This window comes from Rissa tridactyla, chromosome 9 (genome assembly GCF_028500815.1).
Source record: "Rissa tridactyla isolate bRisTri1 chromosome 9, bRisTri1.patW.cur.20221130, whole genome shotgun sequence".
NCBI lineage: Eukaryota > Metazoa > Chordata > Aves > Charadriiformes > Laridae > Rissa > Rissa tridactyla.
In genome coordinates, this window is record NC_071474.1 from 23,663,124 (window position 1) to 23,794,914 (window position 131,791).

At 45.6% G+C, this 131,791-nt stretch overlaps 4 protein-coding genes across 6 annotated transcripts; 3 read left to right on the top strand and 1 right to left on the bottom strand.

Annotated features, from left to right (window-relative positions):
• The first annotated feature begins 5,429 nt into the window (after positions 1-5,429).
• On the top strand, positions 5,430-29,468 carry REC114 (REC114 meiotic recombination protein). The gene is made up of 7 exons (XM_054214692.1): positions 5,430-5,546; positions 5,671-5,883; positions 6,377-6,466; positions 20,118-20,201; positions 24,416-24,628; positions 26,486-26,554; positions 29,307-29,468. The coding sequence occupies exons 1-7, from the start codon at positions 5,430-5,432 to the stop codon at positions 29,466-29,468; spliced, it is 948 nt and encodes a 315-aa protein (XP_054070667.1).
• NPTN (neuroplastin) lies at positions 29,211-63,264 on the bottom strand. Its single transcript, XM_054214129.1, has 8 exons — positions 62,796-63,264; positions 57,323-57,491; positions 52,846-52,940; positions 43,652-43,785; positions 41,832-42,105; positions 31,696-31,717; positions 31,058-31,131; positions 29,211-30,632 (listed from the first exon to the last, which is right to left on the bottom strand). Exons 1-7 carry the CDS (start codon positions 63,253-63,255, stop codon positions 31,071-31,073), a joined length of 1,215 nt encoding a protein of 404 aa, XP_054070104.1. The 5' UTR covers positions 63,256-63,264; the 3' UTR covers positions 29,211-30,632; positions 31,058-31,070.
• Positions 63,265-105,979: 42,715 nt separating this feature from the next.
• CD276 (CD276 molecule) lies at positions 105,980-118,650 on the top strand. 3 transcript variants are annotated; one of them, XM_054215611.1, is made up of 8 exons: positions 105,980-106,071; positions 108,733-108,877; positions 110,269-110,619; positions 111,016-111,312; positions 112,498-112,650; positions 114,336-114,377; positions 114,848-114,968; positions 116,249-118,650. In XM_054215611.1, the coding sequence occupies exons 2-7, from the start codon at positions 108,829-108,831 to the stop codon at positions 114,964-114,966; spliced, it is 1,011 nt and encodes a 336-aa protein (XP_054071586.1). In that variant the 5' UTR covers positions 105,980-106,071; positions 108,733-108,828; the 3' UTR covers positions 114,967-114,968; positions 116,249-118,650. The 3 variants fall into 3 exon arrangements, with proteins under 3 accessions (XP_054071586.1, XP_054071588.1, XP_054071587.1); XM_054215613.1 differs by having other exon boundaries at positions 114,848-114,883; XM_054215612.1 differs by having other exon boundaries at positions 106,011-106,071; positions 108,738-108,877.
• A 5,102-nt stretch (positions 118,651-123,752) lies between these two features.
• LOC128914961 (zona pellucida sperm-binding protein 3-like) lies at positions 123,753-127,406 on the top strand. The gene is made up of 9 exons (XM_054214693.1): positions 123,753-124,145; positions 125,321-125,439; positions 125,524-125,627; positions 125,847-126,024; positions 126,100-126,220; positions 126,327-126,418; positions 126,488-126,633; positions 126,903-127,022; positions 127,276-127,406. Exons 1-9 carry the CDS (start codon positions 123,753-123,755, stop codon positions 127,404-127,406), a joined length of 1,404 nt encoding a protein of 467 aa, XP_054070668.1.
• The last annotated feature ends 4,385 nt before the right edge of the window (positions 127,407-131,791 follow it).

A 131,791-nucleotide genomic window follows, 5' to 3' on the forward strand; every position in this document is an offset into this window, starting at 1 on the left:
ACTCGTCAGTTGCATGTCAACACCTTATGTCATTAACAGATGGAAAAGATTTTTCTCTACTTTAAATGGCTGTTTATTCGGAACAGGATGCTTTGAGTCTTGGGCCTATCTATCATTAAACTTTCATTAAAGTGATTCTAATGTAGGTTGTTCCAACTGAAATCTCTATTCTGTTCTCTTAAGGCATGAAGAAACAGGCACAGATATACTACAGTAGCTAGATATATTTAGAGTCCTCTATTCACCTGCTCCAGTAAGTCCTGCACATGATAATCCAGTAGACTAGAAAGTGAATTCAGAATTAAGGTGGGTGTTGGGGAAAGAATACCCTCTTTGAGAATGCACAGAAGTTCAAGACCTATTTTCTTCCTTCTCTATGCACACGTTAACTCTCACTGACATCAGCTTTGGGGTTGAAACTTAAAGAGAGAATCAAAGAGGTATTTTCCCCTACAAGCTCACTGCAAGAACTGCTAAAATCAGTTAAATGCAGCCTGAGGTAAAAGATCTACTTTTTTTTTCTTTACTAAGTCTCTTAATGGTCCTGGTATATGTTTGAGCAGAAACAAACTTTGACACAATTGTGCAGAAGTCAGAAGTCCCTTCCATTATTGTTGCATTTATAGCACTATATACAGGCTTACATTAGGAAACATCCAGAATTAATCAACGCAAGAGTTAAAAAAGCAGAGATAATTACAGCTCCTGTCCATATCCAAGACTGTCAGGAATTCAGTTTACAATAATTAATTTAAGTCCGGACTCTTTCTGCTAGGGTCACTATTCAGCCAGTGGTTAAGTGAAACCCACAGTTGATTGGGATGGGAGATCTTGGCAATGGTGAGGACTATTTCTCCTTCTACAATCCTCATCAAATAAGGGGCATACAAAAAATTGCTTATCTCCAATCTGCAATTCTCCCCTCCACCCATCTGTAAATTTGAGTTAATTAATAAACACCCTCATGTTTTCAAGGTCATGGAAAATCAAAAGCACTCAGGAAAATGGATGCACTGAAAGTGAAGGGTGTTTGTGGGTGGGTTTTTTTTATGTAAATGGAAAATCTGTGAGGCACAAGCTCCTTCATCTGTGCTATGAGTGACAAAGATCTAAAACTTAAAAGGAAATAAAGGGAATGCAAATAAATTATGCTTTGAATAAATATGACCTTCCCTAGAAGAAGTCTAAGACTTTATAGAATAGTCTCAAAAATACATAACAAGGCCAAAGACGTCATTCAGTCAGTCGTCTTCGTGCAAATTCAGTCACGTTGTCTTTTGTTTGTCCCTTCTGCCTGTGGACAAGCTCTGCTTTCTATCGACACTGGCTGTTCATAAAAGACCTGGCACAGGGCTCTTCCACTTGTTGCATACCAGCCACAGAGACCTCGTGCAGGTAGACTTTTTTGACATCTATATCCACCAACTTATTTAAAGCTTCTGACTCAATTTGAAACACTCCAACAAATACCATGGCAGTGACAATTAAGATGTACAAACCACAAAACTACATGGCTACTTTTCTTGTCACATAACATACGCTGCCACATGAGCTTCCACAGCTTCTTTGTAAATCTCAAGTGTCCTCACAAATAACATAATTTAGGGAGTAAAATGAAGGTGTCATTTAGGTATACAACACTTGACAAGTTAGAAATGTCATCATTAGATAAACAGAAACAATACATGAATTTATGGAATCAATTTCTGGAGACACGCTAAAACTGAATGACTTCTGAAAAAAAGGGACAATTGAAGATTTCATTTTGACTTCGGAAAATGAGAAGGATCAGCTGCTTAAAATTCTGAAAGACTCTGAGTCAGAAGGACTCTAATTCTTGTGGTGCTTAAAGTGTGGATTCTCAATCTAATCTTAATCTTCATATGGCCACTGAAAAGAAAAGAGAGACTACGAGGTATATATAACTGCAAGTTAAAATTTGAGCCTGATGCCTGATACAAGTCATCAGACTTCACTCCTGCCTACCTTACAACAATACTTAAAGTACAGTCAGAAATGCAGTGATTTGGTTTCTGGTTTTCACTTAAAAATTTATAGCTCATTGCAAGGGGTAGATTTTGGCAAGGAAAAAAATGAAAGAGGATAAAACCAATGAGTAAAATTCAGTGACTGCAGATCACAACAGCTGGGGAATGAGGTCTCCTAATAGGGGTGTGAACATCTTACACTCCTCAGAACAGCAGAGGCCACATACCAGAGGAACAGCAGAGGCCATCATACCAGAGGAACAGCAGAGGCCATCATACCAGAGCCCACACCACCACATGCTCCTCAGCTTCAAATTTCTGCATAAGAAAACTCTAAGTCCATCTCCCTCAATGCAGACATATGTGAACAGAATTGGATGAAGATATTTTTGTAATGGGTACAGAATTGCTATGCAATAATCAAATACCGAGCTGCTGTAATCTCATTAGCACTGAGAGATCTGGGCAGTGAGGCTGCTGACTGTCAGATCACATTCAGATGAAAGTAGCTACAACTAACTACGTGAAATGTTGATTAATGGAATGAACCTGACACTTACTGAGGAAGTCTCACAACTACTAACAAAGCAACTAAAGCATAAGGTAATACTGTTTATTATAAAAATCAAAGCAATAAATCAAGTATTCCGAACAGAACATTTTCACTAGCCTGTTATTTATGCCACTGTGAGTAATCCTATTTATCCCTTTAACACAGCTGGGTAGAACCAGATGGTAAGTTGTCAGTATCACAGGGAAACCTCTAGAATTTCTAAAATGTACCTTTTGTTGCTTATTTTATCCATTTCATGCATCTGGTAGGCTCTATTTTGTTAATACATTATTTGTTCAATTTGCGTAAGCTACTCCAAGGATGCCACAAGTTCATCCTTCGCACTTGTGGCAAATCTACACTCACATCTGACAATAAAGTTATGGTGATATGATTTTATTATTGCTATTATCACCACCATTATTATTACACATCAATAATGTAGACAGCACAGTGAAATACCTAGTACCAAAACCAACTGACATACATACAGTCTATATAATTTAGACTAGTAAATCACTGCATTATTTTGCTTTACTCCCAAATAATAACAAATCCCTTATCTTCTCTATGGAAAAAAACAATTATTAGCACATTATCAAATCCTTATTGTGCAGGAACAGACCAGATCTCTCTTCCTGCACAGATCTCTCTGCTTCTGGCAGAGTTTTTCTAACTTATTAACAGGGCTACGTACTTTTGTAGTGAGAGAATTAACTTTTACCACTGCAGTCCGTGAAGTCTCAAGCAAATCTGAAGTACACCACAATGATAAACCCTTGGCACGTACATGGGATTTGCTATCTCATCCCTGATGAAAGACATTTTAATCTGTCAGGCTCACCTACCAGTCTCCTTCTTCTACATTCTATTCTGTCATTTTAAAAAATTGGCAACCTCTGTAGCCTTTTACAAAAACACATTTTAACCATCTTCCTGCGTGTCTACTCTCTGAATGCAGAACTAATCATGCAATTCCCCACAGAAATCAGAATCAGCAAGAGCTTGTGTATCGGTCTTAACGCAATGCTCATTTCTCCTCGTTCAAACCTCACTTTATACACATATAAAAACATAATGCTTTCATATCCAAAAATGAGAAGCAAACTGGTAGACCCTAGTCAAGCAAAAACCTATGACCAGAAAATGAAAGGGTGCTACAATCATGTTTAAGGTTCAGCATCCAAAGTAAACATGGCTGTGACTGGTACCTCTAGATGAGACTAGCAGGAGATACTGCCCAATCATGGTTGAGTTGTACTGGCTGAGCTTCAGCTCCTTCACTGCAGGTACTGTATACGCTACTGAGATGCCCTAATAAAGCTGTGAAGGAAAGAATTTGTATAGTCTTCTGCACACTGCAGCTGGCTTTATATCCCCTTAATAACTTTCTTTTCATGTGCCATTTCAATAAGACGTTATCTTTAAAGGATTTCATGGGAGCATCTGATGCTTTTGGTTTACTTCTGCCTCTTTTGAAACCACCTTTTGAAATTTTTGTCTTGGCAAAAGATTGACCTTTTGTTTTCCTCCTACAGAAGCCTTTAGCACGTTTGCCAGAAATCACCCTTGGAAACTAGACACCAGAAAATGCTGCAAACAAACCATTTTTCACAGAACTTCAGCTGAATTAGGGGAAAATAGATTCAATATATGTACTCATACTACCTTCTCTGACAATAATATTTAGCTTCTTCTGTAGTTTCCAAGGAAGTCCCAAGTCTACAGGCCAATTCTGAATGTTTGACAAACACAATTTGAGAAATCCTCCTGGGGAAGCAGTGATTGGAGGAGGCAACTGGCAGCTTGGAGGCCCACGCTGTATTCCCTGTTTCATTACTGATTTTTCTGGATGACCTTGTCAAGTCATTTAATGCCTTTCTGCCTGTGTTTCCCTATCTGCAAAACATCCAGATAAACAACTTCCTTTTGAAAATACTGTAAAACTGTTATTACGGAAACAGTCCCCCAGAATCTGGCTCTGGGGGTGTAACATCAGATGAAAAACACAATTGCTACATGATATAAATGTCAATTTAATATTTTCTAACGGATGAAACCATCGCAGTTTAAGCAATAGGTTAACCTTGTACCTGAAGGTTTTACTCCAGATGAGATGCAGTTACTCACTCCATTTTAATCTTAATCCTATCAGCCAAGCCAGCAACGTAAATGCAAACCATAAAAGTAACAAAAAGAAAAAAAAAATGGCATAAAATTCTTTGTTCTGCTTAGCTTAAGAAGTGTGACTATTTAGCCAAGCTTTGTCTTGATCAAATATGTGCTGCTGGCAGTAGGCAATACTCAGAAGTGGGATTAAAGCTACTGGCAGAGTACCTTCAAGCATACAGATGGTTTAACAGTGGCTAGTGGTGACCAGCATCCCTAAATCCACCCAGGTCAGTAGACTCAGACACACATCTTCCTGAACAGTAACTGGCTCTTCCATGACCCCCCTCAATGACCTTGGCTGGCTAATGCACATACTTTCATTGTTAACGGGCCAAGATACATATTATAAATGGAGTACCCAAGTGCAGTCTTATTATGAGTCATTTCACCATCACTCTATTTCTAGAGAAAGGGTAGCATTACATAATTCTTGGAGCAACCTCTTAACAGAGAGGAAGCAAAACGGGAAGGGAGAGGAGTGCAATTTTGATGTATTAAACCAGCTGCACACACCTAGGCTGGCTAACAACACGCAACACACACTGAAAAGAAAGCAGCTTTTTGACGTTTAACACAAACCCCACTTCAGCTACCACAAAAGCACTGCTGAAGTTCTGTGAAGCAAGCACAGCACCTTGCACTAAGAAATGAAAAGGCAATTTAGAGTTTAGGACAGCTTTTCTACAGGGACCTGGAGATATTTCACCTGAGGAAGCATGCATGCTGACATCGTGGCCAACTTCCACAGTCATTTCACTGAACGCAGCAACACCACTGCCGCTTCCTTCGTGCCTCACACCGTTCTCTCACGCCTCACAAAATGGCGCCCGCGCGTACCCCGACCTCCGCGCTTCTCTTCCCGCCTCACCGGCGCACCCGGATGCTGCTCCCTGATTGGTGAACAAGTCCCCCCACGCGCTCTCTCTTCCCTCCTATTGGCTCCTGCTTCCCGCTCAGCCCCTCTGGGCCCGCCGCGCTTCTCCGCTCAGGGCGGGGATGGCGGTGGCGGGCGGCGGTCGCAGCTCCGGGCCGGGGCAGGCTCCTGCGCCGGGCAGCGCCGGCGATACCTCCCTCCTCGGCAGCGCCACGACATGGCCCTTGAAGCGCTACGGCCGCTTCCTACCACCGACGGACGGCGACGATGAAGGGCAAAACACCTCCTCTTGGAAGGTGACAGGTGGCGCAGGGGGGCTGGCTGCTTCGTTTTGCTGAAACTGGGGTCTAGGAGGCCGCTGTGTAGCAAGCAGTAATAAGTGAGGTCTTTGCAGTTATCTTTGTGCAGGTGCAGAGCTAATGCAGGAATCAGAAGAGATTTTGCTTCAAGAATTAATGTAAACACATCAATGATACGACAGTTAGTGACCCGTTTTTTTTTCATTCCTTCCATCGGCGGTGACCTGTTGTATTAAAAACTGTAGATCAAGTTGGAAGGGTCCAGATGGTTGCTTAAAGCAGTTAAATCTGTATGTGGAGTTATAATTAGTAAAAAATTATCAAATGTGCCTCCGGTCTTGTGGGAGTGGAGGGCAAGTTGCATTACTGAGAGGTAAATTACACACCTGACTTCTAGCACTGACCTTTGAAACCTTGTTTTGCACTAGAAATGGAAAATGTAGATTTGTGCTTATAGGGATAGATTTTTATTTTGCCTATCTTTTTAAAGGTTTTTGAATCAAATGAAGACTCGGGCCATCTTATCCTTACCATTGTTATATCTGGCCATTTCTTTATTTCCCAAGGGCGAACAGTACTGGTAAGTTTCTCATGTATAAAGAATGTTTCTCCTTTCATGTTAGCATCAGTATGAACTTTCTTTTCCTTCTCAGTTTCATGTTCTCTCTTGCTGAAAGGAAACTGCCAATTTTATTTTGCTCATGGAAATTCTCATGTCCGACTTTCTTTCTGTGTTCGTCAGAATAATACTAAATGCATTATTTCGTACTGAGGAACAGTGTTTCTTCTCTGGCTCTAAAAATCTAGATTAAGACGTAATATTAAGTGCTGCTGATGTTGAAATATACATGTGTTTTTTTCATGATTCTTCTGCCTAAGAAAACAGGAAATACACTGTTAAAAAATAAATAGAAGTATAACTATAACTTCCTATAAGATTTGCTATATGATCCAGATAGTTTCTTGCCAATGACCTGTTAGTATTTTGGTTTTCATAATTTGGTTTATCAAAGGGTATGGTTTTTTCTGTGTTGGGTAATGTGATCTAACATACAACTTACACTCATAGAGACAAAATAACAACTTCAAAGTTGTGTCAACGGATTTTCCTGCAGCCTGTACTTAAGCATGACCAGCTACTAAACTGTAAAGACTTCACAGTGACACCAAAGAGGTTACCAAAAACACTCCATCTAGAAGGAGTTGGTTTGATGCTCATGACAGAGAAGGCCTGTGCTGGAAAGTGGAATCAAGTGTGTTCAGTGCATATCACTGATGCTCAGTGATGATAACCAGGAGGAATTGGCTGATAATAGATTAGAAAGCTATTATGAGCCACTGGAAGATGCTGCAGTATTAAGATAACAAAGAGGGGTTTTTTTAATACAGAATATGTAAGAGAGTAGAGAGTATGTTGTAGTTTTAAATAGGTATAAGCTTAGAAGTTAGTTTTTGCTGTGCCTCTTGAAAGGTCTGAAATTTACAGAAATATCTTGTAACTACAGGAGGAGAACCAAGGATACCATTGAATTTTTTTGGCCTGTGAGTATTCAAGAATATTGAATAGGTAATGAATGAGCTAGCGGAGAACTGTCAGTCTGGATATCCCTCGTACAAGACATGGGTTTTGGCTCGCATATTTTGTGAGGACAAGTTGAATGTTCTTGGACGAGGTAAAAATGGAACATGGAAAGTATTTCAGCAGTTGTGCTGAATAAGAAAAAGGAATGGAGTAATTGAAAGTCCAGATAGGCAAAAGAAATGCAACTGAAATCAGACTTGCTGCCGTCTCTGGACAAATTCTGTTTGGAATGAATCAGTGCAGAATGCACCTCTCCTGAGGCTGGTCCTGTTTTCAGTAGCACAATGAGATGGCTACAGGTGTTTAGTAACTAGTAGGCTCATACTACTTTATAGAATATCTTGAAATAACCATATAAAGGCTAACTGAAAGTAAGTTGTAATGACAAACTAAAGAGCAAAAAAGGCACAGACAAAACCAGTAGCCCTTCAGAGACTGGGTCTGGCAAAGACTGAATCTGGCAAGTAACAATGAGCAGATAAAGTGTGCTGTCATAAGGGATGAGTGCGGGAAATATAAGAAAAGCTTTATAAAGACTTGGCTGAGAAAAGCGCTTTCTTGCAGCTCTTGGGTTTAGTGGCTAGTGAAGCTTTCAGGCAGCTGCTTTGCTTGAAATGCCAGATGAGAAGTTGGTGAGGTCTATCAAGTCTGATTCAGCTTCTAAGAGGCACTAAGATATTGCAGTAATGATCACAGCCTAAGAATAGCGCAGAATAGAGGTGGAAGAGACATGCTTGGTACATGTGGCAGATATCTAATACAAAGAATTTAAAAGAAAAAAAAGTTGCAGGTTTTTTTTTTTTAAAAACACACTTATTTTGTCAATTCTTTTGGGTAGACTTCTTTGAGTTCATGTAATTGGGATCATGCTGCGGGTGTGTTCTGTGCATACAGAACTAACCTAGTGTGAAATGCGTTGGTACAACATGCCTTATGCCTGTTTATATTTCTCAGAGACTGGAGTAGTTGCAGTCCTCCCTCTGTTCCTCTTAAGCATACTTGACTTGCTGAGAAACCTAGCAAATACCCAATCTGCTAGTCCTGAGCATGGGTGGGCATCTTCAGAACTGTGTTAGGTTTCCTGTTTACAAGGGATTTGGTGCAGCACATCCGGCTTAGCTTTGCCGCTTAGGCTTGTTCCTTAAGCACGTCCCCTCCCAGAAGTGGGCCCCTTTTCCCAACGCTGCGGGAAGACTGCAATGCAGTGATAAAATTCTTCTTCCTGGGACAACCTCCATCTGCAGGTATCTTTTTAGTCTTTGAAGAGCAGTCTGTGGAATCTCTTTAGTAAAGCAGCCAGTGTCATCAAACAGAAGGATGATGCATGAAAAGGACAGCACAGGCAGTGATTCTGTTGGCCAGTAGCTGATAACAGCATTGATATCAAAGTAAGTATGACCGTTGCTGGATTGCTGAATGGTTTTCTTCAAGTAGCAGGCAGGGACACTAGAAACTCAGTGTCATTGTCCAAGGACAGTTTACACCACGGTCCTTGGACAGAAATCTTCTGAGACCTGTTGACAACAAGATCTGGACAGCAGGAGCAGCTTGCAATGCAGTAGACTCAAAGCCAGCCAGAACTGCACAGGCCACTGGTGAAATTTTGCATACTCCTTATCGAGATGCCATATAACAAAAAAGTTGTGATACCGTGCAGTCTGTGTTACTGCTGTAGAAATAATCAACGCTAGAAATGGTTAATCTCAGTGGTTCCATCTCCCTCTAGTCGCCAGCTCTCAGGAGCTGTCAGAAACTTGTCTCATTATTTAAATGCTTTGCACGACTAAGTACATATAGTTCTTTTGAATCTGTCACAGACCAAATCCTCTCAGTGGGGCTCCATTATAACGGACATTTTGTTACAGAGGATAATGCACAAGTTTCTGGTCCAGAGGGGATGTATCAAATTTGATAGAATGCTGCAATTGTTGGAGTGATTCAGTTTATGTTTTTACTTTGTACACTGATTTCTACTTGTTGGCCTGGGCTACTGCGTATTTCGTTTTTATTGCCAAGGGTTTCTCCAACATGTACGTGCTGCCTTACTCACTTGCATTGAAATTCCCTCTGATGTACTTACAGAACTGTTTCTTACTATGTAGTAACTGCATCTTTTAAGTTGTTGATGTCTAGTCTTTTGATCTATCTTCTAATCCCTACTTTTCAGAGCTTTTGATGTACTACACGCTCCTGGTTTTGAGGGAACTGGATAACAATTATTGTAGCTTTGTACCTTGTACGTCTGCATAGGAACACAGTGAGGCACAAGATCTATGTCACAGGGAGACCGTTTCCTTCTCAACTTGAATAACTATATTGTATTTTTTTAAAACTTCTGTGGATGAGTAATAAAGGTATTTTTTTTTCTCCTCTAACAGTAATCCAAGAATGAGATGAACTGCTAACTAAGAAAAAGAATTCATTCAGTGGTGAATGTTTCTAACTTTTTTTTGACTGCAGCAGTAATGATAGAGCAGGAATCCTTGCCTCACTCCAAGAATTTTAACATCATCATACTAAGTAATAGCTTTTTTAAAAAAAAAAAATTTTCATCCAGCATCTGTAAAAAAGAAAACTTATTAATTGGAAGCTTTTAAAATGGTTGTACTATAGAATGGTATAGTCTTCTCTCTTCTGGTTTAAAATTGGCAAGGAATGTAGTAAAATCAGCGCATTATTAGATGCAAACTATCTTGGTTTGTACCTTCTATTTTCTTTAGGAAGATAAAAGTCAGAGTACATCTGTTCTTCAGTGGTGTGTACACTTTACAAAAGCTAAAGTGAACCTTTTTAGCTGCCAGCAAGCTCTGTGTTATGCTGATAATACTGTGGGTGGATGCTTTTTAAAAAGTCCAGGAAAAAAATCAGTGTCATGTACTGAAAAGCGCAAACTTCCAGATTTGGTTGCTTTCTGTTTCATGTAAAGTTTTTAATTGTTTGTTCTTCTGCAGTGAACAGTGGTGTTCGCTGAACTAACGCTTGCCTGAACTTGGTACTGATCAGCTTCATAGTTTTCTGCTAAACTTACCTATTTTGGCCAATGTGCTAGTGATACCTCCCAATGTTCACTCTCTTAGTGAGCATGGGTCCAACAAATACCTTTTTTGGGACAAAGACATATTTTGTTGCATCGCTTCATAATTCTTTCATCAAACTTTTTTCCTGTGATGATTTATGAAATACTAAAATAAATATTTTCTGTAACACTCTCCTGTCAGTTTGAAAACAAGAGGAGATAGATTTTGTGCGAGTTATTTACTTAGTGAATCCTCTTCTTTGGTGTCTACTTTTCATCTACGCGCAACATTGACTACAACTCCATTTGCGCAAAACTGAGGTGAAAAGAGTTGTGTAGAAATGGAGATCTCTATTGCATTGACAGTTGGATTAACATGATCCATACTAGGAAGAATATTCAAGTGTTCCTGACTTGATATGAAAATATTTTCTCTATTATGGCTGTATTTATGTATTCTTTCAGTCTTTTTTATTTTCTTAGAGCAGGAGTGTTAAGAAGCTTTTCTTTAAAGAATGCTAGTATTTAGAGTCGAGTGAGACTATGACTCTTCTATGATCTGTTTCTAAGAATAACATTTATAAAATAGCAATAAAATATTCACATATCCTAACAACTCGTTTTTTTAATACATACAAAAGACTACAGAATTATTTTAATGAGCAATAATTAAAATAGTAGACTATTTAATGAATTCCCTTCTAGCAGTCTTTTCTCTCATGGCAGTTGGAATGCTATTTTCTTGCCAAAAAGAATGCTACAATGTATGCACTGAGTCTCAGCTCTTCTAGACCAGGCGGATTAGTAAATACCTTGTCCTGTGGACAGTGCTAGGTGGTGAGGTGCAGTAGCTTTGAAACAAGTGAGTACGGTGTCTGAGAATGCTCCAGAACTGGTCATTAAAGTACTTCCATGCTATTACAACAACTAATTGTGGACACGTTCAGTGTTTCCATCAGTTGCTCAAAGAAAACAAATTTATTTTAATGGCTAAAATTCTGGGGAACGGATAGGAGTTCAAGATTGCTTTAAACATTTTTTAATGAAACTGCCAGAGATATACTTGAAACTATCTAAACAAGGAAACAAGTGCCTTCCTTTTAAAATACAGTCTACTTCTTGTGACCAGCCAAATGAAGAGGAGGGTAAATGGAACTTCAAAGCGTGGAACATAAAAATCCCTAATGTGTAGTGCAAATCAAGGGTGTTTTGTTTGGGTGGTTGGTTTTGGTTGTTGTTGTTTGGGTTTTTTTTGTTTTAAACAAAGTTCTTCATTTGGAATTAAGTTACATAACGTATTTTTAGGACCTGTTTTTGCTCAGTGTTGCCTAACAGACTGCATATTTTTCACTAGATAATGGAATTTTAACAGGAATATCTCAACAGCATCTCTGTCAATTTCTGACCATACTCTCAAGATACATCGTGTTCTGTTTACCACAACTCTTATTTCCTTTGCCTCCTTCAAATCAGCACATCATGAAAATTATATTTTGGTGTTTTATTCAGTGCAATTAATTCCAGTGCTAGAATTGTTAATATCCTACAAATTAAGCAAATTGAAATTGTGAAGAGGACTTATTAAATAGGATAAAATTAATCCAGAGTAATTGATTTGTGACCTGATCTTTCAGAGTGTAGACTAAATGTCCTTAGTGCCCTCCTGGTCCCCTCATGACTTCTAATAAGCTAACAGTGCTTAGGATACACTAGATTCCAACTCATTAATTAGGCAAGCATTCAGCAGACATTCTTGATGCTCTCTTTGCAGTGCCTGAAACTTATGCACCAAATTTTTGAAATTATATTCACAACAGTGCCTTGGGTAGATGAAGGTCCCTGTGCAATAAATGAGGATATTTGATGGAAACTGAGGGAAGTGAGCAAGTTGCTAATGCTGCTTAGCGGTAGTACATTGCAAAGCTAGAGGAAGGCTGGTCTTTTTTATCAATGATGCTATGATTACTATTTGAAAGAGTAGAAGGAATCTTATTTTTTATTGACTTAGTACCACAATCTTAACTCAAAAATTTCAATTTTAGTTTATTTATTTAAATATATGCTCTTGACATGTGCTTTTGACAAGCTGAATATCTTTCTGCATTAGCTTCCCCATTTATATTTGATATGATACATTCCCGTTGTATAATGATTATGTATTGATGATTAGCAGCAGTAAAGAGTTCTACGGGCTTCCGATCTTTTCTCTTGCCTCCATTCTTCTAAACCCAACTATTAGAACAGTTCTTAAAGAGTAGTGATTAATGAAATGTATTTACCCTAAAATTAGAGTTTAATATACAGTATTGATCTAGGGAAGTATATACTTTGTATCAGGAATTAAAGAAGAAATTATTTTACTTGACTTATTAATGGGATGCCCTGAAGAGCTTTAGCCAGCTAAACCCATGAGCATCCAGCTCACCTCTGTAAGTCCCTGGTCAAGTGTCACTGCTCTAAAGTGTAGTTTAGGAAAATAAAAATTTCAGGCTCTCACTGTGAAATATCAAGGTTTGTCCTGAGTTAGGGGCTTATCTTTGCTATTCACTCCTTCAAGGGGTGGTAGTTTGTACCCATGTTGGGAACTCTTTCTAGAGAGCTAACACCTGGCAGCACAGGCTCCCGCACCCTACGCTTTGCACTTTGGCAGAAGACATCCATCAGTTGCTGAGTCCTTTGGGCACAGTGGCTGTGTGTGTCCTGTATTTGCTACTTCATTTAGCTTTCCTGCCTCTGTAGAGACAGAGCACTCTGTTTAATGAGTTCAGCCCCAATGCGTTCTTTTCTGCAAACAAACAAGCTTAATAGCAAGATTTAAGATCCAGCTTCTAAGAGATTGAGGATAAAAAAAAAATTGCATGCAAAAACATAATGCAGAGCTTAACATCCTTTTATTCCTTATTCCAGTTAGCTTGCTGTCTGCCTCAGATGGTGGGGTTTTTTTTGGCCTTTCACCTCTTTCCACTTCCTATTCTATATTCTGCAGATCTGTTTGTGATGGCTAATGCTTACACTAAGATCCAAGTTACATACAGCACGTGGTTTCTGCTGTGCTCTTATCTACCCAACGATGCTATACATGACACATTTGGATACTGACACATAGCTTTGAAACTTTTGCAGGGACAACTTTTTGCTTTCCCTACTCTACGAGTTGCCATGTTTGGGAATTATTTTTTTTGTCATGCTGACACTCCTACTCTTGACTCAGTTTTCAAGACACCCCACACTGCAGGAATAAAATCTAATATATTTGGTCTTATTTAGATCTTGAAGAAAGATACAAGTAAGGAAAATTTTACTTCTAGGTGCGTTACAAAGCAGTAATGAAGATTTGATTTGAATTATGATCAAAGTTTAATTTTCACAACTTCTAACTTTAAGCTGGAATTACAGTTTTATTCTACAATCATTAATGTCAGGAAAACTTTTCAGTTTTTTAATAGAATAAGCAGTTTTCTAACTTAAAAAGTGTAAAATGGCAACTCATTCTCTTTTGGGAAGGCAAGGTGTTAAAAATTGGTATTTTTCAGATACATGCAAGCATTTGATTTATAATCTATATGTCAAGATTCAAGGAAATACTTGGGGCATTTTCAAATTTTACTTAATTTTCTGAAAGCATCTCAGTTTTGCATTCAGTATAATACTTTAACATAATTTACAAGCTTCTTCACACTGTCCGCTCTCACATCCTTATTTTTACTGTCTCTTGAGATAATGGTTAATAACAGTCTTCTCAACTACAATATTTCTATTGTTGTAGGCTTTTATTAGATGTATTAACCTGGAAATAATAGTACCATTCCTTTGTTGCCGAACTAGTCACTTCTGAGAATAAGCAAAGTGTTACTCAGTATAAATGTTAAATAATAATAGTACCCAGTATATTAGAGGTCAAAAAAATCTTGCTGTTTTTAACTTAACAAATCCCACTTAAAACTTAGATAGTGAATATTATTTCCGAAAAGATTTCTTACTGTACCTTACATCCTCAGTGTGGCAAGTAGACCCATGGAGTTCTGGATAGGATGACGCAGTAACAGGGCAGTGCTTCTCTGGCTGGGGAAAGTGGCAGGTTGAAGCCATCCCTGCTGGGTTTGTGCAGTGTTGCGCAAGCTTGCGAGTGGGGTGCTCAGACCAGCACAGCATCTTGCCCTTCCCCAGAAAAATGCTTTCCCAAAGCTCTTTTGCCCTGCAAAGGCACCATGAGGGGTACTGTGCTAGTTTTACCTCCACAGTTATGTCTTGGTAGCTTCCCTTGGGAAATGATTGGATTAAGGAACTGTCACAGGTACCTCCCAGGAAACTGAGCATGGCCTTTGCAAGTAGAAGATTGCTCTGTTTTCTGGGGAATTGCGTACCATGGTGCTGCACAGCCTCAATCTGAATGGTGCAAGTGGGATGTTGTCCGAGAGGCCTTTAGCTTTTCTCTTCTGCCATCTTCCTTCATTATCAGACAGGACCACTCTAACAGCTATACACTGTGATATTAATTAATACAATAAAATTCCTTTGATCTCATGCTGAACTCATAATTTCTTGCAAACGCACATTCCCAGTCTGTGGGATACCCAGATGACTCCTTAATCCATTACATTATACAAGGCATACATTCATTCTGAACTGTGAACTCTGAGAACAGACTGTTTTATTTGCATTTCATGAGCCTGTTATAAGCAGCAGCTAAAACTGCAGAATGTGTGTCTTTGTGTGGCATTCTGGGTTTTTGTTTGTCTTTTTTAATACTGTTTGTAGTTTAAGGGCAGAATATATAATGTTTGTGGTAAAAAGAAAGTTTTTCTTCCTAACCTATTGTTTACACATAGTTCAGTTTCATTTGAAAACATCTGTCTCATGAATGAATCCAAACTAATTGATGCAAGCCAGCATAGCTGAACCGTTACACAAATAACATTTCTTAAATATATATTAATTTTTAGTTGATGGGGTTGCCTAAAGGCCTTGCAATCTAACATAAAATGCGTAATCTGTTCCTGTGTTCATACGTTGCCTAGCAGCACGGGGTTTCTAGATGATACAATAATAAAAATATTCATAAATAACATGCAATACTTTCCAACGTAAATCACAGGCCTCATTATCCAGCAGCTTTTTGAATGCTGAAATGTAAAATCAGAACAGAAGTATATCCCAGTTAATGACAGACTAGATGGCTCTAAGGCTGGACCAGCATTGGCTTCTCAGCCTCACGTAAGGTGTGGTTGCATCCTGCCTGCTTCCAAAATATTTGGCAAATGTCTTGCTTTGTTTTCTCCTTCAGTTTAATTCCTCTCAGGGTCCTCCCTCTGATTTTTGTCAGAGATGTATGCAACTGTATTCCTGTAATACAGTGTTGTTACAAGTATGATCCTGGAGAATGACATAAGAAGTATATGCATGATTGAACATTAATGATCATACTTAGAAAAGCGCTGACATTTATCTCTTCAAATTGTAAATATTTGAGGTCTTATGTTCCTACCCAGTTCTAGGTCACCTTTTTGTCTATATTCCTGATAATCTTACACTGCCATCTGTCTCTGCTCATGCCCAATACTGCTTAGCAATGCCCAACTCTGAATGTAAAAGACCTGCGGATACAGTATGCCCAAGGGGAACAGTGACCACAGCTGCTCTGTTCTCTGTATTTCTGTCAGCATGGTGGCAGCAGCAATCTGGAGGGACTACTGCCTCTTTCTTTGTCAGTGCCTATGTCCAGAGCAGATCTAGAGTTCAATTCATTATCTCTAGAAAGGCACAAATGGATTATAATCTCAATATATTGCCATGCAGGTTCCAGGATCTACCGCACACTAGCTCCTGCATTGCGGTCATCCTCCTTGTTGCTCTGAATTAATTTACCTAACTTCATATGCAGACTCATAACTATTTCATTGTTGACAAAAGAGAGAATTGTCGTTGTTAAGAAGAATCTGATTTTCCCTTAATTCAGGCAGCCTCAAATACAGTCTATGGTGACTGAGGTAACTTGGAAAAGCCATGAGGAACAGCACACGCCTTAACATGGTGCAAAATTGGGCTTGTTTGCTGCTTAGAACTGAGGAAAATTTAGAGAATCCTGACTGTAGCGAAAATTACTGATGTAAACAATTTAACGATGGAGTTCTGCAGACCTGAGTTTGTCTAAAACATTCCCTCTCCTTTTTCAGGTAGCTTGCTTGTGCCAAATCAGGTCTGTTTCGTATTGCTCCAGTACTGCACTGAGTTTTTCTATTTGGTTTAGCTATTCTTAGTTATTTGTTTCTGCTTGGCAATGTACAATCAACGAAAGGTGCAAGAGGAAAGGAAATACTTTCTGCGTGGTTCTTCAGTTAATTAAACTTGAAGTAAATGAAATTTCATTTAATCAAATTTTGGGGTTGGAGTTGAATAATTAGGAGTACATAAATAAAAAATCCAAATGCTGTTTTTTTCCAGCTTGCCTTACCTCAGAAACAGGACATTAAAAGGATGACAACCTGGGAAACATCAATAAAATAGTTGGTGGGAAAGTTAAACATTGGCTGCCTTTTATGATTTCTTTGAAAACAGTTATTATTTTAAGGAGACAACATTTGTTCAACCTACATCTTACAGTGAGAGGAAAACCACTATAAAAATAGACTTAATATGGGAACATATATAAACCAACACAGTTGGGTATATCAAAAATAGTAACTTTGAAATGAACAGAGCAAGCACAAGTGGCCACAAGTTAAAGTGGTCCAGTGAAAAAATAAGATGTTAAGAGTTGCTTCACTAACAGTGTTTTGGGGCTTGGTAGTGCTATAGGAGGAAGACCAAGTGGCAGTGGAAAAATTCCCTATGGCAGAAAGCACTATGCATGTAAGCACAGGCAGCCGTCATACTCCAACACAGATCATTCCCAAGGCTGGTTGATTGTCCAGGACTCAGCCTGGCTGCTTATCCAAAGTGGGCAGTTCTGAACTGGCCTGTGTGTTTTGAGAAGGGATGGGTATTCCCCTCAGTATAAGTACGTTAGATGTTCAACATTTACGGCTTTAAGTAAGAGAAATAAGTCCTTGTGCTGAGATGAAACTCACCTTATGTTAGTTTGTGTTTATTTCACAGAAATAAACATAATTGCACTTGGTCTACTGCATTCCAAACAGTGAGAATATTTACTTTCAGATTATTTGTATAAACATCCCTTTCTGGAAGGGGCAGTTTAAATGTTTTTTCTGCTTTATATATTCCGGTTCTACATAGCCCATCTTTCTCTCTATTCTGACTTGAGAGCCTATCCCCTACCCCGTTCAAACTCTTCTGCGCTGTGTATGTTTTCTCCAACCAGTTGTTTCCCGTCTTGAATGCAGTGGGATGTTCCTTACTCCTCTAACTTCCATTCGGTTTTCTTTGCTTGCTTCCTCAGTAGATCCCTTCTAGCAACTATGGCAGCACAAGCACAGCACAGATGGATGTCACTCCATGTCTCCTCTAAAGTCCTTCTCATGTACACAAAACAGATCTGCAGACTTGTGTTTTGTACAGCCATGTACTGAGACTTCTTTGCAATGCACATGCACAATTAATGCTGATTTTTTGCCGTCGCAGATGCTGCTTGCTATTTCCATTATGTTGGCATGACTGAAATTTCTTGACTTTTGACATAACTTTCTACTGCGCACAATCACTAGCTTAACTTGCTGATGCTTTTCTATTTTCAGCATTAAACAATATTTTGGGGCCAAACTCTGCACAGCTATGGATGTCTGTAGCCAGATTTCAGAGTAACATATTCTACCATGCAATTGAAAACATGACATGTGAAGCGCTACTGCTCATTCTAGAAATATTCTAACAGTGCTGCATGCTTTTCTTAACCTACTAATCTCGTCTCATTCCTCAAGCATTCTTCTTAGTATCTTCTCTTCCCTGCGTTTTTCTTCCTCCAGAACTTTAATGTCCACATACATACCAAATTTTTAGCCTCTTTTGATACACAAGACAAAACTGCACCCCCGCAAAGCGAGGGGTGCTAAAATGCCAAGTATACAGAGGAATAAAGGGCTTCCTTTACTGTGTCGGGCATGAATTCACATTACACGACAGAGTGACCTTCAGAGACTTCCTGCTGTTTGACATCAGAGAGGATTTTGTATGTGGAAGGACAGTGCCCTCAGTGTGCTGGACACAGCCTCCTGCTCCGCCGCTTCAGCCGTCTCGTTGTATCATGTAGTATGGCTGGAGAACACCATCTTGCCAGGAAAGGTGCTGTTTTCTGTTGTGAGGTCTAGCGTTTGCAGTTTGTCCCTTAGGATCCAGATTCCTTTACTAATTCGTGTAAGAGTAGAGGATAACTTGGTACTTCCCATCATTTACAAAGTGAGGACTTTCTATTTTTGAGGCCTTTCACAGCTTAGCAAGTCCTACCTTGAGACATTTTGGGAGTGCCCAGTGCATACAGACGTGCTGCAAGTGACTGGCCTGCCTTACCTGCTGTCAGCACCTGTTTTTACAGTGCAGAGGGAAATTCTTCTCTTCCCTCTGACCCCAGACCTTTTGGGAATGATACTTGCATGCTGTCTTACACTCTGCAGTTTATCATAGCAGATATCTCATCAGCTGTGTGTCTGTCATCCAGTTTGCCTTTGCTTCAGCTCTTCAATGCTTTCTAGACATTCCTCTCCTAAATGTTCAGTTAAAAACCTACAAGCAAGTGCTGCATGAGACTATAAAGTCAGTGTCAGCACGCTAAGAGAGCAGTGTCTTACCGAGGCGACTTCTCGTACCAAAATAGAATGGCAGATGGTTTCCCAGCCTAGACCTGCGTAAGACGGATAGTAATTCTGGCAAAAACACACTGCTGGCAGTCCAGGATTGACATGACTTTTGTGGTTCTTGACCCTTAGGACACCTATGAAAAGCAGCCTATGCAAAAAGCCATGGTCATTTAAACCATTATGAGTTCAGATAAAACAGCTTGGTAATTCCTTTCGTGCCCTTAAATTTGTTTGGTTCCCTTCCCCCTCCCCGACTTCGCTGCCTAATGACTCTGTGGCAGTCTGTGGGAAGCACCTTGGGAGACACAGTCCATTGCCTTGCAATTTTTATATCATGTTTTCAGTTTCCTGGGGTATTTTCATAGAATGCTGAGCACTCAGTCTTGTTTGAAGAGACTGACAGTTAACACAACTGGAGTATAAAAACATCTTTATCAAGTTATCAAAGCTGCTGCTTGTTTACCTGCATTCCATCTGGAGAAAAAGCCTCTCTGGTTCTTTAATAAACCAGCTGCTGTCCCATTCTTCAGGTTTGCCTGCCCTCTGCTGCCCTCTTGGGCGACTTCATGGGATGCAGAAGAACTTAAAGCTCTCTGTTGCAGCTGATTTGTTATGCATTTCATGGAGACTTTCATAACATGCACAAATATAAATGTAAAATATATGCAGAAATCAGAATGTACCTTGCCATAGTGTTGTTACTGGAGCTACAGATTCAGATTTAATTCCTAGTGTGCCAAAAATTACGTAAAGGCAATTGTTTGACAGATACATATGCAGATAACGAATCTTCATTAGGGATTAAATTACATCACATAACTTGAGCGTGTACTTCTGAGCGTTGGATGTTTGCTCTCCTAGTAGATTGTGTTGTGCTTTATTTCAGGAAGGCTTTTCATTAATCGATGCCCACAAGTGGTTAAAGATAGTAAGAAGAGCAGACTGCCTGCTGCTTCGTGCACAATCAAAGGTAAGTTGAGTTGCTTTGAATATTTCTAATAGCTACCACAGTTCTGTATAAGATTTTTTAATATTGGATAAATTAAACCACAAGTTGTGAGATACTGTAAATTGTCTACATAAATTAAAAGGATTTTTTTTCACTCTAGATGTTAAACAAGAAGGGATTGAATCACCTTCATGTCTTTTCTAACTGCTAATATTCAAGTCTTTTAGACTGCTTTCTGAGAGTTAGCTACTAAACCAGAGAGATTCTAAAATCAATAGTGGTCTACCTGCCATGGCTAACAATTAAAAAGATGAAGCGATTGTCTTACATGTACAGAAGCATGCTACCTATGAGTCATACTCCACTTTGGCAAACAACCACCTAAGCAAACAATTATTTAGCCATTTTGTGCCCCTGACACCTGGCACAGTAGTGGCAGGCTGGTGATTCAGGCATTTGGTATTCAAAGCAATGAGAGGGTCCTAGGTTTTTGGTCTACCACTCAGATCTCATGAAAAGTGGTTGGTTAGCCCTTAAATAATTAAACAGCACTTGCTTGTTACCACCTTCGGTGTAAATCTCAGTTTTTTTGGTTCTTAGATGAACTCTGAGAAGTTCCTTATTCATCTACACGGAACACTCACCAGGTTTCTCCAGAAACAAAGCCTGTTTCAAAATAAGACCTCTCCCTTCTTCCCTGATACTTTCTAGGCTTTGTGGTTTCAGCAGAAACAGCTGCCTCTAGTTTAACTGTCTCTACTTGACAAGAGAACTCATCTCTTAAGGTAGAAACAGGAATTCTGGGAAAAGAGGATGAGCCCCTTGTTTTAAATCTTGGCGCCATTCACAGAACTAATAAGGCATAAAAACATCTCGAGTATTCTGAGATGTTCTGGCATTCTCCCGTGACAGGAACTCTGGTACAGACTGGGTTATTGTAACTGCAGGTAATAGCAATATCCAAAATAGCTGAAAACTGTAAAAATTCCTCTTTAGTTATATTTTGATCTTTTATTGGATTTGTTTTATGAAAGACGCATAGATATTTCTTCATAGGATGTTGCAAAACAATATGGTTTGCAGAGGAGAGAATGCCTTGCTAATTGCAAGATAAAAGCAGATGAGAGGCATAATAAACATTGTTTAAATATGAGGACTCATCTTGTTTCAGAATAAGCCTAGTCTAATGGTGGCACTAGGAACTGTGTAAGTAAGTATCTTAAACTGTTTTAAATTCATTGGTTATGCTTGCCTGAAACCAAACACCTTTGCTGTCTGGTTTTTATCACATTTTTACAAAATGTGGAGTATCACTCAAGAAAACTATCGAGCTGTTGCAGTAATTAGTTCTGATGAATCAGTAGATCACCAGTTTCCTTTACAGTTAACAGAACCCATTGCCCAGCACAGTGTTCAGGGATTCTGCTGCATCTCACAAGGAATATAAAATCAACGTCGCAATCACTTTGAGGCTTGAAAAAAGCTCTGAGGGACAGTTCAAAAGAGGAGGAATATTAACATAGTCTTAAATGAATTTGGTGCATCTAAATGTTTACTTACCATAAATTCACATAACTTAAACTGGATTTAGTGGCACTGCAGTGGTTCTGTCATACAGTTTGTCTCCTTTACATCCTAAATTGTAGCTGAAGTCAAGGAGAAGCCATCTAAGTAGAAGCAAGCAAGCTAGGTTTTCAAAATCCAGATCCTATATCTGAGTGCACAGGGCAACTAAGGGGCCTGCAGAACTAAATACTACACTATCATTTCTGGTTTACCTTGTGTTCTTATTTCATTCTCAGTTATTTTCTTTCCTTCCTTGCCTTTTTCGCTGCATGTTACCTGCTTTGCAATTATAGAATAATCTATGTAGAAGAAACATGGAGGTTAATCACTGGAGTCATGTACTTCTGAAGAAACTGAGTGAACTGATGTTTCTAAGTCATTAATATTGCACGTATAGCGAAACTTACTAATTTCCTGAGGAATATTACTTTAATAGGGCATTGTGCACTTTCAGCTAGCAGAATGAGTTTCTAAACTATATTTTGAGAAGCTTAGTGTTAATAATACTTAAAGGAAAAAGATGTGTAGAAGATACCTGTTGTAGATCACTATTGAAACTCAGCTGTGAGTTTCAATAGTGAAATTTGCCATGCTAGTGGCAACTTTATTCAGTGAAGCACACAGATGTCTAATTCTGAAGCCGTACCGTCAGATGCACGGTTGTGTCTTACATTTAGCTGAAAGAAAGAGCTGTGTGGCTGTGACTGCCCTTTAGGCATCCCTAGTAATCACTTATCTTGCATTAGTCTTTGATGTGCCTCTGTGTATAAAAACTTTTTTATACGAAACAATCTGTAAGCAGTAGCAAGACAAATGATCTTAAATGTTCTTGTAGTACATGATTTCCGTTCGGGCTGTTTTCATTGAGCTGGCCCCCCGGCCCCAGCATGGGAAGAGGTGCAAATTGGATGATCCAAGTGACCTCAAGGTTCTTTGATACTTCATCTCTTGTACAGCTCAGCTGTTACTGCTCAGTACTCAGTTTATGCTAAAACTCGGCATCACCTTAGCTGAATTTGAGTGCTTTCTCTTTCCATAAAGGAAAAAAAAGTTAATTTACAAAGTCTGTTTTTCTTTATAAAAGACTTTTTTTTTTTTTAAAAAAGTCTTTATAAAAGACTTTTTTTTTTTTATTTACAATGACTGTTTTTCTTTATAAACCACAGTTTGTAACATTCCTTATGAAAAAGCAGAGTGCAATACAAATAGCTCAGACTGAAAATGAATGTAGGGATTGTAGGGGTAACTAAAACAAGTGTTCTTTTAAAGTCTCCAAAAGGACTTCAAATTAAGATGCAAGTTACCTTTCTGTCATTTTAATGAGAACTCACCTGTCTGGCATATCCACAAATCAGGACTCAGTTACGTGAAGCTGACCCAGTTAAGTTGACATCTTAGTTAATTAGAGGAAACGTAACTGGGCACTGGTAAAATGAGTGCTACATTTTGAATTATTTTGACTTTTTTTTACCCTTTAGAAGGCACTGAGACAAGCTTTTGTGCTTACAATGTCCTAAAAATCATTTTATGCAATAGAGGCATCTTAAAATAACGTGCATGTAAACATACAGGCTGTCATGAAGAGCTGGCTCATCTTTGAGACAAAAATCTTCAAAGTGAAATATGCCCTTGTATTCATGTAATCGGCAGTCTGGCAGTGTGTCTAGTCATTAAAAAAATGGTTTTGACATTGAAATCTCTGAAGGATGAAGACTCAAATAAGCTAGGTCTGTCCAAGGAAAACTTGCTTCTTTTCTAGTACTTTAACTGGGCTTTAAATTGGAAATTCCAAGATCAAACTGAAAGTCCTCTTAATTCACTCCCTGAACAAGAGCATTCAATACGGATCTGCCTTACATCAGCTGAATGTGCTTAGGACAAGCTTATCATGCACGACAGACTCTCCAGCCCTCCTTTTTTAGGGCTGTTTGCTGGACCTCAGGTACTTAAGAAAATATCTATCAAAGTACAGCCCGACAACCTATACTGGGGGTCAGTTCTATCCAGATTTTTATTTTTAGTATGATTTCACTATTTTAAGTAATGCATTTGAGTTTCTTGCACTCCTGATCAACTGTGTTAGCGTCTCTTCAAGGCACAGCAGCACTCAGTTGGAGTGCCAAACTGAATTTGTACATTCAGCTACGCACAGGCCGAGCAGGTAGGTGGGCTGGTAAGGCTGGGTTTGATGCAGACAGTAACATAAATCCCCAATGGAACATACAGTTCGCAGAACTTTTTAGTTTAGATTCCAAAGTCGACTTAGGCTTACTTTAGAGTCGTTTCATTTTTTGTCACAAATAACTGTTCAGAGTTGGCATATCCTTATAGATAAAAACTGAATTTCCCTGCTATACTTGTAAAAACCCTGTTGTCGGGGCAAGGTTTGTTCGCTTGGCTGGACCTTTAATTCATTCACAAGTGGCCCCGTTCCCTTATTTCCTTGGACTTTTTAACTGATTTTCAAACGGGGAATCATACTCTTGTGGTTTAGCTGCTGGGATAAATGAAGATAGAGCAGGGAAAAATTGTTTCTTTGTATTTCAGTTGGTGGTGTGATCCAAAAATTAATCGCCTTCTTGCTAACTATAACAAATAGGAATTTAATTAAATCAAAATAGTTTGAGGGGATTCACAGTTTATTTAATCTCTCTTTGGTTTTTGAGCAGAATGAATGCCGCATGTTTCGTGTTCAGTTTGGTGGAGACTCAAAAGACCAGATGCTGGAACACTGCTGCAGTTGCGTTCAGAGACTTGCCGAGTACATATCGGTTGAAGTAACTGATGAACAAAGCCAGAAGCTCTATCACAGTCTCAATCAGCTGGCTAACGGTGAAAGTCAAGTGAAGGACGCTGAGCAAAATGCATCAGTACTACATTTAGTAAGTAAGCAAGAACATACAGACACAAAAATAGAAAAACAATCAACTGTAACTGACAAATTCACTTCTGAAGGAAGTTTCTTGCAACTGTGAGACCATCTATACAAAATACAATTTGGGAAACCCAAAATTCAGTTTACATGCAGGGAAACCTAGTTAGTGAACAGGGCTAGAGTTACTCAGGAAGTCAGCTGCTGAAGCTGGCTATCGTCTTTCCGTTTTCTTAGTGTACCTTAAAAAAAGTTAACAGAACAATGCTCAAAAACGTGGTTCTAGCTCCTCAAGCTTATTGTAGCATATCTCAGAGCAATCAGATGCCTTTGTTTTAGCCTCTAAGAGGTCACTAATAACCAAAATTGATATACGCATTTTGTGCCATCATAGGAAGAATATTAGCAATTTTATGGAATGAGATTTGTAGGTGGGGGAAAAAAAAAAAAAAAAAGCTTTGCTCTGGGGATTGAACTTTTCCTTAGATAGGGAGCCTGGAAATGAAAAGAACAATTTACAACAGGCTGAGGCAAACGCACAGGCAGTCACTAACTGTTAAAAGAAACAGTCGCAGATGCTGCAGCCAAGTGTTATTTATCAGTTCCCAATCAGATGGCGGTATGGTTTGGTGAAGACTTAGATGCTTTCTGCTGAGGTTAATAAACAAGAATAGGGACAGAGGATGAGAGCTCAATAGTTCTCAAAAAAACATGTCTACAGTTTCATCAGTGTGGATTTCAGCTAAGTCTGCTGGGAACCACCTGTCAAACTTTCAAATAAATTCCACAGAGTAAGAAAAATTGTAAGAGTCTTTTAAGTAACTGTAAATTCTGTTCTGTTTACTACCTCCTCCTGTTTTGCAGTGGTAATAACTGTAAATATGCAACTCTATCAATTTGAGGTTAACCTGACACATTTAAAAAGCAATTTCAGGGTAGGAATGGAATGTTTCCCCTGTCCAAGACAAAGGCCTAAGGTAAATGGAAGAGACAGATAGTGTTTCTGAGGGTGACTAATTCTTAAATTTCTGCTCTCTTCGTTATCCAGAGGATCACATTTACCAGCTCTAAAAGCACCCCTGCAGCTAACTTAGCCAGGATACCTCTTGGGTAACGTGATAAAAATACTGTGACCAAGACTGAGACCTCGAAAAGGAATGTCAAAGTTTTCAGCCACATCATTTCCACAGCAGGACTAGGAAGCCGTACTCTGCTGGGCAGTGGAATCATTCTTGGTACAGAAAGTGCAGGGAGAGGGGGGAAGTATTGCTGATTTGACTCACACCATTTCCATGAAGGCCTATGGGAGACCTTCAACAGCTGATAATCAAGATTTATTGTTTGTTCCTTTAAGCAGGTTACCTATACTTTGGGCTTTGTTCATTCCCTGATAAGATAAAGAAAGGTGAACTATTTAATGGCAGAATGCTATCGAACACCACCAGTCATACTCTTGGTGTTAATAATGCTCTTGGCTCCAGAAGTTAAGACGGAAAACCTTGCTAAGAAAATAGAAGTGACAACTTAAAACATCTTTTCACTAATGTGACCCATGGGAAGGAAAAAAGCATGATCCCTGCTGAGCATTCGTACATAGCATTTTTTAAAGTTACTTCCAGTAAGTAGTTTAAAAGTTATCTTAGTTTAGACTTGACAGTTTAACTACAGGCCCATTATTTCCTGTCTTTCACTTTTAAAGACTTGAGCAGATGTGCATTCAGGTTCCATAAAAAGATGCCTTTTTACTGCATAAGGTAGCTGAGCACATTCTCTTCCTGTTATCTCTAAAAATGGAACTACTTCCCTTCTTGCACATACGCACACTCTGCTTGGTAACAAGCCCTTATTTGCATTTCATATTTTCTAGCCAGATGAGCCTCTACCAGATTCCTGCACAAGCCTTGGAGAAAGAAGATCTGTAACACAGCTAGCGCAGGTAAAAAATAAAACCTAACATTTAGATCTTGTAACCGAATCTCTCTGGCATAGAGAGAAAGCACAAGCTATCTCATAGGTTGTAAACATCTGGTAAGTGTCTTCTCGGCACACCAGGATGCCATCATCTGTACCAACAAAAACAGAGGATCTCGTGTAATGATCTGGAGCTAGGAAGTTAGCAGCAAACCCAGGTATTTCACGGTGTAACTACTCCATTTGCATAAGAACAAACCACACACCAACAGCAAACAAATACCCAGAGGTCTCACCCAAATAAATGACTTCTGCAGTCATAGCTTAAGTCTGGACATATCAGTCACCCACAGCAAAAGATCTCATAATGCAATTGACAGTTTAACTCAAAACCCAGGGTAAAGCTGTTTAAAAATAACTGGAAGTTTGCTGTTTGTTTGCTGTGAATTTGGGACCGTACAGAACCAGACAATTGAGGAGAAAACTCTCCAACCTCTTGTTTTTGTGCAGTGGCTTCTAAGGGTTCCCAGTGGGTCTGTCTTACCCTTTTTCCCATAGCGATAGGATGATGATTTCAGTGTTTCTTCGCATCACTGGTGTAAGGGACAATTCCTATGCTCCCTATTGCAAATCTGTCATCTCTTAAACCCAAACGCCCGTTAAACACCTCTGTTTTCAGACAGCAGAGCTCCCTGGGCCCTCCTCTCAGTGGCGAGAGCTGTATTACACACCCTGCTGTTGATTCCCAATGGTTTTGTTATTGTCCTCGTACAATGCGGCAAGAGTGCATCAACAAGCAAGAGGGATCAAACAAGCAGTTTGCCTTTAGCAACTGTATTTTTCGTGACCAATCTCTGCTTTAAGAGGCAATACTAGGAAATATAAATTAGCATTATAGAAGAAGGACTTATCTTCTAAAACCTGCTATTTTTTGGTCCCTGTATAAGGCGAGTGCGTGATACCTGCTTCTGAACAAATCTGCCAGCGAGGCCTATATTTGCTGTACGCAGCGATCCATGAATTACTAACAAACTCCCTGCCACAAAAAGACTCGGTGGTATAGTAGTTTCCTACATCCCTCTCTGCTTCTTGGTCAGCTTAACACAACCGTGCTCCAAGCTGGGATCTCCTGTGCCCTGGCCCGCAGGCTTGCTTTGCGACTTCTTTTCCCCACTTCGTCAGAAACAAATCCTTTCAACTGGTGCTCTGCAACACTCTGGAGCTCAATTTCTCCATTTCCAACCTATCAGGAAGCTAGCAGAAGCACTGGTTTTAAGCGTTTTCTTGCAGATTTTTTTTTTTTTTAAACGACATTAAGCAGTCTTCAATTTGTCTTTAAAAGGTATTTTTCTCCAGTCAAGACTGTGGCATGGCCCAGAAAAGGAGCAACGCCGCAATGTGAACCAACAATAAGATTAGCAAAAATATTAAGGGTGTTTTCTTTCCTCGTCTCACAAGTGAAGCACAGCTCTGCTCCAGCTGTCAGCAGGCCCGGCCCATCTGCCAGTTCTCTTGCACCATTTCAGGTTCAAGCAGCAGAAGTTAGGGCCTGGGTGAGCCTAACAGCAATCCTGCCTCTCCCAGATGGAGAGGCTTGGTTTAGCCTGTGCCTCTCACACCAGCACATCAAAAAAAGAGGCCAGATGAGGCATTTGAAGGTTTGTTCTTTTTTTAAAGCCAGATACAGGCTAACTAGCACTACCACCATTCACCTTGCATCACCTCTGCACATCACACCTACCTCATCCTGAAAGTAGCACTACAGTGATTTCCTTCCCTTCCGCTTCTCCCGTGCAAAGTACCCAAAAAGCATCTGTAACTGATCCTGCAGCTTTAAGGACTTCAGCACAGACGGGTAAAGAAAGTTAAAGGCTGAGTGGGTGGGGAGGTCTATATAAGGGTGGAAAAACTTTGGTACAAACACTCAGTCATTAGCACTTGGCACAAATAACCTGGTTCACAACGAGCAGCAGCCCTGGCTGCAGCAGGGCCTTGGAACTGTGAAGTTACTGTGTCTTTAACACGGCTGACACGCAGCAGGAGAGCTGGCAGCCCGCCACAGTGAAGCTTGAGTCGAGTTGCTTCAGCTTCTTGTCACAGGAGCTGCAGCACGGAAAGTGCTCAGGAGTTGCCCGATAACCTACCGGTCCGTGAGACTCGTGCATTTCTCCCGTGCATCTGTGGATGAGAGCAGCATCGCCTCTGGGTGCTGGGAGGCCATCGAGGCTGCCTCAACCCCAGCACGGTTCCTCGGACATCTCCCACTCCGCTGCCGCTTGTTTTACACTGAAAAGTGACGTAGTTCACTCACCACCAAGGGAAAAAGACGTGGGAGGGGATTAAATGGGCATGAAAAGGCTGGTTTAACCCTTAAAAAGTCCCATAATTTACTTCTAAAAGACATCTCGCTAAATTAAGAGCTTAGAACCGCATACTGAGTTATCCTTACTCGCTTCATACAGGATCCTTTTCTCTTAGACAGAATGGATGCTCATGAGGAAGCCACGTTACCCAGGGAACTGGCATTTCTGATATAAATAACTGCAAAGGAATTCAAGAGTTGCACAAAAGGTGTAGTGGAATTGAAGCTAGCTAGCAGAGAAAAAATTACAAATGAAAATCATATGTGATAGAAAATATTCAAACAGCATTAATAAGGCAGATGCATCTTTATTAAATACTGATAACTCTGACGTAGCTGCACTGCTACATGTAACAGTACCTTTTATGTCCAAGATCAGTGCAACACCTTTGGGTTTTTTTTTCCCCTTTTGCAGTCTGTGCTGAAAAAGAAGTTTGAGCTCCCCCTTGTGTATCGGCATTCAGCCTGGCGAGCACAAGAGCTGGGGCCCTTCATTCGCTTATGCCTTATGGATCAGAATTTCCCAGCTTTTGTGGAAGATGTGGAGAAGGAATTGAAAAAACTCACAGAAGGTTGAGAAATACCAGCTTATTACCACTGCAATTCATGCTCCAGGACACCCAGCACTCGGGATGCACAAGCTTAAGCGTGATTAAATATTTGAAAAAGTCTCATATTTTTTTTGTCAGTGTTTTATTTTTAAAAACAGGTGAATCCACTTTTTATACATCATTGCACTTCAACAAATACACAGAACACGAGTTCATGCATCTACAGTTACGCACATCATGAGAACCCTGTTAGGTCTATTTCTACAATCTTTAAATCATGAGAAATTACAGTGTCAAACTAAAGAGTATAACTAGTTGCATAGAATATCACCATGCTGTAACATTTCATCATTTAAACAAAACAAAAAAGAAACTTATAAAAGTGTGCCTGAATTGAATGTACAAGAATATGTTGAACACATCAGTGCAAAAGGATCTTGAGAATTTACATGAGTTAACAAAAAAAAAAATCACTTAAAAAGCAATCATATATATATATATATTTATAAACTGAAGTTCTGCTTTCGTTTTCAACTGCATTCCACCACCACGTCGAACCATCCCAGCTTTTGAAGTCTGATTATAGGACACCCAAGTCTCTCTATATAGGTTAAGCCCTTAAGATAATTTCAATTTATATTACTTCTCTAAGTACCAGAACAGTATAATTCTCTCATCTTCCAGACATACAGTAAGGAATGAATATCAGCAGCTTAAAAATGAAACACAATTACTGTATTTTGGTTTTCCCCCTCCCCCAAAATATAAATATATACTGTATATATTTTTAAGTTTTGCTGTACTTTACAAAAAGTCTCACTAGATGGCAGCAGTGCGTTTTAGAGCTTTGCCAATTTTAACAGCTACAGGAAGTAAAAAATGGCGCATGCGTGAACTGACTTACTACTTCTAATGTTTAAATAGATTAAGGAAAAAAAAAAAGCAACATTCACAGCACATCAAGCCCAAAATAGTTTACACCTTCTACACTGAAGCATTATTAAAATTTATCTGGCTAGGTCATCCTTACAGGAGAGGCTAAATAAGGCATGCGTTAGACAGTCATATTGTTGCTCACTTGAAAAGGAAAAAAAAAAAAAATCAGACAGAACTGGAGTTCTAGAACCAAGAGTTCCAACCCTTAAATTTAGCAGGTCATATTGCCATCAGTCTCTCAGAAACTTAAAGCTCTAAAAAAGAAACAAGAAAAGGTGCTAGTCAATGCCCAGCTGCGTTTGCAACGTCACCTGCCAAAACAGCGTGCAATCAAAGCGCTTAACATCTGCTTCTCCGTCTCAAGAGATAGAGGCTTCCCAACCAAGGTTAGCTTCCGCGTTTTATGATCGAATGAAGAAGGATTTGGGGTGGTTTTTAATTAGCAATAGTAGTGATTATATAGAGCTCAACAGATCGTTAAACTACCTGCTTATTTTAGGAAAGAAATCTTTTGATAACCCCGGGTGCTCCCCGATGCGTGGCGGGATGGCTCGTGCCATCCTCAGAGCAGCTGGGAACTTCCCAATTCATGGAACTGGTTATTTTCCACACCCCAACCACTACAGAAAAAGGAGGATTTAGGCTGCCCCTTTCCGAGCTGTGGGTGAGTCATACTTACATGATAAGCATTTTTAATTTGTGTTTCTCTGGCGTAAGTTTTTATCTTTATGATTGTTTGTAGAATTGGTTTTCCTGGAGAAAGAAAGAATTAAAGAAAAAAAAAAAACGCAAAATCAATCACAGGCATAGGAAGAAAAGTCTTTGTACCTCAGAGTTAAATGGCATTTTATTCTTTCTCTGAACTCAAGTAGCTAAAAACAACACAACTTCTCAGCTCTGTATCTTCCCACCCTCTTGCCCAGTGAGATTCCCCCTCCTACATCCATCATTCTGCCTCTTGGTTTTACCGATTCCTTTTTACAACTAAAGCAGGTTTGGGTGTTTGGTATTTTTTCCCCTTTTTGCTTATGATATTTGTAAAAAGCATATCAAGTTGCTACACCAGGCAGTCAGGGAGACCGTAGGTGCCTTCAGCACAAATGTTTATTTTCCAACTCCTTCAGCAATATTTGTTTTTCTAGCCAGGACCTTGCAGGTATCACTTTACTCCAACAACTCCCAACTTAACAAACCAAAGGGTTCGTTACCATTAGTAATGTCACACATAATATCAATGTAATGTAATATGAACTCCAATAAACCCTCAGATTAAACCAAGGTCTATTTTTTTATTTTTTTCCCTTAAAAGGCACTTACATTGGCCCAGCTGGTTCATCATCTGCGGCAAGAATTCCGACGCGATCCAGGGAAAGACAAGGAAAGGAAAGAAAAAGAGAGTCAGTCTCTGCACCGCACCCCGCTGAACGGCAAACAGCAAACCCAGCTATCTACAGCATTAAAGGCCATTCCACTTGGTAGTGCAAAGATTCATGGAGTTATTTTTCTGGATTCGAGTTTTAATGGCAGGTATGTTGCTTCAATGGTTTTAGTTAACACTTTGAATGCTTGTCATGAAGAACTGCAACTGTAGCGGACAGATTGGTGCAATAATGTCAGGCTCATCTTGTCCCCAAGTTCCAGTGGTTCAATCTCATAAAAAATAGATGAGAAGACAAACCAACGTTTCAGTTGTAAAATCCTGCTGGTTGTTTTCTTGCATTGATTTTTTTTAATATATATATTTTTTTCCTTTTTAAAATTTTTTTCAGCAGTTCTTTAACTGCTGATGGGTAATTACTGGTATATACAGAACAGCATAAACACCATCTTCCCCCCCCGGATGGCACAACCTCTACATATTCCGTTTTTCTCCATGTTTGATTAGAACAGACCAGGTTAGGGGGGAGGCTGAAGGGGCAATACTTGATTTGAGTATCCAAATGTAGTCCCTGGGTGGCAGCAGGCATTGCGCGTGCGTCCGATAGAGCCCAGGGCTCAAAACACCGGGAGGAATTAGGGGTGTTGTAATACCTCCGGACACCACAGACTTCAGCTACAGAAGACTGACAGCATTGTTCTGCCTGCGTTTCTCGGCAAAAAGATTCTCTTTTAAGAACTGGAATAAGATCTGCCAATGGGTCATGTTTCGCATTAGCTCTTTCATGACCAATTGAACTTTTTTATTTTTTTTTTGTAAGATTATAAAACACCTTATTTTGCTCCCAAGCTGCACTACAGAAGACAGAAGTGCATTTAAACAGCAGTACAAAAATCAATCCAGAAAGTTAACACTCCTGTAGAAGTATTTTGGGGGGGGGGGGGGGGATGACACACACACACCAATTCAGGACCTGCTGTTTTTGGCACTCAACAGTGGCTGTTCCCACCTCGCGCTGGAGGTGTTTTTCACTGAAGTCTTTAAGAAACTCTCAGCAGGATTCCACAAGGGTGCTTAGTGCACATGAAGCAGTTATGGAAATTACAGTCTTAACAGTGTAGGCATCCGCATGAGCACACGCTGGGAGTAATGTCGGGCAAAGGGGACATTACTCCACCTGTACCTTCAAGGCAACGGATAGGCAAAGCCACCGCTAGCACAGACAGTGACCGGAACAAAAAAATATTTCAAAAAAAATAAAGAACTAACCACAAACCAAGAGCTTTACAGCCAAAATAACACACTAGCGACACACCAGTGTCCACAGAAGTCCATTACCAGCAACAGTACACTATCGGACAAGATACAGAGAGAACTAGGACTAGTCAGGACAACCAGACATCAATGTGCTGTTGTATATACAGTGGAGATATACAGAGACACATCAGGTACTGAAACACAAAGCACAGTAAAGTCTAGAACTTCCCTCCACAAACATCTTTTGATTCACAAAAGATCTTTAAAGCAGGCTGCGCTACGCACTCCACGCACTGGCGGGGAAGAGCTTGGGACAGACAGAGAGCCCGGAGCCCCCCCACCCCCCCGCCCCAGCCCAGCCCAGCCCTGCCACCAATGCCACTCTGCTTCCAGACTGGGTGATCTCGGCTTTCTAACAAGCACCATCAACATCTTTGAGAGTTTGTTTGGCCGGACTTCAGGACTAGCAAACTGCACCGTTAAGATACAAGCTCTCGCTATAAAATAACCTTTTTCCTTCTCTGTTAAAATATTTAGATGCCTATTTCACATAAGTAGTTTTGAGTGTTTTAAAAAAAGAAAAGCTTCACGTTAGTAAAGGCTGCCATTGAGTGTTTTCCTAACAAAGATCCGACAAAAAAGCCTATTAGAATACTTAAGATTATATAGTGGATCACCACCACTCATCCCTTTCCCATCAGTAACCTAAACAGAGATAAAATAAGACAGAGGAAAACGTCTCTGGGCGTTACTATCCTGGTCAGTCATTTAACTGCTGGAAGAGCAGCCCCAGTACAGTACAGACAAAGACCGAAAGAAACCTTAGCAAGATCAAGGGGCAACAGAACAACAGAAAAATTAAGTACAAAATTAGACTAAATAAAGATTAAAAACAGCAAACTGAAATCCAAATTAGTTGTGAACGTGAATGAAGAAGTTTTAAGAAAAAGTGTTAACATTATGATTTGTGCATTGTATAGACTGAAGCGGAGATTAAACAAACTCCAAAGCATGCAGATCTCTCACTTACCACCATTTTTTTAAGGGTATGATGCAATTGAAGGGGCGGGAAAAAAAAAAAAGAAGTCATAGTAACCGACAAATATCAATATAACTCAAAACCTTTATGCCAGAAGACCTGCTCTAGTAACCGATCGTCTCTAACAGCATGTAAAAGCGATGGCCATAGAGAACATCCTCCCAGTACGCCACTTCATTCCATTCTGCTCCCAAAACACTGCCAGGCGAGCTGTAAGTTTTATAAATGACCACACTAAACCCCACCTTTTGCAGGAATTTCCTTTCGAATTTGGAGGGGATCTGCAGACTCCCCAAACCCCCTTGTTTATATAAGTTCAAGATTTTAAAAACCCCAACCGGCCAAGCCTTTCCTGTGGGGACAGCGATTATCTGCTTAGTCTTGCCCTGAAATAGCGCATTTCTGAGTGTCAGAATTGCTGCCGTCTTTAACGCATGGTGTAACACATGTAATCAATCCTTCCAGGCAAAAATATCCGGACATTTAAATTGTAAGATGATGACAATCAGATTTGCTTTAGCTCCTCCACTTGTATTAACTGTCTGGGAATGCAATTCATGCCTCAGCAGTCTGAGAAAGGGGCTGTGTTTTGTGTTCCCCCCCCCCCCCCCCCCCCCCTTTACTTTCAGCCATGATTTGGAAGGCATTCTAGATTTTACTCAGCTTCTTTTACCTCCTTTGGAAAGCTACGCTATTTATATTTAATATCAAATTAATCTTGTATAGCCTTTTCTGACTGGTGGAACTTAAAAATGAAACACTAAAGGGGACTTTTCAGTGCTAAAATTCAAATTTTTGTATCCAGAGGGACTCTACATTTCTACTCGTGCTTTAAAACTGGCAAAGAAACACCCAGAGCGAGGAGCAGAGACCAGCAGCTTCAGCAACGGTTCTTACGCTGGCACCTGGCAGCCCTCAGACCCGCCTCTGCAGATGAAGAGTGAACAGGAGCGTTATTAAACTGAAACTCGTCTGCAATTTCTGCTCAGATGCGCAAAAGGAAGAGCCCGCGTCTGTGGCAGCTTCAGGGCCTTGCGTTACAATGCAACCTCTACAGTCCGCAAAGCAATTCCTTAGAACTGGCTCAGAGACCGCTGGGGAATTTTTATAATTAAAAACTAGCTCGAGATTTCACTTTCTGGGAAGAGAAAATCTGGCAGTGGCTTGAAAACTTTGGGAGAACATACAAAAATATCTAAATTTTTATATAAGTAGGAAAAAAATTTTTTTTTTTTTTTAATAAGTTTTTCAGTTCTTAACTCATAAAAAACATTCTGAAAGCTCCATGTGGAGCACTCAAAGCAGCCACGCAGGACCATAATGCCGTCTCACAAGGTGACTGTTGGCAGGACACAAGCGTTACAATGTGCACGAGCCATTTAGGGCTTCGGCTGCACGCAATGATTCAAAGGCGGCATCTACCACCACGACCGTGTCGGGTTCGGAGCAGCACTCTTCTCTTCAGCTTCATTAACAGGAATATTTTGGAGGGAGCAGGAAAAAAAGAGAGGTGGATGGAGACGCTTGTCTTGCTCCATAAAGCAAACCAAGAAAAATAAAGCAGTTGCTCTGAAATGGAATGAAGGCACAAGCGTATCGGCAACGGAGACTCTCTGGCCAGGATTACTTACATTAGACTGGAGGAATTCTCATTAACAGCATCTAACGAGTTAGTATATAAAGGCCTAGAGGAGCCCGGCTACTCGATTACCACCATGATACAGCGCTGCTGGCTGTTGGGCGTAGTCGATAGCTACAATCTCACAACGTGCCTGTCTGACAGTTTTCTCCCCTTGATGAATTTTAAGCTTGGGAGAGAAAGGTGCGGGTAATAGGAAAAAAAAAAACCCAGAAATTAACTCTTAACAAGGTAAAACCGTTTCAGTTGAAAACATTTTGTTCTTTAAATTACTTACAGTAATAGCAGGAACAGGGAAAGTCAAGAAAAAAAAAGAGGAGTATTAGAAAGAATGTGGGGATATGGATGGAGCTTCTGCAGAGCTGGAGCAGAAACACATTTATGGAAAGTCTTTGTATTAAGCTGAGAAATGAGAAGGGAAGAATGAAAAAGGACATGTTATAACCCAGTCACCTCATGGCTTTGAGCTAAAGATCATGTAGAATATGGATTTTAAAGTAAAAACTGTTTACATTCCTATGGGGGAATGTAGCCAAGAAGTTTTTACTTTCTACTTACCCCAGAACACACCCTTTAAAACAGTGTCTTTGCTAATTTTAGGCTATTTGATCCAACAACAGAAAAAACACTTTCTTTAGGAATCTTTGATGTACTACATTCAGGTCACAATGGCTGATTGCTACGTCTCTCAAAAATAAGCAGCTTAAGCTATACCACAGAGGAATAAAAAGCTATTGGCTTCCTTTTATTGTCAAGGGAAGCCCAAGCAGCTTGTGTTCTGAGCAAAATGCTTCCGCAGTCCCCTGCCGAAACCCTTTCCCATCATACATGCAGTGATGTGCCAGCGTCTCTGGCCTCCTCATGCCACGTTCATGCAGCTTTCATCACCAAAAGCCACTGGAAGCTGCACGTCATTCACCCACTCTTGATTATACAGAACCTAGCCACTCTCTGGAGAAGGTATGCGATCCGTATATTGCTTTACCCCGTGTAAAGCAAATCAAAACTCTCATTTTGAAAGGATGCAGAACTTCAAGCGGCATCTGCCCTCCCTTCCTCCTTCCAGCACATAATTTGGATGCAAGGGGACTCGTGACCGTGGGCGGGTTACTGGAGGTACTCGCTGCAGCCACCTCCCCTCCCAGGAGGACGAGAACGCCCCTAATCCACAGCCACGACAGCAAGAACCTGCACTGGGCACTCGCTAATGCCATTCTTGCACCATTTCTGGTGGAAAGACAGATTTCCCCAGTGCAGAAGTTCCTTTTTCTGCTATACAGCAGCAGGAGAAAAAGAAAAAAAAATAAACTCACAAATCTGAATTATGTGAAGGAGGAAACATTAGCAAAGGAGCTACTGAGCAGCCCTGTTCCGTGGCATAAAAAGCAAATAAACAAAAGACAAAAAGCAAGGTCCATGCAAAAAAAAAAACCAACCAAAAAAAACCAAAACAACCTGCAATCAGGAAATGCCAAAGTTAAAGGAGTGTCCTCGCCCTTCCAGCATGGCAGTGCTTCTAGATGGAGGTAACACCTTTCAGAAGGCCAGCAAATCCCTTGGGAAAGCGTCCTGTAACACACAGCCCTATGTCCCCTGAGCTCTGAAACATAAATGGCCTCACTCTGCAGCTAAACAGTAAATTGAGAAGAACTGCACCAAATTTAACAAGGTTATCTGTCACTCTCCCCATCCACCAAGAGATGAGGTAGCTGGCACGCGAAGACAGGTCATTTTTAGCCTGCAGAATATGGAGATGAAAGGGAATTAATTCAGTTGGCTTTATTTTGGCTGGCCAGGTAGAGTTCCCAAGCGCCCTGGAAAGCATCCCAGACACCTTCCAGGAGAGAGATAATGTTTCTCTCCAAACAGTCACATTCCCCACTAGCAACTGGGTGCGTCTGTTCAGCATCAGTTATCAAAGTCCTATTTAGCACTTCTTTGTTTAGACTCACCAAAAACGTACAGCCCTCAAGCCTCGCTTATGTTTTTTTTTTAGGCTGACACAGCTGTAAGACCACTCACTTTTCTATGAAGTTTTTACAAATATCCTCTTGTGCATATACAAGTGCACGGTGAATGCGAACACTGACATTACTGTTCTGGTTTGTCAAAGGGTTATACACTTCTGAGGTTTGCCTGAGAAACATCCTATTCCTCTAAAACCAGTTCTTTGTCGGGTCAGTGGGGAGTGGGGGGACCCCCGGGATTTGCCGTCTCGCTCCCTTATGCTGCACTGAATTAGAGGATTCTTTGGAGATGTGGAAATGCTGAGTAGTTCAATACAGTTCTCAAAAAAGAGCAGCAAGACGAGCAGTTTCTGGAAGGTGGCACCTCAGTGAGGGCAGGCTGATACAGCTGAGAAAGGGGAAAGGACTCCAATTAAGGAGACTGGAGCAATCCTGCACCAGCTTTTGGCTTGGCTGGTTTTGTCCAAGGGGATGAACACAACGCACCCCATGGGCTGCCTGTAACTTGTGTAGCCTTCACCGAGCCAGCCCTAGAAGCAGTGTGTCACCTGGGTACTGCACGAGGGAGAGCTCAGTGTGGACACCAGCACCTCCCTGCAAGACCCAAGAAAATGCAGCTCACCTGCATTTCATCCTATGCTGGTATCAGCCAGGCTCCGCATGGGCTGCAGGTATACTTCTAGACTGTTAACAGAAAGGCTTTGGTTTTTCTGTATACAGGGGGAGTCACCACATTTAGCATCACTGTTCGTCTCCAAAACTTTGTAAGAAATGCTTACAGTGTCCTGAATAAGTCATCTTTGCACTAGGCCTATGCAGAAATCCTCGCTCCTCAACAGGACAGACACCATCAGCCAGCACATCAGAGGACTCTCAGGGGAAAAAGCCTCCCTGAACATGGGAGATACCTCTCCCTAAGGTGGGATCTACAGCACCCTGTGGGCCACCCCAAAGCACTGCAGGTACGAGACTTGCAACCCAACATTCAGGCTGTTTACTGGTAGCAGACACCTTATCCGCAGGGACAGCTAGCCTGCAGCAGGAGGACGTGCCAAACCAAACACTAATGATCCACCAGGCAGCCATCCAAAGAAAGATGCCAAATGGCCACCCATCCTCCAACATGGCTGGGGTTTTTGGCTGCTTCTACCTGCTACTCCAGAGCAAAGGAAGAACATCAGAGAAATCTGGTCACTAAGGCAGGTCCAGATTATTCCACCATGGGAAGATGAGAGGGGTGATGGCGGGGAATAGGAAGGAATTCCAGTGTCTGAGGGAAAATTTGGAGTGCTCCAACGACAAAATTCACATCCCAGCAAGAAGGGACAGCAGTGAGGTTACTCTGCCGATGAGGCTGTCGGTATTTTCCCCTGTTAGCAAGGAGGCACCAGCAGCTCTATCATGATTGCTGCAGCAGCTTCACATGAAGATCTGGCACAACCACAACCCTTGTCCTTAAAGCTTAACACATCAAAACTAATATTAAAAATAAAAATTTGGAAACCCAGCTGACAGTTGCAAGAGATCATGGCTGTTGCCAAGTAATATTTATATTATGCAATGTGGTGTTTAGACTAATATCCATGTTGAGTCGCTGGCTCAGCTATAGGCTCATTGATGTTACCCGCTACAGCTCACTGCAGCATGCGGAGGCGGATTTGTATGATTTTGGAAGCAGAGAGTTTGAATTCCAAATGATAAGCACGCCATTGCATTAAAACATTAACTTTGGCATTTCATAACAATGTGTTTAAAATAATAAAATTAAGAATAACCTAAGTAGAACATCCAAGTGTGGAAATCAGCAGACTATCAATGATTTCTCACATATGCATTTGTAAACTGCCCCTGCTTATAGGGTGTTTCCCATCACGATATCACAGAAAGCTTCAAATGCCATTACAGAAAGTGAGTATCCAAGGGAATGTAGGACTCAAGTCGGCCTTTGGCTGAGAAGATGTTATGCCGATTGTGTCTCTCCATCCAGGCAAACCTAATACGCAGATACTGACTGTGATATAGATTTTGTCCTCCAAGAAAGCGGACGGGGAAGACAACTGTCCACCACAGAGGTGCATCACTCTCCAGGACTCAAGCTTAGTTGCCTTTAAAATAACAGCAGACCGAGCAAGCAATTTTAGTAACCTCAGTTACTCGGCTCATCATCTTGGACACCTCCATCAGAGATGATGAGCCTGGATCCCTCAGGCATCTGAAGAGTGGCCAGACCAGCCAGGAAAACTTCAGTCTCTGAAGCAAACAGCTCATGAACTCTTCACCTCCAGCACGTGCCTGATCACACAGACACGGTGGTTCCATCGCGATCTGGTCACATCAAAGCCAATTTCTATTGGATTAAGTTGATTTGAGGCTGCTTGCAGTGAATATTTACATATCAAATTACAATCTGATATCTTGCTTTGGTTGTTTTGAAACTTCATCAAAATAAAGTCTGAAATGCAGGGAGCTATGAACAGCCATCAACACAGAGGTGAAATTCTCTCCGGCCATCCCAACATCAAAGTCAGGCCACCCTGGCACAGCAGTACAGGAGAAGCGCAAGAGAACGTTCAAATTGTTGTCTTCAAAGTTTTCTGGGCTGGTTGAGAGCCACTTTGATGACAAAGTGCTGGCAGTATCAACCCCTTAGCAACTGTGAAGCTGTTAGTTATGCAGAGGAACATGCACTACACAGTTTCAGTTTTGTCGGATACACACCTAGACCAGTCTCAATGCATGCTCTGTATGCAGTTAGTGAGTGCTACTCAAGTGGTTAACATCAAAAGCTGGTTTCCTTTAGGTATGCACTAAAGACAGTTTTCATCTGCTATGGAAGTGATCCAAGCCTCAGCCATTCTCAAAGGATGAGTATTTATTATCTATTTCTTAAGGGTTTTTTGCTTTGTTGTTTATTTTGTTGGTTTTTTGTTTTGTTTTTTTGGTTTTTTCCCCCAATTTCTAAAACATGGCTCAGGAACTGTGAAGTTGTTTTGGCCCAGATTTCACAGGCAGATCAGCACCTATATTTTCATCCCAAAAGGCAAACGTCGTGCTGCGTTGTTACAGATCCCTTGTGCAGCCCGACAACTGGCCATTGCTGCACAAGCTGCAACACAACCCCCTTGGAAAGGTCCCTCCCGTGCTCGAGAGCTCATCCAGCCCAGGAAGACAGGAAGGATTCGGTGCTTCCCGTACTGATCCAGCCCGTTTCCCTCTACAGCACCTGCTCCATCACTTGGACGTGTCACATTCCTACAGCACGATGGCATACCAGCCTCTTGCCACAAGGCTTCCTTGGATGGGTCTTCTTGATAAACACTGTAGTAAGCAGCTACGTGTCACATCAAAGCCTGGTTCTCCGTGTGGTTCTTTCAAATACTCGTTTTAGCCTCAAACTGCCCCTTGTCCAGTGTTTAAAAAGAGGAAGGTATGCAGAAGAAGCTCAAAGGTGAAACAGTTACTACTTTTTTTGTCTACCAAACACAGTGTAACTAAATAGTGCTACCAAACCTGATAATAAATACCTAATCTTTAGGGAATATAACTCAGTGGCTATTACAATTAGATACAGTTTCCAGAGCATTCCTTAAATACAAATTCGGTTACAGACTAAAATAAGAGCCCTTTTAAGATTGAAAACGTTCTATTTCTGAAGCATCTCTGTAGTCCCAGTCCCTTTAAGCATAACGGTTCCTTACAGAACCTGCCCAGTGTCCGTTCCAGGTGCCACATGGAAGAGGGAGTGCCATCGGGAATTAGAGTGTCCTCAGCTCTCTCCCTGTACGGCCCTACGCTCCTCAGGGCTGACGTGCAGGGTTTCTCAGGGGTATTACAGCAGGAGAGAGACAGGAGCCTGGGTCTAGGGTATACTAGACCCACCTTGTATAACGAAAGCTTTAAAGATAGTGAAATAACTGCCCTCCCACCCCATGGTCTGAGATTGGGAAATCCAGTGTCAGGACTTTGCCCAGCACTTGGACCCCCTGCGCTTGCTGGGATTAATGTTTGGAGAGTGAGCAGATGAGAAAGCAGATCTCAGAGCTGAAGGAACTGCGCTGTTGATCCTTCCTGACACAAAGCCCCACTCTGTTCTGCTTCCACAAGTTCACTTTGGCTGTTGTGTTTTTTTTTTTCCCCTTCTCTCTCCTTACAAGCGGCTTTGAGCACACTTACCGTCTGGGACTTCATCTGGCCGCTTCCTTTTTTCATAAATAACTATGATGACAACGAGGATAACGATTTCTGCCAAGATCCCCAAAAAGGGCCAGAGGGGAGCCAAGTGGCTGCGGACACGCAGGATGGTTGTGACTGAGACAGAGCCGACCTGGTTGGTTGCGTTGCACTGGTATTCGCCAGGATCCTCGTTTATCTGTAGGTTTGTGATGCTGAGCTCAGTGTAGTTGTCTTTATTTGAGATAAAGAATCTTCCGGAGGAGTTGTTGATGTCCTGGTCCAGGGAGAAAGGTGGAAGAGGAAAAAAGCAAGAGGTTTACTAAGTCCCAGTGCCTTTTCTATGTCATAGAAAGTAGGAGAGAGTGGAGGGATTCTTGCAGAGAGGCTGGTTCGTTAACACAATGGAAAAGCCCGCTACTACTGTTTACTCTGTATCTCTCACTAAGTGAGATTTTGAGCACTAAAGAGCTTCAAAACAACATAAAAAAAAAAATGCCCGCTTAACTGAAAACCTGTATTTTCATTCTACTTTAACAGCATCAGCCATGAAATGCCAGTCGTTGTGATCGTGTAAGCTACATGTTCTCAGGCTTTTGCTTCAAGAGAAACTCTTACACTCCACGCAATTTACAATAATAAGCTGAAACAGAGGAGACAAGTTAACAGGAGAGAGGATGCATTCCTTAGCAGGGGTCAAAGCAGTTTCAACGTAGAAGGGGAAAAATACAAGTAGTAGTACTAGTTAAGATTTTTCTACACTGCATTAGATAGCATTTTCTAACAATTTAAGGTATAACCACCCTAATAAAATTTTGCCTTTGCTATGTTTTTAAAAGAAACATGCACTGCTCACAGATTTGTGGTCAGGGCAGCCTAAGCCACTGACTTCAGGAATATTTAGGGAAGCTGGAATTCAAGGCACCATATTCTTTCTACTTTTGAAAAACAGACTTCCAGAGTTGCTTACATTTAAAGAATTTAAAAGGGGCAAAACTTTTACAACATATGGATGTCTGATCTTCCTGAAAGTTAACCTTGGGTGAATTTATTGAATAACTTCACCAGGACGACAGGGTGAAGGGAAATCTGCACACCAGCACACAGGACTCTGGTGACTGCCAGCACTTGGCAAGTCAATCTCCCATGAAAATTTACACTCACGCTTAACAGTGAACAATGAACCCACACTGTTACTTGCTTAACGTTTTTTTCTTCACGTATCAATCAAATTGCTACCTCTCTGGCACATCATACAACGTAAAAATAGGTGGGATGAGGATTTAGCAGCCTCCAGCTTCTCTCCTGCTATTCCAATTGCTGGTCAAAGTGTTTTCTCACTTAGATCAGTTGCTGCATGGCAATAATATGATCACTTAAACACTAATAGGGATCGCCGCCACAGCCTCATATTAAGTCTTGTGAGCTCAACCAGTAAAATGGGAGAAGAGTTTGAGAAATTTAAGCCAAATGCATTTTTAACTCCCATTTCATAACTCACATCTTCCAATTCGTAGCAGATACCCTGAACATCACATCTTCCCAGACAGCTCGTAACTCCACCCAACAGTAACTCAATGAGCAACTCTGTTCACACAACAACAATATAAAGATCCATTTAATACTCACCGCTGCTGAATTTTACTCACTTTGTTACTTTTCAACTTCACTTGTTAGTGTATCAGACTCTTGAGGAGCTGCACTTCAAGAAGTTCTAAGGCACCCTAAATAACATATCCCTAAACCCAAGGTTCTTGTTTTCCTTCTGTATTGGGGGTTTCGGCGGGTTACTACGTGCCTGCCACCCCTTACTGTTTGCTTACCTCAAATACTCCATTGACCTTCTTGCGCCAGACCCACTCGGGATGCGGGAAGCCCACAGACTTGCAGTACATGAGCGCCTCCTGCCCCTCATTTTTATTTTCACTCCGCTTGTGGCCAGTGATGTCAGGAATGGCTATGAAACAAAACAAGTCTGTTTACAAGCTGCTTATTAAAGTCAGAGTTGTTTCAAGCTCTGAGAACTTGAACAGAAAATAAGTGACAAGGTCCCTGGAAGCTGTTGTCTTTCCCACACTGGGCCCATCTTACAGAAGAAAAATTGCGATTCTCATGTCTCTCCATGTAGCACCTCAACTGAGGATCTGCAAGAATGTCCTTCAGGCTTGGTTTGCCAGACAAACTGAAGGACAGGGGAGAAATCTCTACATCAAGCTTGAGTTACCTACCACAAACCTACAAAACTAAGATGGCCCAGCCCTTCCCCAGTGCAGGAAGCTGAGAAACATCCACCTCTCCCTCCCCACCGCTCGGGAGGTCCCTGCAGCTCTGCAGTACCTTCAGCTTTGAAACAGACCTGTCAGAGAGTCTGGTTACAACTTGCCCGTGGCGTCAGGACTGTGCACTGATGCTGTCCTAACATGAATTTCTGAAAGCTGAATCAAGGTGTTCTTCCTTGCAGCAAGATTTTAGATTTGGTCCACAAACACGCTGTGACTCATTACATTTAACGCTTGTTATACCTTACAGTGACACTACCCTGGGTACTGCTGGGCGTCTGTAATGCAGCAGAAGTCAAAATCCCTCCAACAAAGACCATTTCATTCAACCTACCCACAAATACATCTATTCTAAAGAGGGTTGCAGGTGCCGCTGGGCAACTGCAAGAAAAACACAGCCCTAACTATCAACAGAGGGTCTTCTGAATTAATTGATCTATAAATAACATCACTGCCGTTTGCCATGTCTGTCAGAGCAGCCCACTGCAGCCTAATGCCGCACGAGAGATTAGGGTGGATCAATGGACTGCCCAAGCTCAACCTTCGCTTAAGCAGATGGCTTTGGTGCCGTAGTGACCACCTTTAAAGCCCATTTGCTTTCTAGCTTGCTAATTATGTCACACATGGCCTGCTGCGTGATGGCAGGACACTGATCTGTTAATCCAGTCAGAGTCCAGTCTGAGTGCTCCAGGAAAAACCCCCAGACACTGGAATTTATTATAAGGGTCTATTCAAGGAGAGGTGTCTTTACCACTAGCAACCCCTACAGACAGGTACAGAGAGGTAGCATGGGTTTGGGACAGCTTTTCTGCAGCTGCAAGCTAAAAGAAGTCAGCAAATTTCACAGCTGTCATCAGTTGCAGCGAACAAAACCAAGCAGAACATCTCACAGAACAGGACAACATCAGCTGAACCTGCTCATCCCCCCAAATTACATCACAAGTCTTTGGGAAAACGTTTGGCAAGTTTAAGTGCTAAAGGAATTACCATATTTCAAAGGCAAGGGCTTTTCAAATGCAGAAAGCATCCCACACCTTACTCCAGCAAGACTCTTTTCGGACAGTAATGCAGCTGGTGGGTAACGTTGTTAGAGGCAGAATTAAAATAAGCTTCTGAACAACAGAAAACCCATGGCTGCAGGAACACTTCAGCTATAGCATTCCTTAGTACCTGTGTATTCACCTGAAAAGACACCGCCAGGAGAGGCCAATCAGCCCAGGCTTTTCTCAAAATGTCACAAGTTCTGACCATTTGCCACATAAAGAAACACGCCCTTGATTCTTACAGAATTATTAACTCTTAATGGCATTTTCTAACGCACACTTTGCTCCAACTCAGCAGCAGCCAGAGCTGTCGGTATGCACTGACCAGCTGAACACATCCTCCACACTGCTGCAGAGGATGCAGAGACCAGTTCCTTAGGAGAGATATCAGCCACCAGAAATTAAAACTAACTCCAGGACTTCTGGTACAGCCCTTAAGGAAGTTATGCCTTTTTAAAGTATTTTAGTATATCAAGCATGTTCTCTTTTTTTCCCCCCCCCATTTTTAAGTGAACATCTTTTCAGCAGGGAGCTGAAAAAGCGCTCATTACCTAAGAAAAATGCTATGATTCTATCATCCCATAAGGAAGAAGGTGAAGGAATTACTTGATCGAAGCCTGTAAGTACCCACACAGGCAAATAATGGCTTTGCCAACAATATTTAATATATGTGACCATAAGCAAGAGCAAGGAATGAAGCCACACAGATGCCGACTAATTGCAAGATGATGCTAACGATAACCATGGATACATAAGAACAAGGAGTTAGGGTTTCTAATTATCTTTAAGAAAACCGACACCTAAAACGTATCTTTAGACACTGAACATGAAAATACTTTGAGAGACAAAACCCATGAACTAAATGAAGACGCCAGATTGTAATTCTCTGGTCTCGTGCAGAAAGAAGCTGCCAGGTGTAGGAACTAAATCAAGCTGTAAAGGGAAGAATATTCTGTACTTGCTAAGTGATCACACACTACCTGTGCATACAAGGGGCAATTATACTTGGAGGAAATTACGTTTTCAAGCTGAAGGTCTCCAAGCAGAAAAAAAAAAAAAAATAATCAGCTTTAGGGTTGAGCATGCCGCATTACATCTTCAAGATACCAAGCACCAATACACACCTGCAATGAATGTCCTTTCAAACCACTGTCTGCGGCCTCGAAGAGGAATATAAAATTTATTCTGGACGATGGTGGTTTGAGAAGTGAATTTCATCTCATGATCTGCTGAAAGGTGTCACCTCTTCCTTGCTAGGCTCAGAAAGTTCTCTTTTAGGCAGGAGGGAGGTAAGCCCAGTGCCTCCCCTGCAGTTTTTGCTTACTTGAGGATGATACGCAGAGATCACGTCCAGCCTAACGAAAATGAAAGGCCAGCAGCAGCAGAGCACGAGAGACAGACTTAGGGTGACAATGCCACAGTCCCAAACCCAGCACTGACAGGCCGTCAAAAGCAATTGCAAATTACCCCCATTAGGGAAAAAGAAGAAAAAGGATTCATCAACTTAAAAATGAAGCCCCGCGCAGTCCCCATCTGTCAGCATGTGGTTTGTCGCTGCCACCCCCCCAGACAGCGAGTCACGGCAGAGCCTTGCAGAGGAAGAAGGTGCAGCCAGCACCCCGCAGCTGGCCCACTTTTTCTGTAAGGTTGCTGCTAGAGAAAGAAAGAGGGAAAGCTTTCTAGGACACCCTAACTTCTACTGCAGGGTGACCTACTGTTCTCCTACAGCCAAGAGATAATTATATTTCTTTAAGAAGAGGACATCTTTGCCAGGTTATCCCAATGAGAGCAGAAGAGACAAGAATACATTCTGCTCCTTCCTTGCTGGGCACGGTTTTGCAGCAGCCATTTCCAGCTCTACTAGGACAGGGACTATTTTTGCACACAGTCTGACGGGAGCACTACACGAAATATTAATATTTCGGGGCATTTGATGCTAGCCAGTTTCAAGCTATGGCTGAGATACTAATCCAGTACTTATTCTGCCAAACTGTTTAGCTAATTGTGTTCTCCTGTACAAACGACAATTAGAATATCGCTGCAACCATCCTCGGTCACAGATTTAGCAACAGTGCGATGTTTTACTGTGAAGCTTTTCAAGTCAAGATTTTTCTTACAGCATTCTGCTCCAGTGCCAGGAACGGATAAAGCACAGAACGAAGCAGGTTTTGCTCAGAAAGGATTTAGATTTCACTTCAGCTTTTAAGCACCAGAATCCACATATCTGTTCAGATACAGTTGGCTGCAGAGACGTGGGCACGACACGCTGTGTCAGCTCCTACAGCAACGAAACCAAGATAATGCCCCTGATAAAAAGCAAGCGACATTTTTATCCTTACATTGTGAAACAGGAAAACTAAATCCTGAAAGTCTGCTTGAAAGAGCAAAAGAGGCAGGGTTAGTTTAAATTAATTGCTACTAAAAAAAAATAATCAAAATACAGATTTATTCATTCTTGACACAAGAGTAAACTTCTGATAAACATCATTCTTTTGATAGTCTTAAACTGAATCACAACAGAAAGGGGTCTGTGCCAGAGTAAGCATTAGACCTGTCTGTTTTGAGTACCCATAGGCACAAAATGCACCGTGCAGCAAGGGCTTTGGGAATAGTATGCTCTGAATACAACCCTCTTTTGGTTTGGTTTTTTTTCTTTTTTTTTTTTTTTTCTTGTTACAGGGCATGCAATGCCATTTCTTGATATAGAGGAGGTATTCAGCCCTTAATTTCCAGCTATTTTCAAGATATTTTACTAGCATTACTAAAGAGGAGAGGAGAACTAAAATGCATAACACCTCCAAACCACATCCCAGTTCACAAAACCTCTTCAAGCTTTCCCATTAAAAGACAAAATTAAAAGCAAGGGCAAAAGCATCTAAAAATATCTTGTGTGTAAAAACTATTATGTCTTATGGGTGACCTAGTAAAAGGGCTCTGGAAGATTTATTTTTCTGCATTATAATTCTAATCCATGTCTACCTTTATAGCTGCGCTGCAAGAAAGGAGAACGTGACACGCATTTTCTGTGTAATGCTTAGGACCACTCCAAGATGCAGTTGTGCTAAGAGAGTGCCTGATTTCTTAATTAATTTCTGGGACAGCGTTGTGAAATTGCAGCAGAGATTTCTTAAGACAGCCAGGAGTCAAGAAACCAAGATCTTCCAAGACTGCTGAAATAACCACTGGTTTTCCAGTATGCAGCTTGGGCTGGAGCCAGAGTAGGAGTGGAAGAGTAACATTCTGAATGCGGGTATTACATGGGAAACAAGAGCCTCCGGCGCAGCTGAAATTCAGGCGTATAATAAGCATTTTCCAGAAAAGTGGTTTATGTCTCTCAGAAGCAGTGAACAGCACGGGTCTGAGCACTTGCTATTGGGAAACCAACAGCAACTGGGGAGGACGGAAGAGAAAGGGGGACAATGAGCAAGGGATGAGAAGTCAGAAGAATCCCCCGATGAGATAGATAGTGACAGAAAGGCCTTAGAGGAAGAGGCATTAAAAAGCTCTACCTGTCCAGGGGCACAGAAAGGAGGAAGCCTTTGATGGGAAGGCAGCGCTGAGAGAACAGATACCCTCCATCAGTCATACATCAACACCTTCCTTGATGGTTGCATTCCTTCAGGGCAGCCAGAGGGAACTGGGAGCACGTTCTTTCCCATCTGGGTCTCACTGCTCCTGCTCTGCACCAGATGATAGCTGGCAGAGTATCAGAAGACAAAAAGACAAACGCGTTTCCTCCTCCTCATGAGATCTTGATAAAAGCAGAAAGATTGCATGGGCAGAATTCTTCAGGGTTGCATTTTGGTGAGTTTTTTTCCCTTTCTTTTAATCTTTTAAGTTTTCAGAGCTCCAGCATCACAACAACACAGCAAATGCACTGCAGGTATTTCCACTGTGTGGCAACAGAGCAATTAAAAAAGCCTACTTCCAGATGGGGAGATGCACACTGCATCTTTGCTAGTGCCTGGCAGGATCATCATCACTCTTCCTGCTGAAAATAACCACATCATCATCCATCACGGCCTGCTTCCCTGCAACATTCTCAGCTGGCTGACTTCACTGCAAAAGCAAAGGGTGGGAGAAGATCCCTATTTCAAGGCAGAATCTTCCCAATAACAGCGTTTGCTCAGCCTGTTTCAGGCTTAGAGCTGCACTCAACACAATGCCCCCAACAGCTCTGAGAATCTGAGCACGAATACTCAAAAGTCTCCCCCAGACACTTCATCCAAAAGCCAACTGTGTGAGGGAAACCAGGCTTAGGCCATTCCTGGGAATTCCGAGAGACTGACATTAAAACACAGTATTTCCAACTGCTGTTATACTAGCACTGCCCTAGTAAATTTTTTACCAAGAAAATCTGCTTTAAATATGCAAGCAGACCTAGCAACTCTTAACAGCTATGCTCATGTTTCTGCATTTTTATCTTCTTACATAGCACATGTAGCAAGAAAAATTCAGGAATTCAGGAAGAAAACAGGCAACATTACATAAAAAGCAAATGGTGCTGGTATATCCTGGATTACATCTGCTGTGAGGCATTTGTTAAAGTTGTTCACAAGTTGTCAAAAAGTCACTATTTTGGTCCACAAGCACTTTCATATTCAGAACCATCTTTTCTATGTGCATCAGCAGTTTAAAATTGCAATATAATTGCAATTGAGCAATTAAATTTGTATACAATTACTTAGCCACAGATACTGTGACAGGCCACACATGCAGGTAAGCACTGAATTGTGGCATCTGCAACGGTCAAACAAGATTCACACATCACCGATTCACCACATATGCCTTGATGAACAATTAGGTAACATCTCCACACATGAAGTAGTATCAAAAAAATCTGTTCTGGTTTGAGAACCAGGACTGCTTTGGCAGAACATGTAGAATATTTACACCAAACTGGAGGAATCACAAAGAATGCCTTCCTTTGCAAAGAAAAAAAAAAAAGCCTGTGTATTCTTTGCAACTAGCATGGATATTATTCAGACACTTACATCCAATACATGTGCGATACCATACACATTTAGCTGTGTGGCTCTTCTAGGAGCAGTAACTCCAAGGAGTACACTCTGATCACAATGAATTTATGTACAGCACTAGGGCTGCAAGGAGACCACCAAGTTCTCTAACTTGTGCTTTAAATGCAGCCCCAATTTATTACTACAGAAGCTTCCAAGTAGTTAGACAGGAAAGTGTCTTTTCAGTTCAAAAGTATACATGCGCTCCAATTTCCAGTTTGCTTTGCAGAAGAGTTGACAAGGTACTTCCCACTCTAGACAAGCCCTCTCTCTGCCGAGGAGGAATTCAAGGCCCATCAGCCACTCCTGTGATGCTGTAAGGCGGAGCTGGAAAACAGGGTCACCGAGTCCTGGAATTGCAACTGCTGAGCGGGCTGCAGGTGTAATACCTCCCAAGAGCAGTGCTGCAGTCATTAACTTCTAACTGATGACTACTCATTTGTATTTATATATAAATTGCCCATGAAAATTTGTTAGTAGGATTAGTTATTCTCCCTCTGCCCTTTGTGCCAGTACTTTAATCAGATATATTGGCTTTTCTTTCTACAACGTTCAGTCCTTTGTCCCTGTAAACCTCTCTGCCAAGTTCTCTTGGTGTCCCCACCTGCCACCGAAGAGCAGAGAATCCCTAAGCCAAACGCTTCTAAAAAGTCTTTTGAGATATTACAGAAAGCTGAAAAAGGTCTTAATCTCTTACCAAAGTTAAATTTCCTGTCTCTTGAAGTGGTTTGTCACCCAAAGCAGCCCAGAGAAGGCAGAAAGGACTTAAGATCTTAATATTAGAAGATTTAGCAATCAGAGTGGAAGAGCAGAATGCAAAAAAAAAAATACCCCTAAAAGAAAGAGGGAAAAAATCCCAACCCACACCTACGTACCTTGGAACACCCAGAAGACAAGCTCACTGGAAGTACAACATAAGCTTGAATTCAATTTGCTGTAAGCAAGGCAATAATTATTTTTAGAGGTGCAGTCAGATTTTTCTTAATCCTAGGTCAACAGGAACTTGTGGCGCGTGAGCATATATTTTAGATTTCCTTTTTCCTTGCAGAGATAGCTTCTGCACCAGATTTGGTTGAACACTGGGTGGATTTTCATAGGTTGTTTTATGCAAGATCATTGGAAAAAAAACTTGTAAAATCGACACAGGAAGTCAGCAAGCTTTTCTTGGTACAATATCAGTCAGAATGCTTATTTATATGGCAATATTTCTCTTCCCCAGGAAACTGTTTGTATGGTTCAAAAGACGGTGTCCCTCTAGATAGGAAAGACGGCATTCAGAATGATACTGTGCATTTCTCGTTTCATGCAGAAGTGCTGAATTACTCCCACTTCCTCCCTTCGGATTCAGGAACCTGACCACACAGTCTCCAGTGAGGCACCAGAAATGCCCAGGGAAGAGGTCAGCGTTCAGCTTTAGCCACAGACCTGCGATACCTCATTTAAACAGCAGCACTCACAACAGATCAGGACAGGCTGCCTCATTGGTGCAGGGATACTCAAGAAATAGCGTGAAGCATCCTCCTTCCCATTTGCTATTTTCAAACAGCAGCAGAGGAAGCTCTACATTTAAGATGGAGATATAGGGAAGACAGTAAGTAATGCTAGCTTAAATTTCAAACCTGTTTACAGTACACCTTCATAAAACAAGCATCGGTAAAGTCCCAGACGCACAAAGGCTGATTGCAAGACTTTTTAACGCATTTTTGCATGATTTCATCTGTCTTTGACTAACAAAGCTGCCCCAGTGCATCAATGCCATCTTACTGCAGCACATAAAGGGCAAACCACAGCCACTGCAGAGCAATGGGTCGGTTCATTTCCACAGTTATTTAACAAACAAATAACTGTATTATGGCAGTAGTTAAACACTGCATAAAACACCATCATCTCCGTGTACGTCTAAAACAGTGTTCTTTTGTTCAAGAACTACAGGGAAACTCCGAGCAAACAGCACATTTGCTGCTGTGCAAGATTCTCTTTCAGGCTATTTTCACATTTTATATTTTATAGCCACAACTTTAGGGTCCTAAAGATGTCAGAAGAGCACCAACATGCACAAAATGGTGAGAAAAAAAAAAAGATGCATGAAAGTAGAAAACCCCAATCTGGTACAGGGCATCTGTCAAAACCAGAACCCAGGCTATCCCACCAGCTGAAATAGTGTCTGCAGACAAAAACCTACAAGTACACCAGTTCGGAGCTGCCACACGAGATGGTGGTTCATACTTTTTTTCATATTCAGAACAGGCAAATTCAAGGTACGCTGAATACATCCAGATGACCTCATTTACTGTGAAACCCAGAGGAAAACGCAGTTCTCTCTGCATGAACACAGATATTCTACAGCAATCTTTATCCAACTGGACAGGCACTCACTCTTGTGATAGCCAGGTTTACCAAAAGAACGCAGAAGCACGTGCTAGATGGTGTTTTAGTACTCTCTGTGCAGACCACAAGTGCAATGGTCACATTTCCCATATCTGTGAGATCTTTCCCCCAGGACTGTGTGCAAGATTTCCCCTGAAATTATAACCAAGGATCAGACCCAGCCTTAATTTCACGAGGAAAGACCACTTGAGTTGGCTCTCTTGTACAGACACTGAGCGCAGAGGCGGTGAAAGCACTTCACTTTCAAGGAGAGGAAATAAAACAAAATACAAAAACCAAAAAAGAGTACCTTTGACTTCTATAGTGGCGTTGGCTATAGGAGAGTTTGAAAACACAAACACGCACAAGTATTCCCCTGACTCTTCTGCTCTGGGCTTCAAAATCCTGCAGACAGGGAGAAAACACATGAGCCATGTTAAATACTGTGTTAGCAACCAAAAGCGAGCAGGCTAGGATTCCCCCCCCCCCAACACTTTAGTCTTTTAACCAAATTTCATAGATATTACTTGTTAATTCAAGGTATGTTGTGCAGACGTGCCTACTTGAAATAAGGACGTTTTTTGCCTAGACAAAGAGTGAGCTCTAGTCTGGAAAGTCAGTACAAATTTAGCTGGAGAAGCTGCATTTATTTTAAAAGCAAAGAAGGATCCTGACACCTGTTAATTACGCACTACAGGCAGCAGTTTGATGCAAGTCACCCTCAAGTCACCAGCCTATTAGTCAGATATCACCTCCCATTGAGGGAGAAACGTGATTTGTATGTACTATACGCATTGAAAAATCATACATGGCCAATGGGAAAGCGTAAGCAGTCTTTTTTTTTTCCATAGCAGATACGAGACTGGTCCATTAATAGTTTTCTCTGATTCAGATTGGATCTGGAAAACCTGCATGAGCTGGTCAGCTCATGAAGGAAGACACCACAGAGGAATCTGCTGCCACTTAAAATTAGGAAAGACTAATGCAATAACTACTAGTAGAGGGGAAAAACAGATGCAAGTCAGTCAGAAGGAAAGCAGAGCTGCAACAATTGCGAAAAAAAGCCATAAAAAAACTCAAGATGAATTTACACTTAAGATGGTGGAAGCTTCAAGTCCACCAGCTTTTGCCATCGTTTGAAAAGCTTTTGGACACAAATGACTTAAAAGCTCCACGCATATGTTCTTCAGATATTTACCTACAAAAGACATGTTGGACTAGAGCAGCATAATGATGATGCAACGCAGAATTTACATCTCCACATAGCACAGAATAGGGTAGAATTCTCCCCATCCCTCCCTCCCTTTACTGCAAGGTTTCTTGGCTTTCTTTTTTTATTATTAGCTTTAAAAACACATTAAGTAAATAGCATGCAGCTAAACAGAAACCCTGCAGAAGAGCACTATAATAAAATAATTTAATTACATATGGAAACTGCTTAGACACATGGAAAAAGCTGCTCAGTTTAACACAATACTTTGACTCAAGTCTTCACTGTGTCTACAGCACTTACTTCCCAGAGTCACTGGTGAAAGTCTAAACAGAGTAATAAAGTTAATATGTCTTTTAAATAAGCAATAATATACCCACTTTTCACGGAGTTAAAATTAAAGATTATCTTAATGACAGAAAGAATGATCATTTAGAATCATCAAACATCAAAGCAGTGACTGTGGTTTGAACTGCAGAGTATCCTTGGGAACTGCGCACAGCCCGGGAACGCTGGTGCCAGCCGCCGCCAGCAAACACACACTTCTAGCACTCCTCGCCTGCCTGCTGCGGGACAACCTCACCCAGCTGTTTCCATTACTAAGCCGTCCTGAGACTCTGCAATAGTGAGGGAAGGCAGAGAATACCTGCCTCTCTCTAATTGTGTTTTGGACCTCAATATTTAAATAATCATACCCTAACCACAGCTTTTTAGCCACTATAGTCAATGCTTAAGGTGGGGGGGGGGGGGAAGTAAGACACTGTATTCTTTCAGTTCTACATAAGCTTCTTTTTTAAAGTGTAAAAGTATGGCAGCCTCTGCTAGAGTGTTATTACCATAAATCATTAAAGCAAGTGTAAGCTAATACAGCCACAAAGTTTTAGAGACAAACAAGCACCTGGAACAAGTTTGCTCAGCCAACAGCTTCCCTCAGTCCTGTGCTTTTAGGAAGAGCCCAGCTTTTCGTAGATGTAGACTTCTCAGCAGATGTAAAAACACTGTCCTGTTTCAGCTGGCTGAGGTTAAACCCCAACAAACACCCAAAAACCCCATTTTCATCAGTTTAGCTCAGTAACCTGCTACTCAACTCTGAATTAACTGATGAGCAATTCAGAAAGAAATCCCTATTTTTCTCCTCCAAACTATGAATGTAGACTGGGGACAGGTCTCCAGAATTAAAGCACAGGATGGCCAGAACCACTTCCAAGCACTTCCTGCCTGTAAAAGAATACACTACAAGTAATTCTTGCTCATTTTTAATCAGAAATAGTGAACTAAAAGAGCTACACTTAACTCTGAACTTCCTTACTATAGCTGCCTTCCAGCAAGAGCAGCTACATCAAGTTTGAATAAAGAATTAGGAACGATGTGCTTAATTTCTACTGTTATATGAAGCAGGATTTTTAAGATACGTAGTTTAACTTACAAATTCTGAACCTTTCTGAATGGTAAACACTGAACTTCAATGAACTAACTACATTTCAGAGCAAAACAACACATCTTAATGACTGAAACACCAAGAACCTGAAACATTTTTTATTTTTTAGGGAAAAAAGTAGAATGTAAAAAAATGCTGAAGTTAAATAACCTCTCAACGACAACTATGTTGACATTGTTTGCGTGAATTTGGTATTTGTGGATCTAAAAAAAAAAGCCAAACAACTAGGAAACCAAATCAAATTATAAGTTAATGAAAAAATCAAATGCAGCATGACCACACGCAATAAAGAAAGCCTAAAGCCACAATATACAGCAAAGCAGCTTATAAATGATCAGGAATTTGAGGTCTACATTGCAAATGTAAGTTTTCCTAAATTCTCAAGCTGTGCTGTGGCTGCAGCATGTTCTACCAACCCTTCATCCGCTGGGAACAAAGTCCGCCTACCTTACTTCTTTCTTCTCCGGGAAGTTGAAACTGAAGCCAAGTTTAATCTTTCTTTTACAGAGGAGTTTGAAAAGAAAGATTTTCCCTAGCTTGGAACAGATTATAGAGAAGTCAGCCTCAATACTTAGTTTCCTGAATAATAATGTGTGATTTTCAGTAAGCTTAATGCAACATGCCTTTTGTACCACTCAGACTATTGCTTTTGGACAAGACTGCTCATCAAGTTAATTGCTAGATAAGAAAGCAGAGCCTTTAAAACTCAGAACTAGTGTTAAATATTGTACTGAGAAAATAACAGGATGTAATTACGGAACTAAATGAGACTTTTTTTGAAAAACTGAAAAGATAATGCAAAGTGAGCTAAAGTGGAAAACAAAAGGAAAAACCTGACACATCTTTATCAGAACCAAACACAACTTCCAAAATCCTGTGGATGAAAGGATGCTTTGCTAAGGCAATGAAAACCTTGAGTATTTCTTAATCCTGTGCCCATAAGAGTTATAAAGAGCCCACAGTACTCTGCTGGAGACAGAAAAGCCAGCTGAGTGTGCAGGCATGTTTCCTTGCTTTGGTGTATGGACAAGGTACAGGTAAGCCAGATGCAGTGTCACATCGAGAGCCTTGACCAGACATAAGCACCTCTTTCTGACATGACAGCTGAGTAGAGGGTCAGAAGTGGTCTAATGTCTCCAAAGACTTAGTTACACCAGTGGTTAAAACATGCCTTAAGAGTTCTTAGCTTAACACTGACCAGAAAGTTGCATTTGCTATCCATGCTGGCATCAAGTGAAGAAAATGGAAGGGAAAAAGAAAAAAAATCGCAAGAAAATCACACTAACTAGATCTCCGATGACACCACTGAGCAAGCTTCATACGCTCTCACCAACTCCACAGCAAGAAAGCTCTATTTCAGGAATACAGAAACCCTCAAAGGATTTCCACGCAACACAAGCTACAGTGAAACTAAAGAGGTGGCTGTACACGTTCTGTTCTCCGTCACACCCTTAGGTGGAAGGCAAAAACAACGCCAGAGCATGCGCACGTGGAACAAATTAATGCTGCAAATGGGGATGTGGTGACAAATAAGAAGCACAAGTGATACAGCTGTAGTGGTTTAATCAAGATTTGGTATCATTTCATAGTAGTGGTCTGATGACTCATCAGTAACAACTCAGACAACGCCATCTTTCATCTCCCAAGGCCAGAAAATGACTAAACCAGCTGATTTCAGCAGTGATTTATGTGCTACATTTCCCTCCATGATAAAAATGCACAGCTGCAGATCTGTCTTTATGTAGAGATAAGACAGAGACTGCACGATATACGCAGAGGAAAAGAAAACTAGACTGTGTGTCTGTGCCTATGTCCCCACATCATGTATACTCTAGAGAAGAATTAAATGAGTTAAGATTGAAAAGCAAAGCTTACATTATGTTTTTGTTGACATTATGTTTACATGAGCAAGGTGGGACAGCCATAGACAGCAATCTTTCCAGAATCATTCCCCTAACACTACTCACAGACATGTATTTTGTGGAGCCTCTAATGCAGATCAAATCAATTTGTTTGACCACCGTGAAGGTGAACCAGGGATCTTGGAGTCCCAGCATCCCATCGTCTATTCCAAAGCTGTATGTCTAGCAGGTTTGTCATCCTCCAGCGTACCATAAAGATCATTCCAAAGAGACTTACTTGTATTCTGTAGTGTTTGAAGGTTTTCTAGTGCCAGGGATCTCCTCTCCGTTCTTCACCCAGTAACTGGCAGAAAGGGGGCTGGGACTTGTGGTGAGGTTACACTGCAATGTGACAGCCGGCCCATGCAGATGGATGATTACATCCTCGCTGGCATTGATCCTGGGCTCTGAAACAAAGGACACATTAAATAGCAACTCTTCACTGGCAGTTGTGCCACACTAGTCTAAAAAAATCCAAAGGGGAATCGGGAAGGGAAAAAGACTACACAAGGAATGTCACTGCACTAGTTTGGGAGACATCAAGAAAGCCACAACAGAACAGCTGGCCACTAGTGAAGGCAACACCTTATAGCACCCCTATATGGAAAAAAGAGAATTCTTTATTTTAGATTGTTTATTTTAACATTGAACATCACTACAGATTTCTATGTAACACCATTAGTCTTCCCAGGAAAACACAAGTCCTGTGACTATACACAAGAGATCAGGAAGTCCTTCAGAAGCAACTTTCTGGCTTTGCTTGCTTCCTCTACTTTGAGGTTTAAAGCAAACCCATTTTCTATACAGAACAGGCCTCAGAGCTAGACAGTCTTCTGAATAATGTTTCTGGACTTCCCCCTGAAAAAAGATTAATGTCTACCTAAGGAAAATATCCTGCACACACAAGTTAGTTCAAATACAACTTTTCTGATGTCTGAAATCCGAGCAAACACCCAGTGTGAATAAGGCACAAGTCTGATGAATAAAGACTGTTAAGCCCTTAACATTTAACAATAAAAAGTAAGAATACGCACCAAGTTAAAATTAGAGTGGGGAACCATTTTGTTTCTAAAGTAACCTTAAACATAAACATTTATGAAGAAAAAACCCATGAGCTTCATTGCATAAACAGACCATAAGAGTTACATACTTTGCTGGTTGCAACAGGAACTGAACCCAGGCTGTTCCACCTTACAATCTTACCTGGTAACATCAAATTCACGTTTTTTTTTTTTAGGGGAAAACCTTTCAAAAGTGCTAAGATTAGTATGAGGGCACTGTCCTTTCATTTCATAACCACGTTTTCTTAAGACCGTGCAGATGGCTGTCACTCTCTAACAAATAAGGCTGATGAATTTTTACAATAGTCGGAGACAAGTTTCTTCCCAAACTTGGAAAAAAAGACCTTTCTATTGATGGCTCACAGCTCATTTCAAGTATTCTGTAACAAAACTTGAACACAGGATGACAGAGCTTAAAGGAAATTTAAGAATTCTTGCTATTAGTCTTCTAAAAATATCTAGATTTAGTATTGGCTGTAGTTTCGGCTTGAACTAAAGGCCACTGCTGTAGCAGTCTCTGCCATGGAAATGCTGCTGTGTCCTCTGCCTTTGATGTATTTCTTACTTTAAAGGGCGAAATGAATTCCAAAGAGGTAGCTGTTGCCAGCTGCTTGTTTCCCCACCACGCTCCTGCAGCACCAGCCTCTCCCAGTACCCCCTTTGCATTCTTGTAGGTCAGCAGCAAAGTGCAGGAGGGTGAGGAAGTCAGTCAGTAATGATGGTCTTTGGGATTTTTGCAAGTCAGCAAAGGATTTTTAATCCTGGAAATTTCTGTTACGCCTTGTGGTGACATATTTGGAATACAAATTGAGTCATACCCATGCAGTCTTTTGGTTATTCATCTGCAAAGCACTTGGAAAACACATTATTAAATAGAACGAGGGGAAGCAGAAAATACCAGTAGCGTCAAGAAACATTGCATTTTTCATCACATAAAACATTCATCTATCCAACAGTACAGTAAATTATTGCCCAGAGAGGCAGGGAGAAAAAATATCTACCTACTAATAACCTGACAAAGTCATTCGAGTCCTGTATATTCTTTCTCCCCGTCTTCAGCAGGCTGGCTATATAGCTTCTTTTCACAGCTATTTAAAACTAGGACTATCATTTAACTGCAGAAAAACTGGCAGGTACTGTAGTAACAGAGGGGTTTTTTGACACTTCTCGTGGACACTTTGCCATTATCACACATTTTCAGCTGTGTTTCTGCCTCATTGTTCCCATGCTGGGAATTTGATCCACACAAGGATCTGTTTGGGTCCTACAGGGTGCAAAATTGTTTTACTACAGCCATTACTGGACTGCCCTGTAAGCTTTTCCATCCTCCCCAAAGAGCTTGTGTGCATTCTCAGAAAAACGGTACCTGGAAATATTTTTAGTAATGCATTTGAAATAGTAATTTAGCGTCAGAACACTCATCTAGAGAAATAACTTTTGCTAGAATTCACTGATAGTACTGGGTTGTTTTAAACATTTTTCTTTGATGATGAAAGCCGCATCTTCAAGTCTGTGGCCTGCGAAATAAATGCAGTTTTATTTTCAGAAGGGCTTAAAGGCTGCTGTAACAAAGACCACGACACTTCTAGCAAGCACTGTTATAACAGATGCCGAGACACAACCTAAAAGTGGTGTGATCAGCCTGCAGCAATCCTGGAATGGGAAAGCATACATGCTGCCATCAGAAAGCATTACACAAAGTCACAAAAAAAAAAGTGAATTCAGTCCCTACAGAAACTGGAAAGTTAAAGACTTAATCCAAAAGGTGTTTGACAGTGGTAATCTTCTGTTCTTTCATGTTCTGTTGATAATGGACTCTTCAGCCTCTAATGCTGATGAAGCAGAACATACAAATAAAACCTGCCTGGAGCAGGTTTCTTCTTTTCCTTCTGCCAATCCACACCTATTCTTACCTACAACTCCACTAAGCAGCCATGTCCAGAAAATATTTACGGCTGTCTCAAGCTTGCTTTGCTGGGGCCTTTTGTGTCTGACTTGCAATTTAAGTTTTAGGTTAAATAAAAAGACATATTAAAGGCAATTGCAATCTCATTTACATCTTTTACCTGCATTTATGTTGCTTTAATTTGTTTAAAAAGAAAAAAATAAAAAGCAATCGGGCAGTACTAGCCTGATTTAACTCTAGAAGATAAACTGCAAATTGAATACTAATAGGACAGCAACATCCAAAGAAGGATGCCCACTTTAAAAAGCAAGATGCTGAAGAGTCTCTTGTTACGCAGCACTTAAACTGCACATTTTATGTAGGATCAGGTTTTTAAATAAAAAAAAATACATCCATAATTGAAGTTCTTTATCCAAACTAGGAATGAGATAGAAGCTGGACAACTAGTTCTTGAGTGCTAACTTATAAATCAAGTTGCACTTGACCTCTTTGCATTCAAGTTTTTGTATTTGAGACAAGCTGTGATTTAAAGGACAGTGAAAAGAGGTTGTGCTCTTCTGATAAATTGAATGTTCTCTTTCTTCACGTTCAATAAGGCCAGCAGCAAAATGGCCACCATTAACTGGAAACTGTAACACTGTTTAGGCAGAAAATTCCCATTTCAAAGACAAATTGCGTTAATGCTAAGACGTTTTGGGCCACTTAAGATGGTCTCCACCTTCCAGGGATGGCTTGGAAACCTGCTCCCCCCCCTTATCTCCATTTCCAGCATGGCCACGCAGGAGTTTGATGTCCAAGCGGTCTGTTTCCCGAGCAGCAGCTGGTCATCTCTCAACATACAGAATATTACAGAGTAAAAGCATCAAAGTATTCTGTTCAATGTTTCCCCCGCCCATAAGTAAAACACAAAAGCAGAAGAAATATCCCAGGCACAAGGCACGTAGCAATGAAGTCACGATACACACTCCAGAATTAGTAGCACCAGATGCAACAAGACCACGTTAACTGAGGAGGAAGACAAAAGGTTAAACTTCAATGCCCGGAGCAGGTTGTATTAGTATCAATGGCCAGAGAGAGGAAAAACCCTCTTTCCATATGGAGATATCTTCATAGTAATTCATTCCCAAATGACGACTTTTCATATGAAAAGGATTTTCTTCCTCAGTAGGTTACTAAAACTGAGTAGCACAAAGAGAGGAGCACAGGACCACCACAGACTCGCCACACTCAAGAAAAACTAAAGGTCTTAACAGGGGCAGCGGGGATTTCCAGGAGACATTCCCTCCTCCAAGACAAATTTTTTAGCTTTGCCTTAAGGTAGTATTATTTCCTAAAATTACATGGCTCTTGCTGTTGTAGGTCATGCAAAGCAACATACCAATCCAAGTCCTTTGGGACCTCAAAGGACAAAGAAGGGATCAGGCACTAGGACTGAAAAATGAGCAGGTCTGAGCTGAACAACCCAATGCTACTTAAATTTTAGAGTCAATCCACATCATTGGGTTCACTGTCTATTTTTCCACACAGATCAGTGTTGTTTCCATTTTCCCAAGGGAAGGGCTCTGATCCAGCAGTGCTGACTGCAGCACCACATTTAAGGGATGTGTCTTTTTAAGGTATCCAAAAAAACTTAACTGAGACATAATTACAGAGTTTGACATTTTTGTACCCAGACAAAATTCAAAGTGGTACATAAAAGGTTTATTTAGGCACAGAGCACAATAGCAAGACAGCACCTATGTTCTATTCCTTGCCACCTTAGGACATCGAGAAAGCAAGTTCTCCTATACTTCCACACAGCAGGCTCATGTTGCAGATTTAATTCACTCTACCTGTAACTCATTAGACACTTGCTTCATCTTGTTAGCAAATGCAAGAGTTTTGCATCTTACACAAAATGAAACAGGGTTCTCCTCAACTGAGTCTGATGATACAAATTTCCAAACTCGTCTGGGACTGCTTTAAAAGTGAGCTGAACACAGGAAAAGCCTTATAACAATAGAGAACAAAAAGCAATTCTGGGTCAACCATATTCTCTTGCTTTCGAAAAGTTCTTTCCGCTGACAAAAGTTGCACTCTCAGATGAAAGCCATTTAGCTAAGTTATTAGTTCAACACTGGGGGAGGATATTTCCCCACACACACTTCATAGACTGGATTAAGAATAGCTGTATCAGTTCGGTGCTGCTGCATCAGAGAACTCATTAGGAACATGCTACTGTCCAGAAAGGAAAAGAAACACCACGACTTCATGGAAAAATCTAAACATTAAAGGTCACATGTAACTGAAAGGGAAGGATTTGCACAAAAGCATATATGTAACTAAAACCACATGAGAAGGCATTCAGAGAAATTTCAAGAAAACAGAAGAAATTAAATAACACAGCTAAACCTGGGAAGAACACAGAAATCAAATATAAAGGCACTCATGGAGAAGCCAGCACTAAGGTGGCTGGAAACCTACTACAAAACTAAAGGGGGTAGGGGAAGAAACACAAATTCAACACTGGGCTTGTTTTCACACAGAAGCTATTATAAAATGGATCCACAGATTTTCCCAAGTCCTTTGATCCTAAGGAGAGACAGAGATGGCAGACAAGGTCAGCACTACAGGCGGAGGAACAGTCTGGGGTTCAAAACACTAGCACAAGGGAGCAGAGGGTTTCATGGGGGTGACAGGAGGGTGAGGGTCACTAGACTGCCTCTAGAGACTACAGTACCACTACTGCAGGGTGCCGGACTCACTCTGAAGGACGCTTATAGTAGCCTGGGCTCGAATCCACGTTATGGAGGGATTTTGCCTCAAGTCATTCCTCCTGGGATCGTTGCTGGCCCTGCACTCGTAAGTCCCAGAGTCTTCCAAGGTAAGGCGGGTTATTCTCAGCACACTCACCCCATTCGCCCCGTAGGCAGTGTTAATGGTGACACGGCGCTTCCGAGCGCCATCCCACAGCTGTTTGAAAGACTCAGCCCGGTTGACTTCAGCATACCACCACTGGATCTCTGGAGTGGGGTTCCCAACCACATCACAGTACAGTTCAAAGGCGTCCCCCGTGAGTTTAGTTTCTGACATGGGCGACTTGACAAACCCAGCTAGAGGGAGGGGCAGCAGAAATGCAGTGACAGAGTGGCAGAAAACAAAAGATCTTATAAAGAACAAAGCAATGAGGTGCAGAAAACAAAGAGTTAGATAAGACATTAGCATCTACAATAACACAACTTTTATAGAAAAAGCACAACACAGAGCAATTGCTGATGAAAGTCGATAGTTTGAGAGCAGCGCACTCCCACTCAGAATATTCATGGGAAGCAAGGCTCCACGGCACCAAGTGCTTGTCCTGGCCACTCTGGGGATCCATCGGTGGCCACTGTGCTTGGGAAGCTACGGGCTGCAACACATACCAGCTAGGAGGTACCTCCAAGCCATAGAACAGACTGATGGGTTTTCAAGCCTTTTTCAGTTGTGTGGACCTTGTAATTAGCAAGCATTAAATGTTCAGGGACACATGTCTTTTCTCTGAAGAGCCTTCTTGCTTTTTATGACCTATCTACAGGGGGAAAAAGGGTAAAACCCTACCGTTCTGCCCTATGCAGCTCACACTTGTGAACTCTGCTTTGACTTTTTCTTCCATCTATTTTGGACTTCTGAGGCAGGGAATTCCCCATGATACACGTGACCTATTTGCCTGAAGTAGTTGGATCACCACAGCTCCAGGAATCCCACAACCTTCTAAGGCAAAGGGAATTTCAGTGGTATATAGACACACAGGCCACAAGACTGCGGCATTAGTTGGGAAGCAGACAGCAAAGGTACTTCCAACAGACAGCATGATTTTTGCCTTCTGAAATGAGATGCCGTGCTGATGTTTGTGACCGGGCCAAAATATCCTTATTACGGCATGAGATCCTTCAATACTTACCAGCTTCAGAGATGTGTTAAGAGCGCAGACATACTAAATTGTCCTTCAATCCTATTTTCAAAGGTATCTATCGAAAACAGTGTTGCCTTAAAGCTAGTCTCTTCCCCCGCCAGCCCCCCCCCCCAAAACCTAGAAGATTAGAATACAGCTGGGCAGACAGATTATGCAGCAAAACCCGTCATATTGCTGTGTTCCCCGGGCAGCAGGGCTTCTCATCAGCAAGCAGCGCGCCACACAGCTCATAGGCTGTTTCATCCCTCTCCTCAAATTCTCAGCTTATTTTCAGGAAGAGGATTGAAAGACAATTCAGCAGATTTTAGAGAACAGAAAGGTGGACTTAAAGCCCTGGTAAAATTTCTGACACACGCTCGTTAAATAGCATTTTCCCTCCCACATCGTTTGGCCACGCTCACAAAATAGTGAAACAAGCAGTTGTACATTGGCAGACAGTTACATGGGAAGCTTGCATTATACAGGCACCTCTAAAGAACCATTTCGGCAAGAAAGCAAGACCAAGAGTCTCTAGAGCACAAGCAGAAACTGTCCTTTGCTGGCACAGCCCTTGTCCAGTAGCTGCAAACCACAGCTACAAGAACAAACACTCGAAACCAAAAAATACTGGCCCCAGAAATCATCGCAGTTACCAACTAATTTGACAAAGCCTTGTACTCCGGCACTAAAGGAGGTGAGCTCTATGCTCAGTAGAAATACCACAGCAAACGATCCATTGCTGCAGTGGGGGGAGAGGAAAAACTATTGCACTACAAGTGCCCTAATTACTCACACTTACAAACCGCACTAAGACCACCATTGTTGTTTCTTGAGGTTAACAAGGATCCTACTGTTTCCACACTGCTGCTTGAGGCAACACACGAGACCGGGTTATGAACTTGCTCTGCTGGACTGTCCGCATTTCAAGGGACACTGAATGAGGAAGACCTTGTATTCCCACAGAGGTATAAATCAAACAGTGAGACCGGCACCTCTCTCAACATGGTTTACTAGACACAAAAAGCTAAAGCGGTAGCACATGGCATAGGCTTACTTCTTTCCAAATCCTAGTGGTTCTCTCTCTCACACTACAGCCTTTTTTTCCTGCCTTCCACCATAATACTGAAACACAGAGATGATGGTAGCTCAGGAAAGACTGCTCAGAAAGTGATCCCCTTTCTACAGGTTCCCAGTTTCCCCTAAACACCGATGCACAAAGATGATGAACTCCCCCTGGCATGAAACACATCCCTCAAGTCAAAGGCCAAGCGACACAAAACCCAAGTCAATCCCACTTCTCCAGCTGTTCCAGCTACTAAGCAACCATTTCTGCAAGAAAGGCTTCCTACCTGGCCTTTGTGGCAGGGATGAAGGGTTGTAATTGTGTATTTTAAAACAACTGTTAGCTGCACTGCTGCTGGGGCTACACAACAGGCATACGTGGTATGAAAGAATACTGTAAATCCTCTTAAAAGGAGTATCAATAAATTGCATAAAACGAGCCGTCAAAAGCTTTCGGTTTTGAATCTGATTCTGCATTCGCTGAGCTGTTAAAAGTATTATAAAACTTTTGCAAAAAGCCTAAAAAAATTTTAAAAATATTAAACTGGACAACTGCATCAAAAGATTTCTTTAGTAAATATTCTCTGGGTTTAAGTTTTAAACCCTACGCTTCCATCAGTTTCAAATCCTCTTGAAAACCAACGTCTCAGATTATGATAAATTTCAACGCAACACACTATCCTCATCTGAGGTGTTGTCAGCATAGATAACTCCATAATGGTGGTAAAGAAAAAAACCACAAACTGGATTTGGTGTCCCTCCCCATCCCACCAAAAGATTAAAAAGACCCCACTCTTTAAAAAGGTATTCCAGGTTAGAATAAAATCCTGGAAGGACAAACAGGAATAAAGGTGGCAGAAAAGCCTCCATATGCAAATTAATAAAAACTTAGCATTACAAAGGACTGGCAGTGCTATTAAAAACTCTACACAAGAGTCTCGGGTTAATGTTTTGCATTTTGAGTTGTTCAGAAACAGCAAAGGCAAGACATCAAACGGCATCAGTAAGTTGAGGCGATGCTTCCAGCTACAGTACATCTGCCAGAGGGCCATTTCCGATTAAGATATCTAGCCAGAAGCTGCAAAAAGAGCTGAAATCTGCCAGTACCAAGCTGACATGTTTAAAAGAAAGAAAAGGAAAAAAAAAAAAAAAGGCTAAATATTACAGACAATGCTCCCTGTAACGCAACAGGAGTCTGGAAACTGAAACACTGCTGCTTTTTGGCAATTGGCAGCGATTTCCGTAATTGTTCAAAACCAAACAGAAAATGACACTGTACAGATTTCATTGCTTACATAAGAGGCTTTTGGAGCCCAACACTTTCCTTACTTGGTCTTCTCCAAGCACAGAACTCCCTGCTTTCTTATTACCACATTCTGCCCAACTCTAGAGACGGGAGCATCAAAAGAACAGAGACTTATCAAAATACAAACAGATCAAGCCAAGAGGTCAAGGTTTTATTACAGTGATTATACTCTACCCATTTAAAACTGAAAGCCTGTCCTTATTTGTAATTTAAAACTCTTATTTCCACAGTGTAAGCTGTAGGAAGCACTGGTTGCAGGACTGATTTTTGGCTTCAGCTTGCAAGTATCAGCCTCGTACAGAATAGCAGAGCAAAACTGCAGCCAATGCTCAAAAGCTGGCAAAGGTCAGGGCTCTGGGGAGGGTGGAGGAAGGAGGCAATAATCCACAGATCATACCTGAAAACCATATAGACCCATGGGAGGCAGCAGAATAGCCCAAGTCTTAATGCCAAATACAGCAGGAATAAGCACCTTCAAAAATGTTTACAGGGAAATAATTCTTATGAAGTTTTGATACTGTAAGTTTATTATATTGACAGCTGTATTTCATTACAGCCATAGATGAGTTATTCTGTTACACAGTCAGTTTTCCACATTAAAAAAAAAAAAAAAAAAAGGTGTTTGAGGGGGAGGGTTGTTCAGGTTTTGGATATTTTTAAAGCTAATTGCTATTGTGCATAAAAGAACAAAGGAAAAAGTCTATTGCTAAATATCCCTCACAAGGTCTTTACTAATCTTCATGATATACCTGAATGCAAGAAAAATTGTGTTCCAGCAGGTGCAGCTATTCAAGTACACTATTATGTTTCCAACCAATTTTTTTTTTTGTTATTAATTGCTGTTATCTCCCTGAAGGACAGAATGAAGGACAAGTGGCAATATTAAATCACTTCTGAAGTGACACTTGTTTATTGAAGATTTGATCTCAGGCACCAATTGTGAAGATAAAGGTGAGAAATGCGATGAAATAATGCTCTAAAACTAGAGCAACAAATTAGTTTCCACATACAATTCTGCCAAAGACGAATAAAATCCAGCGTGCAGCTGGGCTCTTCACATTTGCAAACTCTGCATGTTAAAATTTGTATTGTAGTGAAGAACCACTAAATCCAAATTAAGAAAAAAAAAATGCATTTTGAAAGACAGGTGCACTGGAACTCAGATTGGGGGAGAAGCTAAGAGCTATTCAAAAGGGCAGCCAAAAATTTCCATATGCAGTAAGAGAAACATGTACAGCAGACTTCCTGAGCCAGAAAGCTGGAAAAGCTCCATCTTAAACAAATCTTGAGTTCAGAAGAGGAGAGTGGACAAGAAGCCTAAAGATGCTGAGTTTAAATGACTGTAAAAGCTTAGCTTTACAGCTCGTGCGCAAACTGGTTTCATTAAGGAGGCTTTATCAATGAAAGACACCTTTTCAGATTAATTTTTCTTCTGCCAATATGTATGAGCTACCTGTTGGCCAAAAGCAAGCGAGGCCGAGCCAAACTACATTCCAGCTTTGGCATATAAATGAATCAGAGCTTTACATCCTAGCAATTCCCCTTCCAACTTCACGCGGCAGCAGCACCCTTTCCAACTGCAGCTATTTCCCTCGTTGAGAGAAGCCAGAGAGGAGCCAGTAACCCAGTACCTCTGGAAGAGGTGCAGTGGGAGAAGGAACAAGGCTTATCCTCTTGCTGACGCGATCACGGAACTGTAGGATTAAACGTAGCATACTGCCAGAAATTTATACGTACTAGAAACACGTGGAAATATTTAACCTTAATTTTGACCAGCTTCTGAAGCCTGTCGAGCAGTTTGTATCCTACCTTGGCTGGAGCCCAAATGAAAAAGCAGCACAAAAAGACAATTCTTGAATACCTTAAAACCAGTATCACAATGACCAAAGAGCTTCCCAACTTCCTCACCTGCTAGAACGGACACACAAAAAAAGGATCTTGATACAGATATCACCAATTAGCATAAAATATCCTAGCAGCAATCTACCAGTCTAAGAATATACAGAATATACCTGATAAAAATCATCCTTGAGTTGCAGAAATGATTGCGCTATTGATTTAAATATCTTTTTGTTACTGACATTTAGCACAAGATGCACTAGGTTGCAAAAGAATCAATGCGAACGCTGTTGGAGAAGCAAAGCAGGGGCAATATTGATCATCTCAAGTTAAAGACTGGTCTAAAGAAAGAAAAAAAAGAAAAACAAAGCTAGGTTTTGCCTTAAGAAAATGTAGATAAGTGCTAGCTGAGGAAAAGGGTGTTGAAGCAGTCCCAGTAGAAAGAAGCCCCAACAATGTGAAACGTTATTTTCTCTAGGTTTAATGTCTATCAAGATTAGAGCTGAAAATAAACACAAGCCCATCAGCATCAAATAGCAAGAGGAAACCGTTTTGAAAACAGAGTCTGCAAAGATCGGGAACAAGGAGCTATGAAGCCCAAGAGCATAAGGGGCTGTTCGGAGCAGTTCAAAGCAGGACACGAGCCCAAGAACGTACAAAGGTGACCCAAATGAAGGAAACGCAATGTCTTTCCAAGGACATTTTCAACCACAAGGAATACAGCGGTAACAGAGCAATTTTACAGTCGGGGGCAACACTGTGCGCATCTCTGTCAAGCAAGATAATGCTCCTCTCCTATCCTGATCCTATCTTTATCTTGCAGTAAATTCCACTTATGTGAAGAAAGAAAACACAATTCAAATCTCAAAAAAAGTTTGCAAAGCTAGTGCAAAAAGAAACCTGATTTTCAGATGAACCCACAATACACAGATAAAGTGTAGACTGCTTAGGGACTGAGTGCTTTACAGATTGTGTATATTTACAATGAAAACCATCATGTAAACAGCAAGAGGCTGATGTTTCCTATTTGTCCCATTAGCCCACCATATGTCTGTATTTCACTGATTCTCCACTTCTCTTGCGCCTTTAGCACAGTTCTGGAGATTTTATTTCTGCGCATTGGTTGAGAGCTTTGCCTGCAATTCCACTTATTTATAGACTGAATAAAGTAGAGCTAAGCTAGCCCTTTTTTTTTTTTCTTTATTTCCCTTTGCCTCTGAAAACCCATTAAAAATTTCCTTATTAATATAGCGTAATTCATTTTTGTAAATACATGCCTTTGGGAATGCCTGTCCTAAATGGCAGAGCAAAAAGCCAAATATCTTTGCCAAAGTGCAGTTTTATATGTTCTATAGATCAGTGTTAGCCAAAATCCTCCAGGTGAGATACTGATACTGTACTTAGCAAATACCACCACCCTCGGTACCAAAGTTCTGCCACCAAAGACAGGCATTAGGGTTGAAGCTTCATTAAATTGTCTTCATACCTTTTTCCTAATTGATATTATGAATTAAGCAGCCCTGGTTTATTTTTTAAAAAAATTCTTTCAGCTTTTGCAAGTACCCAAGGCTCTGCACAGGTAAAATGAAGCAAAGCTTTACCGCTGCTGGTAAAGCTTCAGAGCAACTGGATAAATCCCTTGATCTTGGAATTAAGAAAAAACTGCAGTTATGAGGATTCAAAAGGGAAGAATATAACATAACCAGATGCAAACACTTCCCGTGCTCCTGAAACGCTGGATTTGTACTGTCTCAGAGGCAACCACCTCCTTCCAAAGGAAATCTGGTGGTGACACCAGGGCTCGGGGCAGGGTGGGGGGTACAAAGTACGGTCGGAGCTCCAGGGAATGACCAGACAGATTGCGCTTTCAGGAAAGGGGATGCAACTAAGTGCTAGCTGTAAAAACCTCATTAAAATATAAAAGCACAGATGATCTTGAGCAGTCTACAAAGCACCTCTCAGCTGTCTTTGCTTGGCCCTCACTTTAGCTTATTTTCACCTTTATTACATGGCAACAGTCTCACTTATAACTTGTACCGGAATATCAAAGAAAACTACAATAAAAAGCTGCCCCCCTCCTCTCCCCTCTCCATTTTCCCCCTGCTACTTAAACTGGTACTCTAATTAACACCTTTTTCTTCTTCACTGAAGGGTGTTAATTAAGTGACAAATTTTTTGACGGTGGAAAAAAAATCACCATCACTTTGTCAAAGTATTGCATTTGTACTTCGTTTAGGATGGAAAAAAAGGCAGCCTAATTAACGTTTAGTTTCTTTCCAATGCTCACCTTTACTAAACCAAAGTATTTGAAATTAGTCAAATCTACAAAAAAGTGAGAGCCAGCACGCCAGCTGGAGGAGAAGGGTGAAGACACCTCAATCCTATGGAAAGCACTAAAGCATCCTGCCTGTTTTCACCTATCATCTAGTAGGTTTGATGCTTTCCCATTCTCTCATCACTAGGGAGCATGGTTTTTAATCATATCACTGATAAGAAATGGGTTTGGTCGTAATCACTTCACTGATAAGAGACGGGTTTAAGTTTCACAGTGCACTCCCTGTCCTCTTTGAGTATGACTCACCAGCCGCCGTAGCACCCGTAACCATCATGCATCACCAGCTAACCTTTGGCTATAGTCTCCTAACTGCATCACACCACTTCCATAAACGAAAAAAAACATTGGCATTAATCTTCTTGTTCTGCTTTGTCCTATTCTTTACCCAACTACAGAAGCAGCTTTAAAATCATCACTTTGACATTCCTATCAGACATCCAGATGAGCCTATACTGCCTATAAGCATACTGAGAACTGCAGCAATACATGAAATTAATTCCTGCCATCTCATCTTGCAGCTTTATATAGCTGAAGGTAGGTTCTGACTTGATACAGGGGAAAACACTACCCAGAAAGCATCATACAAAATGCATGAGCCCACGATGTAGCAATAGCTTCATTTCACGGAGATGGAAACCTGAGAATTACTTTCTCCAGGTCCACAGACATGAGGATTAACATTTTCTGGATTCAGACCAACATTCCTCATTGCTCTGTGCATTATAAAACCTTGCTTAGTTTGACACACAAAAAAGATTTATGAACAAACTAATTTCATTTGTTTGCTGAAGTAAAATTCAGAGAGTCCTTAAGTAAATGGTTTCAGAGCCTTCGCTGTTGCCAGGCCATCCTGGGAACATGCCCCGTGTAGCCAAGAGACACTTCTCTGCACAGATGGATGGAGAAAGGCCACAGTGATCAACTTCTGGGTTATAAATCCGAGAATTCAGACTGGAAAGGATTTCTGAAGGTCCTTTGATCCAACCGCCTTCCCCAAACATAAAACCCTTAGATTAGGCTGAGGCCCTCAACCTGCCTATTCATCTTCTCCCACATTTCACACCATGGATGCTTTTATTCAAGAATTTCCTTGGAATAAAAAAAAGCAATGCTTAACTTCACACTGCAATGACTTTCGAGTGCAACTGCTATTTTACAGTCGCTTTTATTGTGCAAAAACTGATCTCAGTAACCATAATTCACTGAAAAAATGCAGCAAAGCACGGTTCACGGACACACTACCAGGTAGAAGAGACACTGGCGTGTTATGGCAATTACAGCTATGCACTTTCAATTTCTGGAAATTACTTTCACCTCAAATACATTCTCATTGTATGAGCCCCTTGGGTTCAGAAACCTTCTCCAGACACCTTTCTCATATTCACACACAATTTCATGAGTTGTGAACAGTGTTTACAATTCTTCTACTTTCGCAACAACCTCATACCTGCATGTTTGATATGTGAAAGTAGATTCAAAACTGAAATAATCTGGCAAGAGAAGAACAGTCAGAACAAGAAATTAATATTTACTCCCTCTTTTTGGCTCCATATCGACGTCAGCCTGATGGCTATAGTCACATTTTGACATGTAGGAGTTCACAGATCTTTTTTCTTAGTTCTTTAGCTGGAAAGAACAAAGTTCTTATAGTTCTCTGGGTACTGTAAAAGAGCATAGTCTGAAGAAGTAACCGGAACACGGACTTAGGTCTTTTACAAACAACTGGGAAACTTGGTATTTCACTTAGTTACTGGAAAAATGATGGAACAAAACTGAAATACATTCCACTACAAAACACTAAGCAAAGCCTGATATCAACATTTAATTGCTGTCTTCGTTAAGGATCTCTAACTCACCAATTCCTTTATTTTTCTGCAAAGGACTTAAAAGCACTGATAACTGAAGCAGTGGTTTACATGTATAAGCTAACTATTCAGATAACATATGAGGAGCAGACATGGCATAAAAAGATGCTATTTTTGCATAAGCTTGTCCCTAAAGCATGTTCTGCAGTCCCTATCATAGCTCATTTTATACTGAGTGCAAGCTCTATTTTCAATTTATAGCTTCTTCCTTATCAAAGTCTGCTTTTTGTTTTATGCCCATCTGCTTAAAGGAATATAAACTAGAAGGCTCCAAGCTTCTCTGCCCTGTGAGTTTATGTATTAAAGCGATTCTCTCTGCTTCAGACATGCTGGTTGGACAGACATTTTTTAATATCACTGCAGACATGATATTAAAGCATTCACTTCTACAGGAAGTATAGAAAAATCTCGTTTGCTTATAACGCTTGTAGCAATGCTCTCCAAATAAACAATAGATTGACAGAGACATTATGAAGCCAGTTCTGATCAATCTGAAGCACACGTTAACTTGCCTGTGAAACAGTTAATGGTATCCAGCTCAACAGCAAGTCCATGCATCTGTTCAGTGCGTTAAAACGCATATTAGAGGACATCAGCCAAGACCCACTCCTCGCCACCTCTGAAGTAGCTCACATACACTGCAAGTAGCACAAAAGACGACATCCTAAACAGAATTATATTTAGCTATGTGGCATTTCAATCACGTGCTTTAAAAAAGGCAAGTCTGGGTAACTTCATTCAGCAGTGCACGAGGACCAATAACTTACATAACACCAATTAAACAATCGTGGATGACAGAGCCATTTGAGCAATTCCAGGAAAGTGGCCAGTTGTTCCTCACAGAGGACACCCATCTCAATTCAGGGCAACACCAGCAGAACACAAGCTGGTCTTAATATTAAAGTATCTTAAAATACCAAAGAGGCTTGTCCTCATCACGTTCCTGAATGCTACACACATGACCAGAAGATGTTCCCCTGGGCTGACTACAGACTGAAGGGCTTGCTGTTGGAGGACTGATGCAAGAGCCAAGTGACTTCAGACAGCCTTCATTCTCTACTCAACTGATTAAGGATTCAAAGCAGACAGAAAAGCGGTAATCAGGTTCACTAAGTATCCACGCTCTCCCTCTAGTAAGGCCTTGAGCTAGAAAGTATTCTAATTCGAAGGCAAAAAAAAGAAAAAAATCCCTTTATGTACAGAACAAACACTCAAACTGGCTGTTGGTAGCAGGCACCCAACCTAATCACCTGAAGGAGCTGGGAGTGGTGCTTGCCTGATGCTGGCATAGCACAGGATGCTACACCAAGCCTTTTTAAAGCCATCTAATTGCGTGGCAAATGCTGCTTTCGCGTGCCTGGCTGCTCAAAAGAGCATACGCTGTCAGGAAGTTGGTTTGAACACATCAAGAAGCATTTACCACAAGAGATTTTCTTCCACAGAGAATTTGTAGACTAGTTTCTCAAAGGTTTTTCCAAAGATTAAGCTTGCATCATCCTCAGAAAAGGCAAGCATTATTCTCCTGTTAGCATTTATGCTTCTCCCTGGCAGAACTTGGGGACAAAAAGACTTACAATCACCCATGCAGGGAGGAAAAAAAAGAGTTAAATAAGCCAGCATTTATTAGTTTTAATTCCTTTTTTTAAGTCACTACAGAAATATTACTGCTGCAGCTAAGGAATATACAAAAATCTCTCTAAAACAGAAAGACTCAGGAGCAGAAAAGCTCCTGTACGTTGACAAAAAAAATAATTGTTAACAAGTATGAACCCACTCCTTGGAAATAAGTGGGAAGGGATTCAGCTTCACAACGCAGAAAAGCTGAGTTACAGTAGACAGCAATTAAAATTTGTCCAGTGTACACATGTAACACAGCAACCAACACCTGCAAGCTAAAGATCTCAAAAAAAAAATATTTAAGACCACCAGATTTGCACCCTAAAGTTATCAAAAACACTACAAAAATGTTGGTGAGGATAACAAAAAATATCTGGTGTTCACATCAGTTCTTTAAAATCCTCAGACTATGCCATTAGAGGGCTAAAGGTTTTGCTTTGACCTTTTCGGATCCAACAAACCCCTGTTTGAAAGGAAACAGATTACATTTCTCTCGAGCATGAAGGAAGCACACGCTGAATGGCAAACCTCTTTTTTTCCCCTTTTATGCATTCTGCAGAAGTACGAGCTGCTTGTTGTCATCCATGATGAAGAAGCCAGACATTTTAATACACCGACCTTTTAAAAGAAATGCCCTTTACAGAATTGTTGGATTATGCAAGAGGTCACACAATCCCAGGCAGGGCTGAGAACAAGCCATCCAGAAAAAAAAAATCCCTCTATATGCACAAGAAATGCTATTAGCAGAAAAATTAAAAACGTAAATCAGAGTTCAACTTTTAACAAAGCAAGATTTGCCTAATAACATGTAAAATAGTGGTCCCACTGCAGGAGATGGAGTTAGAGGAAGGATGCTTTATGTGCTTTAACAGTTTATGCTCTCTTATGGAGAGAACTACTGCCTACTGACTGCTAATTTCAGAGTAAACACATCTCTAGCAGGTGAGGTCTTCATCTCCTTGGTCAGATGTGCCCCGCAGTGTACACAACCAGCAGCGGACAGCCCACAGACAGGCTATTCTCCAGGAGAACACGATTATATTCCAGTTACAGGGAAGAGGAAGAAGATGTATTAAAAAGCAGCTGAGATGCCACAATTTGTTTGCCAGATTTACGCTCCTTTGCAAATTGAGAGATGTTGTTCCAAGTTGCATTTGAGTAATATTTTTTCCCCCGCAAGCCATTTCTACAGTGCAGTTTAGCTTCTCCCTGACATGTCTAAAAACATGCCTTTGACCACAGGAAGGCTTTGCTAACTCAGCCATCCACATCAAGTCGTCTACCAACACCCATCGGTCATACATAGGACATGCCAAGAGAAATAGCCTTGCCCTTCCCACCACTTTGTGCCAGTACACGCAGCTGCATCAGGGTTGTGTCATAAATCGGATCCTTCCTTGGACTGAGGGTTTAATCTCGCATGGCCTACTGACACCACTTAGATTATTAGTACAAAAATAAACTTCTGATTAGAGCTTCTCTACAGCATCAAATGTTGCTATTTATGAGATGAAATTCAAGTTTGGTATCAGCCAAGATTAATTGAGTCTAAATGGTGATCACCCCCACTGCACACCCTAATCCACAGGCCAAAGCCACCTTCTTGCTGCCAAGGGCTCCTCACCACAAGGAGCTGAGCCACCGACATCTCCTGACTTGGTCCCCACACCAGTTACATGCTGAGGGCAACAAAACCCCCCAAAATGGCAGTTACGGCTAAAGGGGGCCATTTTTGAGCTTCTGGGGTTTCTAGCTAAGAGCTTTAATCACAACTCGAAGCCCTCTTGTGCTCATTGCCCAAAGGCTCTCCCACTCCTGTTTCTTTTGCAGCAAAAGCAGCAATCCAATTAACGGCCAAGCAGATTTGGACTCTTCAAGTAGGCAGCACAATAGGGAGCTGACACAAAATACTGACAGAAAACTGTTCCTTTGTTCAGTATAAAGAAGAAAATTTACAAAACACCACCACTGTGTTACCAATACTAACTATAGAGTAGGGGAATCCAAAAACTGTATCTGCTGTAAGGCTTCTGCAAGAATGAAAGAAGTGAACCCCCTAGCAGTTCACTAAGCAGTCTTTAAACACTAATTCGGAAAATCTTCTCATTCTTTGAAATCAGCAACAGTACCACCACATCACCAATACAATGTATTACACAGATAGTCTGATGGGAGTAAAAACTAGAAGCTTGAAAGGCAACGGTTTGAGATGTCTTCACTATAAAACTGATACCATTAGAGGAACTCAACTTCAGCCTATTCAAGGTACCAGAGGATCTAGACTCACAGCTGAGAGAGTTAACTGAGTGCTTAACTAAATCTCCGAGATTTTTTGGTGTTTGAGAAAAACATAACTGGTGCCCTAAACAATGTGGTTAAAATCTAATTTGAATCATCTCCCTGAACTCAAATAAAAAAGGTACTTCATCTACTTTATATCACAGGACTGTTGAAGAACTGTCATACTTAATGTGATGATGACACCAAGAAGTCTTTCACATGCTCTAGAACCTAAGACCACGTTCAATTGTGCTGTCATTTTATGACAGCATTAAAAGGTGTTTTTTAAATACTTTACCAGAGACCAGTGAAAGAATTTATCCTGTACCAGGTCTTTAACAGTAGTGGTCACGGCAAGAATACAACAGGGCAAACACAGTGATCTTCTGCCAACCTCAAAAGTTTGGTTTTCCTAAACCAGAGGGGATGTTTTCATTGCCATCTCAGAGCAAGTTTACATTTCCACAAAGAAACTGAAAAGCTTTATTTAGTAATTTTCCATTTTTCAGAGGCAAGAGCTCTGGTTCTGTTCACAAAAAAGAGGACAACGGTGTAATATTTGGAAAACCCTTTGGGAACTATAAATCCACTACTTTTTGTCACACTGAGGCCCCAAAACAGGAGAGCAGCAATGCAGGACAAGGCATGTTCTTACTGGTGCTGACTGGGCAGCCAATGCCAGGTTAACTTTTGGTAGGTGCTGTTAAAAGGATAAATCATCTCTGCAGTTAATTTGCTGCCTAGAAGAGGCATAAATAAAGGGACAACAAAAAGAATGTTTTGCTGAAAAGTCTGAATTAGGCCACTGAAACAGCTATAACTCCTGGACGCTTACTGTCTACTCAAAAACCTTACTGTATTTACTTAAACCTTACTGTATTTATTTAAAGCAAGATTTGAGAAGCTGAAGATGGAGTTGTACAGGGAAAGAGAATACTCTAAGCAGTACTGTATTCATCCATACCCTTTTACAGTTCCTGCCTCGGCCGTTATTTATAGCCCCTTAAAAGCTATTTCTCTCTGTCCTGTCATTTTTGCTCCATTCTCCCAACTAGTTCCCTTCTCAGAAACTAAATCCAACTTTTTTTTTTTTTTCTTACTCCATATGGCTTAAGATTGGGGTCACTAAATTGATCCTTGTATTGCTAAAAATAGGAGCTTTGGGAGTCTGAGACCCAAAACATGCAGCTTTGCTTAAATCTATCTTGTACCCTTAAGTGAGACCATACGTTGCTACTGAACATTATAGAACTTGCAGCAAAGTGCTGAAAAACCTGTCAGTTAAAAATTGAACAAATTAAATCTGAAAGCAAACCATCAATACTGTATATCTAGGTCTCATACTAGGTTCAGTACCCTCAAAACTGTGGAGACAGGCAAACTGTCCCATCTGCTTCAAGCAGTTTGTTTCTGGAAGGAAACGCTGCATTACCCCATGCTGTCCTCTCTCAAAGTTATAGGGGGAAAAACGGGGAGACCTGCACCATAACCAATCTTAACACAAATAACACATAGAAGGAAATAAAAAAACACATTTATACTAACATCATGCTCAACAACAAGCAGAAAAAGCTCTCACAGTACCAAACGGTTACAGCCAGGTACTCAAGCATCATTCCCAACCATTTTGACTAAAGAAAGAATCGTCACAGTTAGGATAAAGCTCAAATACATCAAAAATACATGGGTCAGAGGTGACAGCACTTACAGTGGAAGGGGAAATCCAAAGGTGAATGTGATCTAAAGCATTCTGTGATGGGTGCCAGTCATCAACAGAAACACAACCCCAAATATAGTAGGAGAGAGGACAGTTTTGTGAAACGTGACTATTTTGACAGTTCTGGAAACACCGGTGTCAGACCAGAGACCAACGGTCATCCCAAGGCCTGCCCAAAGCGGGGAGGCTTGTAAGAGCAAGACGGCAAGTACCCCTAATGAAATAAGATAAACAGAAATAACTGGCAGTGTTAATTTCTAGATTACGGGGACCAAACAGGCACTAAATATACCACTTTTTAAAGCAAAATTAAGCACAAAGGGAGCAGCAACCTGAATGTGTTTCTCTTTTAGTGCAGATTCAGAGCAATTGTACAAAGGAAAAGCTCAGCAAGTATAACTAAAAACATCTATTTGTTCAACCAACAGCCAAAGACAATTCTTGCAACTGCAGTTTGGAAATATCTGCATCAACTAATGGAATTTCAGAGTTGGAAGGGACCTCTAGAGATCATCTAGTCCAACTCCTCCAGTATATGCCTCAGACACCCAGATTTTACTATTAGGTTAAATACAAATCACTTTTTTCTAATGGGGTGGTCACATATAGCATAGCACCAATATCAGCTCTGCTCACTTTGTCAGCCTTTTTCTTCCTCAGCATGAAAAAGCAGTGGAAAAAACCCAAAAAAGCCAGACCAGCCAAGCCTCTAGCTTCCCAACATACATAAACAGAAAAGAGGAATCCATTCAGAGACTTCCAAAGACCAGGTGCAGGCTGGCTCTGAGTCACAAAACCTCGAGGTTCAGCTACTTCGGGATTTTGCAAATGCTTCCCCAAGGCAACGCTCTTCCAGTTAGGTGGTGAGCAACCAACTGCTGAACTCGCTGTTTATGTAGCCTGGCCGTCATAACAAGAGGAAGAAGTTTGCTGCAGAACTTGTTTTACCATATGCAAATGCCGAATAAAGTGTTATCTCCAAATTCTGAGCTTCCTATTTATTTCCTAGAGTCATTAAGGTAATCTATCACAGGTGTAAACTAAGCTGCCTGACAGAGCCTACACTGCAAGTTTCAGCTACAAACTCGAGAAACAGTATAATGCTTCACACTCAGAATAAAAGTTTGCTTATTTGGCAACTACCTGGCTTAAAACTGCAATTTGTACACCTCGTTACCATATTTCCTACTATACAAAATCCAGCAGACTCACTTTAGATATATTTTTTTCTTTACTCCATGTCATATATTCTTGGCTTTGTTTGATCTCAACCTCTTAACTCTCTCCTCAAACCTCGCTGGAATAGTTTTCAGTCTTTTTCTGCTATACCCTCCTCTTTCTAAATAAAGATTACACAGGACTGCACAGAGTAAGAATCAGTGCAGAATTAAGAAACATTTCAAGTTACGTATTGTGATACAGTTGGACTTGATGATCTGAAAGATCTCTTCCAACCAAAACGATTCTATGATTCTATTCTACAATTCTATACAAGTTTTTCCCATTTCAAACTAGACCCCAAGATGTGAATTAACGTCATCACACTTCTATAAAAATCAGAGAGATATGTAATGGTATAAAATGCATGAGTGGGAGTCAGCTGCTTGCCACCTTGGATGCTTAAAGCAAAGGAAAGAGGATGAAATGATATTAAGTTCCCTGCAAAAGGCTGCTTTAGGTAAACTATCTCTATATACAGGTTAGAAGAGCTCAAGCAGAAAATAAAAACCCAAGTATCACAAACAGAAACTTGCTGCCCCTGCTTGAAGATATACAGAACACAAGATCAACAACAAACTGCAGAACGGTATGTTATGGAGCTTCTCATCTTTGCTGTCAGCCTGCATTACCTCCTGGTAACAATGATTCTAACCTGCTCAAACAGGACTGATTAAAATCAGTCCATCTTCTGTAATACTATGGATTTTCACCACCTGGCTACCCCCACCCACCAATAATTCAGGGGAAAAGATGACCCTTGCACACACAGTAGCCTGGCTAATCTTGTTAGTCTTGTGCCCAAGACAAGAGACCAGCTTTCACAGTGCCACGGAAAGCTACGTATCACAGATCAAAGTAATTCCTACGTAGTGTTTATTTTGCCCTTCTCAACTGCAGTTCTATTAGTTATCCTTTACTGTACCGAGAATTAAAAAACAAAACAAACCACCTGTATCCAATTCTCATGACGTCTTTCACCATCTCAGGTCCTGTATCAAGGCACCTTCCTTCCCTTTCCAACCCAAGCAACTTTAACTTACACAACCATTTCTGGAGCAATCATCATTCTCATTTAAGTTCCGGACTGTAACGTTAATTTCAGGTTTTCCTCAAGAAAAAAGGTATCACATAATATTTTGTCAGTCATTACATACGCTATGTTCAGCATCAAAGAAAAACAAGAGCTTCTTAACATTACAACACTTGCATGAATTTAACAAGACTAACAGAAACAGTGCAGCCAAACTCCAATTTATAACTGCATTTAAACCAGTTTAGCACCATTCCATTCATTATTAGGAGTTTTGAACAAATACAATAGGAATTAAAATACTTCTACATTTATAACTTGAACCTGCTAGAGTAGGTTATCCTAGTTAACTACCACAAAGCTTTTCTAACAAATTAGGCAAAAAAATTCCAAGACTGAGCAGTCAATATGGTATCTCCTCAGTTTTTAAAAACGCACTTGAGCATCTGTTTTTTCAAACTCCTGCTGTACGCCTTCACCAAATTATTTCAGTCTGCCTCTGGTCTGCCATGATGTCTGCTGGGAACCTACCGCATTGCCAAAATCCGTGTCAAGCTCTTTTCTATGCATTTAAGTTCAATTTTCTCTATTCTAATTTAAAATATAGCCTTTGTCAGTTTTATTAGCTTCCCAGAATTAAATCCTTTTTTCCCCACACACTTTTACTGCTGAAGTTTTGGACCAATTGCATCTTTTCATGCCTTCCCTTTTCTAGTCCATTATATTCCCCTTCCTCTTCAATATGCCTGTTAAAAAAATGCATTTAATTTAGGTTTCCAAACAAACACACAAGCTCTAGGGAGAGCCACCATGATCCCTGTCTGCACCCAAAGCTAGCAATAATCCACAAAATGTGGGAAGAAGTGAGTAGCTACCCTACTTAGCTACACTAAGTAGCACTTTGGCTCAAAAAATTCATTAATGTGGCATTTTAAAACATGTAATGTAAAACAAGCCTATACAAATTAGAGCAATCTAAGACCTTCTTTTTTTCCATATTCAAACCAGAACAGGACATTATGATCTAATTTTCCTCTACAAAAAGGTCTCACAATGCAAACCCATTTAGCTAGTCACCTACTGTCTTGGGCACTTTCCTCCTCCTCCTCATCTGGAAAATTTGTTCTTTCAAAACATCCCTGCTTTTTCTTTTGAGGTATCAAAAAGCTTCCAACCTGATATCAAAAGCTAACACAGCTGAGATAAACATTGTCTCCCTGAGACTCCATCTGACACACTGCAGTTCCAACTACACCTCCAAAGAGCTGAAGACAGACATGATGCTTCTTCCTCCTTCCTTCAAAAGCAGCTGCAAAGCAGAGATATCGCTGCCATCCTACCCCATTTCAACATTAAAGCCATTTAAAAAATGATAAAGGCTCTCCTATCCTACAGCTCCTTACAGTGTGCTGTTTGGGATCATATTTACTCAACATCTGCTTTCCAGGATCAGAGCCCACTGTTCACACTTACCCCCACACATACACACCTTCCAGCAGCCAAAATATTACGCTGACACAATGGTGCCGATTTCCACTGTATTCTCAAGAGGATAAAAAACAACCCATCTTGCTCTCAAAAAACTTCCCATTCTTAACTATAGCAGAGATCTACAGCTTCTGACGCCATGGGATGAAGAAGCCTTCACAGCTTCAAAAGTTATTGTCTTCTTTCATGAATGAGTTTGCGTCAGTGCGTAAGTGGTGACTTCAACCACATGGATGACCCAAATAGGCTTCAAGCTTATCAACTGGGCATGAATTTTTAAAAGTCTGCAGTAGTTATCTTATTAGGGGATACATACTTTCAAGTTTCGACACAGATACAGACATTAAATCCAGGTTGAAATTATATTTAGATTAAACTCAATCTGCTTTCAACACCGAGAAAAGACCATGCATAAGAGACATCCAAAAAGTGTTTAACTTAGAGTGGAAACAAATTTAACATCTCAAATAAGATTTTTAAAGGCACACAAATAACGTTTCAGATAATTATAGTGATTTGAACAACTGGATATTATATACGAGATGGAGCTTTGTAACTCCCGAGTTATATTTTAACAGGCATTCTCCCTCCTCCAACTTTATACAAGTCAGGTTTCATATTCTAGAATTAACCGGGAAAAACAACAAGCCACTTCAATTGTTACAAAGCACTGATAAGCAGCTTGTTTTTAAGAAGTTTGCCTGAACACATAAGGGCTTTTCTCAAGCATCAAATGGACTGTGTGCAGGATCAGATGCTAAATCTGCACATTCAGGCCCCAGCTTGACAGCAGGAGCAGCACCTGTACCACTGGTGGGTTTCTGGGAACCACCTCAGCACAACTCTGGCATGGGCAGAAAGCTCAGGAAAAGACTGGAAGGAGATCCTGCCATCACATGCCATTCCAAACGAAGTATAATCACAGATAATCAGTCTCAGGGCCAGGTGTGTGTGTGTGTTGGGGGGGGTGGGGGGGTGAAGCACTAAAACCAAATTAAATGCTAGTTTGGGAAGTTTGGGAGTGCCAAGCTACTGGGTTTAACTCCACTCTTCCTGCAGTACTCATGGAAGATGGGTGAACAGAAAAGGGCAGACAGTGCCCATGTTTAAAACATTAAAATGGAAAACTTGGAATGGCAGATCCAATTTCAGTCTTCAGAAAGAACAGAAGAAATCTGCTTGGAAGTGCTCAAAAAAGGAGAAGGGCTTGGGGGAGGGAAGAACCGAGCTGTGTTGCCTTCCTGTGGTTTGATACGTGACAAAATGACCTCCTACTATAAAGTTAATAAAAACCAATGGTGACCCCAGAGGAGAAAGAGGAGACACAGTTTTCCTAATTTTAGTAAAGCTTTTAATACTGCCCTACACAAGAGCCTCAAAACCAAAAATAAAATCTCATTAATGTAGCTTGGTGTACCACATGCATGTTTTTTATGAGATACAATACACGAACAAGTAAGTAGATGGAAAACAGAGTAAGACTGATGATGGGCTAGAGGGTCTCTTAAGCTGATAAAACCAAAGCAAGCTAAAGTAGGGGTGCATGCCCGAGAAGATAAAATAGTACTTTTGACAACTGGGGGGAAACATCAGAAGTAAGCGAGATGCCACTTAATAAGAACGCCTAAGAACTACTTGGTTTAGCCAGTAAAGGAACACAAAGTAGCAGTCCTGCAATATAAGATCTGACCACTATAAAGGATCCCACTGGAAACAAGTCAAAAAATCTTTTACTGTAAGAAACCATTTGTCTTGTGACGCAAACGGGAATGCCATATGCAAGACACATCGAGTGATCCTTCCACTCCACTGAATCTTGGTCTGGTCCCAACTGGAAGCATGTCCAGTTTTACCCATCACATTTCAGAAAACGTGACTGAAGAAAATCCACAGAAAAGCATCAGAACAGTCAGGAAAATACAACTTACCAAGAACTACCACGATTATTAACATGGAGAAGTACAGAATAATTGCTGATGAGAAGGTAACACCCTCCTCCCACTCTAAAATGCATAGATAAAAAGAACAAAAAGCCTAAAGCGACAGGAAAACAGGTTTAGGTTAGATTTACAGAACTTTCCAGCTGACAGATAAGCAGGAACGGTTTAACTAACTGTTAAAGATGGAAGATCTTACCAGTGGGAGCTGCAGCACCTCCAGCACTTGAAGTTAAGAAGAGTTTGAACACTCTGGCTTTACAACCCAAGGATGAATCACAGGCTAGCATTGTCCTTTACAATGCAATTTTTTACAATTGCCTCCTCTAAAGTAGTACTTACAGCAAAAGAAAGGACTCATTATGAAGGAGAGAATGCACCTCATTCGTGAATTTAACAAGTAGTTGTCTTCATACAGCAGTATGTTGTAAGAACAGTTAACACTCTCAGTGTGTTTCAGCATTGAAAAGTAGTTCTACTGAGTTTCTCCCTTTGAACTGTTTCCCTGACATAATTAAAACTATTGTTTGAAATGTCAGCGTGAGCAGTTACTGCCTCTCTACCTGTTAGCTGAGATCTGTCAGAATTCGGTGCAATTTTCGAGTGTATACACATTAGTCATATTGCTTGTATTTAAGTTTCCCATGCAGGAGTTGTAGGAGGAAGGAGAATAGCAGTGGTGGGAAAGAGAACAGAACTCCGAACATTTTCCTCGATGCTCAGCCCACACTCGCGCTCCATAAATGCTGTATGAAACTTTCTCAGGTTTATCTGGGGACCGTTAAAATCATATCAGAATACAATCAGTGCAAAAGGGATAAGAATCAGCAGTCAGAAACAGCATAAGGATAAAAGCAAGGTTTTTCACTTGCTCTTTTAGTAAGAAGCTCATTTTAAGAAGCTCCTCTTTCCTGATTTTATAGTCATTTCTATACTGGTTTCTGCCAACAGAAAACCCACGTTCTATATTTAGCCAGCTAGTTAGTTCCTTCTTATTCATCCAAACAGAAGATGGAAGAGAACAGAGCTAAACAAGTACCACCTAATTTAATTTGTTTTTATTTCCACTTATGTCTAGCTTTGAATAACCCAAGCAATTTTATAAAGTCAAATTTCAGTTTTAAAAATGTGATGATGTTTAAGAATTCCCTCCTTTACACAAGACGCGATAAAGTCTGGGTTTAAGTGCACTTTGCCAGACCAAAGCTCTGAAAAGGGAAGAACTTGAAAATTTGCTAGCAAGTCAACTCACACGTTGGTGTGCTGAAGAGACACTGCAGATTTCATGGGGGTAGTCCAAGCATCGATTTTAGGCAACCGTAAAAATACACCCACGCTCCTTTAAATCCAAACACTCTTAAGGTGAAAGTATTAGTACACTGAAGTCTTCAATTTTAAACAAGCAGCTGGAGAAACAGATATTGCAAAGGTTAAAAAACAGCAACTGGAAAAGGCATGTTATTCATCACCAAGCAACAAGTCAAGCACCATTCCATAAGGAGGATGCTGTCTGTTTTGAAGCACTAAAGTGATTTTCCAACAAATACTAGTTGGAAACAACAGGTTTAACACATATCTTCTTGACAGACTGGCTTTTTCCAGCTGTTCCTCCTCATGCTTCCTCATCTCTCTTCTAACCTTCCTTTCTGTCACTTCATCTAAACTATGCTCTGGATACAAGTGATGAGCTAGCATGCATCAGAAATGCAGCCTTGAAGAGCCTGACAAGTTTCTCAGAAGAATATTCAGGAAAAGTGAAATTTCTGACATGCAATCTCTTCTGTGATCTTTAGGTGTTTATGCAAGAGCTTTAAAAATAATCCATACAAGTGTCAAAAACCTACTTCCAGTTTTAGCAAGCTTAAATCTATAGGTGAGTCCCGATTCAAAATATTCTGAATTACATTAACTCGGGGAAAATCACCAGCAATTCAACAGTGATCCCATGTCAGAAGCAGAAAATAGGCTGCTTCCCACAGACACTCAGGATTCCACAGGGCACCTTCTGTGCCAGGTGAGTGGTGACCTGCCCTGCAGTTTTAACATGTACATTACTATTCCTTTGTCACCCTAAACTCACGTGGTGCTACTGTACGTTCAACAGCACTTGGACTATCACCTTTCACTACACTGATGGCTTCACATCAATAATAGATAACACGGTTCTTGCATTTACACATTGGGATCCTTTCGTATACCTTCAAAGCACATGCCTGTGTGTTAGATACAGATTTTTTTTTTTTTTAAAGGAGTTGCCACTGACATACTTGCACATGCCTGTTCAAACCACAACGTCATTTTTTTAATGACTTACAAGGAGCATACACAATTCAGGAAATGGCTGTACCTATTCTTCAATGCCAAAGCAAAAGAGGAATTGTTCTGTTTCATGTAGTGTCTCATTGGACATTATTTGCTGAAAGACAACAGTTCCTCTGCAGCAAAGCCTACAAGCTTTAATTTTTTTACCCCCTCTGTTACAACAACATTCAAATTGTGGTAAAAAAAAAAATCCAACAGCAGCAATGAACCTTACTCAGAAGGATCTTCACCTTTCACTTGGCTTGAAAGTTTTCTACTCCTTTCCAAGTAGGTTTTCACTCACCTGTGTAAACTCCTACAGCAGCACAGATACTCAGAGTCTCCCTTACCATTTAGTTGCTTGGATGACCCCAGTTAACCAAATAAAAATAAATGAGTTTTCAGGATACACCTGGGCTCTGCAGTCTTCCCTCGTGCCAAGATCTGCTACTGCTTGGTTAGCTTCATGTCAGGAATGAAAGTCATCATTAAGACACAGGGAGGCTGAAGCCTTCCATCTATCCCAAAAATTTATTTTATTGTTGACTTCCAGACATATAACTATTGTCATACACCAAATACTTGCACTGCCTACCAGCTATTTGGAATTGTTATACCAACTGCCAGCATTTGACACCTTGCCTGCTAACTCTGCACAGGAACAGCTTTAGGCATACCACCCATTTAACTTGCATGTCAGAAGACCGCTCAGCTCACCTCACTTCACCCAAATACAAGGAGAAAACACAGCACCAGCAGATTAACCCTGCCACGATGATGCTCAGATGGAAAAGCTACCACAGGAAGCACACAGCATCTCTGCAACACAGAACCAGATTTTTTCCACAACTACGCCCAACTAGCACGTTCTTGGGAGCTCACAGAAGTCAGATCCCTAATTCCTACAGAACTCCAGTGGAATTTGCCCAGACTCTTCTAAGCTCCACAAAAAGTTCCTCATATTGCAGAAAGCCCACAGTTTTCATTCACATAGTGTGGAAGCCAAAGCTTCTCCTGTTTGGTTAACAGACAGAAGGCTCAGTTCTGGTTACAGACTGCAAAATCTGCACACCTTAAGGCAATAATTCTGATCTGGAACCTTTGGGACTATTTCTTTCATCTACATCTCTCCTATCATTGTCAAATATGCAGAAAGCGTCAACATTTCTTCTAGAGCAAACAGCCAACGAAGCTGAAGCAAGGCAAAATTTACCTCAATGGAAGGAAAACACTACGGCCAATATCTGCAGAGCAGAAAGGAAGGAGAAAGAAGGATGAAACAATGAAACTTTTGTGGGATTGATGTGTGCATACATATATTCCCTGGAGGTATTCAAGGCCAGGTTGGACAGGGCTTTGAGCAACCTGGTCTAGTGGGAGGTGTCCCTGCTCATGGCAGGGGGTTGGAACTAGATGATCTTTAAGGTCCCTTCCAACCCAAACCATTCTGTGATTCTATGATGAGTAAGGTATCCCTTCCTTCTAGGTAAATTTTCCCAATGCACATAGACCGGAGGCTCTGGTGAGCCAAGATCCCTGCCCTCCACAGCATTTGCACGCCAAAGCATCCCTGACATTAGCTTCACCATGACTGGAGGCTGTGGCTGCCCCATCCCTGGAGGTGTTCAAGGCCAGCCTGGACGGGGCTTTAACCAACCTGGTCTAGTGGGAGATGTCCCTGTCCACGGCAGGGGGCTTGGAATGAGATGATCATCAAGGTCCCTCCCAACCCAAACCATTCTATGATGATGCTGCATAAAAAGCCACTCCAAGGACTGCACTCAGGAGCTTCTGGGGCAGATAAAACCTGCCTCCACAGCTTGCTGTGGTCTTCGAGTGTCAGGACAAGACCTGCATGTTGAGAAGCGCTGCAGGACCTTCCTCCAAGCAGGAGGCTCACCCTGGGCTGGGCTGGACTCTGGGCCCCACGTCCTTCTGCCACTAATTGTCATGCACTTGGCTGCAAACTCATCAGGGAGGCGGCACGCCGCGCTACATTTAGCTCATGCTATCCTATAAGGAAGAGAGAAGAGGTTTTTTTTTTTTTTTCTTTTTTTTTTCCTTTTTTTTTCCTTCTTCTTTTACGCTCCTATCAGAGGACCTCTTCAGTTGCTAAGGAACTACGGTTTTTATCGCATTATAAATGATTTAAGGCAGCCCCGGCAGATGCAGGTTTAGTAGGCGGGAGGAGATGTTCCATTTTACCGGCAGCACGAGACGCCTCAGGAGAAGCCGGGGGGGGGGGGGGGCGAACAGCCGCGGCGCGGCCCTGCCAGCCCCCCCCACCTTCCCCGAGGGACCCGAAAACACAGCTTGCCCCCCCTCAAAACCCGACTCAGCCCCCCCACCTCCGGGCTCAGGGGGTGGCCGCGGAGCCCCCCTCACTTGCCCCTCGTCCCCCGCCTTAGCAACCAGCCGCCCCCATAGCAACGCACCCTCCCCCCGCCGCCGCCGCCCTCACCGTTCTGCGCCGCGGCGGGTCCGGGCAGGAGCGCGGCGGTCACCAGCAGCAGGGAGAGGGCGGCGGGGAGCGGCCCAGAGCGCGGCATCCTCCTCACCGCGGCCGGGGAAGGAGCAGGAAGGGGGCGGCGGGGCCGGGGAGGGGAGGGGGTGAGGCGGGCGGCGGCGGGAGCGAAGCGGCTCCGGCTCCGTCCTTCTCCGCCGACCTCCTACCGCAGCGCCCGCTCTCGCGACGCCGCTGCCGCCTCTCGCGAGATTTGACGGGGGCGGGAGGGCGGGCGGCAGCGGGAGGGGCGGGGGGCGTGACACGTGACACACACCCCACCACCCCCTCCCTTCAGGCGCCATGTTGCTGCTGTTCTTCCCCGTTCTGAGGCACCGGGGTACCGGGCCGGCGGAGGGACTGCCCCGGCCTCGCACCAGCGCTGAGGGCCCCGCCTGAGGCCCCGGTCCCCTCAGAGGCCCCGCGGGCTGGATGGGGGACCTGCCTGAGGGTGCGGTCTTCTCAGAGATGCTGTGGGCAGGGTGGGTGTCCCACCTGAGGGGCTGTGGTCCCCTCAGGGGCTCTGTTGGCGGGATGGGGGCCCCGCCTCAGGCTGTCGAGCCCTCAGAAGCCCTGGAGACGGGATGGGGCCCCACGTGAAGCTTTGGTCCCCTCAGAGGCCCTGTGGGTGGGATGGGGGCTCACTCCTGATCCTGGATGCTGAGGATGGGATGGGGGCCCTACCTGAGGCTCTGGTCCCCTCAGAGTCTCTGCAGATGGGACGGGGGTCCCCTGGATGCTGCTGGTGGGATGGGGGCCCTACTTGAGGCTCTGGTCCCCTCAGAGTCTCTGCAGATGGGACGGGGGTCCCCTGGATGCTGCTGGTGGGATGGGGGCCCTACCTGAGGCTCTGGTCCCCTCAGAGTCTTTGCAGATGGGATGGGGGTCCCCCTGGATGCTGCTGGTGGGATAGGGGCCCTGCTTGAGGCTCTGGTCCCCTCAGAGGCCCTACAGATGGGATGGGGGTCCCACCTGAGGCTGTGGTCCCTTTAGGGGCCCTGCAGGCAGGATGGGGGTCCCACCTGAGGGTCTGGTCCCCTCAGGGGCTCTGTGGGCGGCATGGCGGAGTCCCTCCTGCTGCCCAGAGAGATGCAGTCTGAGGAATGCCATGCGCCTCAGTGGGCATAAAATACTGGCAGATAGAGGGGAAGGCAGGCCAAGAGCCAGTAGTTTTGCTCCAATCTTACTCAAAAGGGTAATTTAGGAGTTCTATGTGCCATTCTGCAGGGGCCGGGGGGGTGAAGGAGGAATGCAAAATCCATCTCAAAGTGCTCAGCTTTAGTTCCGTGCACCATGGAAGACCAAAATTATTTAAAACACCATTTTATCAATCACCGCTATTCCTTTATATATATAAAAAAATAAAATAGTTAATGTGCTTTTTCAAGAGTCCTGTCCTTTTTGCACGAGTAGGAAACCAAGGCCTCAAGAAGCGAAGGTGTTTGCCCCAGGTTAGTGCTGGAGTTGGGGGCAGGAAGCAGAAAAGCTCACTCCCAGTTCACTGGACCTGCCAAACGTCATGAAAAACTGCCACTGATGAGCTTTGGGCAGGTTTTCGTTTTATTTCCCTGCCTGCAAAATGCAGATACCGGGTCAGTCCTTTGTGCTGCACTGGTGACCCCAGCTGATGGTAAACCTGATGTAGATATTTAAGCCGGGTTTCTGGCTGCCCTCTCTCACAGGACGACACAAACGGCTGGAGCCTGCTGCTGAACGTAAGCTGCTTGTTCTAATGGTGTGCTCTAATGGGGAGCACACCCAAAACGGGGAGATACAAGAGTAAGAAATAGCTGCTTGAGCGCTTCAGGACTTGGATAATGATCATCGTGAGCTTAATGACTGCTGCTTCACAGGACTGAAGTGACATGTGAGAAATGTTTGGGCATGTGCTAGTGCTGTATGTAATCCTGGCTGCCCCTTGCTCTCCAAGGATGCCGTGGTACTAGATTTGATGTGCGTCAGATATTCCACTGTGCCATGCATCCTGCGCTGGAGAATTTCCATGGTGCATTTCCATGACTCACTGTTCATGCCAGCTGAATCATCTGTGACACTACTATTTGTTTTTCTGCCATGGTGTAGAAACATCCTCTTTTTCCCCTTCTCTGTGGAACAATTCTGACAGTAGCACTTGTGAAACAAGGAATAGGCAAAAAGATCCAGAAATCAAGGTTTCACGCGGTGGTGTCCTTCTTTCTGCCTTTTGCATGCTGTTTTGCCTGCTGAATGTTAGCTCCAGAGGATTTTGCTATCACTCTTCTCTTTGCAAACACCCACTCGGTATTAGGCCTTACCTACACTCGACTGTTTTCCAAGTTTGGAACTAGTTAGCGATGTACTTGCCTCTGAGCATGGTTTGTATCTGCACAGTAATACTTCTTTCGTTACCATGGCAGCTCACAGTGACTCATGCTGCCAGAGGCCTGGGCCGAAGTTAGCAGAAGGCTTTTTTTTTTTTTTTTTTATTCCTCCGTAACCAGCTCAGCACACTGTTGTTTTGCTAGATCTTCTCCCCACAATTGCATAACTCCCCCGTCACGTTCGCATTCCTCTGACTCCATCCTGGGGACAACCCTGGGACATGCTGCCCTGCTTACCACTGGTTTCACCCCGATACGCAGGCTCACTGGGAGCTTTGCTCTGCCCGAGCACGGAGCCATGGCTGCTGAGGTTTCCCTCGAAGACTCTTATCAGAGATGGTTACCGAAGGTGCTGTGCAGACTGAGCTGGCCGGTGGATTTGTGGTTGACACAGAGGTGCTGTGAACATACAACACAAGAAGAGGAGAAGATGGCCATGACCAGAAGAGGGCTGTGCTGATGGACCTCATCCGAAGCTTGCTGTTGCCTTCAAGAGTCTTTTGGGGGACACAAAAAACAGGGTTCCTACAGGTCCCTAGTATTTATAGGAGAATCTATTCCTGACATACTCATGTATCCAGCCACAGCTAGTTTAGAGTAAAAACCTGCTGTTCTACCATGCAGGAGTATATCCTTTTACAACAGGTTGCTCTTACAGTGGAGTTGTGGAGAAAAATAGGATTTGCCAGCACTGGATTCAACACAGTGGCTCGACAGTGAGGAAAGAGGTTTTGTACAAAGGCAGATTGTAAGAATCTTGCGTGGGTAGGGAGATTCCTGACCTCCTGAGTGGCAGCGGGGACTCAGACGTGTCAAAGTTTCCAAATACAGTAACTCAAAATTTTCCCTTCAATCATTTGTAACTCATTTTTCCTTCAATCGAGACCCAACTTCTTTTCATGTGGGATATCTCAGTTTTGATTATTCTCTGATTATTCACTGGGACTTCATCAAAAGCAGGACAGAAAATCTTGGATTTGAAATAAGCAGAGAAATTTAAAAAACAAAAAACAAAAAACAACAAAACAGCAGCAGCAAATTCAGGAAAGAGTTTCAATTCTCACATTGCAGAACAGCAAAGAGGCATCATCCTTTTTTTTCCCCCTGTATAATCTTTGAGCCTGTCTTCTTGCAACTGGAAGTGTTTAAGAGATCCCTGTTATTTCAATGTGTTTATTGATACGCTTTGGCACTTGAAGGAAGCTTTGCTTCTAGAAGTCTTCCTTGCAGTCGCCTTCTTTTGAATCTATTATTGGCAAGTTGAGAATGTAGGGTAGAGCACGAAACACTCGCTGACGTCTAGCAGTGAAACTTGGCTATTGCAGCTGTTCTCAGGGCTGAGAAACGCTGAATAAATAACATCGGTTAATACTTCGAGGGCGACAGCCACACGCATACGGCATCCTGGCAAACCAGGATGCCTTGGTGTCGTGAGACTGCATGAAGTGCATGATGAAGGTGACGCTCTGTGTTCTGTACGTGCTGGGGAGCGCTGAGTGAGCAAGCACAGTGCAGTCCATGGGTGCATTTATATACGTTATACAAGGCCAACCAGACTCAAACGCCGGCTGCTGGCCCTCGGTGGTCGTTACTTGCTGTTCAGAGATCTGCGGCGAGCGGGAGGGAAGGCATCCCAAGAGTCAGCTCTGGCCTTCCAGTTATACATATGATTAATGTCTATTAATCTCTCCAAAGGCATAATGGCAGGTGGGGAACACCATTAACCTAATCAGCTAACAGAATGGAGGTGACACCCATCCCAGTGAGTCACCAGAAAGCCTCCCCGGCTTTTCTTACAGGGGACTCCTTACAAGCTTTCATCCTAAGTAGTCGGAGAAAGGTTGAACTGAAAAAGTAGTGCTCCGAGGAATGAGAGGCAAAAGAAAAGCTTCTAAAAATAATAGAGAAATAGGTTTTCTGGGAAAAAAAAAACCCAAACCAAAAAGGTGGGGGGGTGGGGGGGGGATGGACGAAAGACCCCAGGGTAGTAATGAGAAGAGAACATAGATGTGCTTTCTTATTTTGCAGAAAACTGGCTTTACGCATCTCAACCCCACTGGGTAATGGCAGTTTGGTTATTTCGAGCAATCTCCCATCCTCCTACGTGTTCAAATGTTCCTGTCAGAAGTGGTCAAAATGTTTTAACTGATTTTTTTTTTTCTGGAAAGAAATGTCTTTTCACGCAAAACAATCATTGTGACAGAAAGGGTAATTTTTGGTCAGGATGATTTGTAATGTAAACAGAGTCCAATGAGAAATATTGGCATATTTGATTTTATCTTTGTTATGACAAAAATCTGAGGTTTGTCTAACCTTATTTTCTGCAGGAAAGGAGCAAGAAGGACAAAAAGAAATTGTTTTTTTCCTCTCTGACCCAACCCCAAAGTTATTTCTCTCAGTTGCAGATTTTTCATCCAGCTCAGCCGTGCAGTAATGTTTTTCTCCACCCAATTTTTTAGGGAACCAGGTCCAATAGCTTAGTATACACAAGAGCTATTCCCTGACCTCGTTATCCTGAGGAAAGGGATCACATTATCCTCCTGCTGTCATTGGGAGCAGCTCCATCCAGCCACAGGCAGGATGCATGGGAACAGCTACGCTTGCATCCCAACTTACTCTTGCAGGCTGTGGCATCCCAGCAAGAGCTCTGAGAAGGCACAGGGGAAAACCTGAACGTCTGGAGCAATTTGCATGATGCAAAGGTGAAGATGTGGGTGATGCCCTCAGAAGTAGACGGCAGGTGGCACCCATAGATTAGCACAGGGCTTGCTAAGGGTGAGCACAAGGCAGGCTAGGCGATGCCTGCAGCCAGGATTTAGCTTCATCTCCTTGAAGAGGAAGAAGAGCAGGGAAATGGGCTCTTTTGATTGCATGCAGGGACATTTCTGCCTCCTGTGTGGGGTGGCCTGGGGCACTTTATCACTCAGGCTATTCCCATCACATTTTGTTAGCCTGAGGACCAGGCTTGGCTTTGGTCAAGGGGTGCCCACAGCAAGGAGGGAGCAGCAAGGGCACCACTCCCTAAGGGATGGGAACACCATGGCTGGTAGGGAAGGACCAGCCCCAAGGTACCTGAGTAAGGAGAGCAGGAGGCAGCCAGGGTCAGCCAAGAGTCCAGTCATCAGGGATGTTCACAGCAATGAGGTAGGCTTGAGATCAAGATGACAAATCAATCCACAAGTCAGGATCAATCCTGATGAGGGCAGCCAGGCTCAGACGCAGCCAGGTGACCCCCAGGCAAGTCCAAGGTGACAAAACAGACCCAAGTTCAAGATGGGAAATCACTCTGGATCAGGGTTCAGATTAACAGGGGCCATAGTTTAGACACAAATGCAGCTGGGGCTGAACTAGACACCAGCACCCCAGGGACACAGCTCAAACAAGGACTGAGGGCCCTGGGCTGAGCTTTAATGGGCTCCCAAGCCCATGGGCAGGTGTGAGTCCCAGGTGGGGCTGCTCAGGGCCGTTAGTGGCCGCAGGACTTGTCACCTAGCCTACAGGCATAGGTTGCTCAAGAGGTAGAAGAGCTTGTCCCATACCCATACTGGGTTTTGCATCAAAGGACACCTCAGTCACCTCCTTGTTAGGTCTGTATTTGGCCATGCCATTTGGCTCTCTGCTCTTCCCTCCTGGCCTCGTGGTTCCCGATCCCAGCTCCCCCATGATGTACGGCTCTTCCTAAAGGAGCACCCACATACGGGTATCACTAAGGGGGTGCTCAAGCCTGCTTTTAGAGGGGCTGGAGCAGCCCAGTGACCCGAATGTCGATGACAGCCGTGCTATCATGGCTTCACATCGACCGCAGTCCTCTCGCTGCCTCCCCCTGGGTCCCAGCCACGCGCAGCCAGCCAGGCAGAAATGCCGATACATTTGACTAAACGCTGATGATTAAAATGAAATGAAGACAATCAGGCTTGGATCATTGAGGGAAACAACAGAGGGAACAGGAGTTCATTACTGAGCTGACAAACAACAGCCTGTGGCAGCTCAAATTGCTCGTGATGGTGGGCAGTGTGGGACGCGTTGCGCATGCTGGTTGTCAAATCATACGTGACATTTATTTTCAGCATCCCCTACAGGTCAGCCTTTAATAGCTAAATCAAAATTAAAGGTATTAGCTGGCCTTTACAGTATGGTAAATGATACAATTAGCTCAGCTCAACCTATTTTCCTAATCCTGTACGATGCAGGTCGGATTAGACATGGGTTTCTCGCCTTAACAGGTCTCTTGGCTTTCACTGGTCAGGCTTCCTGAGATGGGGCTGTCTGTGCTGGCCTGGGACACATTTATTTTAGCCAATGATGCAATAGTTTAATAAAAGTGATTTGATGAAACCTGAGGCTCCCTTCTCCCTTGAGAGTGCGACACCTAAAATAAATGCCAGTCATGAGAAAGAATTTGGTCTGGTCATGCAGGCATTAATAGACTTTAATGACCTTGAGCAGCTTCACCTGGGACCCCCGCCCATGCACCCTCTGCCCGTTGCTCCATAGAAGCTCAGAGCCAGGTAGTTGCTCTTGGTCTGAGCTGGAGTGTGGGTGAGTCTGTCCTAGCGTGGGCTCCCAGGCTGGCCCTTCTGGGGTGGGCTCTCAATATCTGTTGTAGGTAGCCCTGTCTTGCTGCTCCTGGTTGGATCCCCCCAACACAGGCTTCTTCCCTGGGTCCTGCAGGATGCTCCCTGTTGGTGAGGTCCCTGCCTGTGCTCTGGTCACCTTTGTCTCTTAGTTCAATCCTACTCCCGTTCCTCACTGGCACTTGGGAAAGGCAGTGGGTCTGGTTTTTTCAAAAGCCAGCTTTTCATCTGTATGGCCATCCCTTGGTGTGGGGTCTGGGGGGCTGTCAGTAGCCTCAAACCCCGTGTCTGAAACAGGAGCAACTCCTTGGACTTGACTTTTTGCCTGAGCAGTGAGGAGTAACGTGCTGGTGGCTGAAATGGTGTTTTTTGTGTTACTGCTTAGCAGGTAGGGTCTTCCTAGCATCCTGCCCTGGTGCAGTACCTCTTGGTCTGCAAGCTGTGCCCCCTGACATAACGCTTCCCCTGCAGGTGGGAGCTTGGGCTCTCCATTGCAGCAAGCTTGGGCTTGATGGGCTCACCTAGTCGGATTCCAAGGGATCGTCAGGGCAATGAAAAGGGCCATTTTCATGATGCATTTGGCTGCCCCTCCTTAGGAGCTGGAAGAGGAGGGATGGAGCCTAGGACAGCTGAAAACCTTCCAGAAAGTTGGGTATGATCATAGAATGGTTAGAGTTGGAAGGGACTTTAAAGATCATCTAGTTCCAACCCCCCTGCCCGGGGCAGGGACATCTCCCGCTAGACCAGACTGCTCAAAGCCCCGTCAAGCCTGGCCTTGAGCACCTCCAAGCATGGGGCAGCCACAGCTTCCCTGTGCCAGTGTCTTACCACCCTCACTGTGAAAAATTTCTTCCTGCTATCTAATCTAAATCTCCTCTTTTCCAGTTTGAAGCCATTACCCCTTGTCCTATTGCTGGAGGCCTTCCCCATCTTTCTTGTAGGCCCCCTTTACATACTTGAAGGCTGCTATAAGGTCTCCCCGGAGCCTTCTCTTCTCCAGGCTGAACAACCCCAACTCTCCCAGCCTGTCCTCACAGCAGAGGGGCTCCAGCCCTCGCAGCATCTATGTGGCCTTCTCTGGACACACTCCAACAGGTCCCTGTCCTTCTGATGCTAGTGGCCCCAGAGCTGGAGGCAGCACTGCAGGGGGGGTCTCCCCAGAGTGGAGCAGAGGGGCAGAATCCCCCCCCTTACCCTGCTGGCCACGCTGCTGGGGATTCACTATCCAGATCCAGAAGCCTTCTCCCAGGTGACTGAGGATAGCCAAGGTTCCCTGAATCACCTAGAGTACCCAAAAAGTATTTTATAACCCCCAAGAACTGAGTTCGGGGCTGGGGCTGTGTTGGTCAGTGAGTGCCATGCATTGCTAAGGCCTGGAAATGAGCTAAATCGGGAGAATTAGGGGTTTCTCATCTACATTGGTGATAATGTCTGCGCTTCAGACTTTTTTGCACCTTTGAGAAACAAAAGTTACTGAGGAAGCTGTGGTGGAGAGGGCTTGGGCAAAGCAAAAAGAAAAGCAATTTCTGAGCAGAAGAACTTCTTACCTCTAGGAGGAAATGAACAATGAGGGAGAGCAGTGAGTGACCATGGGCTCAGCTGAGTGTTTGCAGGATCTCACCTACAAAAGCTCCGAGGAGTGTCAATAGGGGAGGTTTAATTGATGGCGAACGTTATGGCTGGTATAGAATTAGAGACGCTCCAGACTGAGCAGGGAGGACGTTTATAGCAGCGAACAGATGAGCATTGTGAAAGATGACTATAATTCTTTGGGCATTTCTGGCTTAGATTGCAGTAAAATTGCAGCAAAAAGCAATTTTGCTTTAATCAACTGTATAACAAAGCCCCAACATAGTAAAGAGCAGAAGGCATCAGAAGATAGGAAATTGTCAGCATTGCTGGAGCTGAAAGATAAGATTGTACTCCCTACAGCTACACTAAAAGAAGATAAATTATCCCTAGGGGCAATTCAGAAAGAAAATAATGTACAATTAAAGTTGTTTGAATTACAGTTCTAGGGAAGCACAGGCAGAGGAAAAAGCCCGTTTCAGTGGAAAGTCTGAAACCTCCTTCCCATGTGCTTTTAGAAAGCAGAACTAGTTTTGGAAAAAAAGATGATAAACTGGGCAGGGCAACCCCTAAAGAAGAGCAAAGGATGCGTTAAAAGGGACCATATAGAGAGATGCTGAGCCTGGGGGGTGTGTGCATGGAGAGGGAACTGGCTCTGAACTTGGGACAACACCAGGACCAAGCGGTAAGTCTGGGAAAGGCTGGAGAGGGGCAGGAAGGCTGGAAATCTCATCTCTGGGGGTCCTTGACAGCAGTCCTGGCTGGTTTGCCTCTTGAAGACCGTGGTTGGGTGGGTGGTGGAGGATGGTGGTGCTCCAGCAAGGCTGGGGTACAAGGAGCAGAGGTGGGTACTTGTGCAGCTGTGACCAGGAGCATCTCTTCACCCTTAATTCCCTCCCCAGGGTCACCAGGCTCCAGCACGTGGCGTTGTACCCTGTGATGCTGGTGGGCTTAGGGAATGTTTTCCAAACTTCAGATAAGCCTCAGTCCTGGAGGCCACGTGGTCTCCAGAAAAAGCAGATGAGGAGGGTGCAGAGGTATGTGGTTATTTCAGGTTTTGCTGACATCTGCCCTTCCTCAGGCTCACTTTGAGCACAGCGCAAACAAACCACAGGCTAAAGGTTAAAAAAACAAAAAGCTGCTACAGGAATGCGTTTGCATGAGTTCAAATAACTGTCCTGAAGCTACCTGTATTCCTGGTGGGGCTTTGCTTGGATTGGGCAGGCCAGGTAGGACCTGTGGCCGCATCCCCAGGTGGGTCCTGCTGTGGGACAAGGTGGTCCATGCTGCAAACCTCCCACAAAGCCCATTAAGCTGCTGTGAAAACGTGGGGGAACAAAGAGCTCATCTTCAGTTTGTCGTGACAACGTCTTTGCCTGGCTTCGTGAGTGGGAATCTCCTTGTGGGACTGTTGCTGAGCAGGCGGCAGGATATTTGGGAGAAAGTCGGTGTATCCCGTGCTACAAGATCCTCTAAAAAGCTGACGGTTCCTCTTGCCGTCCCACCAGCCACCTGTCGAGGGGGCCCAGCTCCAAACAGATGGCGATGGGGAGGACTGCGGTGGGGATAATGGTGCGAACGTGGCATCTTGTGTGTGACACATTTGATACCTTGCCATGGGACAGCTGCAATTTATAACTCTAAAGCATCAGCCGCAGACAAGCTTCATGGTGACTTCTGCAGTTGCCGTATTCCCTTCCTCGCTGGCAGCTGCCTCAGAGGAAGAGGAGAATGAGGAGGAGGAGGAGGATGGTGCTGAGATGGAGGAGCTGCTTTGGGAAGGGCTTTTCTTGGAAAAAGCTCTGTTCTGCGCAGCACAGGGTGGGCTCCAAAAATGTGTGGGTGAGTCTGGAAATGTGGTGCACTAGCGCTCGGCTTTCTAAAATCAGCTGCTCCAGGAGCAGCAGCGTGGGGATTATGCCCTCTCAAGGCTTCATTTTCCTTCGGCTCATCCCTGTCCCACCACTGTAAGAACTCCTCCTCCCCCGTGACTGCTTGGGACAGCTATGGTACAGAATATGGCTGGGGTGGAGCAGGTGATGGGCAGCTTGCTGCCACCCCAGGCTGCCTGTGTTGCTCCGACTCCCTCTTCTGCAGAATTTCAACCCAAGGAACCAAAGCACCCCTTAGGCTTCGACCTTGGTTCAGGCTTAAATAAAGTTTGCTAGTGCATTCCTGGGGAGAGGAAGGATGGCCGGCAACGTGATCAGCACTTAGTTTCCCAAGGAAACTGGGCTTAAAAGGGATATTTGGTGTGTCTAACAGCAGGGATGCTAATGGCGTTGTGCTCCTTTTCCCTTAGGGATGCTGGTGTGCTGTGGGAGCTTTTGCTGGAGCAGTGGGGATGCTGCACAGGAGGGGTCGGCGCCGTGTGTCCATCTGCAGGCTGCCAGCGGGCTCTGCCTTAGGAGCTCGCGCGGCAGATGGTGAGCGATGACCGGGTGGTGGAGGCTGCCAAGCAGCTCTGCCAGGTCCTGCGTGGTCTCTGGTGGGCGTCTCCCAGGCAGGAGCTGAGGTCTAGTATTAGTATCTAATGCAGCCTCAGACTCCCCACTGTTTACATCAAGTCGGCCCCGTGGCTGATTAAGGTTCTATTTGGTGGAGGAATAGCACAAAGCTTTGCATTAGCTCAGTCGCGCCCTGCTATAAGGTTTGGCCGACTTCACATACTTTTGAAATTGCAAAGTGTTGAGTCAACCGTTCGGAGTTTGCATTAAGAGTCTGTGCAGCTTTTGGGCAAACCTGGTGTTTGTGTGCATACAAATTGTGAGCGGCACGAATCCTTTGCAGCTTATCTTGCCTGTAAACAGGTTGAGTACCTAATGGCCCGGGCACGGTTTGTTCTTCACTGTGGTTTGTTCTTCACTGGTGCGAGATCTTTTGAAGTTCTGCATGGCTGGGCTGCGGTGTCACTGCTTTCCTTGGGACGTGGTGATCCTGTCCTGCAGTACTGCAGCTCCACTTCGGCGTCGCCCGGGTATTTATTCCGCTTGATTTCCCTTGCGTGTGCACTTGATACTGGCTGAGCTGTTGCTGCTGTGCTGCCTACATGGAGTTTGCTTATTGTTGCAGTGTGGGGTTTTGAGTTTATTGAAGAAAACACCTTAAGGAAAAGCTTTAGAAATAAAACTCTTTTTTTTTTTTTTTTTTTTTTTTTTAAATCATGAATTGATGAAAGCCATAGCGAAAGTAATCTTGCAGAGGTGTTGCTAGGGAAAAGAAAAGTCCTGTGACTTTTCTCTGATAAGAAAATACCTTACTAATATTTACAGATAGGTAGCCTGCTCTGAACTGAATTAATTTCCTAGGAGATCAAAATGCAGTACATGCTTTGGAACTGAACCAGAAAACCCTGCGCTCCTGCCTGCTTTTCTGTGAATGGGCAATTTGTCTGGTGCCGTTGGGAGACCGAGCCCACGATGCAGTGATGATGGGTATGGGGACGCCAGGTAAAAGTGCTAGGGGTGATGGCAAGCGGGTAGGAGGTGGCCACGTGGCAGTGTTTGGAAAGCTGCATCTGGTTGTTGTCATCATAAAGCAATGAAAGCTGTGGGAGTTAATGGGAGTATCCATCAGGTAAGAGGGAAGTGTAGGGATGTGACCTTTGAGACATCCCTGTTGTGAAATTCCTCCTGCCTCAGCGACGCAAAATTTGGGAGGGAGCTGCCAGCGCTCTGGGACTTTCACCCCATATCAGGGCAGGGTCTGCAGCTCCCAATTTCGCCCCCCACCTCCAGCCGAGACTATATTAAAGAGGACACGTGGTGGGACCAGAGCTGGGGTGTCCAGTGGTCCCAGTCATGTGCAGGACAGGGAGATGTGTTTTGCAAAGCTGTTGGTGCTGGACTCAGGGCATTTCTCTGACCTCAGGTTTTGCAGGTGCAACGCTCTTGCCTGCTCCTTTCCAGGCTGGCACCTGCAGCCCAGCTGGAGGGTGATGATGGGGGACAGGCCTTGGCTACCGCACTATGAGAGTGGCTCTGGGACAGCAGAGGAGGCTTGCGGGGTCACATGAAGGCTCTGGTGATGCCTGGAGCTGAGCACAGCGGGGCGATGCCTTTGGAGGAGCTGTTCTTATATTTCTCAGATTTGGGGGAAAAAGCCTTTTTTTTCCCTTCTTCATACTGTCCTTGCTGGCTGTTTGGTGATGATGAGTCCCAGCCTCCCTTACCACTCACAGTCCAGTGGGGTTGCCGGACAGCAGAGGTGGTGGCCGCAGGCTTCACTCTGTAGATGCTGATGGCAGCAAGGCTGGGTGGGAGAGCTGGGGGATGCCTGGGGGGGATGTGGAAATGAAGGAGGAGGAAAAGAGGAGGGGAAAAAAAAAAAGCCTAATTTTCCACGTCTAGGGGAGGAGAAGTCCTCTCCCAGGGCCTGGTGCGCAGCTGAGCCAAAGAGCTCGCTCCTTTGTGCCTCAAAGGCAACACAGCAGAAACAAAAAGGATCCTGTTCATCCTGCAGTGTCTGGGCAGAGGCAGGCAGCAGCAAAGCCTCCACAAACAGGAAAACTTCACCGTCCTGCTGCTGAGAGCCCCTGGGTGAACATAAGTGCCCTTGACACGCATGTGTGTGGGCAGGGCTCTGCTGGCATGGGCTTTCGTAAGTGTTTTCCAGGGGGTGGCAGACCCCCATGTCATCGGGTAACCCTGTGCTCGCCCTCCCTCGTGACCCCTTCAGGGCTATTTCACAGCAGTTTGGGGAAAACTAAGTGAAGGTTGTTGCAGCGCTGGCCCCTTCCCCACTCCATGCTCCCACCCCTTCCCTTGCACTGGGGCTCCCCAGTGCCAATTTGGGGTGCTGATCCCACTAAATTGTTAACTTTACAAATAAAAGTCAGCAAGATCAGTTCATCTGCAGTTGTGGGAGGACCAGGACTGGCCAAGACTGGCAACCCAGACCTCTAGCACCTTTGGCTATTGCCATCCGGGATCCCGTCTGGAGTTAAGGACAGATAAAGCCCCCCAGAATTTAGGCAGGAACCATCTGCAGTAGCTGATCTGAATGGAAGGACAAACCGAGGCTCAAGGTCTGCATTTTTGAGCATCTCCTGCTGGTGGGGACCTGCTGGGTCTGTGCTTGGGAAGGCAACAGGAAAGGGCTGGTGCGTACCTGGGTACCACCCAGGTGCAGGATCAGGGCTGGGCGAGGCGTGCGCCCGCATCTGGGAACTCATCCCAGTTTCGTTAGCATCCCACCGGGGTGGTTCTGCATCTGGAGTCCATTGCTGGGCTCTCTGCTTATGAATGACCCTTGTGTGCTGCAAAAGTGCTGAGCTCTCTCCAAAGCAGCCTCCTGCCGCAAGCACAGACCTAAAACATCTGCGCTTGGCCGGTGGCGAGTGACTCACTGTCCCCAGCCCCGACCCCGCATCTCGGGATGGCCGCATCGGAAGTGTTTCAACTCTCTTCCTCCTGAGTGAACAGGACTGAGGTTGTCCAAATGCCACCTCATCAAAAAACAGGCTTGGGAGCCCCAGGTTAGCGTCATGGTGTGTGTCTGTTCCTGGGAGCGGCTCGCTGCTCTGCCTCTTGGTTCAAAGCAGCCTCAAAACCTCATTCCTGCTCCTCCGCATCCTTTGGTTTTTGCCACTGCGATGTTCCTTGCACTCATTTGAGGCTGCAGCGAGAGGAACTGGAGCCATTTTCCATATGCCCATGGGTCCTGCAGTGGAGTAGCTGTAGCTGCTCACCCATAGAGGTAACGCGGTTACCTCCGTGTGGATCCAGCTGATGTTCGGTTCCAAAGTGCTCCGAAACAGATGATCTGGGTGGCTTTTGGGGGATGGAAATCTGCACACAGCCAAGGTGGGATTTACCCTCCGCCCCCCTGCCTTTTACTGAATTGATCATGAAAATGATGTGTACCAGATGCCCCGTGCTAGAAGGAAATACAGGACATCCTCCTGGGCTTTGCATATTCGATTTCTACATCATTAGGAGCTGGAAGCTGCTGGTGCTGTGCAGTATTTCTGTGCTGTTGATGGGAAGGAGAAGCAGCCGTGCAAGCCCCCCTGGGATGCACGGAGCTGGCCCGCATGCTCCTTGTTGGGAGGCTCCGGATTTGCCCCGGCACCTCCATCCATCCTCTCCGGCTGTCCCTCCTCCCCTTGATCAAATTCTGGCTGAGCATGAAATTAAACTTGCAAATTGTAGCCCTTTTCTTTGCCTTTTTGTATTTTTTTTCTTTTTTTTGTCAGCTTCATTATTATGCACATTTCTTATGCACGTACCTTGGGTACTGCAGGGTTTGAGGAAGGAAAATAAGCCAAAAAATAATCACTTGGGATGGAGAACATCTACTATTTAAATTCCTCCCCGGGAGCCCTTTCATTGTTAATTATGAGCAGACTTGCAAGCAGCATGGATTTTAATTTTTAGCTTGTTTTGATGTTGAAAAATCTGCCTTTGTTTCCAAGCTCCTTAGTTTTTAGGGTTTTTTGTTTGTTTGTTTTTTGTGTTTTTGTGTGTGTGTTTGCATTTAACACTAAGAAAGATCCTGGTGTTCAGATGCTCGCTTTGTATCTTCAAAGCCTAACAGGAGTGGAGTTAACATATCAAAGCCACGATGCTGCTTTTATCATATGAACTGTTGGGAGAAGGGACAAAGTGATGAAGCCGTGATGATGTGAAGCCCTGTCCTGGGCAGTGCTGTGAATTTGTGTCTCTCTTTTTGGGAGTTTTTGCGAAAACCTTGGGCTCCACCTGCATTTCTTTTTTTTTTTTTTTTGGGTTGCTGAGCTCTGAGGCTGGAGATGCCCATGGACTCATCGCTGATGTGGCTCGGGAAGGGGAATCAGCTCATGCTCCCTGCTCCAGCGTCGGGGGCTGATGGTTGGATCTTCTCCATCAGCCCCCCAAAAAAGGATGGGGACAACGTGCCAAGCGGGTTGACACGGCTCATGTCTGGTCTGCAGGAGCTCCTCATGAGCTGGGATCAGGCAGCCGCTCTCCACATCCAGTGCTATCCACGCCAGGTGTGGCAGGGAAAGAGAAATCCTCTTGAGTTGCAGGGCACATCTGCGAATCGAGCGCAGGGCTCCTGAATTAGTCGCCAGGCTTTTTGAAGTATATTGGCTTCATCCTTTCTCGTTCTTGCTGCTGTCACCCATGGTGCCTGGGTCAAGACGTGCAGCCTTATTACCAGCTCTGTTGCTGCAAAATCCTTGTCTGCAAGGGGAAAAAAAAAATCAAATGGTTTTAAAAATAGCATGTTTGGGGTTATTTTTATTTGCCTTTTAATTTTAAGCTCTCCAGGTTTGGTTGTTTCAGCTTCCCTCTGTAATCAAAAGGGTGAGGAGCTTCCTTTGCTCTGGAGCAATGAGAGGCCCGAACCTTCCATGTGGGTGCTGGGACACGGACTGCAGTCACCGGAGTCCCAGGGACACGGCGAGAGCTGCTGGTATGGAGGGGCCTTCTGTGAAAAAACAGGTTGAAAACAAGAAGCTGCTTCCTTTGGGGAAACATCTGTTGTGTGTGCGCTGCTGAAAAATCGCCCTTGCAAAGCGCCTGGCTCCCTCCCAATGCCTTCCTCTTCCTTCTTTTCTTCCTCCTTTCCTGCTGTGCTCCCTTTCCCGGTCTCAATCCCGATGCATCGCCCCCCACCCTTGTGTGCGTGTCGGGGAGCGGCGCTGGGTGCCCGCCTGCCCCAGGCTGGAAAAAAAGGAGACATTGTGTGGTGGGAGCGTGGGAGGAAGCTCAGCGCCATGGCCCTGCCCTGGCCAAAAGCGACCAGGCGGCTTGTGGAAGCGATGCTGCTGGTCCCCCCCCATCCCCCTGGAGCCCAGCTGGGCTGCACCCCCGGAAAAGCAAACTCCAAAAGGCAGCGAGATGGGTTTTCCAAGGAAGTTGCGGTCCCTTTGTGTGGGTGATGCAGGAGGAATGCAGCCCTGATGCCTCCTGCGTCTGAGGTCTTGCTCTTCTAGGTGGGGGACCCTCATGGGCGTCCCCTTCCAGCACCACGGCTCCCAACTATTTGGGGGTTCCCCCCGCTCTGTCCTTCAGCAGCATCTTCCACCGAGCATGGCGTGGGGCTGCTGGTGCCTCCGGGCAGCTGGTGCGGGTAAATTATTAGCCAGGTTTTTCCCTTCAGGGGAAACTCCCGCTGCCTTTTGTTCTCGCTGGAGGAGGAGAGGGCTCTGCCCTCCTGCCTCACGCCAGCCCCCCAGCTTTGAGGGCTCCAGAGCCCCAGCTCTGTGCATCCCAACATCCCCTTGTTCTGTGCAACCCGATCTGCTGGCTTACTGTACCCTGGTTCCCCTGGCTCGGTGCACCCCGATGCCCTGGGTCAGTGTGTACCCCAATTCCCCACACCCCAATGCCCAGGCTGTGCGTACCCCAGCCTCCTGGCTCTGTGCACCCCAGTCCCCCTGGCTCCATATGCTCAGGCCCAGCGCGTAGCCCAGTCCCCCGCCTCCGTGCACCCCAATCCCCAGGCTCAGTGCTCCCCAATATCTGTCTTGGTGCCCTCCAACCCCCCAATAACCCTGTGTACCCCAATCCCCCAGCTTCATGCCCCCCAATACTGTGGCTCGGTTCACCCCAATCCCCTGTCTTGGTGATAAGCAGCTCCATACACCCCAACATCACCCAGCTCGGTACTCCCCAGGCTCTCTGCACCCCAGTCCCCCCGACTCGATGCTCCCTGGTCCCCCCAGCCCTGTGCACCCCCATATCCCCAGCCCAGTGCTCCCCGGTCACCTCGGCTCGGTGCACCCCAATATCCCCAGCCCAGTGCTCCCCAACACCCCCGGCTTGGTGCTCCCCGGGCCCATGCACCCCAGTACCCCAGCTCCATGCTCCCCAACTCCTCAGCCTGGAGCACCCCAATACCCCGGCTCGGTGCTCCCTGCACCCCCCCAATCCCGGCGCACCCCAATACCCCGGCTCGGTGCTCCCTCAGCCCGGGGTTCCCCGGTCCCCCCCAGCCCGGCGCTCCCCGGCCCGGCCCCCTCCGCGGCTCCTCCTCCTCCTCCTCCGCCACCAGCGGGGCCCCGGCCGGAAGCGGCCGCAGCCAATCAGAGCCCGGGCCCCCGCCCCGGGACCGGGACCGGGACCGGCCCCGCCCGCGGCGGAGCGCGCGCTCCCGCCCGTCCCGCACCGCCTGCCCGGTAAGTGACGGCCCGGCCCGGCCCGGCGGGGGCAGTGCTGGGGACGTGGCGGGGACCCGGGGGGAACCCACTGGGGTGGGGGGGACCCACCGGGGAACGGGGCCGCCTTGCAGCCCCCGCCCTCCCACCCGCCTCCCGCGTTTCCCCTCCCGCGGGACCAGGGGCTGAGAACCGCGGGCGTTGTTCCGGGAGGGCGAAATGAATGAGGCGGCGTGGAGGGAACCGGTGTCAGGCGTCGGGGGTCGGGGTCGGGGCGGGGGACTCCGGGGAGCCCTAGTGGGTGTTGGGGGGGGGGGGATATCGGGGGTCCCCTCCTTGCCGCCGGAGGGGTGCCGGGGGCAGGCGGTGTCCCCGCCGTGTCCCGTGGGGATGAAGGCAGCATCCCGGCATGCGCCTAAATCCATCCGATTTAAAATGCCGTATTTAATATATAATTTATATATATAATACATATATAGAATATTTATTTATATATATAAATATATACTTAATATATATAAAGCTAAACCCCACCGCAGGCGTGGGACAAAAAACCCCCAGTCGGAGAGGAAGGAATTGGTTCCCCTTTTCCCGACGGGTGAGCAAAAGACCGACCCGTCCCTTCCTTTCTACCGCCAAATATCGTCCTGGCTGGGATTTGGGGGTGGCACCCCCCATCTTTCCACCCTTCCTTTGCTGTGCCCCCCACCCCGCCCCTGTCCCCGCAGGGTCCCGCTTTATGAGTGGGGACTAAGAATCATCTGGAGCAGAGCCGGCTCTTTGCTGGCACAGACCCCGGGCAGGAGAGGAGCAAAGCAGGGGGCTCAGCCCAGGTACCCCCAAAAGCTGGGACCGACCCGGACCGGTGGGTGAGAATAACTTCTCCCTGGACGTTTCTTTCCGCCTCCTGCCAGCTCAGGGTGATGATTTGTGGCATTTGACAATCTGGGTATTATAAAAAAAGCAGTATTTTGGCTGCGTGGTAGTAAATATTGAATGGGTAACGTGTGACGGATCATCCCCGGGGTCCTGCTGCAACAGAGGTGTTAATTATTCCTGGGGTTTCTGGGGGGTTCAGCCCTCCTGGCTTGCCGTGGACAAAGCTGGCCCTCTCCCAAGGGACGTGTTCATGGGATGCGTTATATCCCAACTTGCAACGAAAGCTCAGGTCTGGGGTAGAGCCCATCCTTTGGCCGGGGCTCACACTGCAAGGATGGGGAAACTGAGTCACGGGAAGGCGAGAGAGCCACTGACAGACTGCAGAAGGAGGGTTGGGGACACAGGTGTCCCTGGGACACCTCCGAGATGGCCTGGCAGGACTCGTAGGTCGCCAAACCTAGAAAACAGAATTTATTTTAGCATTCTAAATCACACCGTCATTTAGAATATATTTAGCATTTATTTGAACAAAGGAAAGAGCTCCAAGGGCGAGCGTGAGGGAGGTGAGTCACTGTTTCCCGATGCCCTGTTGTGCTCTCCCACCGCAGCTCGTCCCTTCCTGGCTGCCTGGGGTTTGGCATGGGACTGGCTCCGGGCTCGTCTGCTTGGGAAAAGGCAGGACTTAGGGATATGGTTTAAGAAAAAAAAGCTGGATAATTTGTTTTCCCCAAAGGAGCCTTGTGTTCAGGAGGGAAGGAGAGAAGATGCTCCCCCAGAGCTCCTGGGGCAGAGCCATGCCTCAGTTTCCTCCCTTCCCCGTGCCTCAGTTTCCCCCTCCCTTGTGCCTCAGTTTCCCCTGTGGGAGCTGAGCTGAGCAGAGCTTCAGGGCTGCCATTTCCCCAATTAAAGGGGGTTTAAGGAGAAAGGCGCCGATGGCTGAAGTTGTTCCCGCTGCACCCCGGGGGAAACCAGTGTCGCGACACCGATTTATCACAAATATGGCTATTGCACCGAGAAAACGCTGTTGCTAAAGGCTGTGGGCGGAGCAGCGGGCTCTGGGATGTGCTGGGACGGGGATGGGACATGGCAGTGGTGCCGCTGGCTGCGATATCTGGGTCTCATTTCTGCTCTGAGGGAGGAACGCGGGTCACGAGGGGCCCGGCGAGCTCTTGGCACGGCCGGGGAAGGATGCTGGGGAATCAAGCCGCTGTAGCCAGTGTTGCCGGGCAGCTTGCCCTCGCCTCTCCCCACATCCAGCTCTGAGATGCTCTGGTTTTATTCCCTATTTTTCGGGGCAACCTCATGCTGGAGACTTTCCTGCCACGAGCAGGGATAAACCTCACAGCCCTTGAGCTGCTGCCGGAGCCAGGAATCTGCAAACATCTTATGGTTTGGTTTTTAGCCATTTTGGACACGGGGAGTGAGTTGCCTCCTCTTGGAGGCCAGGGATGTAACAGCCCAGAGCTGCGGGGAGAAACTGGGAAAGAGAGAAACAAAAGGGGAGGAGAAGCAGCGAGGAGGGGAAGAGGCTCACGTGGCTTCCCAGGGCACTGGCCAGCGCCTCCGGCACGGGAGCTGATTCCATATCCATCACGTTCTGGATGCGGGGGGTGCACCGGTCCCTTGGCCGGTGCCGGGCAGGTGGCAAACCCCCTCCTGCCTTTTATGACAGGGTGGGTGCTGCAGTTGCCGGAGAGGATGGCTGGCACGGGATCCCCTGCCTGATGCCAGTCTCCTACCCTCTCTTGCTCTCTGATCCTGGTCCCCAGCACCGTCTCAGCATTTTCTTCTCTTTTTCCCCAGCTCAGGGTGCTTGTCCTGAGAGAGAAGACACCCCGTGAGGACGCCTGGGGCCGTGCTCGCTTCTGCTTTCTTACCCAGGCTTTGCTTGCGCCAAGGATGCTCTGCCCGCTGCTTGCCCTGGGAGCACTGGTGCTCAGCCTGGCAGGTGAGCGGGGCTGGGAGGGTTTGGGGTTTGTCACCACCCCGAAGGAGATGTCCCAAATGCCACCTTCATCCCGGCAAAGCTGCTTTTGAGCTGTGGTTCCTGGAGGCAGTGCCCACAAGGTGTTTCTTGGTCCTCCTGCTGCCCAGAGCATCGTCCCCTGGGTGTGACGGCTCCTGGCACATGTGGGACACCCTCATAGCAGGGGCCACCACCTCCCGTGTGCTACAGCTGAATGGTGAAGCCATGAGAGGACCAAATCCTGAAGGTTTTGGACTTACCTGGCTCTGTCCCCATGCGCTACAGCTCCTGGCCCCCCAGCTTGCAGCACCTCAAACCCGGGAGAGACGTTGGGACTGAATCCTTTTGGGATGCTCAGCAGCCAGCAACGATTCCGGCCAGGCTGGGTCATGTTCCTAAAACCTGCTGGCATTTATTATTAGCTGGAGGGAGACATGACGCTCTCGAGTCTGCCAAGAAGCAGGCAGGCTGCCCGAGCCCTCTTCTCCTGCCTGTCTGCCCGTCTGCGGCCCCTGGCAGGTCTCCTTCAGCCCGGCTCCTTCCCGCGGCTCCTCATCCTCCCCGCTCGGGCTCTTGCATAAAATCTGATGTCTCGTTGCCGCCCTTGCCCCCAGGGAAGGGTTTGCTGCGGGTCATGGCCTTGCTGTGTTCTGCAGCGGTGTTGAAGTCGGAATATAAAGAAAATCCTTGGTCCGAGGTGGGATTTTTTTCCTTTTCCTCCCCATTTTGGTGTTGGGAGGAATCGGTGAATGAAGCGCCGATGGTGCCCCGGGTCTGCTGTGGGAGACATTGTCGCTCGATGCCAATGGGCACCCCAGGAACCAGCGCTGAGCATGGAGAGTCCGGCGTCCCTGGCACGGTTGGCATCACTCCCTGACGCAATGGCAGGGTTGGCAGCGTGCCGTGGCTGGGGGATGCGGTTGGCATCTTGCCATGGCACTGGGACAGGGTTGGCATCTTGCCGTGGCATGCTGGTTGGCATCGCGCTGGAGCACTGGTGCCATCTAGCGCCTGCCAGCCCGGCCACGGCGCTGCCCGGAGCTGGCGCATCCTGGGGACACTGGATTATGTCCCCATTGCTGTCACCCACGTGTCCCGGGGGGGGGGCGCAGGTTTGGGTGCCTGTGGCTGCAGCTGGCAGCTGAGGGCAGCGATGCCCCAGGTTTGGTGCTGGATGTGGGGCTGTCTCCCTGCTGGCAGGGTGGGCTTGGCTAGGGGATGGTAATGGGGACGGTCCTGAGATGCCACCGGCCCACGGGTCCCTCCCATGGGCATGCCTTGACTTGCTTAGATGTTACCTGGATAGAGAATTAAGGAGGTGCTTCTGCAGGGTCTCACCACCGTGTGCTTTTGTCCTCGCCACCCTCCCGCAGGTGCCATGGAGATCCAGGTCCCAGATGAGCCCGTGGTGGCTCTTTTCGGCCGAGACGCCACCCTGAGCTGCTCCTTTTCCCCTGAGGCCAACTTCAGCCTCGATGACCTCAACCTCATCTGGCAGCTGACAGACACCAAGCGCTTGGTCCACAGGTTCTCCGGTGGCCAGGACCAGCTGGCAGACCAGCTTGGGAGCTACACCAACCGTACGGCCCTCTTTTATGATCAGCTGGCCCAGGGCAACGTCTCCCTGCTCCTCCGACGTGTGGAGATCTCAGATGAGGGCAGCTTCACCTGCTTCGTTTGGGTCCGGGACTACAGCAGGGCAGCTGTGACATTGCAGGTGGCAGGTGAGAGACGGAGAGTTGGGGTGTCCCTATGTGTCTCCCCAAAGAGAAGGGTTCTCCATCATGCTTTGCTCCTCTGTGGAGCCCCTTTCTCTCTCCACCCTTGCCATGGTCTCCCCATGAAGTCAGTTCTCTGTTAGAGACCAAGCAGCTGCATCTCCCCAAAATACTGCCTGGTGGGAGGTGCGGTCCCTTCCCTGCCACGATGGAGAGGCTCTCAGTTGGGAGGCCACCTGGAAGCATGGCCATAAATGAACCAAAGCTGGGGAGGCTTTGGCTGGTTGGTCTTACAATCTGGAAGAGTCTGTTCTGGGGCTTGCCCAACCTCATTGGGTTGCTCCAGATCCTGATCCTTTGGTCTTCTCCATTGCTTCATGCCGACTGTCCTCTCCCTTGCAGCTCCGTACTCCAAGCCCAATATGAACCTGGAGCCCAACAAGGACTTGAAGCCAGGAGATCTGGCGGTCGTGAGTTGCCATGCTTCCCGTGGCTATCCTGAGGCCAGTGTCCTCTGGCAGGACAGCCGGGGCAGCAACATCACAGAAAATGTCACCACATCCCAGGTGGCCAACGAGGAAGGTCTCTTTGATGTGCACAGTGTCCTCCAGGTGCTGGTGGAGCCCAGCATCACCTACTCCTGCCTGGTGCGAAACCCAGTGCTGCAGCAGGAGACCCAGGCCTCTGTCACCATCACGGGTGAGTCAGAAGGGGCCAAAATTGGGGGAAGGAAGGACGGGCTCTGTCTGAAGAAGGTGACCATGGTGGCACTGGGATCCCTATTGTGGCCCAGAGCTACCCCATATCCCCACTCTACCACTCTCCCTATGGACCTACAAGGGTGACTCGAGGCTGTGCTGTCCTCTCCGTCACCCCACCCAGTGTCCCAGCTAGAACTAGTGTCCCTAGTTCTTAGTCTCTAGCTTTGATAGTTGCCCTGTCCCAGTCTAACCACCCTAGAAAGCCAGCATGGGGCATGGTAGTTGTCTTCTCCTTAGGATGTGGTGGCCATGGGGTGCTCTCGATTTGGGGTTCTCCATCCCAACAGTGACAATCCTGCTTCAGAAATACAGGCTGGAGGAGTTCATCAAGCATGTTCAGCCTCGCTGCTTCAGTCTGAGCTCCTTCCATTGCCCTCCTGGAGTTCTTTATAACCTTGTGCCCTCCCCGCTAGCATTGATTAGCGTTTAATTACCCTTGGTATGGCACTTGGTGGCTTGGGAAGGTGGGTCCTTAGTGGAGCGTAAACATTTTGGCTGGATGCACCAAAAACTCGTGCGGATGCTGCTGCTTGGGAGCAGAGGGGTGGCTTTCACATGGGCTCCCAAGTGCGCGAGCGAATGGTCAGCCTTGGGGTGATGCCAGGAGAGGGTCAGGGTTTGGGATAAGACATTATTTGAAGAAGGAGCAATATTATGGGGAAAAATCAGATTGCCAGCACTCCAGGAGGTATCCCCCAAATCCCAGTGGTCCCTGCCAGGCCATCCCCGACCCCAGGGCAGATGTCCCCATCCATCCCAGCCCCATTGTGTGGGATGAGAGGGGAAAGGGAGAGGGTGCAGCATCATCTCATGCACCTCTTGAGCTTAGGAAGCGAAGGGTCGGCCTGCCATTTGAATTTATTAGTGCAATCATTTAAAAATTAACAAAGTGTTTCAGGGAGTGAGTCAACCTACTGCTTCCGCAACCGGATCCAGACCTACTGGGGGCAGGCCATAATTCAAGGCACCGATGGTTTTATTTCCAAAGCCACCCCTTGTGCCACCAACTCCCTCCACGGGGCTGTGTCCTTGCCACCACGGGGTTCCGAATGCCGGGCACACATCCCCTTGGTCGGGCTGTGGTGCTCACCGTGGTGGTATTTCTCTTCCTCCACCATGCAAGGCCAACACCTCGCCTTCCCCGCTGTGGCTCTCTGGGTGACAGTGGGACTCGCCGTCTGCGTTGTGGGGCTACTTGCTGTCCTGGCATACGTGTGCCAGAAGAAAATCCGCGAGAGCTACGAGGAAGAGGAGGAAAATGCAGGCAACGTGGCGGGTACCCCCCAAATGCGGTTTGCAGGGAGGGAGGGAGGGATGGCTGGCTGGCTGGATGGATGGAGGGTGGTGGACAGGGAAGAGCTGGAGCAAATTTTCACCAGCCCGGGTTTGCCTTGGTCGTAGCATTTTTTAAAGGGTAAAGGGATGCTCGGAGCTGCTAGGGTTGGTGGACACCAGCAGATCCGTGCTGGAGAGCCCATGCCAGCTGTGGGCATTGCTCCAGGCGGCTCTTTGAAACGTACACCTGGTTTTCCTCCCACCCAGCGTGTCTCCTCCTTCCATCTTCCTCCTCTGCATGCCTGTTACCCACACCTGGGCACGTGTGGAGCATCTCCTCCGAGAAGGTGCCTCTAGCACTTGCCACTGTGGAAATGCCAAGTGCTTCGACACATGGAAATAGCATGAGAGGGTTGCTCCGTGCTCCTGTTTTCTGCATCTTTCTCCTGTTTGGTTTTTCTTTTCTTTTTTTTTATTACGGAGAGAGGTTTGCTCAAAAAGGGGGGCTTTGTTGCTTTAAAAAAAAAAAAGCTGCCATGCTCTGAAAATGGCTGCAGAAGCAGCTCTGCTGGCGTTCCCCGTTTGTTTTCTCTCGCTGAATCCCCAGGCGCTCGCTCTGCCAAAGCCTTTCCCTGCCAGCGTCGAGCTGCGGGGCTGGGTCCCGCAGCCTCCCTCCCCGGGGGCTCCTCTTCACTCCACCTCTCTCCGCCGGGGAGGATGATGCCACTGTGATGCCCGGCTGTCAGGTGTCCCCAGCGGTGGGGACCGAGAGGGTTTTTTCCCCTGCACATCCCAGCGAAACATCTGCAGGAGATAAATATGTAAAATATATATTGGTTTCCCCCCCCCGCCCCGCCCTCTGTTATAGAGTATTTTCTCCGCTGCCAAGGGATTTGCAGTGCGGTGACGCTCAGCCGTGGCCGCGGGCCAGCTGACCTCAGTCCTTTAGCATCAAGACACGGCTCCCAGACCGTGATGTTTTGCACTGATGGCTGCACGCCCTTTAGCAGTAACCTTTTACTCTGGCTCTTGGTCAGCCAGAAACCAGGCAGAGCCCCTGCCCATGAGCCTGGCAGGCAGGAGCAGCGATTTTTGCTGGTATTTCTGGCCAGGAATAGCATCGTGGCAGGTCCTACCCATGGGATGCAAAGCTCCCAGACAGGGTGACAGCCCGGTGGGTGATGCATGAGGGAGAAGGGGATACTCATCCCTCGGTGCCGATGGGGTTTCCCACAGGCATCGGGGGATCCATGGTCTCCCCGCTAAGCCCCCTGCTGAGCCGCCGCTCCAGATGGCTGCTGTGCTATAAATAGGGAGGCGAGCGTCTGGGCTGCAGTCGCCCGGAGCTGTGGCTTTTTCTGCTTTGCTCGTAGGGGACGTGCCACCCTGGCACAAGCTTTGTGCCGGGGGAAGTTCCCCCCGCGGGGTGCTGGAGGGGGTGCCGGCTGCCGGGTGGGTACCAGTCGCCTCCTCCCTCAGCATCACCAGTGGCTTGGCAGCACCTGGTCCCGTGCAGAGCCCGGGGATAGGTGGTGATGGCGGGTGGCTCTGAGTAGCCAAGGGATGGCAGCGATCCAAGGGATAGCCGCCAAACCCGGCTGCTTGGGAAAGTGGGGTTCAGGGTGGGTGTTGGGATAAAACCCGGCAGACGCTTCACACGCTTCAGCTTCTTTTTTTGTTTTGCAGGGATGGAGGAGCAAGACGAGGAGGGGGAAGGACCCAAGACAGGTGGGTGCATGATGCTCGTGGGTTATATACATATTTTATAGCGTGTGCTCATGCCGTGGTCCCCTGCACAAGGAAACACTCTGACGTGCTTTGCACTCTCCGTCGATGCTCGGCACCCTCCTGATATTCCGTGCTCTTCGACACGTACTGGCAGCTCTGCGATAAGCCACGCTACCTTTTAATAAAAATGGCACTCGTGGTGCTCTGCTGTCATCAGGTGTGTTAATTATATGCCCAGTGATTGCCTTTATCTGCTGGCGCAGGAGCAAGCCCGCTTGGGGTGCTGACTCCTTCGCTGCTGGGGAGATTTAGGGGCCGGGGGTTGGTTTGCAATGGAAATTGGTGGGTGCAATTATCAGGGTGGGTTCCCCAAAATGGGGCTCTTGGCTGTTTCCTCCAGGGAGGCGTTCCCTTGCAAAGCCCCCCCAGTCCCGTGCAGTGTGTCTGACCACGTTTTTTGCTTTTCACAGCCTTGCAGCTGCTGAAGAGCTCAGAGAGCAAAGACGGTGAGTGCATTTCCATAGGACCGCGGCCTGGCTTCAGGCGAAGGTTTCTTCCTAAGCACACTGGAGATGACGCTCAGATCTAAATGTAAAGCATCTATTGCATCTCCATCATTGGGTCGTGGGTGTTTTTTCCATGTTTTTCATTTTTTCCCCCCAGTTTTCAATAAAATTGCCCCAGACCGATTCTTTCCCAGCGCTTTTCCACTCTGCTTTGGGCTGCTCTTGCTCTGGCCACTGCTCGTACCTGCCAGCAGCGGTGGAGCGATGTGACCAACAGCTCCAATGTGGCGTTTATTCTCTTATCCTTCCTTTTCTTGGGCAGCTCAGGGCCAAGAAAAGCCTTGTGCCACCAACCTGGGTCTTTGTGTAGTTTTTGGGTCTTTTTTTGAGTGTTGCCGTGGGTTTTGCTAAAAGGAGGGGAATTGCTGGGGGTCGGTCCTTGCCTTATGGAGAGGGAGGCGTGAGCTTCATCCCTCCCCACGCAGAATTCCCCAACAGCAGCCCGGTGCTGAATTTTTGGTGGAAATTCATGAAGACTGGAGTCCCAGCTCCTGTCTCTGCCTTTCAGTATCTTCTCCCAACCTCCCAGCTCAATGCTGCCAACATCCTGCCACCCATCCCAGAGCCCGGTGTTGGGCTCCAGCGCTTGCCGTGCCTGGTCAGCCCCGCTCTTCCCTGGCTCATCCTCCTCCCAAGATCTCAATCTTTCAAATTTATTTCCTTATTAAAGGCAGAGGCTTGGCCTCTGCCGCTGGTGAAATTTTGCTGCTGAAATGCTGATTTAACCCTCCCTTCCTCTTTTATTAGCAGCTCTCTTTTTTCTTTGCTGCCATTTTTCCTCCCCACCCCGACAGGTTTATAAAAGCCTTTTTTCTCCTGTCCCCTTCAGCATCAACCGGCTCCGCTTTTCCTCTTTTTTTTTTCCCCTCCTCCCTGCCCTTATCTCCCCCTCGCAAGCCGCTGCAGCCCATGCTCTGCTTCCCGGCCCCTTGGCTTTTCATCCCCGCTGCAGCCTGTTTGCTTAACCCCACGCGCGAGGCATCTCCCGCTGGTTCCCTGACCACTTTTTCAGCAGAAATGAAGCTTGAATCATAACATCTCCCAGGGTTTGCTGGCCTCAACGGGGTTTCTACTGAGGAGGATGGATGGAGGGATAAAAACACACCTACGTGTGCCTGGTCATATTTGGCCGGAGCTGGCATCAGCCCTGGGAGGGGGGACAATTGCAGGGTGATCCCAGTTTTCCAGAGCAGGGAGAGCTGGGAGCTGCTGGTGACCAAATTAACTCATTAAATTGGACCTGTGGGTTAATATTCTTTTTTTAACATCTTTGCCAATTTTTATTTCTTCTATGTTTCCCCCCAGATAACGAGCAAGAAATTGATTGACGGAAACTTGGACACCCCCAGCGGCGCCCTGTGCTCTGGACCAGCCGAGATGTCTCTGGCAGGGATGAGCTCCGGCTCCCCTGAGGAGGGCACGGACCTTCTGCCACCCCTCGTCCCAGGCCCTGACACCCTCCTCCTTCCCCGGCCACGTCTTCGGGGCGCTCTGGGGCTGGAGAGAGGCTATGTCTCTTTATCCTTGGTGAGCCCTGAAGACCAGTGCATCCTTCCCATGGACGGGGTGCATGGGGAGGAGGCTTCTCCTTGTCCGTCTGTCTGTCCCCACGCTGGGCTGAGAGCAACCGGGGTTGACTGTTCCCTCCAGCACCTTCTGTGCCTGCTCCTGCATCGCTATAGCTGAGCCAGCCGCCTTCCAGGTGCCTCCTAGGGCAAATTTCAGTGCCTTTCCCAAGCCCAGAGGCCTTGAGAGGGATGATGGGCTCAGCAAGGTCCCTGGGAGCGAAAGATGGAGCCCTGGAGGCTCCAGGAAGATGGATGGGACCTGCAAGACCCCCAGGGGTGGGGGGACAGAGCTGGTGCTCTCGGCCCCAATGGATACACCGCTCTGGGGACATATGGGGACAATTATTTTTTTACATTGCACCACTGTGGTTTATAGAATCATAGAACGGTTTGGGTTGGAAGGGACCTTTAAAGGCCATCAAGTCCAACCCCCCTGCAGTAAGCAGGGACATCTTCAGCTAGATCAGGTTGCTCAGACCCCCGTCCAACCTGACCTGGAATGTTTCCAGGGATGGGGCCTCCACCACCTCTCTGGGCAACCCAGGCCGGTGTCTCACCACCCTCAGTGTAAAAAAATTTCTTCCTTAGTTTAAAGCCGTTGCTCCTGGTCCTATTGCAACAGGCCCTGCTAAAAAGTTTGTCCCCACCTCTCCTGGAGCCCCTTTAGGGACTGGAAGGGGCTGGAATGTCTCCCCGGAGCCTTCTCTTCTCCAGGCTGAACCCCCCCAGCTCTCCCCTCACGGCAGAGGGGCTCCAGCCCTCCCAGCATCTCCGGGGCCTCCTCTGGCCCTGCTCCAACAGCTCCGTGTTTTTCTGCTGTTGGTGCCCCAGGGCTGGAGGCAGCACTGCAGGGGGGTCTCCCCAGCGTGGAGTAGAGGGGCAGAATCCCCCCCCCCTCGCCCTGCTGCCCACGCTGCTGGGGATGCAGCTCATTGCCTGCTCATGTCCAGCTTCTCATCCACCAACACCCCCAAGTCCTTCTCGGCAGGGCTGCTCTCCATCCCCTAGCCTGTGCTGATACCGGAGTTTGTCCTGACCCAGGTGCAGGACCCTGCACTTGGCCTTGTTGAGCCCCATGACGTTCACAGGGGCCCACTTCTCAAGCCTGTCCAGGTCCCTCTGGATGGCATCTTGTCCCTCAGGCATGTCACTGCTCCACTCGGCTTGGTGTTGTCTGCAAAGTTGCTGAGGGTGCGCTTGATCCCACTGTCTATGTCACTGGTGAAGACACTGAACAGTACTGGTCCCAGTATGGACCCCTGAGGGACACCACTTGTCACCGATCTGCATCTGGACATTGGGCTACCCTCTGTATGCGAGCATCCAACTAATTCCTTATCCACGGAACAGACCGCCCATCAAATCCATACTTCTCCAGTCTAGAGAGAATGGTGTTGTAGGGGACCGTGTCAAAGGCCTTAACAAAAGTCCAGATAGATGACATCCATTGCTCTTGCCTTGCCCACCGATGTAATCACTCCATCATAGAAGGCCGTGAGGTTGGTCAGGCACGACTTGCCCTTCGTGAAGCCGGGCTGACTGTCTTGAATCACCTCCCGGTCCTCCATGTGGAGGAGCCTTAGCTTCTAGGAGAATCTCTTCCATGATCTTTCCAGTCACAGAGGCGAGGCTGACACGTCGGTTCCCACTGGATTTTTTATTTTTGCCTTAAATGCAAAATCCCATTGGGGCAGTTATCCCCTGCCTCAAATTAACTGGGGGTATTTTTTGAGGTGGGATGAAAGGCAGGGCATGGGGGGGGACACACACCTGCTGGCCGGGTGAAGCCCCCCTCTCCTCCCCATGGTGACAAAGCTGATGCATTGGGGGCTAAAGCACTGATGGGGACGAACCTGACCGGTGCATGGGGTCGAGCCTTTGTGTTTCCCATGGGGTCGGGGGTCTTTGCCCTGTGCGTGTCCTGTGGGTCTGCCCTCCACTGCGCAGTACCCGCAGGGTGCATGGGGGCACCCATGCTGCCGGGCTGAACAGGGTGGCCTGTCCCTTGTCCTGCTCCGGTGGGTGGAGAAGTCCTCACTGTGCCCTTTGATGGCTCTGTTGCTGGTTTTCTTCGTTATTTAAAATCCAGAATCTGAAGGGGGTTCTTGTGCCTTGACAAATAAATTCGGGGGTTGTTTTGGACAGTGCTTTCCAGGCTCAGTGTGGTCTCTGGGATGCAGCTTTGCCCGTAATTAATTTAAATACCGAAATTCCCGTAATGAAACCTTTATGTCCCCCTTTCAGCCCAGCCCCATCTGTCCCTTGGTCCCCTGCTGCCATCGCAGCACCTTGCATCGTGCTGCCTTCGTCCATCACCCAGCGTGAGGAGAAACCCACTCCAGTGATGGAGAGATGCCTGCCCTCATCCCTCCTCTGTATTTTAATACCTCGAGCAGCAGAACAAAGAACAAAATCCTTAAGGGACATCGTCACCTGTCTGAGATCATGCAGAAATTTGGGCTGGTTAATCCCAGTGATGGGATGCGAGTGGGGTCTGATGGGGGCAGGTGGGGAAGGGACCTTCATAACTCACCCATGGAGGATTATTTTTAGCTGTCCTTCCCCAAGCATGAAGCCAGGCTCTGCATTTCGATAGAAAAATATTTCTAAAAGCAAGACAAGGGAAAGCATGCTGGTATCAAACTGGGATTAGGGAGGGGATGGATGATGATTTCATTTAGCGGCTTTGATCTATGGCCTGAATTAAGCAATTTTTAACGAGGTGCCAGGAGTTACCATTAATATTATATAGCACCCAGATGCTGAGCTGGGGGAATGAAGCCATTAACCACCGCCAGCTCCTTGGCGGGCAGCAGGATGAGTTGTCCCCAGATGCAGGACGTCTTTAAAGGTCCTGAGTTGGTGCTGGTGCCAGCATCCCTGGAGATGTCTCTTCCAGCCGGGAGCTTTCTGGGGCATTTCTTTGGGCAGATTTGAGGGGGTTTTTTTTGGCAAAATGCAGCCTGGGCCATGCAGGGAAGGGAGATCTTGAGGGCAGCAAGGGAGAAAATCAGGATTAAGCTGTGGCAGACCAGGGAAAATATTGCTTAGGTGGCTCAGGCTGATGAGCTGTCCCAAACTGAGCTTCTGCTTGGGGATGAGCACCTCACCGCTGTCCCCAGGAGGATGCGCTGTGCTTTGGCATGGGATAAAGCACCCCAGGAGGAGCTTAATTGTCCCCCTTGTCCCCAAGTGCCATCGTGCTTTCGGGGCTGCCCATGTGATGGGTCTTTTTGGGGGGAAGGAAACCATCCATCCTCCTCTTCGAGGTCTCAATCCAGCCCGCTGGTTTATGGGTGCTGTGGGTGAGACACAGGCAGGGAGGAGGCTGGTCGTCTGCGATGCCGTGGCTCTGTGAGGTTTTCTCCATTCCTCAAAAGCCCCAGCATCCTCCTCTACCTGCTCCCAGGTAGCAGCGAACCTGGCAGCCGGGAAAGTGGGATTTAACAGGGATGCAGAGCGTGAAGGAGTCAGCCCTGAGAGCTGGCAACAGCTCAGCTGCTGGAGCTCGCTTGTGTTTGCTCTCATCCCTCCCGGGAGCAGGCGAGGCTGCGAGTTCATCCAAACAATTTCGATGGGTAAAACGCAACAAAAAAAATCCCATTTGGCAGATTATTTCAGAAATTGCTGGGGCGAGTCTCTCCTCAGCGCCGATCGATGGTGGCTTGATTCTCCCCATCAATAATAAACAAAGGGCTCCTGCTTCTCCTATTGACCTAATTGCGGAGAGACGGGAGGATAGAGATGCTGAGCCTTGTTGCTGCCTCCCCACCCAGGACCACATGGGCTGGATGATGGATGACGGGATGGGCTGGATGATAGACGAGGGGATGGAATGGGATGGGGTGGGATGGGATGATGCCCCTGTCGTGCTCTGGGGAGCAGCATTGCTGTCTATCCCTGACTTGTGTTTTCCCTTTTCCAGTCAGTGGGTACTTCACCTGCCCCAACTTTCTGAATATAATGGAAAGCAGCTTAGAAAATTCATCTGCCAGTTCCCTCAGGACCCACAGATGGATTTCATCAGGACCCACAGATGGATTTCATCAGGACCCACAGACTTGTGCACCTTCAGGTTCCTTAGATGGTCTCATACTTGATCTTCACCTACAATGCACTTAGCCCTGCTAAGTCAGTGTTAACAGAAGGGTTGAGAGACGCTTTAATTACAGATATGGCTGTCCTGCGTGATTTATCCCGGGTAACTCGAGCAATTTATCCATCAGCAGATAGAAGGGATCTGAAGCAGAAAGGAAGAGCGGGGAGTATTTATGGCGGTGACTCAGGAGTCATTTAAGAGAGATTTGAAACGAAAGGGTGATGTTGCTCAAAAAGCCCCTACCTGGCTTTAAGAAGTTGTCTCCAGCCAGGAAAATGAATGAGCGCTATCATTTTCACAGCCCAGTTCCCCTCTTTTCCTGCGTCAGCCAAGCGGGGTTTGTTTCTCTTTGGGATGCGCAGGCGAAGTGTGGCGTGGGGCCGAGGGAACTGGGGTGACGTTTGAATGACATTTTACGATGGGGTGTCATTTCAATGTCGTTTCACCACCATTGCTCGCGGTGGGTGAGACGAACCCCCCCGGCAGCGCTTTCCCGAGCGGGTTCTGAGCCGCTGCGCTGCAGGCTGGGTGATAGCATCGTTTTCTCGGGGCCCGGCGAAGAGAGGCTGGTGTTGCTTAATGAGCCTTAGAGAAGCACGTGCTGTGTCAGGCAAGGAGATGTTGCTTAACTATTGCCAGAGAAGTGTTCAGTTCCCCTGTTAATACAGTATTTAACACTCCAGTGAAAAAGGACCCCGGCAAATAAACGGATGCCTCTGGATGAGCCATCTAGAGAAAATGTGCTGAGAGTGTGGTTCTTTTCTATGCCCGACAGAGAAACGATTTTTCTCATCTCGGGTGGTGAAGTTGTGTCTAGAAATGAAAAATTCAGGCGCGGACTCATCCCAAAGCGTCGATGTGATGTTGTTTTCTACAGCACGGATCAAAGGCTTCCCCTGTGGGACTCGTCCTGCTCAACTGCGGGCTTTCCAAGGAGCATGGATGGGGCATACGCAGCAGTTGGCCTTCCTCTTCTGGCAGGGGCTCAGTGAAGAACCTGAGCTCTTGATAGCCCAGGGAAGGACCGACCCCTACGGCAAAAAAGAGATGGCCCCCAGTGTCCTTCCTTCCCGGAGGAAGCCTGTGGAGAGAGAACTCTGCAGATGGAGAGGGCTATTCCTTCAGAGCTGTTAAATACAGATCACGGTGATGGAGGCAGCACTTGCTGCTGCACAAGAGCCAGGAGGTGGTGGATGGGGTGGGGATTTTGCTGCCTATTGATCTCTTTTGCACCCAAACGAGAATAAAAGCTGTTCCCCACCCAACAGGTCCAGACTTTTAAGGCCAGTGCGTCTCCCGTCCCTGTTTCATCCCGCACGCCTGAATTGATTTTGAAACACCGCACTCCCAGTGCTTTGAGCTGCCGGGCTCAGGCTGGAGGTGTTGCAAGGTGTGAGAAATGCACGTTTGAGCAGAGAATCCTTGGGCTGTGTTGGCGTGAGACACGTGGCCGGGGCTGTAGGTGGCTCCTGGGGTTTCTAGGTGAGCTACACCTCTCCCTTGGGAGCAGGAGCAGAGGTGCGTGGGGTGCAGGCACCCATCCACGTAGACCCGTGTCCTCATGGAGATGGTTTGCGGGAGGCTGGGTGAATGAAGCCCTGGACCTTTGGTGGCGTGTCCTGCTGCCGGGTGGGGTGATGGGGCTTTGGGCAGCTCGAGCATCACCTCCCATCCTCCCCAATGCCTTGGCTGCAGGAGCTGCCCTGGGCAAACCCAGCTTGTGGGGTACAAGACATGCACCTAGCCCTGGGAGGACTGGGTTTGGAGATGGCCCAGTGCTTGCTGAATTAATAAAGAGGGCTTGAGCTGCCGGAGAGGTTTTTCTTGTCATATCATTTATTCACCAGTCATAAAAATAGAAGGGGCAAGGCTGGGACAGAGGGATCATGCCAGAAAAGGATGGTGTGCGTGTGTGTGGCATTATTCATGCCTCAGGGAGCCAACGGGGAATGCCTAATGCTTGGGCCAGGGAGGGAAGGGGATCCCACCGGGAATTTCAGCGCACCCCTGGGTCTCGGTGGGAGCTTTCTTCATGCAGCTCATCGCTGCAGTCCCCCCAAAGAGCAAAGAGGGCAAGTCACCCCAGCCCAAACCCATCCTGCAGGTCTTAGCAGACCCGGAGGAAGGTGCTTCCGCCAGTAAACCCCATTTTCCCGGGCACCCACGTAAAGCACCGGTAGAAACACCAGGACGAACACAACCACTCATGCTGAAAACCCCCCTCCTGGCTTGTTCAGCCTCGCTGTTGAAGAGCGGTTGTGTGCAGGGCATCGCCCCCGTGTTGAGGGGACCCCACTCACCGGGCTCTGTCACCCTGGCAAGTCGCTTTGAGTGACCCCCAACCTCTCCATCCAGCTCAGTGATGTAGAGCCCTTAGTTGTGGTACTGTACACACCAGCAGCTGTGCCAATTAGCATCATTAACACACAAGGGCCAATTAATCTCTTGATTATGCCTGCCATTCACTTATCAGCTGCTATGATGGGAAGATCGGCTTTTGTACCTCTACTTTCTATGCAAATAAGCCGGTTACGATGCCTTCATTACTCGATACACAATTACCCAGTGCAGATACCCATGAAATCGAGCATGGACAGATTGCCAGCACACACGGGCCAGAGCCCAGGTGGGTTTGCAGTTGAGGTCCTCTCCATTTCGGGACGCGCCACCTCGAGCGGTGCTGCAGGCCCCGGGTTTTGGGGAACTGCTGACGCTGATGCTGTGGGGGAGCCCAGGGAGGAAATGGTTGTGGGGGCCTGGCTGAGCCCTTGCCACGTTGGTGGCCAAAATTGGCTCCATCTCAGAGAGGCAGAGGTATAAAGGAGAAGAGCAGAGGGCTTGTGGCCAGTTGGCCACCAATGTGGCAATGGCCGATGCCACCTCCCACAGGCAAGAGAGAGGGACATGGGAGAAAGTGCTCCAGGGCAATTTCCAGGTGCAGGTGGAGGGGAATCACCCTGCACACCCTGAGAGGGAGGGATGGTCCCAGCTGGGTCGCGTTGTCCTGAGCTGCTCCTGGCTGGTTGGGGGCCATGCCTGCAGCCCCCAGGTGTGCCCCATCTGGGCTGGGCTGCTGGGAGGGCCGCTAGAAAAGGCTCCTGAGCAGCCCTTTGCTTCCTGAGCTGGTTTTCCTGTGGTCAGGATGGGCTTTGGAGGCAGCTTGGGGTTGGTGGTAGTGTTGTTGTGCTGGGCGCTGGCTGAAGCGACGTCTTACAGCCCTTGGAGCTTCCCTCTGAGGGGGGACTCGTCTTGGAGCCGTCCCCGTGTGCCTTCCTTCTCCCGGCCCTCTCCCTGGGCATGGGTGGATGTCTCCCAGCTCCAGGCTGCAGCCCCGCGGCACCCTGTGGCTGTTCAGTGCCAGGAGGCGCAGGTGGTGGTCACGGTGCACAGGGACCTCTTTGGCACGGGACACCTGGTCAAGGCTGTGGACCTGACCCTGGGCTCAGCTGCCTGCTTGCCTGTGGCCCAGGGTGCTGGTGCTGAGAGCACGGTGACCTTTGTGGCTGGGCTGCACGAGTGTGGCAGCACCCTGCAGGTGAGGTGGGCTGCCGGGGTGAGGGGCTGCTCCCTCCCTGGTGATGTTGTGTAGGGACTGGACCCTCTCTGGGCTTTGACCAACTTTGGGTGGGTACTTGGGAACTGTGAAAGAGCAATGTGCTGTCTCGCTGCCTAATTCATCTGGGTGAAGGTCTCGGTCCTCAAAATGACCTGGTAAAGGTGGTGTCAGGATTTGGGGTGAGGAGGGATTCATCGGGTTGCGGCATTTGTCCAGTGAGGGGTGGAGTGACCGTAGCAGAGCTAGTCTTTGGCGTGTGGGCGCTCTCATGGAGCCCTGGGTGAGGAGCACACTCAGGAGCAATCAAGCCTTGCAGTGGTTTTAGGACTTGGCTAGATGGAAGTGGAAGCATGAGTACATGGGAGAGCTGGGTGTAGCTTGACACTTGTCCCTAGGGAAGTTCAGAGGGCTGGAGCCCCTCTGCTATGAAGACAGGCTGAGAGAGCTGGGGTTCTTCAGCCTGGAGAAGAGAAGGCTCTGGGGAGACCTTATGGCGGCCTTCCAGTACCTGAAGGGGGCCTACAAGAAAGGCTGTCTGCAAGGGCACGTAGCGATAGGATGAGGGGCAATGGTTTTAAACTGGAGCGGGGCAGGTTTAGATTAGACATAAGGGAGAAGCTCTTTGCACTGAGGGTGGTGAGACACTGGCCCAGGTTGCCCAGAGAGGTGGTGGAGGCCCCATCCCTGGAGACATTCAAGGCCAGGCTGGATGAGGCTCTGAGCAACCTGATGTAGTTGAAGATGTCCCTGCTGACTGCAGGGGGGTTGGACTAGGTGGCCTTTAAAGAACCCTTCCAACCCAACTGATCCTATGATTCCAAAGGGGCTTGCTGGGAACCTGCTGACCTGCTCAGCAGGAGAGCCGAAGGGCTGCCTGGAGCTGGTGTGCCCCAGTTGACCTGGGGGAGGAGGCTTGAGGACCCGATGTGGGCTCTTGCTGGAGTGCCCAAGTCCTTGAGCCTGACCTCCTACAGGGCTGGCACCTTGTTGAGATGCCAGTTCAAAGCTTCATGCCTCCCTGTGATGCTCTGGATCAGGAGTGTGGCAGAGCCTTTACAGCTGGTGCCCTGTGTGTCCTAGGCCAGGCAGTGCTGGGTATCTGCTGGTTCTGAGCTTCTGTCTGCCTCGTCAGCTCTCCCAAATCTTTCTTCCAGGTGACCCCAGACTCCTTGATCTACAAGACAAGTCTGTCCTACAAACCTAGTCCTCCTGGCAATGTGGTCATTGTAAGGACCAACCCGGCTGTGGTTCCTATTGAGTGTCACTATCCCAGGTGAGCAAGTGGGGGCTGTGTCTCTGGTGCGGTGGACCCGAGGTGATGGTGGCACCTTTGTTAATGCTGGTCTCTTGCATTTAGGAAGAGCAATGTGAGCGGCAATGCTGTCCGGCCCACGTGGGCTCCCTTCCGCTCCACCGTGTCGGCCGAGGAGAGGCTGACGTTCTCCCTACGCCTCATGACCGGTGGGTGCAGACCTGGCAGCCCCGTTTCCCTCGGGTCCCTGCTGCTGCCGGCTCTTGGCCACGTGCTGAGTGCCCAACCAGAGCTGTAATGGGGGCTAAAGTGAAACCTTGTTTGGTGGGATATGGGGTTGCTGGCTGCTTAGTCAAGAGGTGCCATGGGGAAGGGAGGGCAATGTGCTTGTGTCCAGAGTGACCTGTGGCCTTGGATCTCCCTTCCAGATGACTGGAGCACTGAGAGACTCTCCAATGGCTTCCAGCTGGGGGAAAGCCTGCACCTCCAGGCTGATGTTGCCTCTGGGGGCCACGTACCCCTGAGGCTCTTTGTGGATGACTGTGTTGCTACCCTGAGTCCCCACAGGAACTCCTCTCCCCGATATGCCTTGATTGAGCTCAGCGGGTAAGGGGTATGGTGGTGTCTTGGGGGTGCTGCTGCAGCTGGCTGGGACGTCCCTGACTTGTGACCCTTGTGCAGGTGCTTGGTGGATGGGAGATCAGAGGACACCACCTCAGCCTTCATCTCTCCAAGGCTGAGGCAGGACATGCTGCAGTTCACAGTTGATGCCTTCAAGTTTGCAGGAGATGACAGGAACTTGGTGAGCTGTGGTGCCTGCCCTTCCTCCCCCAGCATGGCCAGCAGCTGTGCTCTTCTGCCTGAAGACACTTACTGAACCTTGGCTGTGGGTTTAATTGCCCTTCCAGATCTATATCACCTGCCACCTGAAGGTCTCCCCAGCTGACCAAGCCCCAGATCCACTGAACAAGGCCTGTTCCTTCAACAAAGCCAGCAGCCTGTGAGTAGCTGGTGCATGTGGGGAGGGGACCAGCCTGGAGAAGAGGGCTTACAGGGAATTCTGTTTCAGGTGGGCTCCAGTGGAGGGTACTGGAGACATCTGCAGCTGCTGTGAGACGGGCAACTGCCCACTGTATGGGGGATCCTCCCGGAGAATTAACCCTCCATCCAGATGGCCAGGGAGGCGCCTGAAGAGAGGCATCCCTTCCAGTCGAGGTAAGGCTCTGCGTGTCCCAAACGTACCCCCACAGCAGAGTGACCCTCCGGGTTGGGGCAGCCAAGATGCTGGAAGACCTTTAGCAAGTGCATCTCCTCTTAGGGACAAACCTAACTCTTCTCCCGTGTCCTTGTGCAAGTAACTATGAGGACACTGAAAACTACTAGAAGAACTGCTCTGGCAGGGTCCACCCTCCTGTAAGCCCTGAAATCCAGACGAGGCAGGAATTAGCGTCCCTGTGAACTCCCTCATGTCCATCTCTTCTTAGGTGGGTCCTCCAGGGCAGCGGAGGCTGAAGTCTCGCTTGGGCCGCTAGTAATCCTTGATCCAGCTCAGGGACTGTGGAGTTCCTCGAGAGGTCTTGCACCGGCAGGGAAGACCTCACATGGTATGTGGTGCTTCTTGTTTGAGTGGAGGTGCCTTCAGGTCTCAGATGAAGGGGAGTCCAGGTTGATCTGGTCATGAATGCCCCCTGATGTCACACCTGGACAGGGATTTTCCAGTATAATCTCCAGAAGTCAGTCTGAGTGTTGTCTTCTCAGAACCCCCTGCAAGTTCATCCACTGACAGATGGTGGAAAGCCATTAAATGTGGAGTAAGTGTGTGATTTTTTTTTTTTTTTTTCCTTGTTTCTCTTCCAGGTGTTGCTGAAGGAGTTCCTGTGCTGGTCCAAGTTGTCGTGCTCACAGCAGCCACTGTGCTGAGCTTAACTGCTCTTGGATTGTTTCTTGTGTCCAGGAAATGTATCTGCCCTCCTGGAGTGTCACTGTAAATGCCCAACCCTAATAAAAGACAGTTGTTTCTGTCTTCCCCTTGTGTCCTCAGTGGGGAGGAGGGACAGCCGTCAGGCTTTGCTTGGGTCTGCTCAGATGGGAGTTGGGGTTGTGCTCATGCACCCGGTCATGAGTACGTCCTCCAGGTAAGCCGTCTCCTGGGCTGGCCACAAGCTCTAGGAAATGTGGACAGCTGTTGTCACCTGAAAGCGTCTCCCAAGCCGCAGCACTTGGGGATGGAAAGTGTGTCTCTGCAGGAAGCCTTTCCAAATGTCCAGTGCTGCTGCTGAGGCTCTCTCTATGTTGCTTACTTGGCCAAGCAGTGCTGTGCCTGATGGCAAGGAGTCTTAAATCATAGAACCATAAATGGTTTGAGTTGGAAGGGACCTTAAAGGTCATCTTGTTCCAACCCCCCTGGTCTTTGGCAGGGACGCCTTCTTCTAGGCCAGGTAGCTCCAAGCCCTGTCCAACCTGACCTTGAACAGCTCCAGGGATGGGGCAGCCACAACATCTCTGGGCAACCTGGGCCAGGGTCTCACCACCCTTGTAGTGAAAAGTTTCTTCCTGCTACCTCATCTAAATCTCCTCTCTTCCCCTTTGGAGCCATTACCCCTTGTCCTATTGCTGGAGGCCTTCCCCAGCTTTCCCGTAGGCCCCCTTTACATACTTGAAGGCTACTATAAGGTCTCCCCAGAGCCTTCTCTTCTCCAGGCTGAATAACCCCAACCCTCTCAGCCTCTTGTCACAGCAGAGGGGCTCCAGCCCTAAGAGTATCTTCATGGCCTCCTCTGGATGCACCCAACAGGTCCATGTCCTTCTTGTGCTGCGGATTCCAAGGCTGAACACTGTACAGCTGGGGTCTCACCAGAGCAGGGTTGAGGGGCACAATCACCTCCCTCACCCTGCTGGCCATAATTTTGATGCTGGCCTTCTGGTGTGCCAGCGCATGTTGCTGGCTCATGTTGAGCTTCTCATCCACCAGCACCCCCAAGTCCCTTTCCTCTGGGCTGCTCTCAATCCATTCTCCACCCAGCCTGTATTTGTGCTTGGGATTGCCCTGACTCAGCTGCAGGACCTTACACTTGGCCTGGTAGAACTTCCTGAGGTTTGCACAGGCCCATCTCTCGAGCCTGTCCAGGTCCCTCTGGATGGCATCCCTTCCCTCCAGTGTGATAACTGTGCCACGCAGCTTGGTGTCTTTGGCAAACTTGATGAGGGTGTGCTTGATCCCACTGTCCAGGTTGCCAACAAAGATGTTAAACAGCACCGGTCCCAGTACTGACCCCTGAGGAACGCCACTCATCACTGGTTTCCACTTGGACACTGAGCTGTTGACCACAACCCTTTGAGCGCGGCCATCCAGCCAGTTCCTTATCCACTGAGTGGTCTGCCCATCAAATTCAAGCCTCTCCAATTTAGAGACCAGGGACAGTGTCAAATGCTTTGCACAAGTCCAGGTAGATGATGTCTGTTGCTCTCCCCTTATCCACCGATACTGTAACCCTGTCGTAGGTGGTCACCAAATTTGTCAGGCATGACGTGCCCTTGTTGAAGCCATGATGACTATCACCTATCACCTCCGTATTTTCAGGTGCCTTAGATTTTCCAGGAGGATCTGCTCCATGACCTTGCTGGGCACGGATTCCGGTAGTTGCCCGGGACTTCCTTTTTTCTCTTTTTGAAAATGGGGGTTATGTTTCCCCTTTTCCTGCCAGTGGAACCTTCCCCAGACTGCCACGACTTTTCAAATAGAATGGAAAGCAGCTTAGAAAATTCATCTGCCGGTTCCCTCAGGACCCACGGATGGATTTCATCAGGACCCACAGACTTGTGCACCTTCAGGTTCCTTAGATGGTCTCATACTTGATCTTCACCTACAATGCACTTAGCCCTGCTAAGTCAGTGTTAACAGAAGGGTTGAGAGACGCTTTAATTACAGATATGGCTGTCCTGCGTGATTTATCCCGGGTAACTCAAGCAATTTATCCATCAGCAGATAGAAGGGATCTGAAGCAGAAAGGAAGAGCGGGGAGTATTTATGGCGGTGACTCAGGAGTCATTTAAGAGAGATTTGAAACGAAAGGGTGATGTTGCTCAAAAAGCCCCTACCTGGCTTTAAGAAGTTGTCTCCAGCCAGGAAAATGAATGAGCGCTATCATTTTCACAGCCCAGTTCCCCTCTTTTCCTGCGTCAGCCAAGCGGGGTTTGTTTCTCTTTGGGATGCGCAGGCGAAGTGTGGCGTGGGGCCGAGGGAACTGGGGTGACGTTTGAATGACATTTTACGATGGGGTGTCATTTCAATGTCGTTTCACCACCATTGCTCGCGGTGGGTGAGACGAACCCCCCCGGCAGCGCTTTCCCGAGCGGGTTCTGAGCCGCTGCGCTGCAGGCTGGGTGATAGCATCGTTTTCTCGGGGCCCGGCGAAGAGAGGCTGGTGTTGCTTAATGAGCCTTAGAGAAGCACGTGCTGTGTCAGGTAAGGAGATGTTGCTTAACTATTGCCAGAGAAGTGTTCAGTTCCCCTGTTAATACAGTATTTAACACTCCAGTGAAAAAGGACCCCGGCAAATAAACGGATGCCTCTGGATGAGCCATCTAGAGAAAATGTGCTGAGAGTGTGGTTCTTTTCTATGCCCGACAGAGAAACGATTTTTCTCATCTCGGGTGGTGAAGTTGTGTCTAGAAATGAAAAATTCAGGCGCGGACTCATCCCAAAGCGTCGATGTGATGTTGTTTTCTACAGCACGGATCAAAGGCTTCCCCCGTGGGACTCGTCCTGCTCAACTGCGGGCTTTCCAAGGAGCATGGATGGGGCATACGCAGCAGTTGGCCTTCCTCTTCTGGCAGGGGCTCAGTGAAGAACCTGAGCTCTTGATAGCCCAGGGAAGGACCGACCCCTACGGCAAAAAAGAGATGGCCCCCAGTGTCCTTCCTTCCCGGAGGAAGCCTGTGGAGAGAGAACTCTGCAGATGGAGAGGGCTATTCCTTCAGAGCTGTTAAATACAGATCACGGTGATGGAGGCAGCACTTGCTGCTGCACAAGAGCCAGGAGGTGGTGGATGGGGTGGGGATTTTGCTGCCTATTGATCTCTTTTGCACCCAAATGAGAATAAAAGCTGTTCCCCACGCAACAGGTCCAGACTTTTAAGGCCAGTGCGTCTCCCGTCCCTGTTTCATCCCGCACGCCTGAATTGATTTTGAAACACCGCACTCCCAGTGCTTTGAGCTGCCGGGCTCAGGCTGGAGGTGTTGCAAGGTGTGAGAAATGCACGTTTGAGCAGAGAATCCTTGGGCTGTGTTGGCGTGAGACACGTGGCCGGGGCTGTAGGTGGCTCCTGGGGTTTCTAGGTGAGCTACACCTCTCCCTTGGGAGCAGGAGCAGGGGTGCGTGGGGTGCAGGCACCCATCCACGTAGACCCGTATCCTCATGGAGATGGTTTGCGGGAGGCTGGGTGAATGAAGCCCTGGACCTTCGGTGGCGTGTCCTGCTGCCAGGTGGGGTGATGGGGCTTTGGGCAGCTCGAGCATCACCTCCCATCCTCCCTGATGCCTTTGGCTGCAGGAGCTGCCCTGGGCAAACCCAGCTTGTGGGGTACAAGACATGCACCTAGCCCTGGGAGGAGCTGGGTTTGGAGATGGCCCAGTGCTTGCTGAATTAATAAAGAGGGCTTGAGCTGCCGGAGAGGTTTTTCTTGTCATATCATTTATTCACCAGTCATAAAAATAGAAGGGGCAAGGCTGGGACAGAGGGATCATGCCAGAAAAGGATGGTGTGCGTGTGTGTGGCATTATTCATGCCTCAGGGAGCCAACGGGGAATGCCTAATGCTTGGGCCAGGGAGGGAAGGGGATCCCACCGGGAATTTCAGCGCACCCCTGGGTCTCGGTGGGGGCTTTCTTCATGCAGCTCATCGCTGCAGTCCCCCCAAAGAGCAAAGAGGGCAAGTCACCCCAGCCCAAACCCATCCTGCAGGTCTTAGCAGACCCGGAGGAAGGTGCTTCTGCCAGTAAACCCCATTTTCCCGGGCACCCACGTAAAGCACCGGTAGAAACACCAGGACGAACACAACCACTCATGCTGAAAACCCCCCTCCTGGCTTGTTCAGCCTCGCTGTCGAAGAGCGGTTGTGTGCAGGGCATCGCCCCCGTGTTGAGGGGACCCCACTCACCGGGCTCTGTCACCCTGGCAAGTCGCTTTGAGTGACCCCCAACCTCTCCATCCAGCTCAGTGATGTAGAGCCCTTAGTTGTGGTACTGTACACACCAGCAGCTGTGCCAATTAGCATCATTAACACACAAGGGCCAATTAATCTCTTGATTATGCCTGCCATTCACTTATCAGCTGCTATGATGGGAAGATCGGCTTTTGTACCTCTACTTTCTAT

Excerpts from the sequence above, each read along its gene's own strand:
- REC114 (XM_054214692.1), top strand. The coding sequence starts at position 5,430 with ATGCATGCTGACATCGTGGCCAACTTCCACAGTCATTTCACTGAACGC. Across the intron at positions 24,629-26,485 it reads ATGCATCAGTACTACATTTA|CCAGATGAGCCTCTACCAGA; the intron begins GTAAGTAAGCAA and ends CATATTTTCTAG. Across the intron at positions 26,555-29,306 it reads CTGTAACACAGCTAGCGCAG|TCTGTGCTGAAAAAGAAGTT; the intron begins GTAAAAAATAAA and ends CCCCTTTTGCAG.
- NPTN (XM_054214129.1), bottom strand. The coding sequence starts at position 63,255 with ATGCTAATGTCTTATCTAACTCTTTGTTTTCTGCACCTCATTGCTTTG. Across the intron at positions 31,718-41,831 it reads GCCAGATGAAGTCCCAGACG|ATGATGAACCAGCTGGGCCA; the intron begins GTAAGTGTGCTC and ends TTCTTGCCGCAG. Across the intron at positions 31,132-31,695 it reads GATGAACCAGCTGGGCCAAT|GAAAACCAATTCTACAAACA; the intron begins GTAAGTGCCTTT and ends TTCTTTCTCCAG.
- CD276 (XM_054215611.1), top strand. The coding sequence starts at position 108,829 with ATGCTCTGCCCGCTGCTTGCCCTGGGAGCACTGGTGCTCAGCCTGGCA. Across the intron at positions 111,313-112,497 it reads GGCCTCTGTCACCATCACGG|GCCAACACCTCGCCTTCCCC; the intron begins GTGAGTCAGAAG and ends CCACCATGCAAG. Across the intron at positions 112,651-114,335 it reads AAATGCAGGCAACGTGGCGG|GGATGGAGGAGCAAGACGAG; the intron begins GTACCCCCCAAA and ends TTTGTTTTGCAG.
- LOC128914961 (XM_054214693.1), top strand. The coding sequence starts at position 123,753 with ATGGGCTTTGGAGGCAGCTTGGGGTTGGTGGTAGTGTTGTTGTGCTGG. Across the intron at positions 125,440-125,523 it reads ATTGAGTGTCACTATCCCAG|GAAGAGCAATGTGAGCGGCA; the intron begins GTGAGCAAGTGG and ends TCTTGCATTTAG. Across the intron at positions 126,634-126,902 it reads AGGCATCCCTTCCAGTCGAG|GTGGGTCCTCCAGGGCAGCG; the intron begins GTAAGGCTCTGC and ends ATCTCTTCTTAG.